Source organism: Pistacia vera, unplaced genomic scaffold, assembly GCF_008641045.1.
Source record: "Pistacia vera cultivar Batoury unplaced genomic scaffold, PisVer_v2 Contig628, whole genome shotgun sequence".
Classification (NCBI taxonomy): Eukaryota; Viridiplantae; Streptophyta; class Magnoliopsida; order Sapindales; family Anacardiaceae; genus Pistacia; species Pistacia vera.
In genome coordinates, this window is record NW_022196477.1 from 383,145 (window position 1) to 524,183 (window position 141,039).

The window sequence follows — 141,039 nt, forward strand, 5'->3', positions numbered from 1 at the left end:
ATCAAGAGATTTTGCCTTTTGAAATGACTGGAATAATCTCCAAATTAAAAATAGTTTATATTAACTACTAAAATTTTTTCTTTGTAAAGGGAAACCAACTTTTGCAAGCCATAATTTGCCCTTTTCTCCATGGACATTGGCTTTAAAGGCACTTTTTTATTACAATTTTTAATTATTCACGGCAATTAGTAATCTTTACTCTGTTTCCATGGAAATACAAGATCTCATCACTATTACCCTTTTTCCATATCTTAATCTTCTAAATAACAAACATATAAAAATTCATCAAGATTTGCAATGAACACCTGGTTAGTTTCTTCTTTTGTACCTTTGCAAGTGAAACAGCGTGAGAGATTCTATGCTGGATCATCGTTGAAGAATACTTGAACAAGGATCTACCAAGGACAATTGTACATGAACTTGCCATTCAACAGGGTTCGCTCAAATGAAGACAGACAATTGGATGAGAAATCCGATTGAAGAACATGATGGAAACATCTCCTAAACTCACCCTATAGCTAACAAATAACAGCCAACAGCGGATGCTCAGAACACAAAACAACCAGCCACAAATACCCAGGTAGTGATATACATATGTATTGATAATCAGCAAAGAGATACAAAGATGAAAATAGCCAAAAACACAACAACAGCCAAAAGAACAAATAAACCGAAAGAAATAGAAAAATGTTGAGGGCCAATTCCTCCCTTAAGCTGAACTTCGAGGGTCAGCACCTCCAATTCTCAAAAATCCAAAGATCCTCCTATCCCTCTCTCACGTCTCTCTTTTATAGATTCTAACCAACACTCACCCCTTCATGCTTAATGCCACCTGTCAGCCACACCCTTTACCCTTTTGCCCTTTGCTTTTACATTTTGTTACCCTGGGTCCATCAGAACGCTTGTAGACAAGAGGTATGAAATGGAAACATGAGACTATCAACTAAATAATCTGCTAAACAGAAGAATAAATCTGTTGGAACTTCCTCTTGGTGTAAAAGATGAGCTATTGTTCATTTTGAGAACCAAAACAAATCTGTTGGTGAACTTCCTCTGGGTAATTGATGATTAGTTAGTTGTTTTAGCATTTGACGAGCCATAAGCAAATCTATTGGCTTGAACTTCCTTTGGGTAATTGGAGATGAGCCCTTTTCTTCATTTGGGCAGCATAAGCAATTGAGGCACGGAAGGATGATTTTACGCCTTGAAGAAGCAATTGCTACACCAAATTCTGAGATTTTCATTGGGGCAGCACGAACAAATTGAGGCATAAGGATGAGTATGCCTCTCAAAATCCAAGGCTATCTCTGGTTATTCTGCTTCTGGATGCACTCCACAGGTTTTTTTTTTCATTTCAGTCATTGACTTTGTATTATGCTTCTGTTTTTTACCGATTATTTGACTATTTCTTGTATCCCCATGGATAGGACAAATATAATGATGTATGCAACTTCTTCTAGATGCGTTAATTTAATTCAATTTTGACTTCTGTAAGTATATCTGGAACCTTCCTGGCTTGGGATGATAATCATAAGTTCCACTATTGTATGTGTTTTTCAAGTTTTGCATGATGTATTGCTCACCTCCTGTCTTCGTATATTTGCAGCAGGGCAGACTATGTAAAGTACTGATCGTCAGAGTAAAAAGATGAAGCCGCTGGAGTTAAGATTATACTGCTCTTTCTTCTCATCAGATTTTTAAGGAATAACTTATGCTTGGAAATTACATACCAATTTCATTGGAGATGTCGAGACTGCAACCACTGTTGTTCTTGGATCAGATGGGCAGGTAGGCCCAAACTAGGAGAAAGATGGTGAATCAAAGCTAAACTCCAGATTGCACAGGGCCAAATAAAAAATGCCATAGAAATATTTACACATCTGCTTGCTGTTCTCAAAGTTATTATGACAAGCTCAGAAGAATTGTCATTAGGTATATTATGAATTTTATATGTATATATGGTCTGTAATTCGGGGGCATGTTACCATATATGAGATTGCATTTAGCTGACAGCTCACGTCACTATCCTCAGAAGTTTAATTGGACAATTGTTTGATTAATTATTTTCTTCATTTGTTTTCTTCTCACAGAAAAGGGCAATCACGATAGGAGTATAGAAATGGAAACATGGGACTATCTAATGAATGTATAGACCTGGTCTCAGTAAGTGAAAGCTGCGAATGAACTCTAAATATGCGACTAGAAGAGAAGGTTGTGAATGCAGCGGTTGATGCTATTAAGGTTTTCAAGGCAGAGATAGAATATAAAAATGGTGTAAACCCTGAGCTTGTGCAGTTTGTTGAATTGTCATCATTGAAGAGAAGACCTAGGAAAGGGGAGAACGAGATTGAAGATGGTGAAATGGAATCGCTCATGTTATCAGGCCAAATTTTATTCACTGATGATGATTACATGATGGCCACCGAAGTTGAAGTTGACGACAAGATGGTGGCCTGCTAAGGCCAGAAATAAATCTGTTGGCTTAGCTTCCTCTTGCTGAAACTAAAGATGAGCTTGTTGTTCAGCTTTTAAAGAACCAGAAGCAAAGCTGTTGGGTGAACTTCCTCTGGGTTTAATTGGTGATTAGTTAGTTGTTTTAGCATTTGAAGAACCAGAAGCAATTATGTTGGCTTGAACTTCCTTTGGGTGTAATTGGAGATGAGCCAATGCTTTCTTATTTGGGCAGCATGAACAAATTGAGGCAGGGAACGATGAGGTCTTATGCCTTGAAGAAGAAATTGATTTTAATTGGGGCAGCACGAACAAATTGAGGCAGGGAAGGATGAGGTCTTAATGGGACGTGGAGTTATGGCTTTCAAAATCCAAGGCTATCTATCGTTATTCTGCTTCTGGATGGCACTCCACAAGTGTTATTCTGAGAAACTCGATTGCACTGTTTTAGATGGTGACATTGAAGTGAAGGCCTGGAAAGCGGAGAAGATGGGGACATTGAATACAACACGTTATCAGGCCCAAATTTTTCTAACAAAAAATTTAAAAAATAATAATAATAATACTTAAAAAACACAATAATATGGAACTTGTGCGGGGAATTTATTAATGGTCGTTCGGATTCACGGAATGACATCATATATTTGGTAAGATTTTGTCTAAAACATAATAAAAAATAAAACATTTAAAATAATAGAAAGAAAAAATAAAAAAAAAAAAAAAAAATGAAGGATGCATATGCGAAAGACCAAAAGATAATGATGTATGCAACTTCTTCTCTGTATTCGTACATCCATTTACACAACTGCTTGCTGTTCTCGAAGTTTCAAGTTGTTATGACAAGCTTAGGTGCTGGGAAGAATCAGTCTTAAGGTATTTTTTCTTATTTTACTAAAAAAAAATTACATTTTTTTTTTTTTTTAATAATCTATTGTTAATCTCTGCATAAATATAATATGATATTTTTCAAAATAATTTATATTTGAAACTTTGAATGACAGAAGCAAGAACAATAATGCTATGCTTACTCACGAGTTTACTAACCGACTTACTACCTTTGTTAAAATTACATATAGTATCCGTACTATGCGTTATATTTACAAAGGATAGTAAGATGGTTAGTAAGATGCGTGAGTAAGCATAGTATTACTTGAAGCAAGAATTCCCAAATTCCATAATAAATTCGTAACCCAATACTCCCTTAGCATAAACCGATTACGTATAAAAAGAGTTTGTATGAAGAAACTTGTCATATCTCATGTGATCAATATGAGCTGTTACTGGCTCAATGATTAAAATAGCTCTTTTGATCTAACTTTGTCTTAAAGAAATATTCTTCTGGTAACAGCGTTTGGTAAAAGAAATCATATTTGGTATAGAGAATATGCAAATTGGTTGGAGTATAGTGTAGAAAAGGAGGGTGTTTTTGTTTGTGTTGTTATCTTTTTAAACATTAGCATTGATATTACCTGTTGTAACTGCAAGTGTTGAAAGAGCATTTTCTGCGATGAACATTGTGAAAAATCAACTACGGAATCGAATGGGAGATCAATTGTTAAATGATTGTCTTATTACTGATGCGACTAAATCAACCTTAGCAAGTGCACTAGTCGTGTTCAAGTAATAAAGTGATAAGTTTGAGTATCGTCCCACAGAGATCAAAGCGAATATTTGTAATTACCTAAAACTATTTACATGTTATTTGAGAAAACGAAATCTTAGAGTGTAAAAGTAACGGATTAAAAATAACTAAATTAAACAAATAAATAATGTAATGAACTTTGCAAAATTAATGAAGTTAGGGTATAGATTTCCCCCTAATTGTGCTTGACAACTACTCTTAATACTCGTTTGTGCTATGAATTGGTAGGATTCTTCTAAGGCCAATTATCCTTATTTAGGCCTCTGTTTTAAAAATCGGACCGGACCGGCCGGTCAGACCGGTTGGACCGGGAACCGGCAGCTCCTCCGGTCCGGTTTAGGTCTCAGGGGGGTTTTTGAAATATTTTAAAATTATGAGAGTTACTTTATAACTTTATAGGGGTATTTTGGAGATATATCAAAAGTTTAGGGATTAATTGGTAATTTTATTGGGTCATTTTTGGAATAAATAAAAATTTTAGGCACTAATTTGAACTTTTTTAGGAGAATTTTTGTAATATATTGAAATTTAAGGGGTTAATATGTAATTTTTTAAAAATAAAATATTGCTGACATCATCGGTCCAACCGGTTGGACCGGTTGACCCATGACCCGGACAGCAAAATGGTTTACCCTCCGATCCGGGTTTTAAAACAATGATTTAGGCATAATATTTAACTTAATACAGATCCCTATTCGGTCACTCTGAAATTAAGAAGCATAAATTCATCAATCCCTTACGACTAACTCGCCCTATACGGTTATAAATTAGATGGATCACAAATTAATCCTAGAATCTCTATTCGATTACTTCTAGTTTTAATATGTTATGCAATGTTATTCCAATAAAACAATTATGACTATGAATTAAGTAATAAACCCTAACTTCTCTATTCGAAACCTTATTAAGGTAATTGAATCAACCCAACATTCATAAAGCATTAAACCTAAACTTTTGCACAAATTCATAAACATAAATCTGGTATGAAGAATAAAGATTGTTCAAAACATAATTAGGGTTTTATCCTCCCCTAACAAAAGAGATTTACTCCATCCTAAGAACAAAGAAATAAATAGAGAAGAAGGAAAACATATTCAGACTTGAAAAGAAATAAAAATCAAACTCTTAAATCTGATCTTCAGTCTTCAAGCCACAAGAATGCGTATTCTCCTCTCCAAAATATGCAAAATTTGTCCCTTGACAACTGATCTCAATTATATTTAAATAGTGAAAAAGGAAAGAAAAACTGATAAGAACGCGCTAATAGTTTCCGCCACAACCCTGGCCGTGGCCAAATTTAAGTCACCACAGCCTAGGCTGTGGTGCTTCCTGGTCTCTTTGTTTTCTCTTTGTTCCATCACCATGGCCATGGTGAACTACCAAGGCATGGCCGTGGCCTTCAAGACTGAAGGGTAATCTCAACTTCTTCAAGCTTTAAGTTTCTATTTCATTCCAATACTTCAATCTACTCAATCAAAGCCTAAAAAAAACACAAAAGTTATCCAAATCAATAGGTAAACCATTCATATCTCAAACTTAACAAAAATAAACATCAAAACAAAGGAAACAAATGAGAAGTTAACTAAACTAACATCAAAACAACCCTAAAAACACTCAAATTATGCAACTTATCAATTACATATATTGAGAGAGAGATATTTGGTGGAATTGTCAATAAAGCGATTATTCAACGTTTTCATAATATGAAAAATCATCAAGGACAATTGTAGAATTGATAATTTGGTATATATAACTTTAGAAGTACATTTTTTTTATGCTTATTACTTCAATATATATTATATTATAAATTTATCAATGTTGATGTTTTGAACCCATTGACTAAGAATCCTAGCTACATCCCTAGCTACTGCATTTTCTGACCTTCACATATTCAATATCCCTTCTTAACCAAAAACACGTCTGCACCTCTGAACTTTCTGCTACAGTTTCTCTATTCCACTTTTGCTCTTTCTCTACTCCTGTACAACCTTATTCAGGTAACTCATCGATAACATTCAGTTTCTCCCCTAAGAAAGCAGACCTATTACTTGGAAGAGCTTTGGTTAAAATATTGGCAATCTGAAATTTAGATGCAACATACTGAACACTGACATTTTTCTGGGCAACTAAGACACGAATATAATGCACATCTATTTCTATGTGCTTAGTTCACGCATGGAATATAGGGTAGGCAGACAAAGCCCCTACACTCATGTTATCACACCAACTAACAGGCATATTAGTAATATTTATTCCTATTTCATTAAATAATTGTTTGATCCACACAATTTTAGTAACAGTATGGTTGAGAGATCTGTATTCAGCTTCTGTACAAGACAAGGAAATTACCTTTTGTTTCCTGGAGCTCCACTGAACTAAGTTTCCCCCAACAAACACATTATAGCCTGTAGTTGATCTCCTATTAGTGATATCGCTTGCCTAATCAGCGTCAATAAAGGCTTCAAGGGAGAAATGATCTTTCTTTGTGAATAACAAACCATGCTTAACAATTCCCTTGACATACCTTAATTTTCTTTTGCATGCTATCCAGTGGTTGATAGTGGGATGTTGGAGGAATTGACTTAATTAATTCACGGCAAAAGCTATATCAGGTATAGACGAAATCAAGTACTGTAGCCCCTCTATAATGCTTCGATAGAGAGAAGGTTGTTCAAATGGATCATTATCTTCCTTTCCTAGTCCAGTTCCTGTAGCCATAGGTGTAGAACAAGGCTTAGAGCTCTCCATACCAACCTTAAGTAGCAACTCTTGAGCATATTTACTTTGAGTTAGTAGTAGCCCTGTATCAGATCTTCTAAATTCAAATCCCCAAAAGTAGCTTAGTGGACTAAGGATTTTCAAAGCAAATTTAAGATCTTTCACAATTTGAGAAAGTAGTTGTGGATTATTTCCTATAACCAATATATCATCTACATAAACTAGGAGATACACAATGTGAGAGTCTTTTTGTGAAGGAAAAGACTTGCATTGAAAGCAAAATTTGTAAAAACCCAAGCCAATAATGCAGCCCTTAACTTGTCAAACCAGGCTCTAGGAGCTTGCTTAAGGCCATATAGTGCCTTATGTAGTCTACGCACCTGCTTTGTTTGAGAGAAATCAGAAAACTCTTCAGGAGGCATCATGAATACTTGCTCTATTAAGTCACCATTTAAAAATGTATTATTGATATCCAATTGTTGTACTTCCCAACCATTAAAAACTGTTAAAGACAAAATAATTGGAATTGTAGTTGCCTTAGCTACCGGGGAAAAAGTATCAAAATAATCAAGGCCAGGAGTTTGTTGGAATCCTTTGGCTACCAACGTGGCCTTGTACCTATGAAGTGATCCATCAAAGTGTAAGTTGGTTTTAAATACCCACTTACTACAAACTACATTCATACCCTCTTCATATGGAACTAGTTCCCATGTTTTATTATCCAAGAGTGCTTGATACTCAGCATTCATGGCCTTCTTCCATTCTGGAGTATCCAGTGCTTCGGTGACAGATTTTGGTTATGCCAATATACCATGAATTGCTAGAAGAGCATGTGTCTTCGACTTGGATCTAGTGATCATGGGGTGGACATTGTCTAATGGAGCATTAGAGGAAGATATAGGTAACACCACCCCCAAGTGAATGCTAGGAGGATCCTGATTTTGAATGAACCGAGTAGGCATATGATTAGGAGAAACTTCATCAGTAGCAATTACAAGGCCAGAATCAAAGACAACAGACGCATGAGGATCAAAAGTCATGAGATGTTTTGAAACTGCGGGAACAGTAGTCATAGACTAAGGAATATAACACCCTGCAGTAGATTGACATTCAGCATTATGTGTATGATCAAAAGATGATTCTACAACAATAGGTATTGGAGGATAAGAGGAGGATGTGGTAGACTGTAGATTACAATTAGAAGTGCCTTTATGTATAAAGGCACCAAAGTTGAAGCGTAACAATGGTTGAGCACTATACGGCAGAAACCATACTTAAGAAGAACCAGATTTTTTAGTGGATTTTTCGAAATTAGATGTTGCATTTTGAAAACCAGGCTTGAAGGAAAGTCAGTCTCATTGAACCTCACTTGCTTTACTGCATAAATTCTACTAGAAGCTACCATACACCTATACCCTTTGTGTGCAAGACTGTACCCAAGAAACACATACTTTTCTGTGTGAAATGAAAGTTTGTGTGGTTGATAAGGTCCGAGGTATGGGAAACAACTACGACCAAACACTTTTAGCATGGTATAGTCTAGTTCTTGATGAAGCAAACATTGAAAGGGTGAGATAAATCCATTGGAAACAGACTTTGATCGATTACAAGCAACTGAATAAATTGGAGTATTAGCTGAAGAAGAGTTAGAATTTAACTGATTGAGCTTAGCAGGAGCTAAAGAAGAACAACCAGAGGTAGTTCGGGCAGGAAAATCACACACATAATCGATCAAAGTCTGTTTCCAATAATAATATGTTATGGCATGCATGATTGGGACACCTAAATACTAAAGTGCTTAGTGCTATTTTAAATAAAATGCCTTTAAAATTTTGGTGGACAACATTTAACATAGCTACGTACCTCTTGAATAGACTTCCCTCGGTAGCCATTGGATTTATCTCACCCTTTCAATGTTTGCTTAATCAAGAACCAGACTATACCATGCTAAAAGTGTTTGGTTGTAGTTGTTTCCTTACCTTGGACCTTATCAGCCACACAAACTTTCATTTCACACAGAAAAGTGTGTGATTCTCGGGTACAACCTTGCACACAAAAGGTATAGGTGTATGGCAGCTTCTAGTAGAATTTATGTAGGAAAGCAAATGAGGTTCAATGAGACTGACTTTCCTTCAAGTCTGGTTTTCAAAATAAAACATCTGGTTCTGAAAAATCCATTGAAAAATCTGGTTCTTCTCAAGCATGGTTTCTATCGTATAGTGCTCAACCATTGTTACGCTTTAACTTTGGTGCCTTTATACATAAGGGCACTTCTAATTGCAATCTACAGTCTGCCACATCCTCCTCTCATCCTCTAATACCTATTGCAGTAGAATCATCTTCTGATCATACACATAATGTTGAATGTCAATCTATTGTAGGGTGTTCTAGTCTTTAGTGTGTGACTATTATTCCTGCAGTTTCAGAACATCTCATGACTTCTGATCCTCATGCGTCTGTTGTCTCTGATTCTGGTCCTGTAATTGCTACTCATGAAGTTTCTCCTAATCATATGCCTACTCGGTTCATTCAAAATCAGGATCGTTTTAGCATTCACTTGGGGGTGGTGTTACCTATATCTTCCTCTAATGCTCCATTAGACAATGTCCACCCCATGATCACTAGATCCAAGTCAAAGACACATGCTCTTCTAGCAATTCATGGTATATTGGCATAACCAAAATCTATCACCGAAGCACTGAATACTCCAGAATGGAAGAAGACCATGAATGCTGAGTATCAAGCACTCTTGGATAATAAAACATGGGAACTAGTTCCATATGAAGAGGGTATGAATGTAGTTTGTAGTAAGTGGGTATTTAAAACCAACTTACACTTTGATGAATCAATTCATAGGTACAAGGCCACGTTGGTAGCCAAAGGATTCCAACAAACTCCTGACTTTGATTATTTTGATACTTTTTCCCCAGTAGTTAAGGCAGTTACAATTCGAATTATTTTGTCTTTAGCAATTTATAATAGTTGGGAAGTACAACAATTGGATGTCAATAATACGTTTTTAAATGGTGACTTAATAGAAAAAGTATTCATGATGCCTCCTAAAGAGTTTTCTGATTTCTCTCAAACAAAGCAGGGGTGTAGACTACATAAGGCATTATATGGCCTTAAGTAGGCTCTTAGAGCCTGGTTTGACAAGTTAAGGGCTGCATTATTGACTTGGGGTTTTACAAATTCTGCTTCCGATGCAAGTCTTTTCCTTCACAAAAAAGACTTTCACATTGTGTAGCTCCTAGTTTATGCAGACGATATATTGGTTACAGGAAATAATCCACGGCTACTTTCTCAAATTGTGAAAGATCTTAATGACCAATTTGCTTTGAAAATCCTTAGTCTAGTGAGCTACTTTTTGGGATTTGAAGTTAAAAGAACTAATGCAGGGTTGCTACTAACTCAAAGTAAATATGCTCAAAAGTTGTTACTTAAGGCTGGTATGGAGAGCTTTAAGCTTTGTTCTACATCTATGGCTAGAGGAACTCGACTAGGAAAGGAAGATAGTGATTCATTTGAACAACCTTCTCTCTATCGAAGCATTATTTGGGGTTGGGCTGCAATACTTGATTTTGTCTAGACTTGATCTAGCTTTTGCCATGAATAAATTTAGTCAATTCCTCCAACATCCCACTGTCAACCACTGGACAACATGCAAAAGAATATTAAGGTATGTCAAGAGAACTGTTAAGCATGGTTTGTTATTCACAAAGAAAGATCATTGAAGCCTTTGTTGATGCTGATCGGGCGAGCGATATCACTAATAGGAGATCAACTACAGGCTATAGTGTGTTTGTTGGGAGACATTTAGTTTAGTGGATCTCTAGGAAACAAAAGGTAGTTTCCTTGTCTTTTACAGAAGTTGAATACAGATCTCTAAGCCATACTGCTACTGAAATTGTGTGGATCAAATAATTGTTTGCTAAACTAGGAATAAATATTACTAATATGCTTGTTATTTTGTGTGATAACATGAGTGCAGGTTCTTTGTCTACCAACCCTGTTTTCCATGCGTGAACTAAGCACATAGAAATAGATGTGCATTATATTTGTGACTAAGTTGCCCAGAAAAGTGTCAGTGTTTAGTATGTTGCATCTGAATTTTAGATTGTTCATATTTTAATCAAAGCTCTTCCAAGTAATAGGTTTGCTTTCTTAAGGATGAGTTGCCTGAATAAGGTTGTACAAGAGAAGATAAATAGCAAAAGTGGAACAGAGAAACTATAGTGGAAAGTTAAGCGGTGCAGACGTGTTTTTGGTTAAGAAGGGATATTGGATATGTGAAGGTCAAAAATTGCAATAACGAATGTTAGAGTAATAGAAGTGGCATAAGTCCTGGATATGTAGCAGAAAGTTCAGAGGTACAGACATGTTTTGTTTAAGAGGGGATATTGGATATGTGAAGGTCAGAAAATGTAGTAGAGAATTTTAGAGTTGAAGACATGCTTTGTTTAAGAGGGGATATTGGATATATGAGATGTTAGGGGCCTAGATGTAAAGATCTAAAATTTTGTAAAAGTGGTGTGTTTTGTATAACTGAAAACTATAAAAATAGTATACCTGTGACAGATTCAGTTAGAGAAAGAAATTCCAGAATTTACTCATTTTGCTCGTCTCTTTCTTTGCATATTTTCTTTGTATTTTTGTTGAGTTTATTTCTTGTTTTTAGTAAATCTTTCACATGCACTCTATTCATTGACATCGATCTAAAAAACTGCATGATGAATAAATACTACACTACGGACTTTCCCCAAGAAGCTTAGACAGTACCATTATGAAAAGGCCACTCGATGATGTTCAACCCAGAAATGCAAAAATTAAAGAAGTTTGTTGGCCAATATAATTGAATGTACTCATATGATATGATTTAATTGATTACTTTGCCCTACCTATATATAAGATCTTAGTTAACAAAACATGATGCTTACAGTAATCAAAGCAATATCATAGTGATAATAGTTAAGGTATGTGGCTTTAATTAAAAAAAATCTCAATAAATTATTATTATGCTAAAATTTTGTTTAATTTAAAGTTAACGGCATGTTCCCACCCAAAAAATAGCCCATTGACAAATTCATACCCACCCACATTTTATTAGTAATTTTTGTTGTCAGGAAAGGCAGAATGGTCACCAAATAGTGGCTACTGGAGAAGAAGAACAGTGCACGTTAGCAAAAGATGGCACACATTAGCAACGTTAGATCCGACTGGTTTTTGCCATTTTTGCCAATCTTGGCATTGAAAATAACTTCTGACACCACCCAGAGAATCCCCATCACCTCTTCTACAAAGCCCAAGTCCCCATTTGCTGTCATCACTCACCATTTCCCACCACCACTTCCGTTCACACAGCCGACTCTTCAAGTCAGATTTTGGGTTCACCCAAACACCACCATCACACTCCCCACAACCCACTCTACAAAACCCTTACCTCTATCACTGTCCCTTGCTTGTCGATCACCGATCGTGAATCGCACGACCTTTCAAATTCCAAGCCGATTTCTAATCGTTTCCAATGTCAAAAATCGTCCTTGCCACACCAATCGACTCCCTGAATCTTCTCTCCAAAAGCCCTAACATTCCCAATCCCGCTTGCTCACTAATTGCCAGCGATTGAAGCTTCCCCACCTTAGGGTTTTTTGAGTTTTAATTGGATTAATTGATTTGATTCTGTATTTGTTGGGTTGAAAAATAATTAAGGAATGTTTTTTTGTTAATTTCCTTGTCGTCGACACTCCCCAATGCCAACGGCAACTGCTGGCAATGGAAAAAGCTTAGAAGTGAAGAAAGAAGAGAGGGGTTTTTAAGTAAATCACTTTGTTTCCCACCCAAATCGGAGGATAACCTAATATTTGGGTAGTAAAAGGGTGTTTTAAAAGTTTGAGGGTGGGAAAATGTCAATAGATCATTTTTTGGGTGGTAACATGTTTCGTTAACTCTTGAATTTATTCTATTTCTTGGCTATTACAACTTGTGGGCAATTTATGTATTCAGAGACTTGCAGGCTATTGATCCGCTAGAGCATGTTTTGGTTACACAGGGATGTTATTAGCAAAGAATTGAAAAATGACTTGCGCATGATGTCCATTGAATGGAAATTTACAGAACGTACCCAAGCTAGAGTTTCTGGCTTCGTTTGTTTCGCTTTTGGGAATATAATAAAGTTAAACAGTAAAATTTTATTATTCCCATAATATTATTCTATATTTTTTAATTTCTTTTAAACCTCTTAAATTTGTTAATTTAACTAAACACTCCCAAATATTTTTTTTTTAAATTACAAAAACACTTCGGCCACCCTCCGGCGGTGGTGGCCGACTGTCCGTATTTAATGGGTGGGTTGGGGGTATTTTTGTTAACTTTTAATATTTTATTATAGAGGTGTTTAGTAAATAAACAAATATATGGGATATTTTTGTTAATTTCTAAATCCTACATCGTAATACCTACCAAATTTAACTTTTTTTTAAAGATTATTCTAAAAATTATCAGAATAATGAACCAAATAGAGCCTCTGATATTCTTAAGTGCATGCTAGTGTTATTGTGGATTGATAGGCACAAAGCTTTAAGAAAACAAAATTAAACTGGCAGTCTCACTTTTATCTATGGTGACTTTACCAGCAAAATCCCCATTTCGAGGGTCATGGCAAGCCATATTTTCAAGTTGTAGCTATTTGATCCTTTCTCTAATGAACTGAAACCATATCTTAATTATTAAACTTCTTTCATTAATCTCCCGCACAGATAATATGTCAAATCTCAGAGGCTATAACATGATTTGCTATAAATTTAATTTCTTGATGAAGCCAGTTGATTCTCATCTATGAGATTGACTATATTTTATATTAGTCATCGTACAAAAACTTCTCTTTCTATTAATATAATAGAGATTAAAAGAAAAAATGTAATGTTTCCAAGGACAAGTTGCCCTCAGAAATTATTGAAAAGGTCCTCAAATATGGTTGATGTTATAACTTGCATTTTTTATTTTTTTTATTATTCATGGAAGGTTGGAAGAGGAAGGATGAAAAGTAGGAAGATGAAAGATAGACGGTTGGAAGATTAAAGATGATGGGAGTTAAGTTATTGAATTGGAGGTGGGTATGGTGATTGAATTAAAAGATGAGTAATGAATATGAAAAGATGAAGTATGTGAAGAGTAGTATATAAATGTCTCTTATATACATTCATCACACACATTTGTTCTATCTTCATCCATTCTATTGAGAGAAAAATATTAGTTAGAGAAAGGTGTTCCTTTAGAGGAGTTTGGGTTCAGCAATTTGTGTAGGGTTGCTATCAACCAAACAACGAAACTATTGGGCTGTTGTATCCTGGAGAAGACAGGTTAAGATGTTTTTCTACTATACCGGTTTCTTAAGCTTTGTCGATTGTAGAGAACTAGAATCTCCTTAAAGAAAACAAGATATCCATGACTCAGCCTTTTAGCTTTCGTGCAATCTTCATTATTCATCATTGTATCTTTTTGAAATAAAATTATTATTTATTTCATTTTCTCCAACAGTTGAAAATGATTCAGTGAAATAAAAAAGCCAGAAAATATTTGTTATATCACGTTATATAAGTGTAATAAATTGTTCGATTTAATACTATCTAATCCCCAACGTAACCGACCCATGTTCAGGTATTCTTGTGGGCTACACCATGTTTGCATTTATTCACTTAACATGCACTTCATCCATTAATATCTGAATTCTGAAAGCTGTGTACTCAATTCTCTAGCAAGAAAGCTTAAGGCAATAAAGGGACCACTCTGATTTTCAGGGATGGGAAAAAATAGGCACCTGGAAGAAAAACAGAATCAGGCAATTGGCATCACAGAAGTTGTGAAGTCTCCCAAATAATATATTACTTCACCCTCTTCATAACATCACGCCAAAATCACTGACAATATTGCCCACAAAAAAACAAAAATTACCCCTTCAGACTATCCCAACTACAATTTTGTCTTTCACCTCTCCAATATAACCCAGTAGGCAGTAACCCACCAACAACTTGCAACACCAGCACTAGCCGTCACAAACAGCCGCAGCCGCTTACTATCAGAGCTGAATTTTTCCTAATTTTATTTCTCATCTATTTCTGCGGAAAATAAAGGTTTGTGATCAATTTTGTTTCTTTTTTTCCTCTACTGCAGCTTTTTGTTTCAAGAAACAAGAAGCTTGTGATGGTAAATGAAATTAGAGATGATGATAGAACAAATTTTGGAATTTCATTTGTTGTGAGTATGTTGAATTGATTGTGGATAAGAGAGAAATTGAAAAACCTGAGATTTGGCCAGGGAAGGATCCTTAACACGTTACCTGCACTAAATCTACAATTCTAAAGGATTTTACCTTAATTGTTGTTTATTAAATGATGAAATTGAAAGTACAACTTCTTTAACTAAGAGAAGTTTATTAAGTTTGGACAAGAAATGACCCAATATTAGAACAAGCTAAACACAACATCTGACTTAACACATACACTACTAATTGAAAAAAAATAAAAAATAACTGCTGTCCCCCATCATACATCTGTGAACTTGCTTTTGCATTTAAGCCCATGAGGTTTCTATTTCCCAGATTCCAAAAGAAATTGCAGATCCTGAACGAAACCATCGATCTTTTCATCTTGCCAATTCTTGCCAGAAAATATATTTTTCCACTTAACATGATTGTTCTTCACTGAATTACCCATTTCAGTCTCATTGTCCATTACTGATTTGATTGCTTTGCTCAAACCTTCCTTGCCAATCATTCCGTCTAGTCCCCTACCCACTTCTATAGCTACCTTCAATTCTTCTACCATTAATTTTGCACCCATAGCTTGATCAGGTAGAAATGGAATCAACACTATTTGACAATCACTAACCAGAGATTCCCACATGGAACCAAATCCACAATGACTTAAAAAACACCCAACAGAAGGGTGTTTTAGTATCAGTGTCTGCGATACCCATCCTCCATGCACCCAACCTCTCTCACCAATTCTCCCTTTAAACCCTTCAGGTAATGCTTCTCCGATGGTTGAACATCCATGAGGTGGTGTCAGAGCCACCAAGAATGGAAATCCACTTAACTCAAACCCCAACATCATCTCTTGGAATTGTTCTTTTTGTAGTGTAATTTGGCTACCAAAAGCACAATACACCACTGAACCTGGCTCAAACTTGTATAACCACTTATCCCATTTCTCTTCAAGCTGTGCATCTGGTGTTTCAGGCAATACAGGCCCTGTTAACAGCACAGGCTTTGAATACTGCTGAGCAAGATAGTCACAGAAAGATCCCTCGATTTCATGGCAAGTTCTCACAGCAATTGCATCGCTCTCTTTCATACTTCCAGTCAGCCGCCCGTAAAGGGAAACCCCTTCAAGGGGATCGCTTAGCCCAACAATATGAGGAGCCTCATTGGGTTTAATTATCACAGTAGTAGAAGGGTAGCCAGGCGGTGGTTGAATTTGCTCTTCCAAGGTAGTCTCCAGAGTAATTCTTCGAACTGGGACCATGAAGAATGCAAGCGTGCATGCGTTAACCACTGAATAGTAAATCGACTTAGTTCCTAACTGACGGGTTATTGACGGAATCCATTGTCCAAAATCGAAGAAGACAATGTCTGGCTTGAGATTGGTGAGAATTGTCTCAACTTGATCTTTAGTGTTGTCCATGGCAGAAATAAGTAGGTCATGAAGAGGGAATGGTACATCGGAAGCAGTTTCTGCACCTGAAGGGAGACCATCAACATGGGGAATCACAAGAGGAAAGAAGTGAATAAGGTCTGGATGGTGGTTTAGTTGTTGTAGCTTTGGGAGAGCTCCTTTAGGCAATAAGTAGGAGACTTTGTGACCTCTCTCTGCAAGCTTGTTTGAGAGGTGAAGGTAAGGAATGAAATGGCCAAAAGCAAGCCATGGAAACATTGCTACATGAAGTTTTGAGGTATCCATTTTTGTGTTTCAAAATAGTGAGTTGGAGTGTAGAACGAAATGGAAAACTTCTGGTTCATATGTATTTATACATCAAGTATTTTGATAACCCATGCCGTGCGGTCAGAAAATTCTTTGAGGAAAGACAACTTAGAATAAGCTCAAGATCTGTGTCAAAACTTTTCTCTATACATAACAAAATAAAATCAGTGGATGGGACCATTAGCATTAGTCATAAATGTTACCTATATCTCCGAGGTTTTGTTCATACAGATCATAAATTCAGAAGTAGATGATTTAGAATTTCGAGTAAACGACATGCTCCCACAATCCCACACAAAGATTAGTGAAATTTCAAGTTCCCATCCCTCTTTTCATTTATTCCAGATTTTCAGCATTAAATTAACAAAAAATCATTTAATTTAACGATCAAAGGTTAAAATGGTAATTTACACTGCATTAAATCTTACATAAAAATAAAAATTTCAAATAACCCTTTATATCTCAAATTTCTCTCACAAGCACCCCTCATCACTCCCTTCCCTTGTGGCAGTTGCAAAAAATTAGATCTAGCCAGATTCCGGCATCATTGGACATCACTGCCACCTCCACTAGCTTCCTCCACTCATCCCTGACAAAACCCATCCATCCTCTTGCGTCTTCAGCCTTCATTTTGGCCGTAGAAAAATCTGGATTTGGTTGGATTTCGACGCCATTTGACATCACCATCACCACCACTAGCTTCCCCCACTTATCCTCGACAAAACACATCCATCCCCCAACCTCTTCTACCTCCATTTTGGTCGGATATGAGCCTTTTATCTATGATTTTCCCCTCCCTCATGGCTGCCAGAAAAATCTAGATCTAGCCAGATTTCGACACCATTAGACATCACCATCACGACCACTAGCTTCCCCCCCTCATCCCCAACCACACCTATCCATCCCCGAGCCTTGTCTGCCTCCATTTCGATCGGATCTGAGCCTTTTCTCCCGACTTTCCACTCCCTTGGGTTTGCTAGAAAAATCCAAATCTATTTGAGGTTAAAAAGTAATTTATTACTTTCTTTGAAAAGGCATTTTGGCAATAACACTCTCCATATTGTGTCAGAGTCCAAAAATTATTAACAGTATTAATTTAATAATGGGAATCTAGAATAAATAAAACCAAGCGTGGAACTTAGAGTTTCGCTAATCTTTGGGTGGGAACATGTCGTTTACTCTAGAATTTCAGATAGCGGCATATTCTTGTGAAGTAACCATACTTGCATTTATTTTCCTACATGGTCTTGTGAAGTAACCGTACTTGCATTTATTTTCCTACCTAGATAACATGCAGCCTATCCATTCACATCTAAGCACTGCATGACGAGTAATATTACTCTTCAATTCAACCATTAATGTCTCTCAAGTACTATTCCCAAGAAGCTAATATACCATTCAGGTGACAACGATGATGTTCAGCGCCAGAAATGAAAATATTAAAGATGAAAGATTGACTTCCCTCAAAGGGAAAATATTCCTGCAATGTATTAATAACCAACCCGGGGTGAAACCCGGCAAAGTTGTTAGGTCCCTGGTTGATGTGTCAAAAAGTTTATAATTCAGCAAATGCATCCACTAAAAACTATAGTTATAACTATAGGTTTAAAATTTAGCAAACATACCTCAAATATAAATCGGTGGTTGACTGGTTGGCGGCGGCAACATACCAAATGCAATCCAAATCATCCCTTGAGCTCATTCCCTAGAAAATCTACTCAAGATGTAGCCGAAATCGATTCAATTTCGACCAGATCTCACCATCGTTGATGTCGACAACCAAGGCCAGATCTCACCACTGCCGGCCTCGACAACCTAGGCTAGATCTCACCATCGCCAGCGTCGACAACCGTCCCCTTCCCCACGAAAATACTCCCCTCAACCTCCTAACCAAAGCCCATCTCACCCTACTCTTGCTCGGCTTGCCAATCGTTAGCAAAAACCGACTATTGTTGCCTTCGATTTTTTTCAATTTCCAATTGATTCACTCACCAGAAATCTCCTCCGTCACCACCATTGCACTCACCGACTCTTCCTCTTCAAAAGCCCCAATATCCTGGCCTTCAATTGTTCATCGATCATTATCTCAAATTCTAGGGTTTTTGGTGAATAGGAAAATTGGTAACCCGGGTCTCGGTTGAACCGGTTCAATCGGATGGGCTAGACCAGGTTTTAAAACATTGTATTCTTGTGTTAGAGCATATATACATGAATGTAATGGAATATAAATTGAATGACACTACTAAAATAATAATACTATACTTACAAAGATTTTCATACAAAGTGAGATGGCAAAAAATAAATGGAAGAGTGAAATAAAAAGTCAAACTCATTAAATTCACTCTTCCATTTATTTTTTGTCATATCACTTTATATGAAGATCTTTGTAAAATTTATTTGTAAGTGTAGTAGGAAATAAGAGAATACTTGTACCGGCACCAGCATATACTTTAGGTACTGCATCGATGTAACATTTCTCTGCTGTAATGTGAGTGCATCGAGGTTATGAATACGTTGACGTGTATTGTGAGTGCATTGACGCCAAGTCCCAACATCGATCTTGTCGTCGGTGCATGGAGGTTTTCCGATTGTGTGAGTAAGATGATTTAATGACTTCGCCCTACCCATGTATAAAATCTTAATACATCATGCTTACAGTAATCAAAGCAATTTCATGGATGTAACAGATAAAATCTCAATAAATGATTATTTTGCAAGAAACTAAAAACTTTGTTTAATTTATTCTACTATGAACCAGTAGCAACTCGATCTGCTGGACGGAATTTTGATGGCTAATAATTAAGCCTCAACTAATTTTAGACTTAATCCAAATGGACAGAATTTTGATACATTACTGGATTGAATACAAATTTCAAGCTTCGAGAAAATGAGCTGATGAACATCACAAGATCCCTAGAAAACTCTTTATCAATCTTTATACCAGCTACTACTCCTCAACTGCTCCATCAACTCCTCCAAAATCATTACAAAATTTCCAGAAACTACACAAAATCAACCCAGAACCCTTCCCAATTCTATACAAATTGCAGAAATATCTGTTTGTTGGGCCACACAAAATTTCGTCTTATTTGCTTCTTTTCCAGGAATAATTAATCAGAACAAGTAAAATGCTTTTTTTTTTTTTTTTTCGTTTTAATTAGTTCTTAAAAACTTGTTTTTTCTCCTAATTTTTTTAGGAACCAAACGCAATCAACTTATAACCTAAACCAGACACAACAATTTTAGACGATCAACGGTTGAAAATTGATAATCAGACAAGTAAACATCACAGAGATTTAAGTCAATAATAAGGATTAACGAAATGATTAAGAACAAATCAAATATTAACGTATTTTAGAGTAATAATCATGTAAAAAGCCATACCTTACTCTGATGGTGATAACTCTTGGCAAATGGGGTGTTCAAGAATTTTGAGTTATGAATTCAGATAATAGAAGGGTGTCTTTTGTTAATAATTTAAAGTTTAGTACATTGTACTTGGGAAAAGACTTGGAAGAATTTGGAGTGAATAGATGAATTCAGATAATAAAACAGCGTCGTTTATAAACGTTTTCACTTTTCACATAATTTAATTTGACTGGATAATATCAATAGAATTCCTCTCATTAATTTTATTTAATTTCAGTCCTATAATAATATTAAAAGGTCCCTTATATTTTATTTGATATCATATTTAACCACATATTTTCTCAAAATTTAACATTATTAATTATAAATATGATTCTGAAATCTATTTTAATCTAGTGAACTTTCCTAGGGCAATTTGATACATTCGAAGGGTAATCTTGCCCATAATCAATCAAATGTGATTCTACCTTCTTCCTTAACGTATTATTTTGCTTTAAATAAAAAACTCTTATTTCCTAGGGCATTTTAGAATCTTAGAAAAATATGATTTAAAACTATTTTAATAAAGTTCTTTTAATATAGATACTGCTTGAGGTTTGTCCTTTTAACAATCTTGTTACAATAGGAGATTTTTATGAGTTATGTCATAATGTCAGGTACTTCAACTAAAACCTAAGTAAAGTTGAGATTTTATCTTAATTAATTCGTAGGAAAAATTAGGTGAGTAAAATATCAAATTAATTCATCATCATCTCCTCTACCGAATAGATGAAATCATCATCTTCATAAATCAATATGTTGTGCGATAAATTCACATTGCATGGATTCACGCCACGTATCCTAAAAAGTGTGCTGACACCCAGATCGTGTGTCACTCCATGAGAGGGCTACTTCATTTGTTAGTCTATAAAGATTATTTCATTGGTAAGTTTTAAGGCTGAACAGTCAATAAGGCCGCTTGTTATCCTATGTGAGGGTTACTTCATGTTTAAGTCCATCCCAGGCCGCGTGTAACTCTCTGTTAAGATTACTTTATCAGTAAATCCTCCAATGTAACAATATAAATACTGATCTCTCACCCGAATTTGTGGATCTTAGGACAGTAAATTTCTTGTTGTTGAAATCTACTCATTTGTGTTAGAGATTGAGCTTGCTTGTATTGAAAATCATAAATAAAAAATAATAAAATAACAATGGATATAAGATTTGTATTTTATATCCGAACCATTACTTTAAAAACTCTCTATCCTTCGTGTTTGTTTATTATTTTCACATTAATCCAGCATTAAAACACATGTTTACTACAAACCCCGTAGGTTTCACTAAGAGACTGGCGTAATTTTATTTTTCGTTGGTGCGAAAAACCACGTCAACACAATAAAAAGGCACAAAAGATATAGCAGTACAACGAGTATATCGGATACAAGAAATTAGCAAATATTCTTAAAGAAAATCTTTCGTTGCAGAAGCAACAAATTAGATAGTTATGAATTATTAAACCAAATGTAAAGAAACGACGGCTTATTTTCGAGCTTCTTGAATTCAACGTGCTGATCAATCAATCAGATAGAAGTCCTTTAATCAATCAACGATTCCAACAATGAACCAAACCCACAGTGACACTCACAAAACACCCAACTGAGGGGTGTTCAAGTATCAGCGAACCCAACCTCTCCCACGAACCCTCTATTCAAACCCCTCAGGTAAAGCTTCTTCGATGGTTGAAAATCCTTCCGGTGGCTTTAGAGCCACCAAAAATGGAAGCCCCCTCAACTCAAACCCCAAAACCAGCTCTTGCAATTGCTTTAAATCGAGTGTAATTTGGCAGCCAAATGCACAATACACAATGGAACCTGGTTTAAACTTGTTTAGCCACTTATCGTATTTCTCTTCAAGCTGTGAAGCTGATGTTTTAGGCAACAAATGCCTCATTAACAGCACGGGCTTTGAGTATTGTTGTGAAACATAATCAAAATAAACTCTCTCCATTTCTTGACATGATCTAAAGGCAATTGCATCGCATTCTTGGAAGCAACCAGTTACCCGCTTGAAAATAGACAATATTGGACTGACGCTGTTTGCGGGAGCAATATAAGGGGCGTCTTTGGCTCTTATGACCACATTTGAAGATGGGTGGCCAGGCGGTGGCTGCAACGGCTCTTCCAGGTTCATGTCCGGAGCCATTTTTCGAGCTGGAACCAAGAATAGAGCATACGTGGCTGCGTTTATCACTGAGAAGCAGATTGACTTGGCGCCTAGTGGACGAGTTATTGCTGGAAGCCATGTTGCAAAATCAAAGAAGACAATGTCTGGCTTGAGGGTTGCGAGAATGGTCTCAACTTGAGGTTGAGTTTTGTCCATGGCAACACCAAGGAGTCCTTGAAGAGATAATGGAATATCGGACATGGTTTCTGCACCTTGAGGGAGACCATCGACAGGAGGAATCGAAATAGTAAAGAAATTTATGAGGTCTGGATGGTAGTTGAGTTGTTCGAGCTTCGGCTTAACTCCTTTGGGCAACAAGTAAGAAACTCTGTGACCTCTCTCGGCAAGCTTGTTGGAGAGGTAAAGGAAGGGAATGAAAAGGCCATAGTGTAACAAATCCAAAGCGTATCGAGGATGTCTTCAGTTTATAAAGGTGGAGTCTCTCCACTTAATAGCTTAGCTTTTTGAGTGTAAAACTCCTAGTCTATGACAAGTGATATCAAAATGGATCCAATCCGTCTTTCGGTGTCCCGCCAAGTGCCCACGTGAGTACGTCCATGTGTGATTGTGGGTCCACACGAGAGTGAGGTGGACGAGTAGGGAAGGGGTTCTCAATCCGTCTTTCGGTATCCCGTCAAGCGCCCATATGAGAGCGTCCATATGTGATTGTGGGTCCACACGAGAGTGAGGTGGACAAGTAAACTAGGGGCTCCACCTATGACAAGGGTGTCGCAGTATTGGGTGGGGAAGAATATTATAACGAATCTCATATCGGAAATATATTGGAAAGGTCTTGGCTTATAAAGGGGAGAGTTACTTCACCTAATAAATTAATATTTTGGGTGTGAAACTCTCAACCCGTAACAATAGGCAAACCAGAGAAACATTGCCACATGAAGTTTCGAGGTCGCCATTTTAATTTTCTGCTTAAAACTAAGTATGGATTTTGATTATTTTTATCTTGAATTGAATACTTCTGATGTGTTTTTATGCTGATATTTATACTTGAATGTTAATGAATTCAAAATATTACGTATGCCATCTTCTACTCCATAAAATAATTTGACTTTGATGTTTGATTTATGAATATGGTTAGGTTTAGCATATGCTCAACCGATGATCAATACACCTTTAAGGTTTAGTTTAGGATTATTATAGTTTATCCCATAATCATTTATCTAACTTTAAAAATAATTAACTTTAGACATAAGTTATGGGGTGTTTGAACTTATTTAATTTGTGAATACTTTTCCTTTTAAGATAGGGGATATGACACATGTAAAAAGACCAAAACAGCTTTTTTATTATTAAAATAAGTATTTATAGATATTGACCGATTGTTGACCTGACCGGCAACCTCCTACCATTTTAATATTTTTAAATTTATAAATAAATTATTAAACTTATGTAATTAATTAAATTTTTGTTTAAATTTATTTTTGTATATATGAAGGGTATTTTTGTAATTGACTTTCAAAGCAACTTTTAAATTTTAAAAGCTGCAAAAACCTACTTTTCGACTGATTTTATAAAATAGATTATTACATAACTACTTCTCTTATAGTCACTTTTGAGATGTGTCTATCAAACACATGGAGATGATAACTTCAAAGTTTTTAAACCTCACCGGGCCTTAACCCGATCAAGGGGTCAATTCTTGAGTCAATCGATCCGACTTGTTGGATCGATCGGTCGAACCAGTGACGTCAGCATATCCAGCAGGTTTAAAATCTAGCAAATACACCCTTAAAAAACTACGCATCAGTCCTTACAGATTTGAAATCCAACAAACACACCTCTACAATCTGGCCAAGAAACCCTAGTCGTCGCAACTAAAATCCATTCAAGATCAGCCCAATGTCGGACAAACCACCACCAGGCCACCACAAAAACCCTAATCCACCAAAAAACACCACCATCTGCCACAACAAAAGTTTTTCTAGTCACTTTGAATTTGTGCGACTGCTCTCAACCTTTTTCGGGTCGTTTTCAGAGCCCACTTGTTTTTCCTGACCCTCTAGGCACCACCTAAATACTTTCCCTACTCCATTTTCGTCGATTTCCAATTGATCAACACCGCTTGCACGACCCACCTTGTGATCGCGCAACTGTCATCGCGCGTGATCGTCGATTCCAACACCACCTTTAGCCTTCCTCTTCACCTCATCCCTTCACAACTTCAAATGTCGTCCTCCTCAACCCACCTACAATAGTTGTCGCCGACCACCAATTCTCTAACCTGATGGTTGAACTGGCGATTTGGCACTGTTTTGTCGGTTCAACCTCGGGTCAATCCGATCCAACTATTACAACCGAGTTTAGGATATTCCTAGACCAAATAAGTGTCCAATTCCCAACTGAATTGGCCGGTCCGGGTCTGAGTTTCAAAACACTAGATAACTTATGGAATAAATTATTATGGGATAAATTACAACAACCGTGAACCCATCCTAGATATAGGCTAATCCCTCACGTGTCAAAAATAACACAAAGACTTACCCTCCCGCCCTAAATATAGGGTAATGCCTCACATGTCAAAAATAACACAAAGACTTCCCCTAACATTTGCCTTCGTATCAGATACTTATCCTATCCTCAACAATCTAAAAGTAAAAAGGTTAATCTTTACGGCTAAGAGCTTAATTTAGCTCAACATCATAGTTTTCTAAGAAAAAATATAATGACAACTTAGCTCAATGTCAAATAAAAAAATGATTTCACTAAACCATTATTAACATTGATTGTTTGTCACTATTGTCATATTTCAACTCCAATGACACCTTTGGGTAATGTTTTCGAGGGTGCCAACTGAACAATTAATAACTACAAATCAAAACAAATTTAAAGATAGTCCGAGGTGGCATAAATTCACTGGAATGTGGTATATATGACATCGTATCCCCGTTGTATTTTAGATTTTTTGATCAATGCACCTTTAAGGTTTAGTTTAGGATTATTATAGTTTATCCCATAATCATTTATCTATTTAACTTTAAAAATAATTAACTTTAGACATAATTTATGGGGTGTTTGTATTTATTTAATTTGTGAATGCTATTCCTTTTAAGATAGGGTATATGACTAGAGGTGAGCATAGGTAGCGGGTAGAACCGAAACGTATAAGTAGAACCGAAACCTACTTGGAATCGACACTGTGCGGGTAGGTTCCAGTTCTATTTTTTTGGAACCGACACTGTGCGATTCCAGTTCTGGTTCCTACATTTGTAGGAATCGGAACTAGAACCTAGAAAAAAGAACCTGCAGTACCCAGCTTGAAACTTGCAACGGGTGTCCTGTTTTACAATCTGGGCTGAAATAAAATATCTGTGAAGAATGAAGATCTATTGTAATTTTACATATAAAAAAATTAAAATGGAAAAAGTTAAATTTTTACAATAACCTAATTAAATAAATATACAATTATACTTATTACATATAAACTACAACATATAAAAAACTTTAATATATTATAATATATTAATATTAAAATTTTGATTAATTAAGTGTATAAGTGGAATTAAGATCAATTAAAAGTATTTTAATGTTATTAAAAGAATTATTTTTGAATAAAATAGTATATTTGATTGAATAATAATATAATATTTAGTTATTTACTTTAATTATCAAATTCAAAGTATATCTATAGTAAATTAGTAATTAATTAATTATATAAAATAAATTGATAAACATTAATACATTATTAGTTGAATGATTACTTAATCAATTATCATATTACATTATCGTTAAATGATTACTTAATTAATTACAAGTTTATAACATTACATTAGTAATTTAGTATATTACTTAATTAAATAATTAGAAATTTAATTAATTATAACATTACATTATAAACAAATAATTACTTAATTAATTATAACATTCCATTATAAACATTAATATAATACTTAATTAAATGATTAAAAATTTAATTAATTATAATATTACATTAAAAATTTATAGTATGATTACTTGATCATATAATTAATTATAGCATTACATAATTAAATGATTACTTAATTAATTATGATATTATATTATCAACATTAGTAATTTACTACATTAGCATAATACTTAATTAAATGATTGAAAATTTAATTAATTACAACATTACATTATAAATTTATAGTATGATTACTTAATTAATTATAATATCATACTAAAGATTTATAATATGATTATTTAATTCATTATAACATTATATTATAGTATGGTCATATAATTAATTATAACATTACATAATGAAATGATTACTTAATTAATTATGACATTATATTATAAACATTAGTAATTTACTACATTAGCACAATACCTAATTAAATGATTAGAAATTTAATTATTTATAGCATTACATTATAAATTTATAGTATGATTATTTAATTAAATGATTACTTAATTAATTATAACATTCTATTATAAACATTAGTAAATATTACATTATAATTACTTAATTAATAATAACATTACATTATATTATAATCACTTAATTAATTATAACATTATATAGTTAAATGATCACTTAATTAATTATAAATTTATAACATTACATTATAAACATTAGTAATTTACTATGTTAGTACATTACTTAATTAAGTGATTAAAAATTTATTTTATTATAACATTACATTATATATTTATAATATGATTACTTAATTAATTAAAATATTATATTATAAATATTAGTACAATACTTAATTAAATTATTAGAAATTTAATTAATTATGATATTAAATTACAGATTTATAATATAATTGTTTAATTAATTTAATTAATTGTTTGTGTTTTGATTTTGACTGCGGAATTTTATGTGAATTGTGATGAATTAATTGAATTCAAGTGCTATCTAGAGATTAGATGATTCATGAGTAACATTGGACACAAATGAATGAGTAATCAAAAGTTAGGGGTGTATTTGTAAAATTTTAAAGTATTTTTGTTATTTTTTAAATTAATAGGGGGGTAATAGATTTTTTATAGGGTACCCTGGAAAGGAACCGGAAACTGCATTTTAGGTTCTGGTTCATTGAATTTAAGAACCTGCACTGTGCGATTCTGATTTCGGTTCCTTTTTTTGGGAACTGCACTGTGTGGTTTCATTCCGGTTCCCTTGAAAATACAGGGTGCCCGGAACTGCTCACCCCTATATATGACACATGTAAAAAGACCAAAACAGCTTTTTTATTATTAAAATAAGTATTTATAAATATTGACCGATTGTTGACCTGACCGGCAACCTCCTACCATTTTAATATTTTTAAATTTATAAATAAATTATTAAACTTATTTAATTAATTAAATGTTTGTTTAAATTTATTTTTTATATATGAAAGGATATTTTTGTAATTGACTTTCAAAAGCAACTTTTAAATTTTAAAAGCTACAAAAACCTACTTTTGGAGTGCTTTTATAAAATAGATTGTTACATAACTACTTCTCTTATAGTCACTTTTGAGATGTGTCTATCAAACACATGGAGATGATAACTTAAATGTTTTTAAACCCGACCTGAGCCTTAACCCGATCAAGGGGTCGATTCTCGAGTCAACCGATCTGACTAGTTGGACCGATTGGTCGGACTAGTGACGTCAGCATATCCAGTAGGTTTGAAATCCAACAAACACACTCCTGAAAAATTACGCATCAATCCTTACAAGTTTGAAATCCAACAAACACACCCCTATAATCTGGCCAAGAAACCCTAGCCGCTGCAACAACAATCCACCCAAGATCAGCCCAATGTCAAACAACCCACCACCAGGCCACCACAAAAACCCTAATCCACCAAAAAACACCGCATTCGCCACAACAGAAGTTTTTTCAGTCGCTTTGAATTCGTGCGACTACTCTCAACCTTTTTTTGGTCGTTTTCAGAGCCCACCTGTTTTTCCCAACCCTCCAGACACCGCCTAAATACTTTCCCTCCTCCTTTTTCATCGATTTCCAACTAATCAACACAGGTTGCACAGCCCACCTTGTGATCACGCAGCTGTCATCACGGACGATCATTGATTCCAACACCAGCTTTAGCCTTCCTCTTCACCTCAACCCGTCATAGCTTCAAACGTCATCCTCCTCAACCCACCTGTAGCAGTTGTCGTCGACCACCGATTCTCTGGCCTGATGGTTGAACTAGCGATTCGACACTGTTTTGTCGGTTCAAACCCAAGTCAATCCAGTCCAACTGCTATAATCAAGTTTAGGATGTTCTCGGACCAGATAAGTGTCTGATTCCCAGTTGAACTGGCCGATCCAGTCTGAGTTTTAAAACACTGAATAACTTATGGAATAAATGATTATGGGATATATTACAACAACCGTGAACCTATCCTAGAAATAGGCCAATCCCCACGTGTCAAAAATAACACAAAGACTTACCCTCCCGCCCTAAATATAGGGTAAAGCCTCACATGTCAAAAATAACACAAAGACTTCCCCTAACATTTGCCTTCGTATCAGATACTTATCCTATCCTCAACAATCTAACAGTAAAAAGGTTAATCTTTACGGCTAAGAGCTTAATTTAGCTCAACATCATAGTTTTCTAAGAAAAAATATAATGACAACTTAGCTCAATGCCAAATAAAAAAATGATTTCACTAAACCATTGTTAACATTGATTGTTTTTCACTATTGTCATATTTCAACTCCAATGACACCTTTGGGTAATGTTTTCGAGGGTGCCAACTGAACAATTAATAACTACAAATCATAACAAATTTAAAGATAGTCAGAGGTGGCATAAATTCACTAGAATGTGGTAAAGATGACATCGTATCCGCGTTGCATTTTAGATTTTTTTTTACTGGAAGATAGATAGATTTGGCGTTTATTTTGGTCGATGCACAAGCTCCATTTACTAAAACACCAAAGGCGATCCCAGCAACGTGAGTTTAAAAGTATTGGGTGCGCTCGTTTTATTATTTTGAAAAGTATTTTTAAAATATTATTATTATATTGAATTGAGTTATTATTACTAGATATGATTTAAAAATTAACAAAAAAAACTCTTATATTTATTAATTTAGCTAAACACCGCTAATAATAAGAAGTTTATAAATTAATAAAAATACCCTCACTCTCCCACAATTACTAGATTCCGGCCACCACCGTTGGTATCTGGCAAAAATCTTGTTTCATTGCACATGACCGGCCAAAGTCTGGCCGATCGTGCGTCGCTATGTCCTTTTCCGACTAGATCTACCACAGATTTGTTAGAAAATATCAGATCTACGATCGGTTTGGCCTTAATAGCCACATCTGGCCATCAATGACGACCAAAGATATGATCATTGTTGACGGTCAACGACGGCCATATATTAGTCGAATAGTCGTCATTGACGACCAGATGTGGCCAAAGATCTAGTCGTCAACGGCTAGATCTTTGGCCATGGATCTGGTCGAAAAATGTCAAATCGACGCACTACTAGCTAGATCCAGCTGGTAGTACACCATTATGCCAGATTTAGGTCAATTTCCGATAGTAGTTGCTAGAATCTGACAAATGTGGGTGGATGGGGGTGTTTTTATCAATTTATAAAAAAAAAAAATTGTTGAGGGTATTTAGTTAAATTAACAAACCTATGGGGATTTAAAATAGTTGAATATTATAGGGTATGATTTTAAAAATAGAGAAACAAACATGAATTTTTTTAAAATTAGAAATAGAGTATTTTGAAAATAGCCAAAGAAACGCAGCCATTGCAACTTTAAAAAATAAACTTTATAACATATATTATAACTTTTTTAAAAGTTTAATTATTTTAATAATAAAATCATAATTGATTAAATTAAAGAGTAATACTAGTCTTACAAAGAGGCATACAAAGACCCATAGAAAGAGTCAAATCCAGTCCTTGAATCTCTTTTTTTTTCTTCTTTCAAGGATTGGATTTGACTCTTTGTATGAGTCTTTGTATGTCTCTTTTTAAGGTTAGTATCACTTTAAATTAAAGAGATAAATGAATTAAAAAATAGGCCTATTATTGTTGCAAATGCAACCAATTCGCATTAATGGACCGTGTTATTCTAATTTAAAGTGATTGTAATTAAAAATAGGCCTATCCTTTTGAGGTTCGGCAAAATTACCTAACCTCCTATGTTTTTTCCAGAACACGCAATTAATTTCTCACATTAAAAAGCAATTGACAGATACCTAAACATATATGTCAACCCGAGAAAATGTCTTAATTACCCTCATATATAAAATATTGACTTAGCATTTCCAACTTCCAAGTAGCTAATGGCATTAAGAAAGCCCCTAACCCTAACTCATAAGTTGATAACTAGCTTAGCTAATGTTTATAATCATGCTCTCTCTAGCCCAAAATTGCATTGGATTCTCTCCAATAATTAGTACAGTGGTATCACACAACGGCTAAATCAACAATCGATCATTTTTGTGTCAGTGGTATCACCGAAAATTTTGATGTATCATTAGTTAACTATATATATTAAAATATTAAATAAATATAACTATTATTTAATTTTATAAATACAACTATTAGTTAATTATATTTTTAGTATTTAAACTAAAATACATAAAACTTAAAAGACATAAACGAGGTTATCTATGTTAAGTTAATGAATTGATATTTGTGAGAAACACAATTAATGATGTTTTGATCATAGAGGGGAAAAAGAACAAATATAGATATTACACAAAGAAATTATCCTATAAATTATAATCATCTCAATATATTGTAAAAGACAAAAACATCAAAATCTTGTTCGAAGGATAAAAATAACCCTAAAGATAAACATCAAAATTTTATTATTTTTAATGAAAAATATCCGAAATACATTTTCATCCCTCATAAATACTAGACTACATATTAGTCTAGTGTTATTTAATATTTAATCAGTTTGTTAGATGTCAAACTATATAGTTTAACCTGTAGGGTATTGCACATCTTAGAGAATAGATTAATGACATTTTTATTAAGAGCAATAAAATCACTTCCCTCTTTTACTATTGTTTTTGTCCTATAAACAAAATTTTCATATTACTTATTTTTTAAATATTAAAATGACTAATCTATAAAAATACCCTATTAAACACATAAATACCAACTTCATTATCTAAGACAAGAATTATAATATCTTACAAGATAAGAATTATAATATTTTTGATACATATTTTATGATCAAGAAATACTTAAATCCAAAAATACTTATATGAAACAGTCTCATCACCTCATTAGCGTGGTGAAATCATCCAATAATATAATTATATGAGTTATCAAACATTTGTTAGATTATCTCTTTATAGTCTATGAATAACTACCCAACAACTATCATTATAGCTTTTAGTGTTCAAACACATATCTCAAAACATCTCGTTTGCTGTTAAAAATCATAAAACAAAAGAAACACTACATTAGAACTAGTATATAACTTATCTTTTAGTGTTTAAACACATATCTCAAAATATTATTAAATGTTTTCCAATAATTAAACTATAAATTGAACTCCTTCACACCAGTTTAGATCTGGATTTTTTTATATTTAAATTTTAAACCACTTGATATGATATCTTATTGATAAACTCCAACAAATAAAACAAATGTCTCATTTAAGAAAGATTGGAATTGACCGGCGAGTTTCCGACCGTTGGCAACTGGACGGGGGAGGAGGATCGCAACTGGCGAACATGAAAAATTAGCTGAGAACAGTAAACTAATAGGCAATTAAAGACAAAGAGGATAGAGATAGAAACCCTATTTTGTCAATCATGGAAAACAGAGAAAAATAAATGATATTAAAAGAATTAAATTTTTTATTTAGTGATAACTCATAACATATGGTAGACTGTAAGTTTTTATTGGGTGGTGAGATGATCTCACGTAAGGTTTTCTCCTTGTTACTGGAATATGAAATGTTTTTCACTTATTGACAAGCTCTTGTATATCTTTGGCAAACTTATCAGTGTAACCCTTCATGAACTCTGGATTCACCAATGAATTCTTCCATTTCGCATGATTCTTTCTCACTAGATTACCCACCTCGCTATCTTTTTCCATCACAGACATAATGGCTTTACACAAATTCTCTTTTGAAAACCAGCCATTCTCTTCTCTCTCAACCTCCACACCGACTTTCAGCTCTTCCGCCATTAACCTTGTGTTCAGGATTTGGTCACCCAACTGTGGCACCAAAACAATCTGGCAATCGCTCATCAATGACTCCCACATGGATCCGAATCCACAGTGACTCACAAAACATCCTACTGATGGATGAGCCAGGATCGATTGCTGTTGAACCCAGCCGCGCGAAACCACTCCTCTCCCCTTGGTTCTCTCTTCAAATCCCTCTGGAAACGCTTCTTCAACTGTCGATGCACCGATTGGTGGTCTTAAAGCTATGAGAAATGGCAAACCTGTTAACTCAAACCCTAACAAAAGTTCTTGAAACTGCTCCTTTTCCAGGATGTTTTGGCTCCCAAATGCACAATACACCACAGAACCGGGTTGAAACCCGCCAAGCCACTTAGCCCATCTGTCCTCCAATGGAGTCTTGGCGGGTTCAGGTAAGACAGGACCCGTTAAAAAAAGGGGCTTGTTATACTGACTACCCAAGTAATCACAAAACTTTCCCTCGATTTCATGGCATGTTCTTATCGAAATCACGTCGCATTCTTTCATGGAGGTAGTGATTCTTTCGTAGAACGATACGCCTTCCCCAAACGGGAAAGAAATAAAGGATAACGCACGTGCTTCATGGCGACGCATCACTACACTCGTTGATGGATATCCTTTGGGTGGCACCTGTAATTCAGCTTCTGTAATAGGCTTGTCCTTCTGCACATTACGGTCAGGGACAAGAGCAAGTGCGATAGATGCTGCAGAAACGATACTGTAGTTAATCGTTTTAATGCCAAGAGGTTTAGTTATCTTGGGAAGCCAATAAGAAAAATCATAAAAAACCAGCTTCGGTTTTGTGTGTTTGATCACAAGTTCGACCTGGTCACGGGTCCGGTCCATGGCAATAACGAGGAGATGGCCTAAGGAGAGGGGTATATCCGAAGCTGTTGCGGCGCCGGAAGGCAGGCCATCAACGTGAGGAATAGTAAGGGGATGGAGGGTGATGAGATTAGGGTGGAGATTAAGATGTTGAAGGTCTTTTTGAGCTTTTGCGGGCAGCAAGAAAGTGATTGTATGGCCTTTTTCAGCGAGCTTGTTGGAGAGATGAAGAAATGGAGTGAAGTGACCAAAAGCAAACCATGGAAACATGACGATGTGAAAATTTGAGGGCTTGGACTCACTCATTTTGCCACTGTTGAAGGATCTTGAAGTTGTATAGAGATAATCAATAATGGATCCTAAATATATAGGACAAGAACGTGATTCTTTATGTTGTCTAGTACTTGAGCAGTGAATTGGTTGAAGTTGTAGCGGAGAAGTGAAGAGGAATGGTTAGATCGTGACCATTTAAAGTAACAGGACATTTGAGAAGAGAGAGAAGATTAATTTCAAGAATTTCAAGAGATTATACAGAGGGAAACGAACTTTTGATTAAAGAGCGGAAAGAATCGAAAAAAATCAGCCTACATTTTGGCTGGCTGGGAAGATAAGTTAGTTGTATTGATAGGATTGGATTTGTTAAATCTGGATGACATTTCGTATTAACAATAATTTTTATAATAAATATATTCTCACAAACGAATCTTACAAATTTTTTCTTATAATCTCAACGTGATAGCTGATAATTGGTTTGTGATGAATTCACTAAATTGAAAAATTCACAAAAACCCAATTACCAACTGCCACATTGGGTTCGTGAGAGAAAATTTATAAGATTCGTTTATCAATATAATATTATTATCCAAATTATTAACATTTCACATCAGTTTATATGGATGAGTTTCTATTAAAAAAAAGAAAAAATTGTATTAATAGTAGTTTGGTAAAACATGTCTTAAGTTTTTTATTTTAATTCACTAACCCATTCTATTGACCCAATTAAAACTATTTATAATGAAACAAAAATTATTTTAATTCACTAACCCCTTCTTTTTATCCAATTAAAACTATTTATAATGAAGATAAACGCAGAGATAAAAACAAATAAACATCTAATACAAATCAACTAAAATAAAACCTAACCATATTCTAATATATTTTTATTTAAATTCCATAAGAAAACTCCTAAAAGATATTTAAAAAACAATTTAATTAACATTTACCATTTGATAATGGGTACATAACATGTTTAAGGTTCATTCTTTTGCTAGACAACACCTCTACTCTACATGCATTTAATATGGTGGCAATATCGTAATAAAAAGGAATAAATAGAAGTTTTAGAGTAGAAATAGATAAATAAGTGGGGATCTAAATAAATGAGATGGGTGAACTGAGTGAAGCCCATTGGACTCAAAACTCAATGAACAAGAAGGGTTTGCTTTCGCTGGCAATGTTACAGTGCACCAGTAACATAACAAGAAAAGAATTTTCTACATGAATTCAACCTTATGCGTTAGATTAGAAGTATAGCGGTCCACAATAAAACAAAATTGTCCCTGCCACATGATTGCGTGGCCGCCGCACTGTCAACCCCATGAATGGATTGAGTCTTTAGCCAAAGTGACTCCTATAACATCAGATGAAAAACACCCCCATTTGGCTGTTTGGGCAATTTTTTAATACCTATAACCTTAGCTGTCAAATAATGGAGAGAAGAAAATAATAAACAAAAATATATCTGTTACATAAACAAATGAGTCCTCACATGGGCTGTGGGCTGGCATGACTCTGTCTTTGATACAAGCTATTAACTATCCCTATAATTCTTGGTTGTTTAAATTAAATTCTACCCATCAAACACCTTCACTTACTCCCCTATCTGCATAAAATATTGAGTCGATTCAGCTTGAAGCACATGGTGTCATGTCTCACATGGCCTCCCCAAGTCAATCCCATCACCATCTTTCATTAAATAACACAGTGAAAAGATCAGAAAATTACGTTAATATTGAATTGATTTGATTGGAGTGTGTGTTTGTTATAGTCATGGAGGCTATTGATGAAAAGGTGGATGCGGTTGATCTTTTAGAAGAGTTTTGGTTCTTTGACAACTTACTCAAAAGAAGAACAACAATGGTGAGATGTCATTCTGATCCTTGTACTTCCTCAAATTTTAATCAATTTGAAGGAAGTACTTCTAGTTCATCAACAGAGAAGCTCCCTGAAGTTGGTGTTGTTCGTTCTAATAAGCTGATTCGTGCACCATCTTTGCCGCCTTGTATAGGGAGGAAAGAAGAAAATAATGTTCAAGAGAAAGAAAGGAATAATGGGAGAAGTAAATTGACTAGACAATCATCACATCAAGGTTTGCTTCAAGCAGCGAAACCAAGTTGTGTAGCGAAGAAGGAAGTAACCCAAGAGCAGAGATCGAGTGCTGCAACTAGGAACAAAGTGATGAACACGGGACAATCTTCTCGGAGAAATTTGCTAAGGACTCCTTCTTTACCACCTGATTTTGGAAGATCAGAAGACATCTACCAAGACAAAGAGAGTGATGCCAGAATGAGTAGATTGATTCAACAGGCTTTTGCCAATTCTTCAGACTTCTTGCAGAATCAACATTCTTCAAAGGTAACACTATAGTTTCATTCTTAAACTGTTAAGTGGAATTATTTGAGTATGATGAGCTGAACATTTTTACTTCAATTGCAGGGAATGACACGAACTTATGACATTCCGAGGTACAGACCACCAAGAAACTTGGATTTGGAGAGCCATAATAACACAACTGGCATCAAGGAAATGAACAGGCGATACAGCCTGAACCAAGGGAAGATGAGAAAGAGCCTGAGTGCTCTTGAATCCGAAGAAGTTCAAGGTTTCAAGGACTTGGGATTCACATTTGACAAAAAGAACTTAACCCCAAGTGTGGCCGACATTCTTCCTGGTTTGCAAGAGAAGAAGAAAGAAGAATTGGATGAAGAAGATAATAAGATGAGGAAGCCTTATTTGTCAGAGGCATGGCTTGTACAAAGCTGTGCACCTCCTCCAGTTCCGAATTGGGTATCCAAAAATTCTGCAGAAGACATGAAGACACAAATCAAGTTCTGGGCTAAAACTGTGGCATCTAATGTTCGTGTGCAAGAGTGTTAATAACTTTACATCTGATCAATTTGACATTAAAATAGATATAACTTCTCTCTGCTAATCAAATTTTTTGGTCTTGCAATTCCTGAGATTCTTTTTCTTTTGGATGTATCTAATTTGGGATCAGAAATGTAGAGATTTTAAGGAATTGCCAAAAGGAGTCCGGGAGGTATAAATTTCTGCCAATCTTCTTCCTTTTTCAGGTTCAAATTAATACTGGATGAACTTTACTGGGCACTAATGTAACTTTGATTTGTTCACAAATAACCATGTATTTTTATTGTAAAAATGGAATTGCAAAATCAGAATAAATTGATTCTTTCTTCTGCACATATTTTGTATTTCAATCTAGTGAGCACTCTGCTTTTATACCACCATTTATCTGCAGAAGAAGACACATTTCATTTCACTACTTTGATTGTTGCTATCGCAAAGATCAATCTTGAAACTTTTGGTAATTAATGTAAGACAAACCTTTAAACATATTTCAATTATAAAATTAAAGCACTTCTCACCTATCATATGAGAGTGTCATATGACAAGGAATATTTATTTGATAAATCGATTGTAGATCATGACTTTATATAAATTACAACTGCCGCAGATATGTTTCAACTGAAAGCTGCTTATGCACCCAAAAAGCTCTGCAAAATATTATTCTTTAATCTTCACGTTGAAGAAAAGAACCAAATCAAACCAAGATAAGCCTAATGGCAGGTATTTTGGTTGACCAATATATTTGTTAAACTCCTGGATCAAGGAATTGATAAGAGTTTTGCATATTTTATCTTAATTAGAAATTAGTATTCAAAATTTTAAAACTATAAAAAAAAAATGTAATATAACCCCAAAGGATTAGCCTGGTGATGAATAAGGTTTCTTTCTTCATTGATTTTTTTAATACAAAAATAATAATAATAATAATAATTCACTATTAATTTCTCAAATCCCTTTCTTCTTTTAAAATACCAAATTTTGTTCTTTATCCGTAGCTAGAGATATTTTCTCAAAACCCCACCAAAAATCTGAACATTTTCAATGGCTTTACTCCATTTGTGCTAAGCAAACACAACCTCTGAAAGACTGAACTAAAATGTTGCAAGCCCATCATTTTCTCTCTTCCTCATTCCCTTTCTCTCTCTCTCGCCATCCTCAGAAACCATACTTTCTATTCAAACCCGCCACTTCTCTTCCAGTACTGCCCAAACCCGGACCCAGAATCGAGCCATGTCTCGCCCAGGTCCAAGAACCCACCACCATTACAACTTCTCCACCCCCTGAAGAGGGTCCCATCGAGCTAACTCAATCCATTTTTGCAACCTCTGATGACCCTTCTCCTCTCCAAGTGGCCACCAGTGTTCTTCTCACTGGTGCCATCTCTGTCTTCCTCTTTCGCTCTCTTAGACGCCGAGCTAAACGTTCTAAAGAACTGGTATCATTCATTAACTTAGTGAAGTTTAGTCTTTTTTGTCTTGTTTTCTTTTAAGTATCCAGTTGTTGTCATAATTTTTGTGCAATGTGATGAATTTATTTAGTGTTGGCTCTGAATTATGGATATGCTCTGTAATAATAGTTGATGAATTGGTTTCTGTCTTATCAGTTTAGGATTTTTTGTGTTATTTTATTCTATATATGAGAAATTTTGTTTTGTTTAATCTAGTTTGGAGATTGTCAGATTGATGAATTCATAACATTTGTTATTTTCTCCATATTTAAATATTCCTGCCAATTTTTACATGTATATCTGTTGTTTTGCTACAGTTTAGTTAAACATGTTCTGGTGTTTTATGTTTACTGATTTTACTTTTTCTGTTGAATGCTACATGTCTACATCTTCATGTTCGATCATATCTTGATTCATAGTTCGTCTGACCAGATTAAATTGCTCTTTTTACATTTCCTTATGTGTTAGTATAACTTGATTTGGATTTTGAGAGGTGTTTCTGGGTCTAGAAATTTAGGTCTTCAGGGGCGAAGAAATCATTGAAGGAGGAGGCATTAGATAACTTGAAAGCGTTGGGATCAGCTTCAGTTGAAGCTGAGTCCCCACCTTCACCTGTTCAGGCGTTGTTGGGTGGATTAACAGCTGGTGTTATTGCCCTCATCCTTTATAAGTTCACTACAACTATTGAGGCAGCTCTCAACCGCCAGACAATTTCAGATAATTTCTCGGTTTGTTCTTCAGCGTTCTCTTTTTATACTTATGCGGAATGATTCCTTCCACCATTGGCTTTGATATTTTTCCTTTCTTTTATGATGACTAGGTTTTAGAAATATTAATATTGAATTATTTCAATTGAAAAATGCAGTGTTTTTAGCAGTACATTTCCAGTTTGTTTTTATTGCCTTCCTGCTTATCAAGAGTTTGAGCTTGATGCATTATCAGAACTCTTTCAGATAGCATCATCCATTTTACTAATTTTGTATCCATGCTTTTCAGGTGCGGCAGATAACAATAACCATAAGGTAGCTCTCAGTACTACTTTTCTCCAGCAAACTTAACTGTAAAATGCATCTAATATAGTCATGAATCCTTATTGTCTTGATACAATTACTAATTTTGTATCTTAATTTTTAGGACAATCATAAATGGATTATGCTACCTTGCAACATTTGTTTTTGGCATCAACTCTATTGGTTTGCTCCTTTATAGCGGCCAGCTTACCATTAATTCCTTAACGGAAGATTCTGGTGGCAAAGATACAGAGAATAAAGGTGAACAGGTATCAGGCTCACTGAATTCAACAGCTGAGAGTTCCACAGAATTAAATAGCAGCAAGGAGGATCAAAGTTCAGATAATACACAATAAAAGATGGGAAACCAAAAGCGATTTGGAAGAGAGATTTTTCTGTACTCTTTTGTACAAAAGAAAAATGAATGAAATTATTTTTTTCTGTTTTATCTCATTTCATATATGAACTTTTCTGTTGATCTCATTGCACTTCATCTCTATGCAATTGTTAGCATATAATTATAGAAAATGGTTTGGTTTATAGCATGATATGCCCTGGAGACAACTACGAATAATATCGGCTTTGGTTAAAACTGCTTAAACCCCAAACACAAAAAAAAATAAAAAAAATAAAAAAATTGAAAGTACATCCTCCAGATATCATGTCATTGACTTGGTGCTCGAGGAATTTGGTTCATTTGTTCCTAGAATGGTTCGCTTGCACACATCGTCAACCGATAACCTATTGACTGCAAAATTATTTATGAAGGACCTGAGAATTTGCAGAGGAATCTGAGCCAAAAATTGGTGAGTGCATCTGGATTTTAATTCACTTCTGGGAATGAGCTATTTTCTAATGTCTAGCTTTCTTGCTTTTTGAATTCATGGAGATGTTAAAATTCTAACTTTTTGTATCCTTGAATATTCTTGAAGGTGATTATCATTGCTGATCATCTGGAGTTTTGCTTCCATTACCTTGCGCTCTCTCTTGGAGTTCAAGAACCCTTGCAACTGCATTCACTTCCTCACCAATCCTCTTGAACAGGTTAGGAGTCTTGGCAGGTTCAAATAGATGCAACGGATTCGAATTTGAGTCAAGAATGTGCAGAACAATCACCATAGTTACTGAAGCTGCAAACATTGGTATTGGACCAAAAATCCACATTAGCAAAGTAGTGGCAAAGTAGATTGCTCGCAATCCAACTGACCAGTAAACACTTCCTCTTATCACCGCCTTCTGCGCATACTTCAAAGGAATATCTGTGTTTGGCATGCTGATAAGGAAATTTGCATGGACAAAACATCTTACACATTGAAGAAAAGAACCAAAAGCCAACAGGAAGCAAATAAGAAGGCTGATATATTTAATAGAGACGATGGATGAACTTGTATCGCCATAGATAAAAATACTTGTGAAGATGTTATGAGAAGAGCTACCCATCCATGCCCCAATCAGAGAGCTCAGAGCTAGAGATATTGAAGCCAGGAAAGTTGATGCTGAAATTGTACCATTGATTACTCCTAGTGCAAAACCTCTATCCTTAGCCTCAAGCTGCTAAAAAACAGATTTGATTGCATAGATGATTAAGCTAAATTTCTATGTAGTTTTAGTAAATGTATGAGATAAGGTGGAATGCCTTACCTGCACCGTTTTTTCAACCCAAGCTTTTCTGCAGTGATTCTCATAGCCAATGGCCGTCTTCTCAGGAAATTTTAGGCATCTGTAGAGAAGGTAGAGATGATAACAAAGCATGATTAGCAACCCACTTGGGACTAAGGCTACATCCAGGTATTCCTTCCTCCAAACCATTCTCTTTCTCCCTTTCACAACTACACCAGATTGCAGGTCAGTCAAATCTTTGATCAAGATGTCAATAATCATAAAAGTCTAATCAAACAATGAACTTCGAAGTGGATTTGGTAAAATGAAAAGGGCTCTAACATTATCTCTTGTGGGAGCAGTTGATGATGACCTGGAATGGCAACTTTCATGTTGGTATGCATTAATTTTCATTGTCAACAACTGTTATACATTTAATTAAGCCCAAGTATTCAACCCATTTGCCAAAACAATAAATATATATTTGCTGTGGCGTATAGGCCTGTGATAAAAAAGTTCTGATCTGAAGTTCCAACTTCTTTCACTTTGAAAAATGTCTTGTAGTTCAATAAAATATTACTTTACAGCATTGAATCACAATAGATAGTCTAAAAGCAGTTTCTACTAAAATATTCCCAATTGCATTACAAGAAACCAGCATATACTTACAGTTGAGCTAACTGTTCCTTACATTTCAACTTGGACTTACAAATATATCAGCATCTTTTGTATTTTTTAGTTGCTTATGTACAATGCAGTTGCTTTTACGACTAAGATAGGTGTGAACAGTTCAGACTCTGCAATCGCTTGTTGGTAATAAGCCTCCAATTTATCAGTCAAAGGTTTTTAACTTCTCTAGGTCAAAATTCTAGTTATGATATGAACTTTCACATTCTGGTCTATATGGTCATTAGATCATATGGAAACATTTGGTTCCCTGATTCCCTCATTGTAGCTTTCATTGTAAAAAAACATACCCAACTTGCAAGGAATTCCCATTAGAAAAACTGATTGGACTCTTTGAGTCCCCAAAATAGAGCCTGGCCCCAAAACAAACTCTGACATAAAACTAGATAGGCATCTTAAATTTTCTCCCCACTTGTGCGTTGTTCAATGAAAATACATTATGCCAAAACTAGTCTAGCTACCATTCAAACACTTGTTCAGTTGTTCTTCAGTATAGCTCAGGACCACTGTTGTTAAAGGTTTTTGAAGAATGAAAATACTGTGTTTTTGGTTTTTGATATGAATCTTAAAATCCTTTAAAAAGAAAATGATGTGTTTCATTTTCGATTCCCCATGTTAGCTGTGTTTCTATTGTTTTCATTTTTTAGAAAATGTTTTTAAACACTTTCTTACATGACATGCTTTTGTTGTTTTCATTTCAAAATATTGCTTTAAGAAAACACTTCCAAACTCTCTTTTGCGTTTTATAAACACCAGATTACTTTCTCCTTTTCTTTTTTCAGAAGAAGCATAACAAATGCACTTTCATATGCTAAAAGATGGTATGAAAGAATGGATGAAGCATCTATACCTCCAAGAATTCCCTGGTGATCTCTTGAAGCTGTAACTTCAAACTCCAAGAATCAACATTATTCCATCCATCAATTGTATTATTAGGGTTAAGCTGTCATGCACAAGCACCACCCACATGTAAAAGGAGACAAAAGAAAACCTGCCACACTCACTGTAGTCTATACCCTCACCAACCTCCTTGATTCACAGTTTTTGCTTTTGCTTCTTTTTGGTTTTCACCTTTTAACTTTGCCCTTACCCCCCTACCTCAAAAGTAATCAAAGATACAACAGTTTGAGCAAATGGATGACTACTAGACAGAGGAAGTCATGGGTCATGGCCCTGAAAAGCTTTGAGTTTCTGTGTAAATTAAAAACCTCTGCAACTGCAAAAGAACATCCTGGCCTTGAAATTTTGTGACTATTTGAGTACCAAGGCACCAAGTTCTGCAAAAGGGCACATTCCAATTCCCAAATTTTTCATTTCTTCCTCATTATTGGGTTTCACAATCATGAACCAAATTTCATCAATAGATGTTCCATTTAAGCAGCCTGCTTTAGCTTCAATTGATTATTGATTGGTAAACATGACCAAACCAGTAGGGCAATGGTAATGTCATAATTGAAAAGATCACATTCCTAACCTAAATTATTTCAAGACAAAAAGATGATGCCTTCAACCAACCTTAACAAAACTCCAAAATCAAAACCCCTTTAATAATTCAACTATCTAATCATGTTAACTAACCTTTCAATTCTTCCCACGTTATATTATCAAATTTCTAATAATTTCTCAAAAAAATTTAAGGTTAAAATTAAAAATAAATAGCAAAGGAAGAGGGAAAAAAATTGGTTAAAAATCACTAGATAAAAAGATTTACAAACAAGCAAGAATAGTACTAGTGAAAAGCCCTAAACATTATCCATTACAATACAAACTGACCCGTAATTTTTTATCCATATCCTTTATTAACCCGGCTTAAAACCCGACTCCAGCGGCGCCGACCCCGACTGTGCCGGGGCGATGCGGCTCGAGCTTTCTATTCTTCCAAAAACAAGCCTCCGGGGCAAACTTAGCCGACGACCTCATCGGCTCCGACTTGCAGCGTGTTAGTACAAATGGCTCGTAAGGCTGCTTGGCTCCCGCCAGCTTCTGCTCTATCTGAGAGTTCATCGACGCCGCGCCGTGAGTCGGCGGCAAAGGAGGAGCCGCCGGGAAAGAGCAGGATGACCTCGGCGGCTGCATTAACTGTTGGTTGATGTTGTGCAGCTGCGGAGGTTTAGAGTCGATGCTGATTCTCCTCTTGAGCTCATCACAGCCATCTGTTTTGTTGACTGGTTGGATCGGCGGTTTTCTGTCCCATCTGATGAAGTCCGTACTACAGACCCATGTCTCTTTGGATACCTCCATGGATAGCTTCGGTTCACACATCATTAACAACAAACAATCTGGCAATAAATTTTGTTGCTTTTGACCTCCTTTCTCCTTTGACTCTTGACCCGTTTCTGGTTCTTGGGTGATTTCCGGGTCTTCGGGTTCGGCTATATCCTCCGACGTCTTCACTGATTCTTCTTCTTCTTCCTCCTCTTCTAGCAAGATCTTCTCCAATGGCTCTTTCTCTTCTAACTCTTCAGCTTCCTCTTGTTCTGGTTGTGTGTGTAGTGATGCCACAGAGGAACAAGAAAGGCGTTGTGGCTGAACTGACGCCACAGAGGAACAAGAAAGGCGAGGTCTTGACTCTTCAATGGCGTCAAAAAATTCATGTTTTATTTCATCTTCTTCTAGAGCTGGTTCAGCTTCATATTCTACAAGAACATGTTCATTTTCTTGAAGTAGCTCAGCATTTGCATTTTCTTCCTTTTCTGGATCTGCAATTTCAACACTTTCCTCTTCTTCTAATATTATTACTGGCTGCGGGAGTACTTGTTTCTCTTCTTCTTCTTCTTCTTGCCTCTGTAAATCTCCTTCTACTTCACAAATTTCTTCGCTTTCTTGTTCCTCTTCTTCTCTATCCAAAACCAAGTCAGCTTCTTTCACTGCTTCTGCATCCGGGATTTGATTTTGAATCATTTGATCTTCTTCAATAACTTCAACAGAAACCAAACTTTCACAAGCCAATACTTCTTTTCTCTGCTCCATTACTTCTTCCTCCACTTTTACTCTACAATCTTTATCACCATCTTGCTGAGTCTCTTTCTCACCTTTATTGTCTTTATTGTCTTCATTTTCTTCATCCTCAGCTTCATCTTGAGGTGGACATTCCCAAAACCGATTAGCAAGAGCAGCCATCTTCACAGGATCAGATCTACACCTCATCAACAACAAAGCATTCTTGGGTGGTACACTCACTCTCGCTTCTTCTTCCTCCAAGATCTCATTTTTATCCTCAAACTTCGCGTCTTCTATCACAATATCTTCAAACACATGCCTTCTTTGACTCCTCCTCGGCATATCATCTTCTTCTTCATCATCATCTTCATGATGTCTATGATGATGATGATGATGATGATGATCTTCTTCTTCTCCAACTACCAACTCTATCTTCTCCGCCACAAGCCACCGTGCAAACACCGCCCCACAAGAGCTAGTACTCCCACTCCCACTGCCATTATCACTTCTCGCTTTCTCAACCTTCTCTCTCGCCATGCATGAAGATCTACACGGTAAAAAGCAGTTAAATTCAGCCCCAAATGTCCTCAAAGCCTCGCATATTGTCATCGGCAAATGAACCCATCTTTGGTTCCTATGAGGCAAGCATTCTTGCTGCTGAAACGAGTGGGAGTGGCTCATTTGGCCATGACCACCAAAATCTTGAAAATGACCTCCATCAACATTATGGCCACCATTACAAGTACTACTGTTAATGGAACCGGTTTGGTCTGGTTTTCTAAAACTAACTTCTCTCCGACTCTTGGATCTAGCCCTTATTTTCTTGCCTTGTTTCTTGGTTTTGACTCTCACCTGACCGATACAAGTAACTTTGGGAGAAGAAGGTTCAGGGTTCTCAAAAGAACAGCCACGCTTCTTGCCATTGGAAGCCGGGAACATGGGTGAAGCTTGGCCGCCTTTGATACTACCACTGTTTCTTAATCTCCGACTGAGAGAAGTAGAGAGGGAGATTTGGGAAGAATCTCTAGCACGGCCGGGACTCAAGATTGATTTAGAAGTGATTTTCATGGAGGAAGAAGAGGAAAGGCGAGAAGTAAAACAAATGAAGAGCTCACTTGTGCTTGTAGGAGTTGTAGTTGTACTAGTGCTGTTGTTGCGGTGCTGTGAGTCCATTCTTTGGATTTTTTTTACTGAGTGTATTTGGCCATTAACAGAGAGAAAGAGAAAAGGAGAAGTGTTTGGTTGGATCGTATGGAGAACTGGGTTGTGTACAGAAGGAGGATTGATGAAGAAAGAGAGAGAAAAAGAGAGGCGGAGTACTGGAGTAGTGGAGTTCAATGGAAGATGACAGAAACGGAGTTTGTCTTTAGCAATATGTGAGTGAGTGAGAGAGTACAGTGTGCTGAGTGTTTTTCCATTTTATACGTGGAATTATTGGTGTCTCAATTTTGCCCTTTTCCTCTCTATCTCTCAATTTCTCTTTTTTTCTTTTTTAGATAAATATTTCAATTTTTATCATAATTTTCCAAGTTCTTATTGATGCTTATTTTCTTTGTTTTTTACTTGAAATTTTGAATTTTTTTTTTTAAGAAATTCAAAAGATATTTATATATTGACTTAATTGCACTTAAATTGGAAAAATTATACCAAGTTACAAGAGACCTTGATTTGGAAAATAAAAAAAGAATGAAGGAGGCAGCCAGTAATTTTAAGAGAGGTCAGTGCAAATTGATGGAATTCATTTATTAGAATTATAAGAACAAAAATTATGATAAAATAAAACCATGATATCTTTTACAAGGAATTAATAAATACAAGAACCATTAACACATTTTATAAACTAAAAATATTCAGGAAATAAAAACTTTACACTTATATATAATATAACTAGAAAACTTTACATTTACATATAATTAGAAGGATTATTTTTATTTGTCCTTGAGAAATGGTAAAATCTTAAACGCTAAAACAATTCTCATAAACTATTAAATATTTCTGATTAAGTAAAGTTTATATTGCTTCAAAATGTTTTTTCTTATTTTTTTAAAATAATTTTGTAATATTTTTAAAAGTATTTAATAATTTTAAAGATAAAAATCGTTGAAACGTTTAAGATTTAAGAATGAATTAATCATAATTTAAGTAACTTAAATATTGTTTAATATTTATGTTAAAGGGCATGTGTTGCTTGATTAATGTTTTGGGCTTCACATGTGGACCAAATCACTTACTAGTAATGCCAAAGAGGTGATGCTCACCCAGTCACCCAAAAAAAAAAAAAAAATCAATTAATAAAGAAAATTTATGAGTATGAATGTGGCTTGGTTGTGGTAGACTAGCACTAGCACACATGAAGCTTTATTCAGTTAGTCAATTCTTGATTTTCATAAAGTTAAGCTAAAGTCAAAGAAAAGAGAACCCTTTCTTTTTTTTTTTTTTTTCTTTTTTTAATCAATAAAGCAGTAGATGAAAGTGTTTTCATGAAACATTTTGTGGCTTTGCTGTTTTGTGTTGTGTTTCCAGTGGGTATATTTTGGATATTGGTTCCAAATTATTAATTAAATAATTTAATTCACCCTTCTTTTAAATATTACTTTATTTTATTTTTAAGGGTTTTGTAAAATTATAAACAAAAGACATTGTGGGACTAACCATAGAGTATATCATAATTTTCAAATTGTTATTCTATAAATAAACCCATGTGTTCATTCTAATTATATCACAATTTACACTTGCTCATTCCTAAGGCCACATATTCAGCATGTGACATGTCCAACTTAACATGAAATCTCAATTGTTGTCTATTTGCTCAACAACACCACAACATATATACATGTACAAACTAATCTAATATCAATCAACGAATTAGTTTATCATCGTTCAACATCCGATCCAGACACAATGCCAACCCTCATCCGTCTCTCCCTTGTTCGTTTTAAACTCAATATCAACCCACCCTCATATCTTGGGAATGAATAACTAATAAAATATCTTAGGAATCAATAATCAACTCGTCATCACTCTCGAACTGATCGAGCCAAAATGCCAATTTCACTTTCTTATTAGAGGCCTTTTTTTTTTTTTTTTTTTTTTTTAAATGTTTCGTTTACAGCATTTGTTTATTATCATTCACTCAATTATATTTGATATACGATAGAATTATCGTCTTAAACCGCTACTGGGTAGAGCCTAACGATAAAAAAATAAAAGGAGGTTCTATAAGTTTCTGACTTCGAATCCCTCCAAATATTAATAGAGATGACCATTTGAATATGCGTAAATTGACTTAAACATCCCCGATAATAATAAAAAAAAATATCGTTTGATTCTGACTGACTGCATATTTATATAGTTCGACTTATAGACAATGAATTATGGTTTATTAGTAAAGTTATAACATATAATTTGCAAGTTTCATGTTAGACATGAAGATCTATTCCCATTTGTAGCAAAAAAAAAAAAAAAGTGTAACAGTGATTAGTTCAATGCATAGCTGTTAAACTACGTATTGTATCATATATTAAAAACTTAATTTTTCGAATCGTATATCATATCGTATTGTAGGATACGTCTTTTAAAAAAAAAATACTAAAAAATTTCTAAAAACTAATATCATCCCCAATATTAATTAACGATTTTTATGATATTATTGGCTTTAAATTATAGTATTATATAATCAAAATTAAGAATCTTTATTATTTCCTCTCAACCATTCATGTTATTTCCAAGATCAATGTCAATATCTATATCTTCACTTGTGTTGTTATTATCATGCAAAATGGGTAACACATCTTCCTCTTCACTTTCTCCATACAAAATTGGTAAATTTGAGCGGGTTTTAATTAACCGGGTTGGGTGACCCAGATCCTACCCAAAAATTTGTTTAGGTCTTTGACCTAAATTAATAAAGTTGTATTGATTTATATCGATATTTTTAAAGATATAAACCGATATGTATCGTATTGTAGAATATATATCAACGTATCAAAAAATTTAATATATACTCTTTGATACGTATCATTGACGACAGTAATAGATCCAGAAATTTCTGTTAGGGTAGGCCAAAGTAAAAATTAATTATACATTAATACTTTTATCTATTAATATTTTTGTTAGGGTGTGTCAAAATATATAAATTACAAATATTAATATTTAAAAAATAAAAACTGAGGTGGGCCAAAAGTGGCTGGATCCGTCGCTGATAGGCTATCCATACCGAATCATATAATAAGATATTAATAACCATGGTTCACTGAATTAGCGTGCGGTATGATTAGGATGAAGATGTAGATGAAGGAACGTGGCCAGGTCATATTACAATAGCAAATGGGAGTGTCTGTGTCTCCCTGGAATATCGAAATCAATCAGCATCCGTGTGGACTGGGCCGTGGCTTATCTTTATGGAAACTTTATACATACAATACAAGGTCAAGGTAGCCCTTTTTTTTTGGTGAGTAGACAAAGTGGTCTTCTCGAAATTAAATTGAAAATTATGGGCTTTTTTCGAAAGAGAGATCACATGCCCCAACACAGAGAAGAATCCAAAGGTGCACGTGACCACAGTCCCGGGGATAGGTTCATCATTTTTGCTTAATCGAATGATGATTTTTGACCTCTTTTACCCACGCGCCTTTCTAATACCTGCTTACACTCTCTAACTAATGATGGGTGGCCAGTGGCCTTCACCTTGGCTTCAAATGGTTACACATTTTATTATACCCTCAATCTTAAAACTAAAAAAGTTTTAAATTTAAAAAGATTTGATGAAATTATATTGGATTTTTTAATCTTGTAAAACCTTAAATGTTTGATTAAATAATAAAAATTCTAAAACTTAATATTTTATCTTATATAATCTTATTTTTGGTACAATTTGATATAATTGGTGTATTTGTTCAAGCCCGTTTAAAAAAACTCTGGATTTTTTATACTTGTTTTTTAATGGTAACATATAGATTAATTAATATACATCATTGAAAATAAGAAAATGTTTAAAACCAATCGAAATCATGTTAGCTTACTATGGGTTCCTATTGCACATGTGTTGGATTTTGTTGTCTAATTATGTTGGGCTAGGTTTGTCTCCAAAAAAACAAAAGCCATACCATAATTTGACCAGAGGATGTATTGCACATAACCTATAATAAAATATATTAGAAATTTAATTTATTATTATTCTATATTTTATATTATTAATTTTAATAAACTAAAATAAAGACATATATATTTGTTCAATCATAGTACGAATGTACACATACATTAATATGTGCTTATTTTTAAGACTTTATCCTAATTTTGATTTATATAATCTATTAAATGCAGATATTTTTTGTGATAATATAGAGATGTTATTTATTCTTAATTGTTTATTTGGGCTTTAATGTAAGAAAATGTGGGATGCCATTGTCATTCTCCAAAATATGAAGAGGTTATTGGGTATTAACTGGATCCCATTCACCGTGAGCCACGCGCCTGGAAGTGAGACGGTATGTGAAATATTGAAGGAACTGAATGCCTCGTTGGCAGAGACCTGTGCTAAGTACTAACGTTACTATTTTCCCACGCATCGCATAGAGAATCGCATTCAAAAAGCGCGTGAGTTAATAAACATTAAACAAATTCTGATTCTCTGTACACAAGCTCACCACAACTATCCCAACTTCGCCAATACCCACTCGCCACATCATCGACTCACATTACTTTAAAGGCATGGCAAAACACTATTGGCTGAGTTAAAGCAAGGCTGTGTAGAGGTGTACAGTAAGTACACCATAATGTCAAATTAGCTTCTAAAATCTAAATTAATGGAAGCAGACTGCCAAAAAGGGTCACACAGAGAAGCAGAAAAACCCAAACTTCAAAGAAGAAATGATGAAGAAATGGAAAAATAATTAATAATAATAATAAATGGGTCAAGGTTACTTGAAAGGGAGGGATTTGACCAGACATTTTCATTTTTAATTTGGGGCAGAAGGAGACAAAACCAGTATTAAAAGTTGCTTAATTATGCTTTAAACAATGAGATGAAGGAATATTTTGGCATTCCAATTAGGGCACAAAGACAACTGTAATGTTACAAAAGAAAAGTGGGTTTTGGGGCTTTTGATTAAAAACTTAATAATTTGATATCATATGCTAATATAATGATATCTAATCAGTTAATAATTTACTGAGTTGGCAATAATTAATTGACATGTAAAGGAAAACCCTAATATTTGTTAGGTAGGAAATCAGTATCATCCTCACCCAGCATGCATGTGCTATTACTACTGATATGATGAAAATGAGTGATGGGCCATGCTTGGACCACCAGTTTCTGCAATACTACAGCATTTTGGAATTTGTCATATTGGGCTAGGCCTAACCCACATTACCCATCCTGGCCCATTTGGTCTTTCCAATTCACCAGGGATTACAATGTTAAAACAAACAAAACAACAATTAACTGTTTTCTATTTCCATCTCACTTCAAATGGTTCAACTCTACATAAAAAAGAAAAAGATTATTCTAAAAGGATTTTGAATAATATAGGTAAGTTCTCAACCAAAAGATCTATCCTGTCACAACTACCCATCACCACTTGAGATTAAACCCTTCTAAAACATTTACAGTTTCTCAACTGGATTTTGATCATTATGACTCACAAAATTTTCTTTGCTATACGAGTGAAAAAAATGAAGCAATGAGCTTCGGAATATGAGTTAAAGAACCCTTGCAAGAATGTGAAGGCTTACTGGAATTGATGGGATCTATAACTGAAAGATTCCATCAGTATATAAGCTTCTGGAAATTAGAGTCAGTCAAATTCCAGCACCACTTTACCAGAAATGAGTCTCTTGTCTTTAGCTTCATGAGCCTCTTTCACTTGTATTATGGGAAACGTTTTGTCAACAGGTATTTTCAGCTTTCCAGCTTCAGACAGCCGGCGAATCTCATCTAGACCTTCTGCATCAGCGCGCATATATATGTACGAATATTCTGGAAAATTAAAAATAAAATAAAAAAGCATTGGTTCAATTTCTCAAAGGTGTAATGGTTTGCACGTGCTACATGAGATATGATAACTACATGGAAATAACAATCAACATCATTTCTTATGTACCATAAGAAATATGCAATATTCATTTTTCCAGTAAGTTACTAGGTTAAAGAATTGTGTTATACATTAATTACTATACCTATTCCATGTGAATACCAGTATTGAAGCCTTTTCTTCAATAAGACAGCTGTAGCAACAGGAAGCCCAACGGCTAGTCCATATGCATCTGCCAGTGATGCTGCCTCACCCTAAAACAGAGAATAAAAACATTAAGCATTTATATGGAAGCATTCAAGAATGAAGCATGTGAAAATCCCTTTTGCTGGAAACAGAAAAACTGATAAAGAAGCTTTCATCACATACATGAAGTGTCATATAATGTCCACCCCTCTTCAAAAAATTGATGCCTAATCTTTCTGTCTCTGGTCCACCAATAGTGTCCAATACAGCATCAAACTTCCCCTTTATTGCCAATTCAATGTCCTGTGAATCAAATACATTTGCTCATTAAGAAAACCTAATTTTGAATCCCCGCCCAGTAAAACCAGATCAAGTTAATTATCTGGATACAGAAATTGATAAATCCCTTAAACAACCCCCCAAACTCAAGTGTGAGTGGGAGTTACTACAAGGAACTAGTACAACTAAAAGAAACCTTTTCGAATAAACTACCTAGCACAACAAATTTCAAACAGCTGTCAATGAAGAATACAGCAAATCATCAAGTGATAACATATTACCTCAGCAGTATAGTCAACAGCTTGCTCAGCACCAGCTGCCAGCACTCGCTCTATACTTTTGCTTCCACAGGTAGTAGCAACATGGCACCCTGCAGCTACTGAAAGTTGAATTGCAGAAAAACCTACTGCTCCTCCACCGCCTATAACTAACAAACTTTGCCTGGGGGATGAGAAAAGGATTCAATAATAAGAAAATACATGAAATGAAAAATAAAAATAAAAAGAATACACCTTAAGCATATAGAAACCTTAAAGTAGGGATACCATATATTTCATCATATACTAAAAAACAAGCAGATGATTATTAAGATCAGACACAAAGATGAAATGACACAAATCCATTCATAAATCCATGATAATGAAGGCATGTATAAATTGCTATTAAACTGAGGCTTGTGCCATAAACCACTCGTATAGATCCTCAAAAAGTTGCTTCATTATTTTTTATATACAGCCCTGAAAAGTTTATGAACAACTACCACTGGGAGGTTCAGATGCATTTCACAATGAAAAAGGGAACAGATTGGAAGAGAACCATTAATCAAGAATGGTGTTAAGAAAGGTCAAGAGGAAATTACAAATAATTGATAAGCCAAAACAAAATTCAGTCCATGTTGATGAAAAAAGTTGTAACTTAAACATCCCAAAACAGAGAAAACTATAACTGTTGATACTGCTTCATTACAGTAGTTACTAGTTAGAATATTAAAAAAAAAAAAAAAAAAAAAAAAACAGAATTTATTAGAAAAAAAAGTTATGTCTCTGCAAATTCAACATACCCCTCTGTTATCCTAGCAGTGCCTTTCAGAGCACGCCATGCAGTCAGCGCAGCAAAAGGAATTGCACTTGCTTCCTATAGGAGCATGAAACTATTTAAAGTCATGTTTTGTGATCAAAAGAAACTAAAGAGGAAGGCAAACATAAAATTGTAAACCACTCAACTAACACAAGAAAATATAGAAGTTAGCAGATAGAAATAACAGAGATGAAAATAAAGCCAATCCTCATATATGCAAAATCAAGACCACATGTAATATTTTTTCAGCTGAAAATTACAAAAGAAAAAAATAAAGTAATTCTCACCACGTGAGTAACTGATACAGGTTTTAGAGTGAGTTCATCCTCTGAAAGAACTGCATAGTCAGCATAAGTACCCCTCACAGCAGTTGGATGCAATGCCCCAAAAACTTCTTGTCCTACACTCAGAGACCGCACCGAAGCTCCAGTTGCCGCTACTTCACCACTAACATCACGACCCAAAATGAGAGGTAGAAGAGGTTCAAATAAGGAACGACCATAGCCTGATCGCATCTGAAAGCAAAGAACTCAGAACATTCAATAAATTATGATTCCAATACCTCACTAAATGTGTTTAAACATAAATAATCTATATCTTTTTTATACGTAGAGAATTATTAATTCAAAGAGATTCCCAGATTTGCCACTGAATTATTCTGCAACTTATAAGCAATAGCTATTTCTGATAATATTCTTGTGATGTTTCATTCAAAAAACTGAACTCAGCATGTGCTTTCTTAATAGTAATTCCATAATAGATTATGCACTCACTGCAAGCTAGAAAACAGCTTCTCTACCAAGTTGAAGAGTCAAGTTTCAGAACACACAACAAATGAAGTCATGGAACAAAAACCACAGCACATGTACAGGTGAAACAAACAAAGATCAGCACTTCAGTTAAAAATAAAAACATACATAAAACCTTCAGCATACAGCCCACCATGACCTTATTTTGTAGACAGAGAACTCCATTTAAAATTGGCTGGTTGAATAACATAAATATTCAAATAAAAAATAAAAAAAAGAACAGGAAAAACCCTTAAAACCTGAACAACCTGCCAATATAAAGCTAATATTTATAATTGCAGTTAAAATTTTTTCGAAAAGCCAAACATATGTAGCACCAATACAGGCAAGCTTCTGGAACTCAAAGCAGCTTTCCCAGAAGGTGACTGTATATGTTAGATTATTGCATGATTTGCTAGTTTTGGTGATTGTAAGCTTGACGAGTAGTAATATGGAGATTAATAATAAAAACATAAAGAGACATTGTAAAAGAAATACGAATCCACTGTGAGAATCTATTCACAGAAACCATTTCCAACACTTAGGTACTTTTAACACCATAAAAATTGCTTTCAAATTAGTTGAACTTCTTTAGCATTAAGTTTGTAGTATTTAGCAGAAGTGCATTTGAGATCGAAAAAGCACTTAAAAGCAAGCACTTGATACTTTGAGATAAGAAATGCACTTAAGCTACTATTTTAAAATCAATTCATAAGTACTTTTTAGAACGAAAAATTAGGCATTCTATAAGAAAAATACGCAAAAGAACTTAAAAAATTTGCTTCCTATAAAAGCACTTCCATACACAACAGCATCAATAGAAGCGAAAATTCTTCATTGTTATAGCACTGCTCAGACATTCTACTGAATTAAAAAAAAAAAAGAAAAATATAAATATTTCATTCTACCATACTCTATTGTCCTCTTGACCAAAAATAATTAGAAATTATTAAACAATTTAAATTCATCAGTAAAAGAACCAAATTCTAATTCCATTTCCAACATTTCCTCAGTAACCAAATAATTCGCTTAACTTAAAAACTCAACTAACTCACTCTTGTATCAAGTGGATTGATAGAGACAGCTCTGGTTCTAACAAGAACCTCATTAGGCTTGAGATCGGGAACCTCCACATCGGGCCGGATCTCCAGCACCTCCGGCCCACCGAACCGCGGCAGCACCACGGCCCTGCAGCGCGTCACCATGTACCGAACAAACCGTAACGACCTAACCGAATCATTTATACCAATAGTCCTGTGAGCTTTCAAGACTTGCATTCTTGTACTTGTTGTTTTGTTCGCCTTCGTTTCAGCTTTAGGGTTGAGAAATTGGGAAGAAATTTATATAAGCAATGAATAAGAACCGCGAAATGTTTACCGAGAGAGCACGACGTGCTTGTATTTTGTCCGCAGAGAAGGTGTTGTGCTACGTGGCGCAACCATGTAAATTCTAATTAACTTTTGTTTATTTTAACCTGGATTTATTTCATATAAAAAAATATTTCTATAATCNTTAAAATCAATTCATAAGTACTTTTTAGAACGAAAAATTAGGCATTCTATAAGAAAAATACGCCAAAGAACTTAAAAAATTTGCTTCCTATAAAAGCACTTCCATACACAACAGCATCAATAGAAGCGAAAATTCTTCATTTTTATAGCAATGCTCAGACATTCTACTGAATTAAAAAAAAAAAAGAAAAATATAAATATTTCATTCTACCATACTCTATTGTCCTCTTGACCAAAAATAATTAGAAATTATTAAACAATTTAAATTCATCAGTAAAAGAACCAAATTCTAATTCCATTTCCAATATTTCCTCAGTAACCAAATAATTCGCTTAACTTAAAAACTCAACTAACTCACTCTTGTATCAAGTGGATTGATAGAGACAGCTCTGGTTCTAACAAGAACCTCATTAGGCTTGAGATCGGGAACCTCCACATCGGGCCGGATCTCCAGCACCTCCGGCCCACCGAACCGCGGCAGCACCACGGCCCTGCAGCGCGTCACCATGTACCGAACAAACCGTAACGACCTAACCGAATCATTTATACCAATAGTCCTATGAGCTTTCAAGACTTGCATTCTTGTACTTGTGTTTTGTTCGTCTTCGTTTCAGCGGTAGGGTTGAGAAATTGGGAAGAAATTTATATAAGCAATGAATAAGAACCGCGAAATGTTTACCGAGAGAGCACGACGTGTTTGTGCTTTGTCCGCAGAGAAGGTGCTTGTGCTACGTGGCACAACCATATAAATTCTAATTAACTTTTGTTTATTTTAACCTGGATTTATTTCATATAAAAAAATATTTCTATAACTATTAAACATCTCTCCGAAATTGGGGAATTTTAATATTTTTCAAGATACTGGGTTGCCCTTTAGATTTAACCAACTTTTAATAAACCATTCAAATTAAACTCATTTCAATTATCCAGAGGTTTATGGGACAACCATCATTTAACACTCTCGGCCCAGCTTTTTGAGAAGTCTGAATGCTTTTTTTTTTTTTTTTTTTTTTTTTGACTGTTTGTAGCTTTGTAGATGTTTCCACTTCCCTTAGGTCCCTCATATCTTTGTACATTGATTTTATCTCATTTATTTAATTCTTACCTTATCAAAAAAAAAAAAATCATTTAACACTAATATTTGTATTTATCCGAGTAACAGTACAAGTTCAAGAGAAGAGACCTCAAGGGCTTTTACATCCCTCCCAAATACGTTACAAAATATACACAACCAGAGAAGGATTTCTTTAAGCTTTAAATAACTCTGCAATAAGAAATACAAATGGGAGGCAGTAAAAAAAAAAATTGCAGTTAAAAAGGCTGCCTTCTCATCTCAATCTTTTCATTTCTTTATCCTGTGTAAGTTAGAACATCCACAATATTTGTCCATTCGACTGCAGAGTACAATTACAATGTCCATGAAAAAAGTAAGAAAATAAAAATTTTTAGTCTCAGTCATCATCACAATTTGCTGTTGGTCATGTCCTTCAGATACAAAATTTCCCTTTTCCTTATACACTTCCTGGCACTCACAGGGGCACACAAGTATGAGATTTTTGGTCATCTGAAATATGAAATTTGCAACCATATGCGTTATAACGTTTCAAAATGTAGGTTTGATGATCCAGGTGGCAAGTTTAACATTCCAAATTGCAGAAATCGCATAACCTAACACCGCATCACCAAACCGGCAAAACCCCACGACCAAAACTACCCATTTGTCATGTGTTGAGAAAAAAAAAAAAGTGGTATAAATTGAACAAAAGGTTACCCTAACCAGAATATTACTCATCTAAAAATGAAAATTCTTTGTAATCATTTAAGAAAAGAAAATGACAGAACTGTCAAATAAACCTACAACTTTTTCTTACATTTTTCCACCAGAGCCGCCAGGAGTAGCAGTTGTAACGGTGGCACAAACAGCACTAGATGGAAAAACAGGGTTGCTGACATTTATACCACTGCTACCTCCAGCACTTTTGGGTTCCATAATTGTACTTTGGGTGGCCACAGATACATTAGCAAAAGATACTGGGGCAGCCGCTGGGGCTACATTTACAATGCCCTGCTTCTGCATCATTTCGGCAGAGGAACATATAACCCTAGGAGCACCAGCTGTGGAAATATCCAAACTACTTTTCTGCTGGTCTGCAGATCCTGAATCATTCATAGCATGAAGTTGTTGCAACCTATAATCAGTTTCAGGCCGACGGCAAACTTTTCTAAGAGGCACAATTTCCTGGGAATGAAATAAATTAAAAAAAAAAAATCCCCAAACTGTTAGAAAGCTAAATTGTTTTCTTCTATTTCCCTGCCTGTGACAGGCCAAAAAATACAGCTTAATACGGTCAGTGCCACCAAAATATTATGAAACATATACTTGCTAAAGATAAAAAGGGGAAAAGAGAGAGAGAGAAACAACTTAAAACCTCAGACTGATCATGATCATAGCGCACCAAAAACCTACAGCGGCAGCCTCTCACATCATGCCTTCGTCGTTGTGCATCAAGTACATGAGCATCAAAATATAGAGCCTGATCTTTTCCTTCCTGAAAATCATAAGAGCATTTGCTAAAGAAGTTAACAAGAAGACCCAATTATAAGTAACTTCTCTAAGGGAAGGAGAACAAATACTCTTGTAATTGCTTTCACAAGTAGAATTTCTGACCTGAAAACAGAGTATGAGATCTCCAGGAAGAACAGCAACACATTCAGATGCTTCGCATGGGAGAGAACGTTGCCTGACATGCTTTTTTATGTTAACCCACTCATCCTCCTCTGGTCCAAAACCGGCAAACCTAACCTGTACCTCCTGAAATAGCCAGTAATATTTCAACATTAACATCAGAAAAGCAGAAAGGCAGAAGGCTATATCTGATATTTGAAACAACTTTTATTACCATGTCAGTGTTAGAAGTCACAAAAAGTCCACCAATTTCCGAATTTTTATATAAATTCAGAGCAGCATCTGATGAATGACTCAAGTTAAAAAAGGTATTCTGGCTCAAGACTTCATGTTCATATCAATTTTATTTTTGGAAATCTCAGAGAGGATTATTTGATGGTTCATTCTATGCCTTAGCAACAGTGGAAAAGAACCAAGAAATATACGTGTACTTATCCAGCATATACCAATCTTTCTCACATAAAAAGGGATCTATAATTGAGATGATAGATTTTGGAAAAATTCTAAGTCATGCAAACTACAATCACATAACAAAATTTTATTTAAAAGAAAATTATCATAACAATTAAATTAAAAAAAAAGAAAAAGAGCATCTAATCAACATTTCAATAATTAAATAGAGAATGTGAACGGATAAATGGACAAATAAGAGAAAAAACAATAATTAAAATAAGTAAGAGTCTACGAAAAACAGGTATAAATAACTCCATTATTATAAATTTGACTGTGTTCACAAATGCAGCGCTACAAGCTCAAAAATTTACCGGTTCGCTTGCCTCTAAATTTCTATGGGCTAGAAAGGTTGCAACATCATACCTGAGTAGAGAAGCAAAGTAATTAGACTGATTGAAGAGGACAAGTTCCTCCCAAAGTTTGATAACTATCAAATTGGATGAGAGAATACACAAAAAACAACTAAGCAGGCAGGATAGACTTACCATGCACCATCCCTTGCAGATTTAGCTTCAAATTCCATAAAAGCATTTTCTGATGCCACTCTCCCTGCAGTAGCAACTGGCCAAAAGATATAAAATTGCATAAGCAATGGGGATGAACACAATCTACTATGTGGCAACTTTAGTTTAGGAAACAAGGCTCAATTAAAAATGAATACCAGGCATACCATACTTGAACAACAAATAAGTTCAAAGGTAAAAAGTTTATAATACAATAAACCTTAGAAAAAGATAAAGGCAAGAAGTGATCCAAAACTTAAATGATAGAACAGACACATTCTACCTGAAGGAGCAGGCACAGAAGCAGGCATGGAAGCAGGCACAGGAGCAGGAATTGGAGCAGCTACAGGTTGAGGAACATTTCTCACTGGAGTAGGATCCTCACGTGGCAAAGGTGTTACATTTAACTTTCCAGGAGCTTTACCTGTTTTTGCCCTTATTGCATACCGCCTATTTTGGAACCAATTCCAAACCTATAATACACCGCCCACATTAAGAATTGATTCTAAATTGTTCTTTGCTGTTCATAACTGCAATATAATAGTCTTACCTGCTTCATTTGCACTATGATCTTTCCCTTCCTTTCCGGGGACTCACTACAATACAAAATTTAATAATGTCAATTCCAATTGAATAAAGAGAACAAAACAATATGTTAAACTCTATACAGAAATAAGGTACACCTGAACTTCTCTGAAAGAGCTACAAGAACTTCCCGAGATGGCATTGCATTGTGGTGATCTTGCAAAATACCTTCCATCTCCGCGACCTTATAATGAGACAATTATGCAGCTTATCATTGGGAGAAATAAGTTTATTAAAAGCCTTAAAGGCAACAAAATTGGTTTCTATTTTATGTCTTGAAAGATAGTTCTCCAATTGATATATGCTCAAACAATAAAAGCCCAGATCAAATATGTAACATATACATTCTGCAACTTAAACATAGAAATTCATTATCATCCATTTGCATTGCACACTAACAACCACAGGTGACCCATTGATAAGCACAACCATTTAATTTTTGAGACGCAACGTATACCTAAATAGACTTCTAAAGATTCTGAATCATACATGGAATGAATTAGTAATTATACGTATATCAAGTAGAAACCCTAGAAGGCTCTCAAAGCATGGAAATCCACATTAGAATAATGAATTCACAACCAAGGCCATGTGCGACAAAGGATGAAGTCATGAAGACAAAAAGGATTAAGCCATTAATGTCAAGAATCTTAAGAATCATCTAAAGTAAATATCAGAAGACAAATGAACTAAAAGTTAAACTGAACCAATCAAAACAATTCAGTTTACGAACAAGTAGGGTGCCTTCTAGATCTGACATGTACGATACAACAAAAAAAGGAAACAACAATGGTGCGAATTCTTCATTTAAATTTTTGTTCCTAGCAACTGCTTTCCAAAGTCGATACCAACCTTCGAAAAAACTACAATCATCAAACAAGTGTTTCTAGCTTCAATTTAAGATTTAAGTTCACAAGAAACAAATCCACAACAAAGGCGTATTCTCAAATATCCTTTTTCTCATTTTCATCTTCAACTTTAGCTACATGACTTCAGAAGTGGGAAATAAAGCACAATAAACCCAGATATAAAAATTAAATAACAAAAAGACCAGCATTAAACACTGATAAAATCCACAAAATAAGAAACCAATCAATCTGAAGCATCATCTAAGCTATTTTACAGAATAAAATGCAATTTTCGAAACAAATCACACAAAACAAAATCAAAATCCAGAAAATCAATCATACAAAACCCAAAATCCCACTAACACGTCTAATACTTTCAACCATAAATCATAAATTACATTTCCTCTCTTTTTCACAAGAAAAAATACACATTCGTGCATCACATATAGCCCAAAAAAATAAAAAATAAAAACCCAGAAACAGAAACGGATAAAACATAATAACTAATCGACCCAGTTAACATTCTGAACTCTAAATATAAATTTCAAAGCAGTTACACACATTCAGAGATTGAAATACAAACAAAAAATATATGGAGGGAAAATTTGAAGAAGAAGAACATACCTCAGTCTGAGTAAAGCGGAAGGCGGGGCCTCCATTACTCGGGGGTCGACCCATGAGTTAAAACGGAAAACGAAAGAAGAGCAGAATGAGAAAGTGAATAAAAATTGAAATAAGTAAGAGTATCAGTGAAGTGAGTTTATTTATGTTTGAGTTGTTAAACCGAAAGAAAGCCAAGTGGGTGGGTTTGTGTTGCGTCGTTCGTGTGTGTGGGGTTTTGAATTTTGTCTTTGAAAAGGCGAATCAGACAGCCTCAGACTCAGACTCAACTCTCTCTCTGTCTCTCAGGTGATCTGAAAAAAGGATGCCCTTGTCTATAACTCTTTAATCTCACCACATTAATTTTTATTAATTTTCAAATATGCCTTTCAGGTTTTCTGGTGAGAGAGGGTTTCTTCCTTTATTTATCTTTTATTATATTTTACTACTAGATTTATGTCTTAGTTATTTTATTTAGAGCATTTATCATGGTTTTGAAAATATATTTTTCTCTAAATTCATATCTATTTTTATTATGATTTTAAATTTAAAATATATATTTTCTCTGTTTCCTCTCTTACCCTTGGGCTATCTAATTTCCTTTTCGAAAAAAAAGATATATATTGGATGAGTATAAGAAAAGTACATAATATTCCACGCAGTGATCTTGAAGGCCTTGAAAAGTAATAAATTATCAGTTTTTTACTTTTAAAGAAAAATATTCTTTAGAATCCTGAAAAGTCTCATAATTCATATATCCCGAAAATCCATTATGTTTTCATAATTTTTTATTTATTTATTATTATTATTATTTTTTTCTTTATATTTGCATATGTCTAACTAGCTTACGCGCGCACCTCAATTAATACTCCAAAACCTAAGAATTACCGATTGATAAAAACTCTAATGACTATCTCTATTAACACCCAAAGATAGATTTGAACTCAAAATCTTTTAAATAATCCATGTAAGAATCTCTATCGAACCACTTGGTCACTCAAAGGTGTTTTCATAAAAAAATTATCTTTCTATATTGTCCACGCATTATTAACTTAAATTTAGCCAATTTATTAATTTTATTCTACATGATGTCAATTTGTGGACAATTTATTATTTATTTTCAAATTAACATCATTACTCAATAACATATAAATATAAAATCGTCAAAACAAAAAGTAATTAAAAATTCATAAAATTGACTATCAAAAGTAAAATCAATTTGATCAAAACTTGAATCCCCTTTGGATACTCCATCATTCATGGGAAATTTTGCTTAATTCTCATTCCATTGCCGCTGGATACAAAAGCAATAAAAGAACACGGGAGAGTTATCTTACAAATCCTATTCTTTGCTTTAACAGTCTCTCCAAAAGAAAGGAAAAAATAAAGCACAGCTAAATCCATAACCTATATCGGTGAGGAATTTTGTAGTATGGAATACATTAATCAAGTTCCTTCCGGCAATGACCAAAACAAATCATATAATTATCATGTTCAAAGAAAACTACCTGTTGATAGATCTCTTCTTTCCTCGACTGGTTGATTGCTACTTATCTGCGAATCACTGCGTAGCTGGACCTGCTTTGACTGACCGGAATTGGTAGCTTCCAGAACTTTAACCAAAAAATTGGGCAAAGGTACAACTAGGATGCAGTTGCAGCATAGTCAACATTTACAGCTTCTTTCTTCTTTGGTTTCCTTTTAGGCTTGCGTTTCATCTGCTTCTGTTGAAGCCTTATCTGATCCTTAGTGCTCTTCTCCCATTGTTTTCTGTTTTTAAGATAAAGCATCATCGCAGCACGAGCATCTTCTACCTGAAAGCAAATATACAACAGTTTAGACAAGATTATTATCACAGTTTGAATGCGCAAAAAAAAAAAAACCCCTGAAAAATGAAAGAGAATGGAAGAGATGTACTAACATTTACCGATAAAAAAAATAGATAAGATACAAGTTTCCAGGAGAAAGAGAACCAATGCATAAAAAGTACATGACGCAAATGTACTGCTGTTGCTGTAGTTATTCTATGAAATAATGGTATGAATTCGAAATGAACCTCATAGAAGTAATAGAATCAAAACTCACCGGACAGTGCTCCCCGTTTTGGATTTCAACACCAAGAAACTCAGATGCAAGATGCCGGAGAGATTTTCTGCGGCCTTCCCTGCTTCACCAACCACACATTATTAGAACACATTGTAAAGTATGAATAAGAATTAGTCCCAACGTAACCAGAGAAGAAACCAGTACTTTAGGAAGGGTAGATACTCTGAGGTATCTCGCAAGTCCTCCTTGGGATGAGTTAATAGTAATGCCTGTCCAAAAGAAAACTCATATCAAAAATCCTGATTTCAACTTCACACAACCAAGAAAATTAAAAACTGGATAAGTAAAACCTTAAAATCATTGTGCAAAGCATGGCCAACAAGAATCCTTCCTTCAACCAACTCTGCCACTTTCTTTTGAACAATTCGAAAATCCTTTGCTGCAGATACATAAAAGCATACACAAAATGTTCATTAGGTGTTCATTATAATGTCCTTAAATAATACTTATAGCACAGGCTCCTATCATCTAATTACAACTAGAGTTTCCATTTTAAGAAGTATCTTTGCGAAAAATAGGTCATTAAGAACGGGAGACTAGCACATAACAAAGTGTATTTCAGGTAAATCACTAGTTAGCAAACTGCAAATGGCCAACTAAACACATAATGCTCTTAAGTATAAAAGTAAGTTAAAGAGAAAGATAAAACAAAGATAAACAAGAGAGACAGCTAAAGCAAAGATAATAGTTTACCTTTCCTCAAGTCTCTAGGTCGAATACCACTAATTTTTGTACGAAAATCAACAACACGTTCAACTGGACGGACGAACTCATCATACAAGACATTTCCCCACTTATTTACCTGCCATTAATTTAAGTAGGTCAATAAATAACGTCTTCCACAAACATTTATAAGTAATTTCACATTTGAAAATAAAACCTTCAAATTCATAAACAGAGATCTAATTCTATTGTCTATATCATCTTGAACACACAATTTTATCAACAATTACAATCATTGTGTTTGAGATGATATATATACTTTTTACACAACCATATATACATATTACAATCATTTTGTTCTAGAGTTTTGAATTTTAGGTAGATCATATTTCTTTCTTTAAAAACTTTTCTTTCAAGGAGATGAATTTGTTTAATTTCTTTACTTTCATTTTATTCTCATTCAGTACCATGTATAATAGTCAAATCATTCAACCAACTCAATTTCTGTCTCTCAAGGCAGAAGAAACATACTTGGAAAAGACTTGAGCAGGTAAAAGTGATTTTTAAACTGAGTTGTATAGGCAGTGACAACTAGTAGCTCTCAATATAATGCCAACATTTGAGAAAATAAAATTTTGATTAATGTCAAACAAAAAATTATAAATACCATGATCTAATATCTTTCTAAGCAAAAAATAGACACTGTACACCAAACAGGGACCAGAAAATATGTTTATTACATATTCTTAATGACATAATCAACATATGTGAATACATATCAATCCATAGTCAATTAGGTATGAGATAATAGGTCACAATACCGAATGTTATACAGATAATACAAAGGCAAACAATTAAGTAATGTCAAGAGGGGAATTAATAAATACCAGCGTAACTCTTCCAAGAGCACTTTTATTTCCCTGACTGATACCAACCATTTCACAATCCATAGCCACCACATCTGTTAAACTGTCAAATTGTTAATTAGTTAATCTGCATTTACAGTCAAAGGAAGGAAATCATAATATACAACATCATGTCATTCTAGCTCAAGATGGCCTTATAATTCTTAAACGTTAACCACAAAACAAACTTTCTTCTCAATACCCAATTGTCGAAAGTTTCAAACTTGAACTTACTAACTCCCTGGTTTCACATACACTCCACCCCTTTCCATTAACTAATACTAATTTGTTTTATCATCATAAACTACAATTCAAAGCCTGCTCAACCGAAAAGACCACTAATTGGGACAGTCTGTATCGCATCATCAATAAAATCACACAACACATTCATTAATTTTTTTTTCGACTAAAAAAGCAACAATATAAAGATTCGCTATGTAGTTTAATATATATGCAAAGATGACTTGATATGCGAGTTCCACTTAAAGAAGTACCTGAAATCATCATTAATTGGAGTCAGAGGATTGAGCTTAGACTCTGCCTCCGGTCTATCTTTACGTTTACCTACACATTAAAAAACAGTTAAGAAAAAATCCAAATTTAGAAACACCAAAGCCAAAGCATACTATTCAAAAATACGGCGACGTTCAAGCAGTGTCCGTCGTGTTACCTAAGATTGAGTTTTGGGTTTCTGACTCCGGGTCTTTTGTGGGTTTCGAAAACTTGTTAAAGCCATTGCTTTTCAGCTTCTGCAAAACAAATAAATAAATTGAAATAAAGATAAAGAGAGATTGGAAATGAAGTTGGATAAAGAAAGAGAGTTACTAGTTGAAGTTGAGCCCAGTTGGGGTTGAGCTGTAAGTGGGTTTTAGGGCTTTTCTTCCTCTTCTTATTATTGCGTTCACTCTCCATCTCCGTTGTTTCTTCTTCTTCAGTGCCGCTGTCGGGAGAAAAACCTCTGCAGCCAACGATGTCGTTCACCTTTCTAAGTAGTAAGTACGAACGATCTAAGAAATTTGCCTATCACTATTAGGTTGGCTCGAGAGGGCTTATTCCAGTCCAGTGGGACTCATAGAAGAGGACTTTATGAGAGTAAGCTTATAGAAAATGTAGTTATTTGGAGTTAACGGCTTTTTCCCACCCAACAAAAAAATTTAATGATATTTTTCCACCCTCAAACTTTTAAAACACTATTTTAATACCCAAAAAACAATTTTGTTAGTAATACACAATGTGATGAAGGGTAAAATAGTCAAAAATTCATTATAAGTAAGGATAGAATAGTCAACAAACATTTTGGCCACTAGAAAAGAAGAGAAAAAAGGGACGACGCATGTTAGCAATGTCATAGTCGGTAGTTTTTGCCATTTTTTTTTACTGATCTTGGTGTCCAAAATCACTTTTAAGACCACCTACAGAATCCTCATCACCTCCTCTACAAAGCCCAAGCCTCCGTTTGCTGTCATCACTCACCATTTCACCACCTCCATTCACACGACTGACTCTTCAAGCTAGATTTTCGTTCATTTTCGATGTCAAAAATCCACCCTAAAACTCACCGTCTCCTCCATCCTCTTCTCTGAGCCTCTCTTACCCTTAATTCGTTCAACTCGAGCTTGATGCACCTGCCCATCGCCGAAAATTGTAGCCTGAGTTTTTACGTGATTTCCTATCTTTTCGACCTTTTTTCGATTGATTCAGTCACCCAAAACGCCCCCTGCAACTACTACCCGATTCCCCACCCTCTGCTCTTCAAAACCCACCCGTCCTCTAACCCTGTGTGCTCGCCGTTAGCCGCCCATGTCCAACTCTTTCCTTCGTGGGATAGTCGCGATTTGCAGTGGTTTCCTCCACAAATTGCTGGGTTTTTGGTGCTCGATTGGTGGGTTTTGATTAGTTGTGCTGGTGTTGTGTTTTTTTTTTTTTTTGCCACTGTTCTCTCCCAGATCACTCCAATCTCACTGTCCCAAAGTCACCACACCTATTCGATTTATTGTTGCACCCAGCTCAACCTGCCAACATCAACGTGTGTGTTTACCAGTCGATTTCGTCATTGAAATCGTCCCTGTCACCACCAATCGACTCCCTAATCTTCCTCTCCAAAAGTCCACATTCTCAACTCTGTTTGCTCACCAATCACGGCGATTGAAGCTGCCCCACCCTAGGGTTTTCGAAGTTTGATTAGAGAAAGAAAAAGGGTATTTTCATGAAATAACTGTTTCCATCCAAACAGAGTGAGACATAATAGTTAGGTAGTAAGGGGTATTTTAAAAGTTTGAGGGTAGGAAAGTGTATAAGCTTTTTTGTGGGTTGGAAAAAGTAGTTATACTTAACTCTAGTTATTGGTAAAAAAAATATACAAGTTTTTTAGGAGTAAAGACTTTTCCACCCAAATAATGGTCTAATGACATTTTCACCCACGAACATTTAAAATATCACTTTACTATCCAAACATTACATTCGTTAACAATTTCCGTTAATTACGTGATTTTCATTGTGAAGACAAAATTACACCAAAGAATCACCTGACCCATTTTCACCCTCTAATCTCCAAAAAATGTCCATTTTTTCCGACAAACACGATCTTTAGGCTTGTTTCGTAGATTGCACACAAAAATTCACCCTTCACCACCATTGGAACCCCTTCACCCCCTTTCAAAAACACCATCCAATAGGCTTTCCCTACTCCCTTTGTCGTCCATCGGTTTTTTTGGGTGCCCAGCACCTGCTCGTAAAAATCCCCAACCACTGCCCTCTCTCTGCCTGTGAGGCTTGGCATCTCACCAAAAAGTGAAAGCTTGCCCGAATCGTCTCTCTGTTGCCTTGCTCGCCAATTAGGTCAATCTTGTGGTTGTTTTTGTTGGGCAGATGGTCGCCTTGTTGCGTGCGTCGCTAGGAGTGTTGAGTTGAGCTCGACCTTTTGTCAACATGTTGTGTGCAAGGGGAAAACGGGGAAAGGTGGAGCTTTGGGGGTGTTGGTGACCAGAAATCAACCACACCGCAGCTAGAAAACACTCCTAACAGCCTCCTTTATCATCTCCATCAACCAAACATCGAATGGGGTCAATCCCACTTCATCAATCAAACAAACAACCCAAAACCTAGGAAAGGGGCATGACGTTCGATGAGCAAAGCATTGGGATTGGAGAAGATGTGTCGGTGGAGGGAATGGTGGTGTTGGGAGTAATCTCCAATGACGAGGTTGCCGGAAAAGAGCTTGATTGCGCAAACAAACAACTAACCAAGACCATTGCCTTTACTCTCATAAACTTGACTATTTGCCCTTTCAAGACGAAATTTACTAAGAATTATGTTTTGTGAGTATAATTGGTATTTTAAAAGTCGTGTATGAAAAAGTGTATTAGGCTATATTTGGGGGGGAAAAGTATTTATCTTTTTTAATAAATTTACCAAAAGGGTTTTAATATACAAAATTAATCAAGTTAAATATATAAATATAATGAGAAGATTTTGAAATTTCAATATTTCAAATGAGCTCAAAAGAGAATTCATATTTAGGTATAATTTTTGTTTTTTTTTTTTTTTTGCCTAATCAAAACAAATTAGAATGAAAATGGCATATCTTAAACGCCAAATAGTAATAATTTATAATTAATGGGGGTCGCTTCAAACCCTTCATGCTTTCAAGATTTTTAGCCCCAATGATACACAATATTCTTTATTTATATATCCTTTAAAGGGAAAAGTGGAGTAATAATGGATAAAATTTGACGACAGAATCATTTACATTTCATCGTGGAGGGCCATGCCCTTCATGGAATTGAAGTTGATGTTGTTTCCCGACCTAATTTTACAAAACTCTCATAACACTTTTATAAAATTATTGATAAATTCTTATTAGAATAATTTGATAATTATTCAAACCATATATACATCTAAATATTTTATCATTAGATGGAGAAAGAATAAAAAGAGATTCTTTAAAAAGTCATAGGTTGATAGAAGTATTTGCTAAAAAATTTATCTGATTGTCAATTTTTAGTCTCAAAGATTAGTTAAGATGATATAAATGACCTAACATCCGGTTACCTAAAAAAAAAAAAAAAAAAAAATCTTATTAGAAAATCATTTTAAATAGTTAAAATTATTTTACATTTATTATATAACATCAATAAAAATATTTATGCAAGGAATGTCTTATTAAAAAGTGCTTTTACAAAGGCTAAAAAAGCATACTTATACGGCGGAACAACTCGCTTAATAGTCGCGTGAAGGTAACGCAGTGATACTCCTTTCCGCTACAAAATCAACCTAATAAAACGAACTTCAGTAACACCACATAGATTCAAAAAATCAGTGAGGAGAAGCGGAACCTAGAATCCAAACAAAACCAATCTTCTCTTCTTCTTCTTCTTCTTCTTCTTCTTCTCATCTTCTCCGTCGTCGTTTTTGTATCAGAAAATGGGAAGAGGAAAGTTCAAGGGAAAGCCCACCGGCCACCGCCACTTCTCAACTCCCGAAGAGCTCCGTACTGCCCCTCTCTCCTTTTCTATTTGTTTGTTTTTGGTGTAATATTAGATCTACAGTAGGTTTCCAATCGTGGGTCGTTTTCATTCTCTCTGAATTTGGTTGTTATAATCGGTTCTTAGTAGATCTACTTGTGTTGTTGGAATCGTTTTCATTTTATTTTTGACATTTATATCTTTTAATATTATTCTGATTAGAAATTAGAAATTTGGGGATATTTTGTGAATTATTTGGTAGTTCATTTTTTTTAAGGAATGAGAATTTAGGGTTAAAAGTTTTTATTTCGGTGATTGTTCAAGCTTGCTTTTTGAAAGAAAGCTCAAGCTCAAGTTAGATGATTATGCTTCTTTTAGATGAATTATGAATATGCTTCATTTTTATTTTTATTTTACCGAGAAAGAAGCTGACTTTGTGTGCTTTGTGTTTGAATTGAATGGTTGCAGTTGCTGGTACTTCTGCTCGTCCACGTACTTTTAAACAGGTTTGCGTTTTTTGCCTTTTTCCTTCTTGCAGCTAGTATTGTGGTCTTGAATTCCATTTGCATTTGTTTGATTGTTTCTGGGAACATTCTTATTTCTTGCTTGCTTAGAAGCTTTTTGAATTGGCTGTTATATTGGTTTGTAGTGATTATTTCTAGCCAGTGTTAATAGTTTGAAAACATGTTTGATGGGATTCTGATGCATAAAGCAATCTCGTAATTTATGTGATATTTTCATTTCACTCCCCAGAGAAACTCGGTGCTGGGAAATAAGAATGGGCATTGAACTCCATTATCATGTTTGATGATGGTCCCAACTAAATTATTTGAAACATTTCTTTTTGAAACATTTCTTTCATTCAGATTTTGTAGTTGCTGATAATCTAATCCCCTACATGGCCAACCATTAATGTGACCAGTATGCATAATGCTAATTTTAGGAGGAGGAAACTATCTGTATCCTATTGGAAATCACAGACTCTCTGATTGAATCTGAATTTGAAAGGTTCAGGTCAATGGCTGAAGCTTTGGCTCTCTGGTGACTTTTGTAATATAAGTGAATATGATGATACTCAGTATACTACTTATAAATAAATCGCTGTGAAAGAAAAAAACATTTTGTTAGAGCTAGTTGCTATGACATGGATGTGGAGAAGTATCTCAGTGATGATTTTTGTTTGTTGGGTTGAAATCAAGGAATGGCATGGTATTATGTGTCCTTTGTTTCTTGTTACTAAAGATTGGAATAGGAGGTGATGAAGGGGATTAGTTTCATTTTTTATATATACCATTTTGAATTAAAAAAAAAAAAAAAAATGAAAATCTGGGCAATGATATCTTGGGATAATCTGTTACTTTGGCATTCTGGTGGTTTTATTCTTCAAACTCTAGTCTGTTACTTTTCTAATGGCTGTGCCCCACCCCCGCCCCCCAACAAAATCATAAATAATAAAAGGAAAAAAGGAAAGGGAAAAGAAAATTTGATTGTATGTGTGTGCATCTGTTCCTCTGATTTGAATACATGAGGAAGGATATATTTTCTTTTGTTATATCAGGAAGAGGCTGAAGTAGAGGAGGAGGAGGAAGAGTCTGAAGAGGAGGTAGAAGACGAACAGGAGGTGAGCAGTTTATTTTGCAAGAACATTTTTCTTTTGGTGGATCAGTTGATTCCAGTTGAAGTGTCTTTCTTTTGAAAATGTCATTCTCTAATCGTTGAATCGGTCTTACTGTTGGCAGAAGAAGAAAGGCACTCAGGGAATTATTGAGATTGAGAATCCTAATTTGGCAAAATCAAAGAATGTGAAGGCTAAAGATGCTGATGTAAGTTTTAATGCTCAAATCTTATCCTACAGTTTTTCAGTCTTGTTTTCTTAGATGTCAATCTGCCTTGAGTAACCAAAATTCTATTTTCCAGATGGGGAGAACAACTGAACTCTCGAGACGTGAAAGGTTTGTACTTCTTAATTCTATTTCAAATCAGTATAAGCTGTTTTTTACTACATCCATAATAAAAAAACTATGTTGTTTACGAGGCAGTAATTGACAGTGGGATAGCTTGCTACATTATTAGAGCTTTTGAAAACGCATCTGGTCCCGTTGTTAGGCTTATATCAGTATGACATGGTTCAGGGCCTTGCTCAGGGTGCTGAGGCAGTGCTAGCAGATTTTTCAGATTTTTCATGTTTGCTTTTTGATTGATACTACACATAGAAAATGCACTTTTAAGTTTTTAAAATGCATATTACTTGCCTCAAGTGGTTGAATTTTTTTATTTTTTTTTAATAAGTCAAACCAAAATTTCAAACTTCATAAATATGGTTTCACTCTTTAATTTATGCAGTTTAATCTGTTAGCCATGATTTTTATAATTATGATGCTTTGTCTGAGAAAAGATAATGTAAAGTAGCTTAAATGAAGAATTAGAGCTAGAATTTACAATTTTAAATTGTTTACCTTGTCAGATTAGGATATAGTTTGAGTAAATGGAATTTCTTTAATCCTTGATGTATGATTTTATGAATCATTATGGATCACCACCCAAGCATGGAAGAGGCTTGTTCCATCTTGATAGTGAACTAGCATGGTCTTATTCCAAACAATTTCCAATCAGTTGTCGTATTCATCTGTGTATGGTGTTAATCTGACTCAATTATTATGCCAAAATCTCTTGCATCAGTTTTTATGGTATTTAATGTTACTGAGTTGCAGTTAATACTATTCTCTTTCTAAGGACTAGACAAATTGAATGTTTTTGGATTATATTCTGGTTTAAACTTGTTGATGTTACTCATAAGCTCTGTCTCAAAATAGTTGAGAATCCTAAGCATCTTATGTATTCAGGATGATATTGCTATTTCCAGTTATATATGTTGTATGAAGCAAGTAAGTTTTTAGGTGAGGGTTCTGTTTTTTTCTCATTTTCATTACATCTGTTTGCAGAGAGGAGATAGAGAAGCAAAAAGCTCATGAGCGATATATGAGGTTGCAGGAACAAGGAAAAACTGAACAAGCAAGAAAAGATTTGGGTAATTGGATCTTGTCAATGCATTACTTTTCTTTTCAGACTGTTCATTGAAATTTAAGATGCAAAGGTTAATTATAGAATGAGATTATGCCCCAAAATGTAATGGCATATGACTTTTCCTTTCTTACTGGTATGTTTTTTTGCTTCTTTTTGATGGTTAGCCAAACTTAACGCACACCTTTGCTATAGCTAAAGTTGAATCTATGTGATTTTGTATGTGCTGATAATGAGCAATGATAAATGTTTTATGAGTTGTGCTAGCAACAGTCAAGTCTGGGACAGTCGCTGCACATCTCTCGACACCTTGCCCTTTAAAAAAATTAAATAATAATTTAATAAATTAAAATTTTATTTTTTTGGGACACATGTCAAAGAACTGTGCAGCAACTGTTGCAGGCGCGACTGTCCATAGCACAACTCATTTTTTATTGATCTTTGTTTTTAGTAACTGGGACATGTGAGTGTACACAAGTTGAAACCAGCTAGTTTTCATTTTGTTGTGGTTTGGGTGGACAGTAGATTACGTCCTGTTGAAATATAATCATGCTGTGTCCCTCATCATCATGCTTCTTATTGTAAATTGTCTCCAGCACTGCAAGTTTGAGTTGCCTAATAATCACTTGTAGTTTTTGGTTACTGCTGTTAGAGCATCTGCTTCTATCGGTAGGAGAGTTATTGCCTTGTTGTAATTCTTGATGCTGTTCACTGTTTGATCGTCCTTTTTGACAGAGGAAAGTTTACTGAAGCATAAGAGGTGCATAATAGAAAACAGGGCAAAGGAGTGTGTACAGTAGCAAACTTCTTAGACTGGCTGAATTCCATTTGCATAATCAGTTTATTAAAAGCAAATGTTTTCAGCTATTGTAGCTTCTGGTATTGAAGTCTAGGGCTTGAGCTTCTGGCATGGCACTTGATGGAAATTCTTCATGTTGGAGGTTGATCCATTTGAGGGAGATTGTTAAAATGTGAAAGTTGGGAATTACATTTGGACTTCAGGAGGCTAGGCAAAAGTTCTTGAGATTTTGTGGGTGTATTGGATGAAATGAGTAGAGATAAAAATTGAATTGTTGTATCATGAGAGAGGAGGCTTTCCTAAATACACACACACACAAACAACACATGCTTGACGCATTTTTTTAAAATATAAATTTCCATTAGATGGAACTGATAAACACTAAAGACAATTTTACAATTTTCAATACAAAAGAGTTTGATTGAATTTTTGTCTTTTGGTGTTTACCAGCACTATCTTAGAAGATCCCGTTTTAAACAAATGCAACTTAAAATTCATTGCATCATTATTAATGAACACATTTTCATTCTTAGAACACTACCTCGACTCTTTCTCACTGTAAGATCATCTTTTTTCCTCTGTATGTGTCAATTAGTTTCTGTCTGTATCACGTCTACTGTATACATTTCCTAACTTTTCTGATCCTGGTAGTCAGTTGACCTAATATTTTTCCTCTTTCTTACTCCACAAAAAGTTGCCCGTTGATATCTATGATATTATTTCTTGTATATCTTATGCATTCACCCTTCGTTGCAGTTATCTTCTAATTTTTTTGATTATTTATATTGTTCTTGTAGAGCGCTTAGCCCTAATACGTCAACAAAGGGCAGAGGCTGCAAAGAAGCGAGAGGAAGAGAAGGCTGGTATGATATCCAATTTTGCAATTTATCAACTTTTAATGTTTGCCTCTTTTTGCATCACTTTGTGATGCTTCCTCTGCCGTCTGATTATACTTTACAAGTCTTTTCAATGGGAAGCTCCAGAATATGGAGCAGAAATTGGATATGGTTAATTTCGAATCCATAAAACTGTTTTTTTCCTGTGAAGCTAACTTGAAATCATTTGTTTTGTCAGCCAAAGAGCAGAAAAAAGTTGAAGCTCGCAAGTGATGAGTTCCAGAGAGGCTAATATTTCATATTCCGTTTACTTTATTGAGTGAATGACCTTGGTGTTTGTATACTTAAACTCCTGTGGAACAAGAGGGAAAATAAAAAGAAAACATCTGGTAGATTTCACTCTCTTCAGAAATTATATATGTTTATTTTCTTTTGGGGCATCTGAAATTTTATGCTAGTATCAAGTGAACTCTGTTGTACCAACGTATGATCATAAGTCTAAATCATGTAAACGTAGAACATTGTCTAAGTGAAAAATTAAGGTTCTGTTTAGTTTAATAGGCAAAGAAAGATCCTTTCATGGGCTTATACGTTTCTTGTTCATTTCATTATTCTGATATATGTCTTTTGCCTCTGCAAAAAGTTCCATCTGGTAAATGATTCTGTCTTGGGTTGCTGGGAAACCTCTCCGAATAATTTTATCATCACTTTGTACTATTTCGGATACCATTAAGGCAGCGATTTGTTAGATGTGATCTATTATGTTACCGTCTCAGTAACGTTAATATCAAGTTAGTATCTATCTGTAGATTTGAGATCTTAAGTATGGTGTACTACTTAGATACGAATTCAATTATCCGAGTTGGTCCTGCAACGTTATTGAGCTGGTAATTCAGCGATTCCCTGTACCTAGAGCTTTTGTATTACTGTAGGGGTAATGATTGGTGAGGCAATAAGATTCCATATTATAAAGAAATAGATGAATAGAGAATCTCTTGAGGAAGTGGTGTTGAATGATCCTTGCTCTAAAGAAAATATAAAGATTAAAGAAAAAGTTTAGAGGAAGTTGAGGATGGATGGTGCAGGTAGGTAGCTTCCCTAGAGGACAAAAGCCAGCACATTGTTGTTTTGGTATTAAGATAGAGAAAGAATTTGATTTTAAGCAAGCTAGAGAATGAAGAATTGAGATTTCTTCACATTTGGACTTTCTCTGTTTCATGTGGGCGGCAATTTGCATAAACTTTTAAAAATTCTTTTGCTAAATTCTGTTTCTAACCTTAGGCTTATGAACTCAACAAGAAATTATTATATAATGATCTGTTTCTTTTATGAATTTCGTCATTTTTTTTAATATTGTAAATGATTGAAAAATGTAAACATAAAATTTTTTGAATTAGGATAGTCACTGGAACTCTTTCAAAGTCTTAAGAATTAGTTAAGATATGTGTAAATTGGTTCGAACATCCTCGGTAAAAAAAAACAAAAAAAAAATCTTTTTTTCTTTGTTGGGTAAATACATTTTAGAAGAAAGGGGAAAAAAATGAAAAAGAAGAAGTGATTTTATAAAATTTGCCATAACTGGTTGTGATGGTGTTCTACTTTTACTTGAACAATTTAGTAAATTTGTCTTTATATTTCATAGGGAATAACATTCCACAAAATCTGAAAATTGTGTAAAAATTCTTTGGAAGTAAGAGGGTAGTATCAGCTTTTATAAAGTCATTTCCCATCTATCACTCACAAAACCACAAAATTACGTATCAAATTGATTTGGTTATTCCAAATTAATGCGGGTAAACCAAAACATACCCACTTTATATTTTTGCACTAATTTAGTTTAGAAGTTGACCAACCAATACGGATTTATTTTCCGTATTCCAAATTAATTAGAATAATTAATTGATTAAAAAGAATCGTGGGAACGTGGTGTGGTGAAGGGAAAAAAAAAAAAGAGAGAGAGAGAGAGAGAGAGCGAGAAAAGTGGGGCCTGTTGATGGATGACGTGCCAAGAAAATGTGGGATCCACCTCAATCCACTGTCTTGCGGCTAGGAATTAGAGGACCCCACTTCCCTTTTTTTTTTAAAAAAAAAAACTCTATAATTTAAGAAAAATAAAAAATATTATTGTGATATGGGAATAATAGAATATGCTTCTATTTAGTTAGAATCAATTTTATCACTTTCTTGCCTCTCACCTTCCTCGACGCCTACTCTTCGTATTATCCTATTAGAGGACTTTTTCCCACCCAAAGTTTGCTTTAATGGCACTTTTTCACCTAAAAAATTTCAAAATGTCACTTTTATATCCAAAGTTTATATTTCGTCAAAACCCAAAGCTGATTCTGACAGTAAAAATTCTTTCAATCACTACTATTTAAACATTTGGTCTCTTTTCTATAAAACATCTTTTAATTCGACACTTGATTTTTCATCGATTGTCGGCCACTGTAAAGCTAGGATTTCTTATTCTCAGTTGATGATCGGCTATTTCTGATGATGTATATTCAATCGGTTATCACCATTCGATCCATCGATCTCTACTTTACAAAACTCATCTTATCATAGCTTTTGATAACTCGTCAAATGTCGGCTGAGAATGTGAAATATGTTTTGGGTATTAACAGAATATAAACTTTGGATGAGAATGCAGTATTTTTAAGCTTTTTATGTGAAAAGTGTCCTTAAGACAAACGCTGGGTGGGAAAATGTCGTTCACTATATCTTATTATCCATAAAATTTATATTCATAATTCCAAAATTAATGAAATTAATCCAATAATATTTTTTTATGTGAATAAATGGATGTAACTTATAGGTGAGGGCAGTTGGCATAGTTTATTTGACAACAAATAGTGTTGTAAAAAGTGGAAGATGACGTTAGAAAAACATTTTCTTGTTTTGTGGGTATCATTCTCCTGTGGTCAACTCTTTTTTTGCCATCTGGCATCATTCAAATTTTTAACTCGCTTCAACCAACATAATCACAGTCTTGAAAACACGTTTTATAAAAACGTTTTTTCCTTTCTCGTTTTCCAAAACCAGAAATACAAGTAAAATATGCTTCATTGTTGTACCTAATGGCTAAAACAACATAATTAAAAGATTTACAGCATGTGTTTGCTTGACTCATTAACAGATTTAACGAATTATTTTGTTTATTAGTTAATTATTAAACATTTTTTAAATCACAAAATATTAATTTGTTTTTTAAAAAATAAATATGAATAATTTATTCATATGATAATGATATAACTTGACTTTCAAGTGCTTAAATTTGACTATATTTTCTCATTAATTAAACTTATATTATGTAACACTAAACCCATTTCCCCCCATAAAAATAAGATAAAATATTCGGTCATATAACTAAGCCCTTTTAAGAAAAAATAATAATAAGTTAATAAAAAAAGAAAAAAATAATTGGGACTCTAATAGGAGATACTAATGAAGTGTTTTTCATATTATTAATTATAATTTAAGCAATATAAGCCATTTTCATTATTTTTGAGTTATAATTGAAATAAATAAAACTCATAATGTTTATGATTAAAAAATTTTAAAATGCTCATTTTATATATTTCTTTAGCTATTTATTTATTTACTCGTTCATGAAAATACTTTATTTTTTATTAAAATATTAAAAACATTAAAAAATAGAATTCCTAATTCCCATTGGAATTGCAGTTTTGTTATTACAAGTAAAACTTACACACACAAAAAAATAAAAATAAAAATAAATAAAATAAAATAAAAACCCACGAAACTCTGTATATATAAATAATGTAAAGCATAGCATCAGAGTCTCTATCTCTCTCTCTCCGATCTCTCGATCTCTCAATTAATCCTTCAACCTGGTCAGTTTATGTTCTTCTTAGTTTGTCCTTTTTTTATTAAATTAATTTTTTTTATGTCAAAATTTGAAGCTTTAGGATTGTTTTAATCACCATATATAGATAATATTTATTATGATTTTTTTTTCTTTTAATTATAAACTTTCGTTTTGCAGGGAATTTCTACATACATTCACAAGCTCTAAAATTTGTTCATGGTAACAAGGTAATAATCTTTTTTTTTTTTTTTTAATCGATTGTTAACAAATTTGTCTCGAGTGTTTTTGGTTAATATGTGTGGGCCTGGCTTATGGTTTGTTCGTTTGCTCCGAAATTTGTTAAATTTCATGACTTTTGAGGTTTTCCCTTCAGTTTTGAGGTATATTTTCTGTTTGATCTAGTGGGTATTTGTTTTTCGAAGAGGAAATTGCGTTTTAGCATCATTGGGTGAGTTTTGATTGGGCTAAGTTTGTTGGGAAGATTCTTGGTTCTAATTGATATTTGGGGTTCTGGGTTGTAAGAAAGTTTGTAAAATTTTAAATTTATGTTGTAAATTTTTGGTTTTAAAGCGTGCTAGCTTGTAGTTTCAGATTATATTTTGAGAGGAGACAGTTGGGTTTGATCGGTTACTTGATTGGGATTTTGCTGCGGAATGGAATTTGTGCGGTTTTATTTTGCAAAGTTGGATTTTTTGGATGCTTGTCTAACGTGAAGATGTGGATGGATGGTCAAATTATTTGTGGGTGCATATACATATAATTGTTGAATGATGGTTCTTTAGGGTACGCTTAAGTTGCTTGTGGTTGGTTTTTTATTAGGAGTTCTGGGCAATGGGTGTTTGGAGGATTATGTTATGCTCTTTTACTTCTAGAGGGTTGGCATGATTCTGTTTATGCTGGTTGGATCTTGCTCTTTTTAGATGTATTTTAGAATCCAAAGCTCTGTGTTTCTAATTTCTTTTTCTTGAAATATCACAGAAAACATGATTTATTTTGAATGGCGAAAAGGGTCTGGGTAATTTAGTTTTTCGAGGAGGTTTATGGCATTATCTAAGACATGGATTATTTGTGGAACATGAAATTGTAACTTCCGAAGTAATTGTAGTCTAAGTAAGCACTTAGACATTGAGATCTTTTATCAATTTATTTCTCCTTATAACTTTTTAAATGATACATTCATTACACATGTTTCTGCTTTGAGTAATTAGACCCGGTAGAATGTCGAGTGAAACTATAAATGAGAAATAGAAGGGTGAAAATAGATTAGAATAGGTGGCGTGCTTTATGGTTTTATAATTTTATGTGGAACATGCTTGTTAGGGATCCTTTGTCGTATTAGAATAATATGCGCTAGGTTTGAATGACAATATTAAGATAAGAGATGATCTGTTATTCTGTACTCATGTATGAGATTCTTGTTGAACATGCAATGGGAACTTTGATATCATGTCCCGGCTTTTAATTAAGTGGAACATGTAGAGAACTTAGTACTCAGTGTCTGAGAACTTTGCTTTTTCAGAAGTGATGCAGAGAATATATTATTAATATTATTTAGGAGTAGTTTTCCTATTTAATAAAGTATTAATTAGGAATAGTTTTTAGTTTTCCTTTTTTACTTAGGATTCCTACTTAATAAAATATTAGGAATAGCTTTCAGTCTAGAATTAGGATTTGTCCAAACTAGTATAAATAGGACAACAATAGTCAGTTTATTGTATTCTTTTCTTTAATTCAGAATTTCAGTTCTAAGGTTTTCATTAAACCTAATTATTTTCTATTGTTCCAAACACAATCACCCTATTCCAGCCCTAATTGTTGAGATTTAACTGCTCTACAACTCTTCCACTACGTCAAGAAGTTTCATTATGCTAGGTTCCATCATATAATGGCTGGATTGATTTTGGGAAGCTGTTGTTATTGTTTATTCACCTGAGAGAGGGCATTGTCTGGCCTCGTTTAATGTTCGTTTTATGCTTTAGATTTAAGTTTTAAGTTGAACATGTGATAATCTCTCAGTCGTTATTTTTCTAGATGGAACATGTTCAGAATTTGGAATGTATGTTATTTGTCTTTTATCTCTCTGGTGGGTGTATATTATATTTACATGATGAACTAAGCATTAGTGATGTTATTTGTCTTTTATCTCTCTGGTGGTTGTATATTATATTGATTTACATGATGAATTAATCGTAAGTGTATTGTTTTTTAGTGGATGAGTTGATGAACAATTGCATGCTTTTGGGCTTTGCATGCCAATTAATAATATTATGGTTATCATTCTCAATTGGTGTAGCTGATCTTAATGAATTTTTGTTTTGAAAGTCAGAAGATAGGAGTATGGGGCAAAGAAATATGCCATGCACTAGTCAGATGATTGATTTAGAAATGGATCAGCAAAACCAAGGTTACATGCTTCGTGAGCCATGTGTCGTTATGGGGGGTGTACCAAGCTTCCAACAGCCTATGCAAACTATGGTAAGAGCTTCAGGGAACACATCTAGTATTGATGCTCATCAGCAATATGATGGCACTATGTTCTATGGAATGCCACATTACCCTGGTGTTCATCATCATCATGCTGCAAATATTGATCTCGTTGCTTCTACTGCATCCAACTTATATGTTCCTTATATGTCGAATCCATCATCTGGCATGCCAATAAATCATGGGTCCTCAGATCATTTGCCATCTCCGAGCAATTTTGGAGTCGTTGGAGTTTCTGCAGATGAATATGGTAGGAACAGCCACTATATGGATCATGTCAGAGGTTCATACAAGAGAAAGAACACTGAAGTTATTCCAGGGAGTTTCCAGTATTTTAATACCCCAGCTAGCTCTAGTTCATCTGTTGCCCCTTTGAATACTAGGCATCCTGACGGAGTAGCTCCAGTGGATGCTGCATCTTTCCCTGTGCCTCAGTTCAGAGGGAGTGGCAATCCAACGATCAGGGATTTAGAATCTCAAAGAAGTATGAGAAATAGATTAGGTGCAACGGCAATGGATCCTGTTCTGGCACATAGCCATAACCACTTTATTCAAGGAAACTTTATTGGTCAACCCTTTCAACCTAATGGCTCTCTCTGGTTGGACCAACACAGTGATGGTGGTGCCTCAGCCTGGACTCAGGCTCCTAATGTTCCTTATATGCATGGTAATTCTCCATTTACTGCTCCTCCCTGTTTGGGTCTCCTTTTCTGTTGATGGAACCCTTTTCCTGTCAGAAAACTATGTTTGATTACTTTTTTTCAGCAATCTAACTTCATGTTCTTTGTTTTCTTCTTGTTCTCAAAGATTCCTTATTCCTCACCGTTATCCTTAGGAAGCAGTTTTCTAAGATATGAATTGTTAAGCGGTATTGGTATGTAGCATGCATTGATTAACTTGGGTAGTTTGAACCAAAAGAAGATTTCTCATATATGTTTTACAGGTGGCAATATCAGCAGCGCTTCTATGGAATCTGGGAACATGGTTTTACAACGATTTCCTGAGACATCTAGCAGCAGAAGTTCCTCGACTTTCCCACATGCTCCTCCTATCAACGTCCGGCATCACAGTTTTCATAACCCATCACCACCTATTCAAGGAGCTAGAAGCCACAATGTTAATGTTCACCCTCAAGTAGCAGCAGCTTCATATAGAGGTCCATCAAGTTATGTTGCACACAATGCCATGAATCTTTCACAGGATGGTTTGGAGATGATGCCGAGGCATATTGGACCTGTTCCACCAACTGGCTTAAGGATTTACCGGTCTCCACGAGAAGGACCCATGCCTGAGGCAACTTTAAGACAACGCAACCTTCCTCACCTGAGAGTTTTGCCATCTGATGTAATACTTTCACTTTATTCTTGCAATTTCTCTTTATCTTTGTTTGCCATAAGTGGTGCTTTACATGAAAGAAATACCTTTTTATCTTATATTAAATTATTTGCTTGTGATGATGTTATTAGTTGACTGCTATAATTTTGACTAAGATCTTTTGATTGGTGTGTTGTATAGGGAGTTGCTATGCTGGAGATACCAGATTTTTATGAAGTAGGGAATTTTATTGACCATCACAGAGATATGCGCTTGGATATAGAAGACATGTCTTATGAAGTAAGTTGAGCTATTCGTTCATTTAAAATAACCTTCAATTGCTTGATTGTCATCATAAATGTGGTGAGTGGTTGTATTTAGTGGGAGTATCTGACCAGATTAGTAGAGTGCCATCATGTTAATGGATGCCATTTTGTTCTTAATAGAAATTTCATAGCTATATAACATATAACTCGTTATCATTGATTATCTATCATATGAAATGAAAGAAAAAACAGTTGTTTTATGGGTTACTCGACTGTTAGCATCCTGTCAATGAATATGATTCTGTAATAAAATGAATTCTGCATATATTAGTATAAATGTAACAGAAAATCTCAATGTTCTTTTCTTAGGAGCTTCTTGCATTGGGGGAGCGGATTGGCAATGTAAATACCGGGTTGTCAGAGGAAGCTGTTACAAGTCAGTTAAAGACAAGATCTTACATATCAGCTACAACTGATATCAATCTGGAAGAGCCAGCATCTATGGATCAGCAATCTGATTCTTGCATCATATGCCAGGTAACATGAGCTTAGGCATTATCTATTGATTTTTATGAATTGGATACTTACTATTGTTTGCATAAAAAAGTCAACATATGGACATTATTTTACTTCAATCCTCTTATGAGGTCAAGTAACGACTTATATTTAGGTTGATTCGGAAGTACATCAGAATTCCAGCTTTATAGCATTATTTGAGTAACACCATATAGTGAGACTTTATGTCTTAATTTAATTCGATTTGTTCATAACTAACAATTAGCATTTGTTACGCTCATTTGGGGTATTGCAGGAGGATTATAGGAGCCATGAGAAGATTGGAACTCTTGATTGTGGACATGAGTACCATGAAGAATGCTTGAAGAAGTGGCTGTTTGTGAAGAACGTCTGTCCCATCTGTAAATCCGAGGCATTGGCCACAAAAGCAAAGGATGCATAAAAATGGGATGACCCAACAGACAAATAAAAGTACAGGAAAGGCAGAATCTTAGTAAAGGCCGTCTTTCTACCGATCTTATTTATTATAACAAAGTGTATTTTGTTATGTAATTTGTACATGTACTTGCATATATCTGGCTAACAGTCACAATGACTTTAATCATTTATTTGTTGGTCCTGTATCTATGAAAAAACTGTATATACTTTGTTGTTTTGCATTTGCCTTAACTTTACTCTTGTATTATTATTAAGTTGCAGTTACTATTCTCAATTTTTTTGTTCTGTGGTGTAACTATTCAATCTGCTAAGCTTTGTTGAAATATTTTAACCTTTGATAAGAATAAAAGTGCGAGGTTATTTGTGTTTGTATTTTCCTACATGTCCTTTTGTGCATGGATACTAAATAGAGCAATGAAGCAGGTAGTGAGAGTTTTGTTCTTGTAATTTGATAGTGTTATGTCAGTGTCAGGATCATGTTTAAATATCGTCGGATTACATTATATACATATAGGGTGATTCTTAATCAGGACATCTTGATATTGATTTTATGTTAGATTTATTTCGATGGACTACAATGAATGATACTACCAAAATAAAATCGTGATTATGCACTTGATAAAATTGTATCGAGACTAATCCCAAAGGATTGGTTTGATAGTCGAAGAGGTTTGATATCTTCATTGAGTTCTTAGGTTTGAACTTTATGGTTACTTATCATTTGTGACTCACTTGGGTTTGTAGGGTGTGCAATAGATTTTGAGGATTAATCAAAATGTGCACAAATTGATTTGGACTCTATAGTTACTCAAAAAAAAAAAAAAAAAAAAAATTGTATCGAGACCATTATGTATACCAGCAGAAATATTCTCTTTTATAAAGGGCCATTTTATATGATTAAATGCATAAAAATACACCATTAACCTCATGTAACTCACTATCACTCATCATTTTTGGAAGTTCCATACAAATTTATGAATACTATTCTACAATTTCTTTCCAATCAAGTTGTACTAGGTACCATTACACAACAAATAAAATTTCAGTGATTCCTGCCACTGCCTTCACATACTTCCAAACTAAGACTTAAATTTCATGTTGATCCCTGAGGTTTGACGTAACAAAGTTAGATCCTATAGAATCTGAAAATAACACTTAAATTCTTGTTAGTTCAAAATCGTCTAAAGAATTTTTGTAAAAGTTTTTGAAAAATCTTAACATATGACTAATCTTATCTTAGGTGAATGACATTACAAAATTTGAAAAACCTTAACATATGACTAATGTTTTGAAAAGTCTAACATATGACTAATGTTATCTTAGGGGAATGATATTATGGAATTTGAAAAGTCTTAACGTATTTCTAACGTTATCTTAGGTGAATGAAATTAAAAATTAACATAATTATATATAAAAGTAAAACATCTGATCATTAACATTTTGATAATTGTTACTTTCGTGTAATTAACAAACATTAATGGTGATCATGGACGGAGAGAGAGGGGGTCAAGGAGGGTCACGTAAGTTTTTTTTTTTAAATTACTAATAATAATTTGGTAAAACTAGTGTGCATGTGAAAGGTAACTAATAAATCAAAGATTCAAAATCCTGCCCTTTTGTAGCAAGTATCTTCCACGTATTCATAAGTTGAATGACAGGTTGTGGATATGCTTATCCTACGTTCAATCTTACATAAGAATGAGATTGTAGGGTAGAGCCCCATTTTTAGAATCTATATTCAATAATACTTATTTCTCATCCCCCCAATTTGGTCGTTGATTTGGATATCAATTCTTAATTATTATTGTTAAAATTTAACATTACAACTACTTGTTATTTGATTTTGATTTGATGTCGTGTTTGTTTATTTATAGGATTGTGAAAATGAGGATGACAACATTTATGAACCATTGAATTGACGTATAAATTCCGACCCCACACTCTCTTGCTCGTCCTGAATTTCATGTTTTTATTAACATAATTACCACTCCCAAATTCTTTCTACATTTTAGAGGACCCAATTTTATGATTCTATTTCTTTATACAGCTTTGCTTATTCCATCATTTTTTATTATTTATTCTTTCTTATTATATATCTTATTATCAATCATACCATTTTTTTTATTATTTTTGTTTTTAGTGTAAACAGAGCATTTTCAACAATAAATTTTGTGAAGAATCATTTACGAAATGGAGAAATGATAGTTTAGTTGTATATATAGAGAAAAATATATTTGATAGAATTGATAATTAAGCCATTATACAATATTTTCAAAAGATGAAATCCCGTCGAGTATAATTATAAATGTATTAGTTAATAAGAATTTTATAAATATAAAACTTATGCTTATTCTAATTTAAAATTGTATTATTCTTTCAATTTTGACCTTCTTTCATTTTATTTCTGGCCACGACCTTGTCGGTGACCCCTGCCTTCACAAACTTCCAAACTAGGTATGCTAATCAGTCCCACTACCTTGGAGCCCACAACATTTAGACTTTGATGTAAAATATTTTTGGCATGGCTAAAACAAGTGCAAATTTCATCAATGTCAAATTTTAAAACAAATATAAATTATTACATCACCATTTCTTTTTCTTTGATTCGTTTCAATATTTTATATTTTAATTTATTATATTATTAAACAAAGATTTTAATATTTTATAAATTGTTAATTCGATAATCTTACAATCACTTCACCGATAGATACACATAAAATTTACAAAACATTTCACGTTCTATTTTGGACGGACATGTTTCGGACAATAAGCCCCCACTGAGTGCATAATAATCCACTCAACTTCTACCCCACTTATATTCTAGGTTTAATATCAGATACTTCCCCTAGGTTTCAACTTATCTCCAAATCCTCCCAGAGGTATCATCAATCCTCAAATACATCCCCTCAAATTCAACTTTACTCAAGTATCTCACCTAGGCATCGTTATGTTAAAAGTCAATAGTAGCCTTAATTTTAATCATGTTCCACCACATGATTTTTTTTTTAAATAGATTAATATCATACTTATAAAGACTTTATACAATATTTCTAATAAAGTGATGTGTTAGAATGTGATTGGATGAATTAATATTAAAAATTGAGTTAATAAATACTCATTAAATGAAAGTGAACGATGTGTCAGAATATCACTTTATTTTGTATAGATGACTTTTTATAGAATCTTTGTAAGTGTAGTATTATATGACTTTTTTTAATAAATAATTGACTAAATATTTATGATAAATAAAAGAAGTGTAGTTATGATAAATAGTTGACTAAATATATTTATTTTTGCTAACCCAAAAAGATTAAGTTTAAACCAACTCCTAGGTGACCGAGTAGTTGAATAGAGACTCTTTGGTGTATCACTCAAGAGGTCCTGAGTTTGATTCCCTTCGGTTGCTAATAGAGATGACCATTGAGGGATTACCCGACCATTAACTTCAGGTCTCTAAAGGATTAGTTTAGGTACACGTAAGTTGGCTCGGACACCTCTGATTACCAAAAAAAAAAAAAAATCAAATAATTGAAGAAAGCAATATAATCAAACTTTGAATACTAAAAAAATAAAAAAAAAAAAAAAAAAAAAAAAAAAAAGGAGAAAAATAGATTAGTTTGAAATAACACATGTGCCCTGTTCAATAAAGTTTGACTGTAACAAAACTATTATATCTAAAAAGTTACGCTTATGTCAGCTCAAAAAATGTCTTTTTGTACTAGTTGTCAAACCCATATCTCTTCAAAGAAATTCATACCAACCCTATATCATTTCAAGAGATAAATGGACGAGAGTCTTCCATGTGTCAAGGTAACTTGTAAAACACTCATTACATTGACCTCAAAGGTATATAAATTGACACTTCTCTTCCCAAAAATGAGGGTTGGGCATATGAGAGTTACACATAGATAAGAGCTCAATTCTTTCTCTCTGTAAACACTGTATTTTTTCATCTTTGTATGTCTTATGGGCAAAATCATAGAAATAGTCAGAGATCAATAAAATAACAGTGGATGTAGGATTTACTTTGAACTCCGAACCACTGTAAAAACCTTTCTTGTCAATTTATTATTTATGATTTCTAAAACATATATAATCTCAACTTCATATTCAAATCTCATAGATTCATCACGTATAATTTCTAAGAGCCTCTTAATACTTTGCACGTGCGAGTCATTGGCGTTCAAAATCATGCGTCAACAAAAACAAAACAGTTATGAGGGGAGATAATAGAGGAAAGTGAAAACCTAAGGGAAAGTAGTAATAATGATTTATAAAGCATGTGGGAGGAGATTGTAAAAATGTAAAACAAGAGGTGGGTGTTTTAAGAAGCCTTTGTTAGATCAGTTCTGCCGACTGGTACTATGACCCAAAAAGATAACAAATGTCAAACTCAGTGCCAACACATCATCAACTTTGGCCTATTCTCCAGTTGCCACTTGCCACCATTTCAATGTTACCATTTCATCTGTCTTCTTCCTCATCCATTACTTCATTTTAGATTTGATGCTCATCATCTTTGTCTTTTTCCCAACTTCCAAACTTTATCTTACACCTATCAAATTTGACATCTAAATAGTAACTAATCTCCAATAGATAAGCTGTTTCCATCCACACATCATTAGCTGATAATCACTTTTTAAAATCCAATCAAACAAATTACAAGGGCACTTCCTTTCCTCCTAATCATTAATTAATTAGCAAATTTTACCAGTATCTTGTTTAAACCTTCAGCATTTTCATCTCTCTCTTTAAACTCCAAAAACTGTTTTTGATAAACTGACGAAATATGAACCTGGATTACTATCATAATAGTTCATTAATTTCCTTTGACTATGTGGTTAAACTTATTATCTGTCGCAGTAATTTTAGTTCCCTGTTGTCTCCAGAAATCTTATATATACTTAACACTAAACTAAAAGGAAGTGCCATTGCCCAATTGCATACAAAAACGCAAACCCAGATGGTGAAGACGAAGAGGCAAAAGCAAAGGCAAAACCCTCCATGGGAAGACTTAAACCCCTTTGTATTGTCAATGATATTCGGATGTTTAAGTCCCCAGGACCTGTTGTTTTGCCCTACTTATGTATGCAAGGCATGGCTCTCAGCAACAATATTTACTCTTTTCCGGAATTCGATACTGGACCTTCGTTTGATCGATGATCTTGAGGATGAAAAGCAACGGTCAAGATTTACACATCTGCTGAAACTGGCCATTGATCACTTCCAGCAGGATTGGGTTACAATCTACTTTCCAAGTAAATACATCTTTGGATACTTTGCAACTGTTTACATAGCTGAAAGAACTCCTAATATTTCTTGTGTCTTTTGGCCTTCTGATGTCAGTTCCAGGGCCTTGCCTATATACATATCTTTGTTTTATTGGAAGAAACTTAGTGTTTTTCATGCGAGATTGAACCCTGAAGAAGGGTTTGCCCTTTTATTGCAGCTCGCCGAGTTCTGTAAGAGTCTTGTGGAGCTTGGTGTTCATGGAGAAGTAACAGAAAGAGAAGCTTTATGTATTATAGAAGGCTTTCCAAGACTTAAACTGTTAGATTTATCTGAGTCCACTCTGTCTAGCAAAGGTTTGGAGAGTCTTTTGGATCAGAGATTAAAGAACCTGAAAGAGCTTAATATATTACACTGCTTGATTCTGGATGATAATGATAAAGATATAAGTGAAACAGATTATTGTTTACTGAAAGCTTGGAGGAAACAATTGCTTGAAAAAGCTTCCAAGCTTAAGCATCTGAAAAAGTTTATGCACTGTTTAGAAAGCTCTTGTCAGGAATGTAAAGATGTTAACAATTAATCTTGCAAAAAAGAACATTAATCATGATAGTATTTTTATGACTGTAATTTTTGTTTATCATAATTCAATAATTCATTTTACTGATATGATGAAATTCTGCAAAAGGGGATTCCTGAAGTTGTGGCAGTGTACAGGACTATCAGAATAACGTACAGACTCAAATGATTTGGTAGAGATTGTAATCAACAGAAGCAGCATTTCTTTGAGGCTAATTTGTTTCTTTTTTCTTATGAAAACTGAAGAAATCATTCAATAGCAGTCAAATACAAAGGCAAATTGATCCAAAAACACTTTCTATTCTAGAGCAAAGGAAGTACAATTAAAACTACAATAGCAAAAAATTAAACAATACATGACAAGGAAAAGCTTGAAGTAACGAGATGCAAAATTGATATCCAGATGAGGTGTTGAGGCAATTCTTTACTCCGAACCATTAATCAAGCTCATAGAAGCTTAAGCATAGTAGTACAGCCATAAGTTCGGAAGGGACCATGTTGTGACATGTGAAACTCTCAAAACTGCGACAGAAATGGGGAGAAGTTTAAATTAGATCCTCTTCTAAATCATCACAGCTTGCATTCAAACATTGCAGCAACCAACTTTCTTAACAGCCGAGACGTCATCCTTGCCTCCAACATTAATGGTTTGTCCCTTAGGCAAGGCTGCAGGGTCATCCCCTATATCAAGTGCTTTCCGGCTGACTACATTATGAATTTGGGTTAGCACTTCAGTGAATGCCTTTTCAACATTCAAAGACTCAAGAGCTGATGTCTCTATAAAGAATGTGTTTTCCCTCTCAGCGAAGGCCGTAGCATCCTCCATGGAAACAGCACGCAAATGACGTAAGTCTGCCTTGTTACCTACAAGCATAATGACAATATTGGCATCTGTGTGAGCCCGCAATTCCTTTAACCATCTCTCAACATTCTCAAATGTGATATGTCTTGTAACATCATAGACAAGCAATGCACCAACAGCTCCTCTGTAGTATGCACTTGTGATAGCTCGGTATCTAGGGAAAACAAAAAATAGTTAAATAATCATATTCTCAGAGTTGCTGAAAAAGTAACACAAGTTCATACATATTTATTTCAAAGAGAAAATTCATCACCAATACTAACATAAGAAAATTTAATAAAAGAAAACTCTCAGTTTAACCTTTTCTCCATACATCAAAGAAAAAAGCAGACAACTTTTTTTTTTCAATATTCTATACACTCATACCGAGTCAAGTGGTGCTGCCAATAAGCCTGAACTCTGGGTTCAGACAAAGCTGAGGCTTTTAAGCAGAAAACAAAAGCAATACTACCGATAAATTGAGGTCATCATTTTGACAAAAAAGTACTTACAATATATGATATTATAGACCTTGGGCATATTAACTAAACCACTTCTTGCAAAGTTGAATACAAATTAAGGTACCTTCTAATCACAACCCAAGAAAAATTAAAAAGCAAGCATATGCCAATCTTAATGGATCTCTCACTCCTTACTTATCCTATAAACTTTAACATGTAAACTACCACCCAACTCTTCAACATAGTTATCCTTAAGTAAGAAATGTAGTATACCACTTTTGGAAGGTAATCGCACTATCAATAGTTGGCTTCTGGGAAACACACAGAAGGTTGGCAGCTCAAATATGTGTTGGACATGTACACAGGTCCATCGCACAACAAACACATACACAGGTCAGATATGCACACAAAATATTGGACATAAATCCAAAAATATAGCATTCAGAAAATTCTCAGTTCAGCAGCAAAAGTTCAGTGTAGAATTCCCTTTCCAAAGACAGGGCCATAGTCTCAAGTCCACCTTCCACACCATCAACTATGCTGCTCCAAATGTAATGCACCTAAAATCTCTATGCACTATCCATGAAAAGAGGTGAACTTTGAAATGATCACACGGAAAATATTTAATACTAAAGCACCCCAGATCTAATCTGGAGATCCAAAGAAAAAACACAAAACTGAATCATGTGGAGAATACACGTAAAGTAAACCAAGAAGTCAAACTAGGGTTATTCATATTCGACATTTTTGTTCTTCAATTCTTTCCCCTGGTCTCAAAACAATGATAAACCTAAGGAACCCAAGATTAAAACTCCCTTTCATTATATTTTCTCAGCAAAAAACAGTTAGTACAGATTCAAACTTCCCTACACTCATCTGCATACTCAAACAGATTACAGATTGAAACCCCAAACCGAAATCAAGTTAAAAAAAAAAAAAAAAAAAAGGTTCATCGCCAGCAGCCTCAAATCCATCCTAACCACCAATATGCCAACAGTAGAATTAAACTTTCGGTAGACCTTTTTCCACAAATTGTAAAAACACACAAAATGAAAAAAGAAAAAAAGAAAAAAAAAAGCTAACCAATCACATATACCATACTTCTAAGGCGCAAACCCCCAAAATTAACAAATTTTGTAAGCAATGTGATATCCCTTATAATCCAACACTCTTCTCCCCGCATTTTCTCAAGTGGAAGACCCTATTGTTTACTCAATTTTTTTCAGCAACTAAAGAAACCATAAAATCAAATCCCCAAGCCTAAAAAGATCAAAGAAGCAAGTTTTATCGCCAGCAACCTATGTCAAACATGTCCATCTCAAATGACATTTAACCACGTTGCAAGCAACCAACAGAATGACCTCAAAGTTCCATCACTTTCCTTCGCTCTCACAGCAACCACTTAATAAAATCAATATCACAGAAGCCATTTTCCAAAAGATATAAACTTTAATCAAACTTTCCCTTAAACCCAAGCACACCCCAACCGCAAAAATTTTGTCCCCACATTTTCTCATCAAACAAACATAATTTCTCTTAAAAAAAAAAAAAAAAATCCCTAATGCAAAAATCAATAAAAAACTATTAAAAAACCCATATAATAACTTATCAATAACGTACCTTTCCTGGCCAGCGGTGTCCCAAATCTGAGCCTTGACAATCTTGTCGTCGACTCGAATACTCCGGGTGGCGAATTCGACTCCTATAGTTGATTTGGACTCTAGACTGAACTCGTTCCGGGTGAATCTGGATAGCAAATTGGATTTGCCCACACCCGAATCGCCAATCAAAACCACTTTGAATAGGTAATCGTAGTCGTCGTCCGCTCTGTAAGCCGCCATTTGGCTGTTTCGGGTCGGGTCGATGGAAATGAATCAAGGAATGGTGAAGTGTATGGGTGACATGTGAGTGAGAGAAGCAGAGAGTTCAAACGTGTGAAGAAGAAAAATATACAAATAAGAGGCTCGTGTGAAGTGTGGACTCGGGTCGGGTAAGTTTTTGGGCCAATTTTTTAGCCCCAGGTTTTGATGGGCGTGGACAAGATTTGTATGGAGATTACAAGCCCATCTCAAAGTGAAAAAAAAAAAAAAATGTATATAATTATAAATTGGGACCCTTTTTTTTTTTTTTACATAAGTTTTGGGACAATGTGTGAGCCGTTGGATTAAAGCATTTTAATGGTTGAGATTGTATCTAAATTAAGATATTTTCAATATACATTAATTATGCAAGTTAAACTGAATCTCAACCATTAAAATGTTTTAATCTAACGGATAAAAAAACTGTGTCAAAACTTGTATAAAAATAAGTTCTCTCAAATCTTCCCCAAATAAAAACCATTTTAAAGTATAGTTGGGTTATTGAAATACAAAATTTTGACATAGATAAGGATTTGTAATGCAATTTGACAACTTCTAAATCATTGAGTGAATTCTCACCACAAATTTTTATTATAATATTTTTATTTTTTTTTCCCCTAAAAACGTATACAATTTGAAGTGTTAGAAGTATTTTAAATCAAATTTCAACAATTTTTTTTTCTATTCAAGATTTGTTAGGGATTTTTTTTTTTTTCCGAATAGAATTTAAAAAATAGATTTTATGAATGTAGCTTATAAATATAGAGCTTTTATTAAAAAAAAGTTGTAGATTTTTGGTTTGGTAAATGCAAAAGTTAATTTTAATATTAGATTATAAAAAATGGTTCTATTATTAATTAAATTTTTATATCTATAAACTATTATTTGGTGACAATTAAATGACGTGAAAAATAAGTAAACGTAGTGGCAAACTTGCAATCAAATGGCACAAAATAATAATAAAAATAAAAAAGAATTATTGCAATTATCTCGAAATGTTAGGTATTCAAATTATGAAATGAAAATGACATGATAACGTCATAGTCATGGCATGGCGTGATTATATTGAAGTTTTAAGGATTATTAATTGATTGATGTGCTATTATAAGGTTGCGATAAATATAATTATTAAAGTAAGAATACCATCTAGACAAAAGCAAAATCGAAATTATTGCATCCAGCCAAATTAAATGATTATGCTAAATAAATAAATAAATAATGTAACAACTAACAAAGTCACTGAACTTCTAACGGGGCTACATAAATGAGATAATTATAAAGAGTGTTTTTATCTAATTGCTTAAAAATTAAGATTGCATTATAAGGATTAGGTTATCTTAATCCTTAATTTAATACTTTCTTTAATTGTAATTAATATGGTTCATATTATGTTTCTCCCTTTGTTATTGGAAAAGGGCATTTGAAATTGCCAACTGGCCATCACAATTCACAGCTAAGTTGCCTAGGAAGCAGCAAACTACAGGGATAATAACAATTTCCTCCCAAAAGTTTGTATAAGTTCCTTTTGTGTCGTATAATTTTTTAGTAATATTTCTAAAGGGGTGTAAACGAGCCGAGCTAAGCCGAGTTTTGAGTTAATCGAGTTCAGCTTGTTTGCTACAGTATCAAGCTCAAACTCGAGCTCGAGCTTGAAAATTCGAGATTGAGACTAAGATTTCGAGTTTGATCTCGAGCTTCAGCTCAAAAAAAAAAAAAAAAAAAAAAAAAAAACTCTCTTGTCCTTTTTTTTCATTTTTTTCAATTGACCTTTTTGAGTTCAAGTCGAGCCCAAATCTGGCTAACTGAAACTCAATTTGACACTAAAGCCAAGTCGAGCCAAGCTTGAGCGGCTTAATTGACACCCTTGTCACTAATAGGGCTGCAAACGAACCGAACACATCCGTTCGAAAATCGTTTGATAAGCACAAAGGATTGTTTGAAATCGTGTTTGAAATCAAACGAACACATAATGACCGTTTGAGTTTGTTAGATTAACAAAACGAGCTGTTTGTGATTGTTCGACTGATCGTTCGAATAACTTGTAAATACCTATTCAAATAACTCGTTCGAATAAAAAATATACACAAAATTTGGGCTGACCAAGTTAGTTTGTTGGTTATTGAGTTTTCATTTTATATATATATATGGGTGTGTGTGTGTGTGTGTGTGTACAAAATTATTATCATACATATATTAATCATAGATTAAATATGTTTAATATGTCATGTTATATATCATTTAATTATACAATATGTTATGTTTAAATATTTACCATATTATTTATTAATTGAAATGCTATCTTATAATATTTAATTATTAATTATATTTGGAAAAATATGAAGCTATTATGTTATTAGATTTACTATGTTATATATCACTCGATTATACAATCGGTTATATTATTAAATTTGTCATGCTATGTGTCATAATAATTTATTATTTATTAATTAAAATGCTATATACTTATATATTTAATTATTAATGACATTTGAAAAAACAAAATCTAAACATATTATATATATAAAAAAAACAAAAGCATCATAATATTTTATTATTGATTACCATGAAAAAAAATTCATTCAAACTAAACCAAACATTATATAAAAAAGACAAAAAAAGAAAAATTATAAAAAATATTACTAATACAACTCAAACTAAGAACCTTAAAGTCAAAAGAATTGCATTTTTAACACTAAGCCATTGTTAGAGTCATGAAAGTGACTCTATTTTGGTGATAAAAATACCCCATTTGTGATTAAATTGAAGTACATTGAGACAATTAAAGAATTTATGAATTTATTCATGAAAATCGCTTCTTAATATTTTTCTTATGAATTTAACGTGTTTGGAATGATTTTGGAAAATATATGAGTTGATATTAGGTTGTGGTTTATGGATTAAGGGTGATTTTGTCTCATTTATGCTGTTTAGGGGGTAAAATGTCATGTTTTAAGGGGCTGATTTTGTCACTTTTTAATTGTGTAGGGACTAAACTGAAATTTTGCAATGTGTTCCTATAAAAGAAAAAATGCAGATCGCGACCAGGGGAGGCTGCCATCCATAAAGTTTTCCAGCGACCCTTCGTCTTCCACCTCCAGCGACCCTTCGTCTTCCACCTCGGCGACTCTTCGGCTTCCTCGTGCACCGCTCACCATCATCCCATCGTCCCGGACCACCACCGCGAATCACGGAAGCAGCCGCGACGTTCATCTTCCACCACCGGCGACTCTTCGTCTTCCGCGCCAGTTTTGGCCGTTTTCCGGCGACGATTCGGCTCCCAAGGGTCGATCCACCTTCCCCACAGCCGGATCTACACTTGCCTAGTTTCAGCCGCCGCAAAACCGCCGGAATCCGTGATTTAGCCGCCACGACTCTTCATCTTCCAGGCCAGATCCTGCTCATTTCCAGCGACTTCTCACTCCCCAGGACCTGATCTGAACTCCCCATCACCAGCTTCCATCGGTACCTTCGGATCCATTTCTGCACCGTTTTCCGGAGACCCGCCGGAAAATTAAGTTTTCCGGCGAACGCGAGCTGTTCGTATTCCAGCTGTCCGTTGGTCGTTTTGCCCCTTCTTTGCATCATATCGCTGTCGGTTACCTCCTCTCCGCCATGGTCAGCTCCGTTTCCACCGTTTCGGCCTCCGTCATCACACCATGAGCGGCTAAGCTCCGGGTGTCTGTTACGGCATAGGCGAGATCGGGATTGACCCATGACTCTCCTCATCAACTCTCGACTAGTTGGATGAGCCCGATTATAGGACATTGGTAGTATTGTGCTTCGATTATATTTGTTTTCGTTTCATGATTGATTTCGATACTTTAATATGATTTGAGCATAACTTGTGATGAATTTTGTTGTCCATTATGATTTAATTTTCATAGAACTTGCTGAATGTAAACGTTGGTTTGGAATAATTAAATGAGAATATTGCTTTTCATTACTTCGCATCGATTGTAATTGGTGTTTGTTCGGATTTAATTTAATTTCTACTATTGTTGCGTTTATTGTGAAGTTGGTTGATTGGATATTACGTGTTGACAAATTGTATTTGTTAATCGCGTACCAACTAGTGGTATTACCTTAGTAGCGTTTATCGGCCTCAATGATAGTCTTTAACCAATCGAACTTGAGTGATCGGGTGAGACAGGATAGATTTACCTAGAGTGTCGGAAACCATTTCATTGATTTACCTTGCCTTGTAGGTTTGGGGATCGTAGAGGGTGGAGAGAATTGTGTGAGTCGTCTCGTGTCGAACCAAAACCGTAACGGCAACATTTTTATTTAAAGTCTTTATTGTTTAAATTTCACTATTTCATTATTTGCATTTAGTCTATTTAGTTTAATTAATCCATTGCCAATTTCATTTCCGCTACTTGAAATACATTAGGTTGTTAGTCTTGCTCCCTGTGGATCCGATCCTGCTCCCGCTAACTACGGTACTTAGGTTTAATTTGGACTGTGATGATCGGTCTAACAAAATTTTGGAATCGTAGAGGTGGAGGAGAATTGTGTGAGTCGGTCTCGTGTCGAACCAAAACCGTAACGGCAACATTTTTAATAAAGTCTTTATTTGTTTAAATTTCACTATTTCATTATTTGCATTTAGTCTATTTAGTTTAATTACCATGCCATTCATTTCCGCACTTGAATACATTAGGTTGTTAGTCTTGCTCCCTGGGATTCAATCCTGCTTACCGCTAACTACGGTACTTAGGTTTAATTTTTAGACTGTGACGATCGGTCTAACAAAATTTGGCGCCGTTGCCGGGGGGCAACGTGCTTTTGACTTTGTGTGTTTGGGTAGTTATTAGTTTTTTATTCTGTTTATTTTAGTCTTTGTTGTTTGTTGTTTTTGTTTGTGTTATTTTCTTTCTTGTGATTATTTGTTTGGGGAATTGTTTAATATTGTGTCCCGTTTATTTTGTCTCTTGCATTTTGTTAATTATTTTCTTTTTAGGTTGTTTGCGTAATTTCATTTTTACTTGGTTCTATTTTATTTCATTTTATTTTCATGGAATAGTTTCATTTGTGTTTGTTTTTTTTTGAAGGAAAATTGCAATTGGGAAACGCTCTAGCGTGTCATGAGCATTGAAGATCCTGCACGTCCGCATTGTGAAATTCTCTTAACCTTTGATTTTTGTTAAATTCTTTTAGGTTGCATTGATAAATTTAGTTTTGATTAAACATTTTGTTGTGTGAAATTTCATTGAGTATAGTTTCGTTAGATTTTAGATTTGTTTTAGTTTTGTTTCGTGTGCTTGGTAAAATTTATTTCTTAGGTTTTGCATTTAGTTAATTTCTTTCACATTGTTGCTGGCGTTGATTGTTTAGCCTTTTGCGTGTCTGGTTGGTGAATGCAAACTAGAAGGTCTTTTAACGAAGAGTTATTACCTTTGAATCTTGAGATTGAACGCACTTGTAGAAGAATAGAAACAAGCACGTAGGATGGCTGACCAGGATAACCCCACATGTGCCCCTTAGCCAACATTTCGCACCACCACCTACACTTCAGCCTCATGTATCCATATCCCCAATGTCCAGACACAACACTATGAGATCAAAACTAGTGTCATCCAATTGTTGCAAATTATTATGGGAATTTAAATGAGGAGCATACAAACACTTAGATGAATTTTTAGAGGTTTGCCCCAGTTAACTTCAACATGTGAATGAAGATGTCGTGCGCTAATTTTGTTCCCATTTTCACTTAAGGATCGAGCCAAACAGTTGGCTCAATTCTGTGCAGCAGGGTCCATTATCTCTGGACCCAAATGCAACAAAGATTCCTAAAAAAGTATTACCCCATTGGTAAAACCAACAGCATACGACGAGCCATTACTAGTTTCCTCAACTTGATGGCGAGGAATTTTATGAAGTTGGAACGTTTGAAGGAAATGCTTAGGAAGTGTCCATCATGCAGTCCCTAGGTGGCAATTAGTTTAGTTTAGTTTCTATGCGGACTGCCCGAGAGGCAGAGGAAATGGTAGACGCCTCTTGTGAGGAACTCATTACAAGCACAAGGACGAGAATGAGTTATGGCAACTCTTCGAGACCTTAAGTGAATTCAATGCACCACATTTCTGTCGTCTAGAATGCCTATCTCAGAGCAGCCATCCAAAGGGTGGCGTATATGAGGTGTCACCGGTTAGATGACTTAGTTCCAAGTTAGAGGTGTTGGCCCACCGATTTGACCAGTTTGTATCTATACAAGGGCAACCCTCTACACAATCATCTCAGAAGGCGAACCAGGATGTTTTTGCCATGCACTCCACTCTTGACCATCCGTTGAGGAACTTGCCCCTGACCTTTTGAGGAGCAGTGCGAAGTTGCAAGGCTTCCAGAGACGAGCGATCCGTACTCGAACACATACAATTCTGGTGGCGAACCACCCTAATTTTTCATGAAAGCCACAACCACCTCAGAATGTCCCAATAACATGCCATACAGGAATAATCATTCCAATCAGCAAGGCAATTATAGGGACAACCTTCAATCCAACCACCCATCCACCTAGGTTCTCACCTCCCGTTCAGCAGCCTACTCCAGCGTGTCTAGTTCACTAGAATCAATGATGGCTCAAATGCTCCAAACCATGCAGGACCAAAAAGCGACAGAATGATAGGTTCCAGGATTGGGAGCAAATACCCAACTTCTACATTCCCATTCCCAATCCATTAGTAAGCTAGAGACCCAGATTGGTCAAATAGCCGAACAGTCATAGGAGGGAACAAGGCCAATTGCCTAGTCAAGTCATGGTAACCCTAGTGGTTCTTCTCAACAAGAGGTTTTCCGAAAAGCTAAGGCGTGATGACTCTTCGGAGCGGCCGAGAGCTAATTAGGCTGAGAGGGAAGTAAAAGTCTAGGGTAGAGAAGAGGAAAGTCTAGGTAGAGACCAAGCCAAAGAGAGTGAGAGTGCCTCTGTTGAGTTAAGTGTTCAAGAGACGCGGGTAAGGAAAAAGTTGGGGAGGATGAACCATCCCTGCATCGTACATACCGAGAGCACCCTTTCCCTCAGTGCTTAGAGCCCCCTATAAAAAAAAACAAAAAAAAAAACATTACATCAAAAAAAAAAAAAAAAAAAAAAAAAAAAAAAAAAAAAACAACAACACAAAGGTAAAATTCCATATTGATAGTAATTTAATTTTTCGAATTAGTATGTTCTTCCCACAAATGATCAATTAATGCATTTCGAAGAGCATGGTGAGCCTCTGTATCCTTGATTTGTTTATATCGAGCAAGAAAATTTTAAAATCAGACATTCTCAAATTGGGTGTTAATTTTTATTTTAAGTTATTGTAGTTTAATATTTGCATTGAATAAAGTTCTATTTTTAATTTTTCATCATTTTTTGAATTATATCATTATTATGAATTTATTATTATAAATAATAATCAAATTAAATTAAATACAAATAATCAAATTTGGTGTGATTTTAGGTGTAAAATTTAATACTCAAATTAATTTAACAAAACTAAAAAAAAAAAACAAAAAAAAGCAAAATTAAAAAAAAAAAAATTATTGGGTGTGGCGCTTTGGCGTGGGTTGGAGCACCAACCCACGCCATTTTGGTGTTTTTTACACCATTTTGGCGTGGGTTGGAGATGCCCTAATAGGGCTGCAAACGAACCGAACACGAACGAACACCTCCATTCGAAAATCGTTTGATAAGCACAAAGGATTGTTCGAAATCGTGTTTGAAATCGAACGAACACATAATGACCGTTTGAGTTTGTTAGATTAACAAAACAAGCTATTTGTGATTGTTCGACTAATCGTTTGAATAACTTGTAAATACCTGTTCAAATAACTTGTTCGAATAAAAAATATACACCAAATTTGGGCTGGGCCAGGTTAGTTTGTTGGTTATTGAGTTTTCATTTTATATATATATATATCTGTGTGTGTATACAAAATTATTATCATACATATATTAATTACAGATTAAATATGTTTAATATGTCATTCTATATATAACTTGATTATACAATATGTTATGTTAATCTATTTATCATATTATTTATTAATTGAAATACTATCTTATAATATTTAATTATTGATTATATTTGAAAAAATATGAAGCTATTATGTTATTAGATTTGTTATGTTATATATCACTTGATTATACAATCTATTATGTTATTAAATTTGTCATGCTCTGTATTATAATAATTTATTATTTATTAATTAAAATGTTATATACTTATATATTTAATTATTAATGACATTTGAAAAAACAAAATCTAAACATATTAAATATATAAAAAAACAAAAACATCATAATATTTTATTATTGATTACCATTAAAACAATTTCATTCAAACTAAACCAAATGTTATATAAAAAGGAAAAAAAAAGAAAAAATATAAATATAATACTAATACAGCTCGAACTAAGAACCTTAAAGCAATGTTTTAAAACCCGACCCAGCCTAGCCGGTTCAACCGGGCCCCGAAAGCTTCAACGAGCCGGGTTTAATTTTTTCCTATTCATCCAATACCCTAGGATTTCCGGTGATGATCGACGAACAATTAACTGTCGGCATGTTGGGGCTTTTGAAGATCAATGTCCGGTGAATGTAATGGTGGTGAAAGAGTTGATTTCCGGTGAGTAAATCGACCAGAAATCGAACAAAACTGGCAGCGGCAACGATGAGATTTTTCCCGCGATTGACAGGGCTAACGGCGGTGGGGTGAGGTGGGTTTTGGTCGAAAGGAAAAGGAGAGTAATTCTGGGGTCATGGGGAGGGTTGTTGTTGCCGGAATCGATGGGATCTAGCCTGGAATGCCGACGTCGACGTCGGTGAGATCTGGCCGAAATCGAACCTATTTCGGCCAGATCTTGGGTATATTTTGATGGAAATGGACTCAAGGGACGATTGAGGTTGCATCTGGGGTGTCGTCGCCGCTAATCAGTCGCCGGTTGATTTGCAGTTGGGGTGTGTTTGATAAATTTCAAACCTATAGGGACTTCATGAATTTTTAGGGGTATATTTGCTTAATTTTAAAAGTTTTTGTCAACCGGTCAAACCGGTCAACCCGGGACCCGGAAGCTTTGCCGGGTTTCACCCCGGGTTGGGTTTTAAAACATTGCCTTAAAGTCAAAAGAATTGCATTTTTAACACTAAGCCATAGAAAATCCTTTATAAACTTAACACCATATAAATATATATAATAATGTATATCATGTTTTCGAACATAAGTGAACATGGTGTTCACGAACGAATGGATTACTCGAACGCTGTATGTTTACGAACATAATTAAACGAACACCCCATGTTCGAACTCGAATCGAACATGTTATCGAAAAAACATCAAACTGTTCATGAACAGTTTGTTACCGAGTCGAATCGAGCTTTTATCGAACAAACATCAATTATTAAGTCAAAATTTAGGGACGAAATGGTTATTTAAATTTACGCACATTTTTTCGAGAAAAAATTTTTTCTTCTGGTTTCGTGACGAAGACGGTCTCTCTCTCTTTTTTATATATATTTTTATTTTTAAATATTCTATCTCAATTTTGTTAAATTTCTTTTTACGTATTGCTAAATAAATTATCTACATAAATGGAGGGATCTGCTTATGTAGGAGGATTCTCTGGGACTGATTTGTTATGGATTTTGGATAAGAACATTGACAATTCCAATTCAGCATTTGATCTTGACGGTGGCGAACAATACTAAAATCGTCCCCACACATCAGACCCGTACAATCACCGCAACATGCGCTCACCGTGAAAAACCTCACCGGTCCAAGAGAGAGCAAAAGAGGACAACTCAAAACTGTACACGTCTATCAACTGCTACGTCATCATCTTCGTCATCTTTCGTGTTATTTGTATATATATTGACAACCTGTTATGAATTATGATCCTCTGCAGGACATTTGAGCTTTTAGCTGAAGCTTCCAGTTATCATGGAGAAGAAGCAATCATCCTCAGCTGTCGGCAAAATGAACGGCGTAGATTTTTCTGATCTCGCTTACGAATCAGGATTCGGCAACTCTTTCTCCTCCGAGGCCATCGACGGTGCTCTGCCACCTGGACAGAACAATCCTCTTGTTTGCCCCTACGGTCTCTACGCCGAACAGCTTTCCGGCACCTCCTTCACTTGTCCTCGCAAGCTCAATCAACGCAGGTTCCTTTAATTTTAGGAATTTATTTAGTTTTTTAACTCACTCAAAAATAGGCGGAAAAACACTTAATTTCGAGACACAGTCAAATTTCAGGACTTCCAATTCTCATGATATAACACTGTTAATAATATTCATGCAACTAAAATTAATAAAGCTGTCTATTTTGATAATCGATTGTTTGAGGTTAGTCTTGATCATTTTGGAGGTAAGAGAACATTTACTTATGTCGCTGGTAATATAATTTTGTGTCATTTTTTCATACTGAGTTACTGGAAATTATTTCACGACTTTTGTGATATTTAAGTGATTGAGTTTTGTGATATTAAATTTCACATGACTTTGTTGCATATATGGTCACTAGTCACTGCCTAGTGTCGGCATATGAAATTCTATTAATTTGTCAATCTATCAAATTTAATAACTATCTAGATTTTAGAACACATTTAATTCTATCTGCTGGACATATTCTAATTGTTCTGTGGAATTGTTATTGTTCTGTTGTTGATTTACAATTTTTTTGTGGGTTCTTTTCTGCAGTTGGTTGTACAGGATAAAGCCATCGGTTACACATGAACCATTCAAGCCTCGAGTACCTTCTCATGGAAGGCTTGTGGGTGAATTTGACAAATCTAACAGTTCTACCACCCCAACTCAGTTAAGGTGGAGGCCGTTGGATATTCCTGATTTGCCGACTGATTTCGTTGATGGATTATACACAATATGTGGGACTGGAAGCTCATTTCTTCGGCATGGATATGCTATTCACATGTAATTGGTATTCCATAATCATTTTCATATGATTAAGTAATATTATTCATTTTTTGGGTTCTGAACTTTTGATATAAATAGGAAAAACAATAGTGTCGGATAAGATTACAGGTTTTCTAGTTTGTAAACCATTTTAATTGCTCTTAAAACTGAAGTCATGTAGGCTATATATTTGTTTTGATAAGAATGAGAATTTATTTACTTTTAGGTACACTGCCAACAAATCAATGGAAAACTCTGCCTTCTGCAATGCAGATGGCGACTTTTTGGTGGTTCCCCAAAAAGGAAGTAAGTGAATTGCAATCTTTTCTTGATTTGAGTGCGAGTGACATCTTGTTTGGAACCTGGTTGCTGGTGCTTGTTTCACTGTATGGAATCCATATATGGGAGAGCCCTTTTTCTCTTTGTAGTTTCCATTTTGAAACTCTTTTACATGACTAAGATTTTAGCTCATGCTTGTTTTTACAATTTTTTCTTACCCGCTTACATTGTTTGGTGCTTAGAAATTTGTATGTATAGTTGCAGTCCTTGGTTAACAAAACTTTCTTAACTCTTTTTTTACTTGGTCAATTGGGAGTCTCTTCTGGAGTATATTCTTGTTTGACAGTTTTATTTATGTACTTTGTATTGTTTGTATAGGGCTGTGGATTACCACTGAATGTGGAAGATTACAAGTCTCTCCTGGTGAAATTGCTGTTTTACCCCAAGGTTTTCGTTTTGATGTAAGTTTGCCAGATGGCCCATCACGCGGTTATGTTGCAGAGATTTTTGGTGCCCATTTTCAGCTTCCTGACCTTGGTCCAATAGGTACATGATCTCTTTTTCATTAGTGTTATGCAAATGTTTGATTACAAGTGTAAAACTATTATAGTTATTGTATCATTCCACTTAACTTACATTATTGAGCATCTTGATAGTGTAACACAGTGGAAAACATAATTTTGATTGCATGTAGGAGCTAATGGTCTGGCCGCGCCAAGGGATTTCCTTACTCCTAAAGCCTGGTTTGAAGAGAAATCCTGTCCAGGATATACAATTGTGCAAAAGTTTGGCGGGGAACTGTTTACTGCAAAACAAGACTTTTCTCCTTTCAATGTAGTTGCTTGGCATGGTAATTATGTGCCATATAAGGTAGGTGGTGTCATAATCCACTCATTTGAATATACTGGATGAAGAGAGGCATTTTGTTGGCTTTTTTTGTTTTTCCATATGTTGAAATGATCAGATGAAAATTAAAATTAATGTGAAAGGATGACCTTGTTATAAGGATATCATAATCAGCTTCATTTCAGTTGAATTTAACTAAAACATCTTTCACTTGCAGTATGATCTCAGTAAGTTCTGCCCCTATAATACTGTTTTAGTTGATCATGGTGATCCATCTATAAATACAGGTAGGTTAATCCGTATTCTCATATTCCTTTTCTCCAGAATTCTAGTCTTTTTTTTTTTTATCATTTATAACTTGTGTTTCATTTTTTAAACGGATATGTGCTATGTTTTGCAGTTCTGACAGCACCAACAGATAAACCTGGTGTGGCCCTGCTTGACTTTGTCATTTTCCCTCCTAGATGGTTGGTGGCTGAGCATACATTCCGACCTCCATATTACCATCGTAATTGCATGAGTGAGTTTATGGGCCTGGTATATGGTGGATATGAGGTAGATATTTATCCAATTTCTACTTTAATTCTTATGTGATTTTTTTATTATTTTGAGTGATGAGAACACAATCTTACCTTGGACTTTTAATTTAGCAATACAATTGACAGAAATTTGGTTATTGCTATGTCTTTTAATTGTGAAAAGATTGAAAATACCTATTGCTGTATTTTGAAATGTGAAATTCTTAGTTTTAGCTCTGTTAAATATAGAAGAATAATCAGATACAGTTTTAGTGTGGTTCTGCCCCCCAGTGTTTTAATTTACTTGGTAAGATGTTGGTGATAGCTAGTTGGATCTCTTGGATTTGAATAAGAGTTGGTTTTAATTTGAATTTAAAAATTTTTATTAATTTTTTTTTTTAAAGGAGAAAAAGACATTTTGACATCTGCTAGGCAAACAGAATGCGAAATCAAATATGTTTCCTAAATCGTGTCTTGGTACAATTACCTTCATTTTGCAGGAATTTTTACTATTTATGCACATAACATAGCATTTATTCATTCAATTAATTATTTCTCTTTTTGTTTTATTCAAGGCAAAAGCAGATGGGTTTCTCCCAGGCGGTGCAAGCCTTCACAGCTGTATGACTCCCCATGGTCCTGATACTAAGACATTCGAGGTATACCTCTAGTACACATTTTTTATATGTGCTCTGCTGATATCCCTTGGGGCTCTCCTTTTATGTCTCTATTCCTATATGTAGTCTGTGGACCAGATTACATACTCATTGTAAGATTTTTTACTGAAAAAATTGAACAAAGTGGATAATTTCTTTTCCATTTTAGAACTTTTCTTTGATTAATAACCATATGTCTGTATAGGTGTTTTGAGCTGTTTCAAATCCTCTGGTCTGATAACTCTTTTTGATGCAGGCTACCATTGCACGTGGAAATGAGGCAGCACCATATAAAATCACTGATACCATGGCCTTTATGTTTGAATCGTGTTTAATTCCCAGAATCTGCCCATGGGCTCTTGAATCTCCCGCAATAGATCCTGATTATTACCAGTGCTGGACTGGGTTAAGATCCCATTTCTCTAGTGAAGTAAAGGATAATGTAAGCTTTGAGGAGAGTCGGAATGGACAGCACTGAGCCTTGGATTAGGCTATTATGTAAGTGATTCGATTGATCTTCAGGCATTAGTTATTCCCTGGTATATAATAATTGCATAGAATGTCTATAGACATAAATCAACAGAGCTGGAATAGATCAACACATATAGGAATCTTTTTAGGGGTTGCTTGCTAGTGTTTATGATCGCCCTGTTTTCAGCTTTGGTTAATAACATGAGTGTATAAACAATAATCGATATGCTATCTACAGAATTGTGTCTATTTGGAGTCTTATCTTGTAAGCTTAATGACTTTACCTTTGTGTCTCGTAAGCTTTAATAATAAGGGTTTACTACAATGGCACCCCTGAGGTTTGGCACAAAAACTTTTCCCTCAATTGTAGGAGACTAATACAACCAACACCAAATGATGATTTTGTCATTTAAATGTAATGGTTTAAGGGATAGATAAATATTTTTGAATAAACCGTTGGCATTTTTGTTTAAGTGGTTGAAAGTTTTGACCAAGTTGTTGACAATTAATGATGGTCAAATGTTTGGCAAAATCGTTCAAACTTTTTATATAAAATTTCTTTTTTATCCCTTGTATAGTTAGATTTAATGGACAAACTTCATTAGAAACTAATGCTGCCAACCCCAAATGATGATTTTGTTAGTTGAATGTAACGGTTCAAGGGATAAAAAAGATATTTTGAATAAACTGTTGACATTATTTGTATGTGGTTGGAGGTTTTGGCTAAACGACCATTTGAACAAAATTGTTAACTGTTTATTCAAAATGTCTTTTTTATCCATTGTATTGTTAGATTTAACCCTCAAAACTTCAATATGGGTGTCGGTGTTAGTTTTTCAAATTAGAAGGGAAAATTTACTTACAAACTCTAATTATAATAATGTGCCATTGCCATGCGGCATAGATGTAACTTGGAATTTGTAACTTTGTTAGGAAAAAAAAGAAAAAAAACTATTCTTTGCTATATCTTTGAAAAGCATTTTGTGTATGTTTTCACTTTTTTAAATAATGCTATCGTTTTGTTTTCTAATATATATAAAGTTCGAAAGTATCATACTTTTGACACAAAAAATAATATAATCCATACACCATTAAATTATTGCATTTCAATGATTTATTAACTTCAAAGCAATTTTTTCAAGTTCTTATTTCTTAAGACAAATATGATGAAAATGGAAACAAAAGCACATGTTGATGTCAACATATATAAACAAAAATCAACTTAATTTTTTTTTTATTTGATAGCGATGCTTCAGTGACGTGACAAGCTTGCCACGTTATGTGGATACCATATTCGGGAATTTTTAATTTGAAATATTAATAATAAATTCTACATAATTTATAAGAACACTGCAGACACCAGTTTTTTTAATATAAATTTATGTTAACTAATATATCTTTAAATTAGAAAATTAAACAGAACAAATAAAAACAGGTGAATCAAAGACAGAGAATTAAATTTGTTTAGTGTGTTAGTAAATTAAAGAATTTTCATGAGAAAAAAAAAGCATTTGAAACTTGTTAAAAGCAACAAAAACAGAAAGAAGAATTCGATTCATTACACATTCATTTCATTTTCCATGACTTAATTGGAAAAGCTTAAAGCTTCTTTGCTGTAAATTGCAGCAGTTGAAGCTTTATTTTTATCTTTTGCAATTATCCCAGATTTGGAAATCGATTTTAACAATTGTGTATTATAGTCATCGCCAGTCGCCACCACCTAGTATAAAATATATTATTATCTTCCTATTGTTTAAGAAAGTCAAAGTCTTCTATTAATAATAATTTCTTTAAATAAAAAGATAAAGATCTAAAATACATTTTAACGTGATTCATATATTAAATTTAACCATGGACTATAATCCTCTTAGATAATGAATTACAACACATCAAAGTAGCTTTGGGTCCGTTTGGTTTATTATTATGATACTTTTTAAAATAATATTTTGAAAAAAGTTAAATTGGATGGGTATTACGGTGTAGGATTTGAAAATTAACAAAAATACCCCATATGTTTGTTTATTTACTAAACACCCTTATAATAAAATATTAAAAGTTAACAAAAACACCAAAAATCCACCCATTAAATACGGATAGCTGACCACCACCACCAGAGGGTGGCTGAAGTCGCCATATCGGTGCATGACCAGCTGGATCTTACCAGTCATGCACTGATATAGCCTTTTCCGACCAGATCTACGGCTAGATCTGGCTGTAGATTTGGATTGACGTATTACTGGCCAGATTCAGCCTGTATTGCTCTATTATACCAGATTTCGGCAGTGGTGGCCGGAATCTGGTAAATGTGGGTTGCTGGGGTGTTTTTGTAATTTCTAAAAAAAAATTTGGGGTGTTAGTAAATTAACAAATTTAGGGAGGTTTAAAAGAAATTAAATAATATAGAATAATATTTTAAGAATAAGATAATTTTACTGTTTAACTTTACTGGGAAAACATAGAATAATATTTGGAAGACTATATCAAACGGAGCCTTTGATTTTTAAGTTCAATGGAGTAATTCATGATAGTTTAAAATTTCAGATTTGATTTTTGATCTAAAATAAATTTAAAAAAAAAATATGATTAAATTTTTTTTAATATGTTTAGTATAATATTCAAAAATTAAATTTTAGATTAAAAACTATAGAAAATGTCTTTTAATCGTTTTTTTTTTGTTTTGTACTAAAAAAAAAAAAAAAACTATACTTAAATTACATATCAAATTGGTCTTTAATAAAATCTTTTTAAAGAAAAAGTGAAGATGAAATAATTTATTTTTTCTAAAAAAAAATTACAAGAAATGTGGGATTAAAAGTGGGGGGACAGGTAATTTTCCTAAAAAAAAATTGAAATTGTAAATGGAAATGTTGGTGTAAGAAAGTAAAAAAATAAAAAATAAAAAATAGAATTATAATATTAAAAGCAGAGACATGGCTTGCCTTTTAGTCTTTATATTACAACATTGTTCAAAGAAGTTGACCTCTTTGTTGGATTTATCACCATTCAATGCTTCATCTTCATCACCACTACCCTCCTCTCTTTTACACTTTGTAACTCCTAATTAAACGATCCATCCCCATTCAGTGAAAAGGAGTTAAATAACTGTTTACCCAATTATGTTCAGAAAAGGAGAGAAAATCACGAGATTCAATGCAAATGGGGTTTTCTTCTTTATAGTATAATGTGTTAACGCGTACAGTTTTAATGGTGGTTTTTTTTATTATTAAGTGGAAGGAACAAGTAGGGCCTTTAGTTTACTCCTTCCCACGTGCAATAATGCTTTTCTTCTTTATCAATTCATTTTCATGGCAGAAAACAATTAAACTGAATAGTAGAGTACTCCCTTCTTCTCCCCTCTTCTGTACGGCATTTTCCTTTCCTCCCTTACAGTTTTCTGGGATCAAATGAAATAAAAAATAAACTTAATTCATCATTATTCACAGAGCTTATTCACTAATTCTCCTTTTGCCAGTAATGACATGCACATGCAAACCCTCATTTCTGAGATTTGTATATTCAATATTACTCAATACAGAATATATTTTAAGTGGAAATGGTGAGTTTCAAGCCAACAATCATGCTTACCTCGCACATGCCTCTTTTGTGTTTAAATGTCAATTCTCCATGGAATTTTTTAAGCCACTGATCAAACTCTAACCGACACTAAAAGAAGGGTCATTCCATTGATTATCACGAGTCCATAACATTGAACTTATAAGTTAAAAGATTGAAAAAACCCTAGTTATATTATGGCCCTCACCAGGGATTTCAGTAAAAAAGGATCCAGATCTTGATCTTTCAATTATCAGGAAACTTTTATTTGAAACTAACTAAAGTTTGTAAAATCCGTAAGTTAAAAATGTAATTAGAAAATTACCCCCAAATAGTAATGTTTAAAATTTTTATAACATTTGATTATCAAATGGTTCGAACTTGAACCCTCTAGAGAAGATATATAATTTAAAAACTAATGGATTGAGAATATCAAATAAGAGTAATACTACACTTATAACCAAATTTCACAAACTTTTTTTCACAATTCATATGTAATAGTTCGCAATTAGTTAACTCGCAATAGATTTTGTATACCCAATTTACCAATTAACTAATTGTTAACCATCATGTAATTATAATAGAAAATTTATAAAATTGAATTGTAAACCAATCTTTATCTATCAAATAAATAGATTTTTAAAACAGTTGTTGAAGATGATTTTGTCATTTTAGTTTTAGTTAACGATTTTGACAGTAAAACCAGGATCTTGATAGATTGAAAGCCTGAAACTATAAAATCAGAAAGAATTTCTCAGTATTTGAAACGGTAAAAGTAAAGAGTATAATAGATTGAAACGGGGAGGGAGGTAGAGAAAGAGGAAGAGCGTAGATTTAACATGAACTCCAGGTCCAAGTTTCCAGCTTTTTCAGTAATCATTATTAGTGTCTGCTAAGTACTTGCATTAAATAAAGAACATAAATGCGAACATGAGATGATGGAAGGTACAAAGAAGTTGGCTTGTGAATGAGAGAGAGAAAAGAGACATAGACAGGCCTCCATGTGAGTCTGATTTGGAGACAAAGGAAAGAAAGGTGGGCTCTTACAACCAGTTCACATGGGGGGAGAGAGCAAGAGGAGGACATGATTCTTACACCTTCACTTTCTTTCACAGCTCATCATCCTTCCTCGCCCACTATATCGGTATATATATAAATAATTCTCAATCTTACATAGTATCTCATTCTTCTTGCAAGATTTATATGGGATTTTGACATCTATCCTCCCCTTCTTTTATCTTGACATCTACACATATCCTAAATAGTATATCAATCAAGAGATTCTCTCTTGCAATATCAACAAATATTTTTTTGTAACTTTAAGAAATTTTATGGAAAATGATATATTCTGTAGGCTAATATTACACTTGCAACTCAATCTTATAAATTTTTATTCACAATCTCGATATGACAGCTTGTAATTGGTTTATGATAAATTTTCTCATCTGATTAATTGTGAATTAACCAATTACGAACTATCACGTAGGAATTATGAGTTAATCTTGATTGTATTCTATAACTAAACTGATTTTGTTATAAAAAAAATATGATCGTCAAAAGTCAAGGAGTTTGATTTTTCTTATCAATTTGTTCAAAACGCAGTTATAATGGAAATACATCGAAATTTTGGTAGAATTTTAACTAATAATGAAGTGGGTATAGAATAAAAGTAGAGAAAATCCAACAAAAGGGTGTATGGAATATAAATGATTTGTGCGTAGAGATATGTTGAATATGTATGTGTGGACATGCAATGAAGAAATATAATTCATAAATAAATCTATATTATATATTCCTATGTTTATAAATGAAAAAAGTATAGATTATATATATAATACTATAAATTGATGGGATGGGAAGGAAAGGGGTCACATCGGCACGTGGTGGCTGATTCCTCCAGTTATTAAACTCATACTGCTACTTTCCAGTGAAACCGTTGAGTCCCCAACCCCTTCCCCAGCTGTTGCTAGCTGTCCCTAATCGTCCCCCCCCCATGTGACCCACAAAACCTCTTGCCCTTAAAATATTTTTACATAATCAAAATCATGTATGAGGATCTACGCTGCTATCATTCAGTCTTATAATTTCATATCATATCAATCTTCCTCCTCCTCCTTCTCCGCTTTATATGCCCTCAGATCTGCTGCTTCAGAGTGTTTTTCGGACTCCAAAGATTTTGTTTTGAGACATTGTTGGGTTGTGTTTGTGTCAACCAGTTATTCACCACACATTTACTGGGAAATGGCACAATTGCCTCCTAAACCAAATATGACCCATAATTGGAATTCTTTTCCTCACCAAAGATTGCCTTCAACCACCTCCTTTATTTCTAACAACCATCACTCTAATCATCCTCTCGCTAACTTTGCCACTATGACCTTAAATACTAACCAGAACAACAATCAACCCTCTTGGGTTGATGAGTTTCTGGACTTCTCCTCTGTCCGCCGCGGTGCCCACCGTCGCTCCATTAGCGACTCCGTCGCTTTTCTCGACCCTCCGTTGGTCGAAGAATGCAGAAATTCAAATAATGCCATCAATAACATGCCTGAAACCAACTGCTTTGATCGTCTTGATGATGAACAACTCATGTCCATGTTCTCTGACGACATATCAAACACTGTTCCTCCCACCGCCTCCTCCTCTAACCCCTCCACGCCCTCCGATCAAAATAGCAACAATGATGAGAAAACAACTCCCATGGATCAACAGCAGCAGCCCAAGAATGAGCCTGGAGAGGTGGAGAGCTCATGCAAAACTGAACAACAAGCAACTCAACCTCCTCCTAGCTCCAATGGTGATACCATCGTTGATCCGAAGCGAGTCAAGAGGTACATACGTAAAACCATTATATATCATTATGATAATAATAACCCGCATAGCAAATTATAAGAGTAAACCGTTGATGGATTTGTTTCAGAATTCTGGCGAATCGTCAATCAGCTCAGAGGTCAAGAGTGAGGAAGTTGCAATATATTTCAGAGCTTGAAAGGAGCGTGACAACATTGCAGGTAAAAGTTAACAAATATAAGCAATGAATTCTTGTTTTTGTTTTTTTATTTTCTCCTTTTGTTCTTACTCCGATATTAATTGAATGCAAAATGAAGACTGAAGTATCGGCATTGTCACCGAGAGTGGCGTTTCTGGATCATCAGAGGTTGATTCTGAATGTTGACAACAGTGCTTTGAAGCAACGGATTGCAGCTTTGGCTCAAGACAAGATCTTCAAAGATGGTTAGTAAGATCTATCTATCTCGCTGTTTTTTTATTTTTATTTTAATGATAGTTATCATATATATAAAAAAAGATGAATAATCATTTGCATGACAAAATAATTCTTCCATCTTCATGAACACATTCAGCTTCCATGCTTCATGAATGGTGACTGGTTTGACAAGAAATGATGTAAATGATTAGGTAGATATGATTCTCTTTGAAGTTATTTAATTAATTGTCGAGTTGAAGATCCCAAATACCTGTTATTACGTTTTCTCTATTTCTATTATCATATCTTGTCGGTTATTAAACTAATATATCTTAAATAATTTAAGATTATTTATGTTATATGATCATAATCATCTAAGTTTCATCAACTTTCGTTTAATTTAAGCTTTCCTAAAAGGGTTAAATTAATTTTTTTTGGAACTTTTTTATACAATAAAGTTGGCTTTGTTTATTAAAAGCACGTAGAGTTTAGTGCCTTAATCATATTAAAATTATGATTTATTTATTATTGCATGAATTTCAGCTCATCAAGAGGCATTGAAGAAAGAAATTGAGAGACTAAGGCAAGTTTATCATCAACAAAACCTCAAGAAAATGAACAACCGCAACACCAACAATGCTGCACCACCGCAGCAGCAACAACCACCGTCACAGCAGCCGCAGCCGATGAACACTGACGCCATGGCCTGTACGGACAATTAATGGTCCCAATAAGAAAAAAATAAACGTTATATTAAAAAAAAAAAAAAGAAAAAAGAAAAAAACAAAAAGGCTGTGGTGCATATTCTGCTAACTGGGCGTTCACGTGGTGTGTTTCCACTCGTTTATCTTTTTATTATTATTATTTATTATTAGGTGGGGTCCTTGTCAAGATAAGATTGAAGAAGGAGACAAGTGGAGTTTGAGATAGGGCGGTGACAGTAACTTTGTAACGTGTTTTTGTGTGCTTTTTTATTGGGGGAGGGAAAAAAAGTGGGGTTGTCTTTTTTATTTAAAAAAAAAAATATTAATTTACTGATTATATGAATTAATTATTTGGGGAGGGGAGTGAAGTGAAAAGGGTGATTTTTGTTGTACCCATTTTTTGTTGTTTAATGGCATTTTGATATTGATTCTTTGAAAAAATGTAAAAATGCTTGCAATATTATTGGAATTCATCTCGAATTGCTCCAAAAACTCCCAATTCATATTTCTTTGATTTTGTCAATAATTCAAGTAAAAAGGGTTATTATATCAAAGTGTTTATGAAAAAGACTATTCTCATGAAGCACTGCTTTCTAAATCTTAAATTCCTTTTATCTTTCAATAAGTAGATTTGATGGCGACACCTAGTTTGTAATTTTAAGTAAAATTCTTCGGCCAGCTAGGGCCAATTTGCAAGCCCATTTTCTCTATCCATTACCATTTACACTTTGGGATGCCAAAATGCCCATGGTTTATGTGCTCGTGGTCGTGGGGAACTCCTCTACTGGGTCAAGGTTGAGGGAGATAATTTGGGAAATATGGTGGGTTTGTTAACTAAAGAGGTTGACTTGATGTTAAGAAGATTTGGTTTGTGATTCAAATCTTGATGTCACCTACCACAATAACATTGTGATTACTGATCTTTGGGCTTGTAGGGTGTTCAATGGACTTCGAGGATTAGTTGATGAAGTTTTCGGGTTCAAACCTTAGAGCCACCTACATATAACATATAATTTACTGATTATTTGGATTGTAGTGGATGTTCAAAAGACATCGGGATGACTTATAAGGTGTTTAATAGATCTGAGGATTAGTGAGGTGGCGCAAGTTAGCCTAAACCACCTGGTTACCAAAAAAAAATAAAATATATATATGGTGGGTTTCGGAGCAAATCAATTCACCATGTTGAAATGGATAGGGGATGGATTTAATACTTCCACCCCGAACTAGGCCTGCAATCGAACCGAACATGAATGAACAGGCCCGTTCGAAAATCGTTCATAAGCATGTTCGATTGTTCGTGTCGTGTTCGTGTTCGTGTTCGTTCGATTAACAAAAAGCTCGTTCGTGTTTCGTTGTAACCGTTCGTGTGTTCGACTAACTCGTTCGACGTTCGTAACTCGTTCGTGTTCGTTCGACTAACTCGTTCGACTAACTGTTTAACTACTCGTAAATACTTGTTCGAATAACCGTTCGATAATTTGTAAATACCTGTTCGAATAACTCGTCGATAACTTGTAAATACATGTTCGAATAACTCGTTCGAATACCTGTTCGAATAAAAATATACACCAACTTTCCAATTCATGCTCAAAAACAAAATATGCAACAGTTTATAATTCATACCCATTTAATTCAACTTTGAAAATAAACCAACTCTCTCTATATATTTATATTTTAAATAAATCAATAAAAACTCAGTAAATTAAAATAACTAACTATCATAAATAATAAAACTTAAAATAAATTAAACAGAACAATAAATCATTCAAAACAAATTTAGTTCCATATCAAACATGACACAAACAAAAGGAATTTGCATTTTGCATAGACATTACCGCACAACCAAAAGGATTCCAAGGAGTGAACATGCACCATATAGTATGTACAAAATTATTATCATATATATATTAATCATAAATTATATGTTTAATATATTATGAAATTATCAAAATTATAGGTTATATATATTTATATCATATATAAATTATCGTAAATGTTTTAAATGTTTACATTATATTTTGTATCAACACCCATAAGTTCAAAGTGAAATGAGGTGGCCATTATAATATATGGAATACATATGTGTGATTAATTTGTTATATATAATGTGTAATTGTGTATATACAAATTATATCATACTATATTAATCATAGGTTAAATATGTTATGAAATTATCAAAATTATAGATTACCTATATTTATTCATATATAAATTATCATAAATATTTTAAATGTTTACATATATATTTTGTATCAACACCCATAAATTCTTAGTGAAATGATGGTCTATTATATATATGATGATACATATGTGTGATTAATTGTTATAATATATGTGTAATTAGTATATACAAAAATTATATCATACATATAAATCATAGGTTAAATATGTTATGAAATTATCAATTATAGGTTATCCTATATTATTATCATTACAAAATTATCTAAAATATTAAATGTTTACATATATTTTGTATCAACACTCATAAATTTATAGTGGAATGAAAGTATTTGTAATATATGATCAATACATATATGTGATTAATTTGTATATATAATCAATACAAATGTGTGATTATTAGGTTTAATTAAACAATATTATTAAAATTGTTATGCTATACATCACTTGATTATACAATATGTTATGTTTATCAATTTACCATACTATATTATTATTTATTAATGAAATGCTATTCTAATATTTAATTATTGATTACATTTAGAAAAATATGAAGCTATTATGTTATTGGATTTACTATATTATTCACTTGATTATACAATCTATATGTTATTAAATTTGTCATACTATGTATCATAATAATTTATTACTTTTAATTAAAATGCTATATACTTATATATTTAATTATTGAGACATTTGGAAAAAAAAATCCAAACAATTATATATATAAGAAAAACAAAAGTATCATAATATTTTATTATTGATTACCATTAAAAAAAATTCATCCAAACTAAATCAAATATAATATAAAAATGAAAAAAAAATTGAATTATAATAATGCATAACATGTTTTTCGACACTAAACGAACGAACAATCGAACGATTGTTCGCGAACGGATGGATTAGTCAAACGTATAGCGTTCGCAAACATAATCGAACGAACTCCCCTGTTCGACTCGATCGAACATATTATCGAACGAATATCGAACTGTTCCAGAACAAATGTTCGTGAATATTATCGAACAGTAATCGAACGCACAACGAACGTTCGCGAACTGTTCGGTTCGTTTGCAGCCCTCGAACCCACTCCATTCCCCATTATAAAGTTAAATGTAAAATATTATATGGATAAGTTCCCGTTTGTTTTTATTAAATCTTGTTTAAATCAAGTCCACCCATGATGGAGGGACGTGAGAAAAGGAAAACTTTTTCCTTTAGAAAGCGTTACGAATCTGTTACTTTAAAAAAAAAACGCAAGAAAATAAACGCTCTCTCTCTCTAGAATTTGGAAAACAGGAAAACGATTGTGGTTTTTCTTCAGATTACTTTGTTGCTTCAGAGTAAGGAAATGAGGTATATATGCTGTGTAAATTCATTGTAGTTCATTTATATACAATGTGATTGCAATGGTGACTATGATCTTGGGATTATGTTAGGATATTTGTTATTCTATAATTTCCAACATTGGTATCAGAGCCGTGGTTCATATTGTTTGAAATTCATACTGTAATGTAAGCATGTTATTGGTTTTTCAAATGCAGTTCTGTTTTTTCAAATTTTGTATGTAAAAAGTGTCTTTTTGGTAATGATTCTTAGACCATTAAATTCCTTATGAAATTTGAAGAAAATGGTTTTTGAATCATAAAAAATGGAGTTAAAATGACTAGATGATCTCTTTGAAGTTTCGGGTTTCGAATGGGTTGATTTCTGGGGTCGGGTACCCAGTTGCAGACCGGACAGAGGTTGAAGACGACACAAACTGACACGTCATTTTGTCCACCTTATGAATGACATGTCGTTGTTATCCTGTTAGTTTTTTTTTGAAAAAAATTCAAATAGGGTGGGTGGTGAGACTTGAACCCAAGTCTCCATGGTTGAAGCCCAATACCCTAACCACTGGGCTAATTTCGTTTTGGTGTTAACCATATTCACAAACCCATTATATTCCTATCCGGCCCAACCCATAATCCAAATAAAAAAGGGTCAAGTTGACCCGTGGACCGACCACATGATCGAACGGGTCAGCCAAACCGGTCAACACCCGACCGATAAAGTCAACGGGTCGGCAAAACGGCCAGCACTCGACTCGCAAAGTCAAGGGTCAACTCGGGTCAGGATAGACCCGGTTAGTATGAAACGGGTTGACCCGACCCGTATTGTGTGAGCGCGTGACGCGCGCGTGGAAGCTCTCCGGCGCGTGGGAGCACGTGGGGATTCTGTTGGCGCGTTGCCGCTTCTTGGCGGCGCGTGGGGGCGCGTGACAGCTTCTTCTGGCGCGTGGGGGTGCGTGAAGTATTGTAAATTTTTTTTCTTTTGATGTAAAGAATAAAAATGCATACTTGGTATATTGTTATGAGTCTAATTTTGTTTTTGAACCATAACACGTGTATTATTTATCAAATATAGTCAACCTTTATTTGATAAATAATAGTTTTTTTTTTTATTTGTTACAGAAAAAATGTTACGTATAGACGTGCAATGGTTGCTAGAACACCCGCTCAAAGGGAAAGGGTTATGAACATGATTAGAACTCTACAAACTCACACATTGATTTTAAGAGACACAGAGGATGAGTTGGTGCAACTCGTAAATCATTTTCTCATGTGAATGAAAAGATTCACGAAATTGTCTGGATAGGGGGATTAAAGGAAGATAGTGCGAAATTCCAAGTTCTAAGAGAGACTCTTGGTTACCCTAATCTCGTTGGTCTCCTTGATATGGTTTGGACCAAGCTGAAAGTTCATAACTTTAAAGATGACAATAAAAATTATAGCTGTTTGGTCAACAACTATATCAAGGAGTACATAGATTGGGGTGCAAAAAGGACAGCTAGGGCATTATAGGAGTCTCCACTCGTAACGGACATCACAAGAAACTGGGAGTTCCCCTACCTAGGGTTAATTACAAGTTAGATAAAGACCTTAGGATAAGGAAATCAGATCCTTCCCAGTTTTAGGAAGTGGCTGTACACTTAATTTTTCCTTGTTGTGTGTTTTGGAATTTGTTTGTTTTAATTTTATTACAAGTGAGATTCTATTTACATAATGAAATTAATTTGTTTATTAAATTTAAAATTTTATGTGAATTGAGTTTGATTTATATTTAATAATTGTGTCTAAAAATATTTTTAGAATTGCAATTAATTATATCTATGATAATTGGAAATTGGAAATTTGGATGATGATTGTTGACATTGTTAACTTTTGATTCCAAATCTAATATACAATTATTATTGGTATATAATTAAATGAGTATGTATGTTGAGCATTGATAACATGCATTATCCAACGTGTAATTTTGTTTAGAAATGGCATCTGTATCTAAGAACATTGTCGCCGAACTTAACAAAGGAGAAAAAATTAACGGCGACAATATGAGATATGGAGCATGAAAATCCTATGTTGGAAGAACAAGAGTTCTTGAAGCTTACTACAACCATGGAAGAGCCTGAAGAGGGAGTCATGGCTCAACATAGACGAGACCGTGCCGCTTATGACATATGGAAGAAGAAGAATTCCACTGCACGCATTACTTTGTGAGCAGCATGGACAATGATTCATGAAGAAGTACCGGGATTATGATAGCAAAGGACATGTGGTCCGCACTTGCTACAAAGTTTGGCGGTACGTCCATTACCAAACTCCGGTCACTCACTATCAAATTTGACACATATAAGAAAAAGCCTGAACATACTATGAGAGTATATTTACGGCATTTGTCAAACTGATAAGTGAGTTAAGAGAGCAGGTCATGTCCTAACAGATGACAACAGGTTCAACTGTCATAAGGTCATTGCCTCAAATTGGGAACTATGAAAATACCCCTTACCCATAATGAGGGCATCAGAAATTTAGAAGATGCCAACGCCATTTGGAACTGGAAGAAGATCGCCTTAATGCGAGTAAGGCAAATACTGATGTGTATATGGCTGGTTCCAGTTCACATGGTGGGAAGGGATTTAAACGTAAATTCCAAGGGGGATCCCAAAGAAAAGGCAATACTGAAAAGGCTCAAGGGAAGAAGAGAAAGTTCTTCAACACGGAAAGGAAAGCATCCTGCTAGGAAGGGAATATGGCAAAGGTGAAATGCTATAATTGTGGAACAAGGGACATTTTGCTCGCGATTGTAGCGAGCCGAAGAAGGTAAATTACTGTTTGCACAAGTAAGTTATATAAATGTTTCCAGTTCTGTTTTTCTAACTGGTCTCACCTTTGTGGACTGTAGATTCAGCAGCAACAGACCACATAGCGAAAGACAGGATGCTTTCGTGGAATTTCGACGAATACCACGGGGAACAAAGGATATATGTAGGTAACAATTCAAAAGTGGAAGTTAAAGGGATCGGCACATGCAAATGATCATGCGTGGAGGTCGATCCTATACCTACATGACGTGTATATGCACCCGATTCGTCGAAATTTGATTTCCGTGTTAGAACTTGTTAAACTTGGTTTTAGTTAAATTTTTCCAGTACTGGTGTCCATTTATTTTGGACACAACATACTATGGTTGTGGTTATTTTTCCGATGGTTTTATAGTACTTGATGTTGCTTATAATAATAGTAATGTTTGTTTTTCCTTTATTACATCTTCTAATAATGATGATGTGAATGTATGGCATGCAAGACTTGGCCATATGGCCAACAACGAATGAATACTAGCAAGAAAAGGCTTGTTAGGATCCTTAACAAAGTAGACTTGATACTTGTGAACATTGCCTAGCTGAAAAAACAGCAAGAAAACCATTTGGAAAAACGTAAGAGCTGAAGTTCATTGCAACTAATTATTCTGACATATGTGGTCCAATGAATGTGAGGGCTAGACATGGGGCTGTTTATTTCATCACATTATAGATGATTCACTCGATATGGTTATGTTTTCTTGATTTCTCAAAAATCAGAAGTTAGAAGCTTTCAAAAGTTTAAAACTTAGTTGAGAATCAATTAGATAAAAAGATAAAAGTTCTACGAACCGATCGAGGACGTGAATATTTATCTGATCAGTCAGAAATTTTTGTGTGAAATGGGAATAGAACGTCAATTAAACTATCCCAGAAACTCCGCAACAAAATGATGTTGCAGAACGAAGAAGAAACAGAACCCTACTTGAGATGGTGAGGTCTATGATGGCACAAGCAAACTTGCCCATCACCTTTTGGGGTGATGCTTATTGACTGCCACATATATCCTCAATCGAGTACCATCCAAATCTATTACAACACCCATATGAGTTATGGACAAATCAGAAACCGATTTGAGGCTCCTAAAGCATGGGGATGTGCTGCCTATGTTCACGATCCTTCCCATAAATATGGAAAATTAGGTCTAAGGGGGAAGAAATGTATTTATAAGATATTCAGAACATTCAAAGGGATATGTCTTCATAGGAGAACAAGAAAGTGGTAGCATCACTGAGTTTGAATCACGAGATGTCACATTCTTAGAAAAACGATTTTCCTAAGAAGGGCGAAATAGGTAAAGACTTGTTTCTATATGAAACACAAGACCAAGGCAATTCTGTTGCTGACAATCAGTTGGTTATACTACATCCCAGTGGGAGCAATATGGAAGTTGATGAATCAATTTCAGATCCTCATCTCCCTACTGGTGATCCAACTATGATAGCTGGTCCAAGTGGGAGTAACACCAATCAATCTCAATACGTCGATCAAAAAGGAAACAAGTTCACCGTCGACGATTTGAGATTGAGGGGGAAATTTTCTAGTTACTCCACAAGATGACGAAGAGCCAGGAATGTAAATGAGGCTCCAATTGCCCTTTTAAGGAAAAATGGATGAAAGCAATGGAAGAAGAATTGGAGGCTATGAAATCAAACCAAGTTGGGAATGATTGATTTACCGAAAGGAGCCAGCCATTGGGAACAAGGGTTCTCAAAATCAAGCGTAAAGCTGATGGCAGTATTGAAAGATACAAAGCTCGCTTAGTCGCAGAGGGGTATACACAACAAGAAGGAATAGATTATGAAGAAATTTTCACCTGTTGTACGGTTTACCTCAATTCGACTTATTCTAGCTATAGTTGCCAGCATGGATCTTGATTGCATCAAATGGATGTAAAGATGCTTTTTTCAATGGAGAATTACAAGAAGAAATCATATGGATCAACCAATAGGTTTTTTTAGAGAAGGTCCAAGACAAAAAGTGTGTAGACTTTTAAAGTCAATTTATGGCCTCAAGCAGTCCTCTAGACAGTGGTATATTCGATTTCATACTGCGATAATGTCGTATGATTTCAAAATGATAAATGAAGATCATTGTGTATATACAAAGAGATCCAATAACAAATTGTTATATTATCATATATGTTGATGATATAATTATAGTGGAAATGATAAGGGATTTGTCAATGAAATCAAAGGATGGTTATCATCTCATTTTGAGATGAAAGATATGGGTGAAGCTGCTATATTTTTGGAGTCAAGATTTCAGAGATGCTCAAGAAATTAGTATCTCTTTCACAAGAACCATACATTAAGAAATTTTGAATTTCATATGCAAGATTGTAAACCCATAGACAACCCTACGCAAAAGGCAGACTTTAAGTGTAAAATGTGTCCGAAGACTCCACAAGAAAATGAACAAATGAAGAATGTTCCTTATACAAGTGCTGTTGAAGTCTCATGTACGCCATGATGTGCACTAGAGCCGACATTTGTTATGCCTTGGTTTGGTAAGTAGATACCAGTCCGACCCAGGACAAGCACATTGGAAAGCAGTGAAGAGAATCTTAAGATATCTAAAAGGGACAGCTATGTTACTCATTATGTTATTAAGGAAATGATTTACACTTGAGAGGCTACACCGATGCTGATTGGGGAGGAGATTTAGATGAGAGGAAATCTACTTCCGGATATGTTTTCTTACTAAATGGCGGGGCCATATCTTGAAGCAGTAAAAAACAATCATGCATAACCTTATCTACAATGGAGACTGAGTTTGTAGCATTTTCGGCTGCAGTGCAAGAAGCCGTTTGGTTGAGACGGTTCAGAATCATCTAGGATAATTAATGTTGCTATTGAACCAGTAAGAATAAACTGTGATAGTCAAGCAGCAATAGCATACACTAAGGATCCCAATATCATGGTAAAACGAAACACATAGATATCAATATAATTTTGTGCGAGACTGTGGCACAAAAGGAGGTGAACATGAAGTACATATCTACGCATGACATGGTTGCGGATCCATTCACAAAGCCTATACCGAGAGATACTTTCAATAGACATGTTAGATCTCTAGGCTTACGTAGGTGTTGAATGTACTCATACTTTGAGATTTCCAAAATTGTTCACATTTGTCTTATCAAATTAAATAACAATATTGTCAATGCTCAATTTCGATATTACGGAACAACATGAGGAGCATATTACACATATTAGTTATGTAAATATTATATATGTCTATTTTGAAAAGCATGTCGGACAGTAAAAGATTGACCTTCCAACAGGCAATCGCCTCCATTACTTCGTAGGGATGGAGATGAGACGATTTTAAGCTATATCTAGGTGATATAGAGAGCAAGCTTAAAATGTTTGACGTCGCCTAAAACGAGAATTAAATAATGTCATAATGAAATGTGACCACAAGTGATAAATGATCACTTTATCTGTCTAATTGCCAGATTAGAGTTCTGATGAATATAAGTATGTAAAGTGAACTCAAGTTGACATTAGGCATGTATGAACTAAAATTGTACAACTTTACAAGAAAAGAGACATGCACTCCATGGGAAAGGAGGAAATGCTGTAGCATGGATTCATACCCCATGTGCAAAACATTGACCAAAGGGTAATGAAAGTCAAAATCTCAACTTTAACTGTGTGAGACCCTGAGTTTTTTTTGAATAAAATCTATAGAATACCCTTATTACTCTATTCTGTTTCTTGAAAACTTCATTTAATGATTGCTATCTTAGAGTGTTACCAAAGGATTAAGATAAATTCAATCGCTGGGACATTTCTAGAAAAGCAAGTTAAATAAAAGTTGCAAGAATCGAGAAAAGAGGAAGATTACGATTTTGATTATCACATTATAATTACGTGTATTCATTGGTCGACAATTATGTTTACTTTTATGTAAAGATGAACATAATATGAATACAAAGGATATTTTTTTGTAAAGGATTGTTAGAAAAATGTGATAAGTAATCTAGGGTTGACATACAACTACAATCTGAGTTTCACAATTCGAGAAGTTATAATTCCTAACAGAATATGACAACGTGCTCTCGAAGTATGCCTGGTCACACGGCATATTTACTAAGGTATGAACCTTAAAGAAGCATAGAGAGAGAGATAGTCCCATCATGTGGAGTGGGAGATATTGGATAAGTTCCGTTTGTTTTATTTAAATCTTGTTTAAATAAAGTCCACCCATGATGGAGGACGTGAGAAGTGGAAACTGCAAGGCAGTTTCTCACGAACCGCTGCCCTATAAAAGGAAAACTTTTTCCTTTTAGAAAGCGTTACGATACTGTTACTTTAAAAAAAAAAACGCAAGAAAATAACGCTCTCTCTCTCTGAATTTGGAAAATAGGAAAACGATTTGTGGTTTTTCTTCCAGATACTTGTTGCTTCAGAGATAAGGAAATGAGGTATTTATGCTGTGTAAATTCATTGTAGTTTATTTATATACAAATGTGATTGCAATGGTGACTATGATCTGGGATTATGTTAGGATATATGTTATTCTATTTAATTTCCAACATATTATTATTATAGAAGTATTTATTACAATAAATTGAAATTATGTATATTATTTTATTCCACATTTCATAGGCATGAAGTCTTTAAAGATTTTTGAGGAAGAAAAATCAATAAGGCAACAGAAATAAATGATTCTATAGCACATTAGAAATTATTCTACATTTTAGTATTTTTTTTAATTGTTTAGTTATAACTTGTTTAAACTTCTTACTTTTAATTAGGGCTGTGCAACAAAAAAAAAAAAAAAAGAAAAAAGAAAAAAGAAAAAGAAAAAAAAGAAAACCGAAACCGAAAAAATCGGTTTTTTTAAACGTTTTGGTTCAAGTTTAAAATTTGGGCTGAATCGGTTTCCAATTTGGTTAGGTTCAGCCAATTTGAAATCCAGTTAACCGGATCCGAACTGTTAACCCTTTTTTTTTTTAAGTTCCAAATTCCAACTCCAATTTTCTTAAGGACTTAATTAAAATTATAACAAGCGAGCACTGAACCAGTTTGCACTTGTGGTAGTTGGGATCCTCAATTTAGTACAAATTTGGAAAAAGCTACTTCCAGAGTTGCGATGTACGGTTTTGAACTCCATTAAAAAATTACTGTATTTTTACTGTTCCATTGGGACTTATTTTGTTGTTTCATTATGACTGTTTTTTGTTATTTTTCTGTTTGTGTTGATTATGTATCATATTTTCAAGTATGATGTATTGCCTTTAAAAAAATAAAAATGTTTTTTTTTTCCTTTTTAAAACCAGTTCAAAATCGGTTAATCGAATCTGTTCATAACTGGTTAGGCTCTTGAACTGATTTCAAAACTGATTAACCGGATCAGTTCATAACTAGTTAGACTCTTGCACTGATTCGAGATTTTGCTTGAATTGGTTTTCCTTTCGGTTTGAAAAAAATCTGATTAAGACCGATTAACCGGTTTTGCAGACCTTTACTTTTAATAATGGTACAATATGTTTATTTAGAACATTAATTCTATACAGTAATAATTTACTTAATTATAATATTATTTATTTTTAATATGATTATTTATATGTTTATATATAAATAAATTGGGGGAATGGAATGGGTCTGGGTTACATACTCCCGATGGGGAATTCCCCGTCCTCATCTTGCTTTAATAGTTTGGGAACTGGGTGGGTGCAGGGACCGAAATCCTAAGTAGAGTGGGGAATGAAGGAGGCCTCTCCGCCCTGAACTGCCCCATTGCCATTACTATTCATCACAAATATTTAAAGCCTGGCAGTACTCTATTCACGAATACACATCCATTTTTTTGACCCTTCTATGCTACTACGGTTCAATGCTCAAACTACTTGGAGTCACAGTCACTGCTTCAGCTAAGTTCTGAGAGATTGGAAGACTGTCCGAGTGGCAGACTTTTACAGAGAATCGCTGTTTAGAATGCCCCCAGTACTTTAAAACAGTCAGAATCAGCGTCCTAATTGATCTATTTACCAGCAAATTTTGATGAAATTCCCAGTTGCGCCTGTGACCGGCATAAATTACGAGAGCAACTGTTGAAGTGGCTCCTGTTAACACAAATAGTACCCAGAAACTGCTGGGGCTGAGACTTGAAATGTCATCGTCCAAATCCACTTCTATACATTTCTCTGCTGTAATCATGCTCGTCTCTAACTCTCTCAGCTTCCCGCTTTCGGATACTTTCAGAAGCGCTTCTATTACGCTTGGAAGCAATGGAGATACCTTCGGAAATGCCTGTGCCACATTGATTAAACACATCAAATTTTAGTTAAATGATTTATGGAGATGAAAATCCAGGGAAAGAAAAATATTACAAATCCAAAGCCTCCGACTTTGTATGTAGGCCCAGCCGTGGTAAAGCTTTTGCAGTATCTTGCCAGGAAGATTTTGGCCACGGCAACTTCAAGGAATATTGCTCCAATTTCTCTGCTTTTAAGGTCGTTGACATAATCTTGAAGGGACGTATAACCCCTGAGGTTTCTCTCTTTAAACTTCAACACATCGATCAAATAACTTGCGACAAAAGATGCATTAGAGTAACCAACGATTGCATTACTATTCTGTAATGATTCGATGTTATCTAGAGTTGGTTCTAGCCCTTGCACAGTGAGCATGCTGGTGAGATTAGCCGTGTACGTCTGGCTTATGATTAGTGCTACAAACAGCCAAACCACCATCGTCATCCTCGACAAATTGCTGTGTAGTCTTTCGCCTTTGCTCGGCCGTCACATCAACAGAAGAACGTCAATTAAGTAATGTTAATCAACCACCTAACGATAAATTAAATGATTTGTACTACCATGTAAGGAGAAAAGTGAGCTGAAGGATAACCAGAGAAAGGTTCCCGTTTGCTGAAATGCAGAGCCGGTTAGCTCATGCCCGTGATTTCGCTCTATCAGCCATACTACAAAGCCGTTGTAGATGCTGACGATGACTGTTAAAATCCACATCGCGTTCGTAAAAGGCTTCATAAATAACAAGGCCTTGTTGCTCGATTTCTGAAGTGGGACTATCATCACCAACCCGGATTCTGTGTATGGATGTGTGAAGTCCGCATGCTTCAATCTCTTGGTCACTATTGCTACATCCCCAACTACTGCATCAAACTTCTGCAAATTTGCAACCAAGTGTGATTAGAACGTCAGTAAGAGAGATGAATTCCATAGAGGGAAGCTGATTTTTTACCTTCAAGTAAATTTGTTTTACTAAATCATCGTATGAGCCATTGAAAGGAAGAAATTCGTATGGCAAATGGAATGGCAAGAGCTCTACTGTTACTTTGAAAAGCTGAATTGAAAATCCATCGAAGTCACTGACATTTCGCAGCTCATCATATGCAACTCTCACATACTCTTTGAATTCGCTTCCCACAGGCACGCCGATTCTCAAAGGCTCTTCACTAGTTGCTGCTTCAGTCCATCCTTTTGGGGTATACAAGGGAGCTCCGGGCCAAACAACTTGCCCCAAATCTTTCAGGGAAAGATTATAAGTGGCCAGATTATCGATTGTCTCAGAAAAGTCTGATCCATTTGTCCAGAATCCTAGTTCTCTGTAACTCCTTCCCACCAGATTAATGATTTGATATATGCGAGCTGGAGCTACCTTCTGGTTGATGAATTGAACCTTTCCGGTTAAACCGAAGAAGTCAGAGAGCAAAATACTCTGTAATAACGTTTGGTTATTTCCCTTCTTGTTGCTTTCTCTCATTGCTGAAGCTACTGACTGCACAGCATCATATGCTTGCACAGCGAAAGCACCAGGCTCATGGTTACTTTCTTCAGGATACTCTGAGCCAAACCGTTTGTGAAATCTCTTGGAGAAATCCTGAAACTGGGGATTGTCTTCAGGAATGTAGCTCCGAACTCCTATAATTCCTTGCATTAATGAGGAGATGGTGGCGCCATTGATGGAATGCACAAGACTCGTAAAGGAGTCTGTAGTTATCCAAATATAGTCTTTTTCCATCATCTTCATCTTCTTCACCTTTTCGAATAGATGTTCAGCTAATGGCAAGGGCAAATGAACCACGAACACTCTACACGGGCTGCTTTTAAGCTTCTGAAGCTCTTTGGTGATCAATCTAGACGAATTAAATATAAAAGGTGGAAGAGCAAGAACATGGCTAATTTGTGCTCCTACTTCTCGTAAGGCATCGGAGAGATGAGGTATTATTCCGGTAGCCGAAGAACCTACGTCTTCATAAATTACAGTAACCTGGTGCCATTCCCAGGACTGCACAATTGCAGCTATGGCTTTCATTTGCGCATACTGGTTTGGTGAAGCTTCAAGTAGAAAAGGCCACTTTTCTGCAGCCCAATTCGGAGTTGCGTCGGCGAAAGAAAGAACTGGAATCTGATCGTGGCTAGCTATCTCCGCAACCAATGATGTTTCTTCCCATGTCTGTGGTCCGAGAATCGCTTCAACTTCTTGTGAGTTGATAAGATCCCTTGCTGTAATTAATTTCATTAATACCATGCATATAAAATTAGACCAATACTGTACTCACAGTTTTGTGTGCATACTTTTAGAAATATTAATAAAAATTGAATTGGAAATTGAAAAGTTCAGCACTCACATACGACAACATTGGAAATATAAAAAAAATTTGGAGTTTAATTATATATATATATATAGTGTTTACCTGCAAGAACTGCGTGAACAGGTTCTCTTTTGGAGGTTCTTATGTGCAGAAGGAGACTTTGATTACTGCCGATGTTGAAATCTTCCACTGCCATCTCCATTGCTACAATCTGTTCTTTACCAACACGAGAAGTGTTGTCCACAATGGCACCGATAATGCCCTTAACATGGTTGTTTTCAGCATCAGTAGCAGCTTCATCAGCTCTTAATGTGAATATCAACACCAAGAGCAAGAAAGAGCAGAGAGCGAGACTCATATTCTTTCTATCCGGAGAAGGAGATCAAGTATATAATGGTTGGCATTCAGTTCCTATTTATACAAACAAGAAAGGATCTTAAACGTTTCTTTTGGTCCAAGATTTATAATATGAGTTCTTAATTTTATGTTCATTTTACAATTTCTTCAGTCAAAGTCTCAATTCCACGAACTGATACTAAATTTCGTAGAAAAGTGCTAACATCTCCAGATATCGACGTCTCAAACTCTCATAGCCATCTTACGCATGAATCTTTGAATCTTTATATTAAAATATAAGGATTTTACTAATGAGAAACTCCCATCTCCACTTCATTGAACTGATATACAAACTTCGTCTTTGTTCAATTAAGCGTGCAATAAACGGCCAATTATGGTGGACTACATTTATATTGAGAAAGCTCCTATTATTATTAATTAGGGTTAATATCAAGAACAAAATTTAACGGTTGGTAAGTGTGGAATTGCCTTGAATTTCCACATAGAATCTATCTAGCTTTTAATATTTACTCGTTCAAACTTAATGACTAGAATGTGACTTTTAACAAGTAAATTTCCGGAATGTTCCTTCAGCTGATCAGCACGGCGATGTAATGACTTTTTTTTTTCAAGATCAACGTATGACGGGTTCATTTATTGATCATTAGAAGAAATTGTGTTTCCTATATATGTGTTAAAAAATCATTTTATTTTTCTTTTGATGAATGGGGGTGTTTGAGTCAGTTTACGTATATTTTAACTAATTTCTCAAAATCCTGAAATTGTTGATTGGATAAGACTTCTAATGACTATCTTTATTAACAACCGAAAAGAGACATGAATTCATGATCTATCTAGTAATATCCTTAAGAGTATCTATCGAACCACTCGATCACCTAAAGGTAATTAAAAGTCAAGTTTTTTCGAGAGTTAATTTAGGACCTTTTAATTTATCATTTAAAAACCATTTAAAAAAAAATAAGAGTACAAGGGAAATTTTTGAATTGTATTCTTAATATATATATTTAAATTTTGAAAATACATTTGATACAATATTTGAAAAATATTTTCAAACTTAGAAAAAATTTAAAAGGACACATTATATTAAAGCAGTGGAAATTTAGGAGGCGTTAGCGTAGAAACTCTAGGTAAATTTGAGTTACGTTCCTAATAAAATACCAAAAACAATTGCCACTAAACAACATAATAATTAATTATAAGAACAATTAATATCAAATTTTTCTCTAATGTCACATATGATGTTCTGTATACACATTTGGATTTGGGGGTTTGGAATATATTAATTTTAAGTCGAAAATAAACTATAATATATCCATATTTAACAATTAAATTGTGGTCCCTTCTGTATCTTACAATTAATTGGCTCATGGTAAATTAAAGCATATATTCTTCAATCTCCTATGAAATTTTTTTAATTAATATATCAATACGTGTTAGGAGAATATTCTTGCAAAGACAGAATCTTGTCGACTCCAGTCAATACTCAAAACTCTATTGAATTTGAATCAATTGTTCTTATATTTTCCCAGTTTGACCTACTTAAGCTAATGGTCAAATGCCTCTAAATTAATCTTAAATATTTTATGGATCGACTTCATTGACATGTTCTTCACTCAACTAAATTAACTCAGCAAATAAGAAGACAAGCCCTATTCTTTTAATAAGAAGTTCTATATTATATAAATTTTGGATTAAATTTAAAAAAAGCAAGGTTGAGTAGTTAAGCTTACGATATGACTTAGTGTCTTGTTTTAGTAAAAGGTTTACAAGTTCACAATTTGAACAACCATTACAAGTAATTATCAACTGTTGATACAAAAATCTATACCAATTAGAGTGATCCGATCGACCTTGACGGGATCAGAACTGGTGTGTGCGTAATTACGGTTAACCAGCAATGAATGAATAATGAATGCAGTAAAATAAATGACAAAGAGATTTTTAAAGTGGTTTGGCGAGATGAACTCTTGAGCCTACGTCCACTGTTTTTTGTATTTGCTATGAGAGCTTACAATAGAAATTCTAGGAATATTTTCCAACCCTTTCTCATTGTTTGAGAGGGTTTATATATAGAGTTTGTATAAAGGAAAGAGCGAAAATAAAGGGACTACAATTAAATTGAAATGCAACTCCAATATTCTTGTGATTGGGTGCTATGATTACTGTCAATTTGACCCTTTCTGAGATATCTAGGATATGAAGTTATTTGGAAATTGGTTGAACGATCGCACAGATTGTTCGTGATTAGCTTGTGCTGGGTCGAGCTATAGCTTGACGAGCTTATGTTGGGTTAGACAATTGGTGTAGTTGAGCTGGCTCTGGATCGGGCTATAACCTCGCGATACTCTGAGCTTGATGGAAAAATCATACACAACATTTGCCCCCTAATGTTCGATGTTCGTTTTGAGCTTCGAAGACTATTGCTCGATTTGATATCAAGCTCGACATCATCGGCAGGTCATCAGATACAAGTTCGGTCGAGCTTCAAGGATCGAACTCATGCCCTGTCGATGTAATCCACACTTGGATCTTCTCTCTTCTGTGACACCTGACGAACTTGGAATATGAATAGTCAGGACAATTACGTAAATTCAACGTGGTCATGTCGCATTAAATGCGACAGCCTTTGGCAATCACGTTTCATCGCGCGTGGGCGACTACAGTTGTTCATGTGCGGAGTTGAGGCGATGTACAGTGACAGTTATGATCACAGCAATTTGATGGTTTGCCGCCCCTCATGGATGGCTGACACGTGGCTACGTCTAAGAGCTGAGATTGCTCGACGAATGAAGGGTCGAGATTCATTGTAGATTGATGGCTACGATCAAGCCCCTATTTTTCGTCTCCCATGCAAACCACTATAAAAGCGGGTGAACTCGTCAGAAACTTACTCAACTTGCGAAAATTCTTTGACGTCTTTGCTTATTCTGTCGCTACTTCATTGTCATTACGATTCTCTTTCCGACGAGTTCTTCCCGTTCTCTTGTTCTAGTAAGGTTTTTTTTCACTCTCTTTAGTTGCTTTCCTGATTTTTGTGGGTAAGGGTGGCCATTGTCATGGCCATAAGGAGTCTTCTAGGGCTTTGCTAGGGTTTTTAAGTGTGTTTCTGACGGTCTTGGGTTTAAGGAGGGTTTATCATGGTGGCTGTCAGAATCCTAAGTAGGTCGCATGCATTCGTTGTCTGGCACGAGCTATCTTGGGTGCTTGAACTAAAAGCAAAGTGTGGATAGGTCGCCGAGTTTTTCGAGCTCTGACACATGTTCGCTTTTGTTTCAGTTAGCCAGAAGCGAGCTATAGATATGTCTTCGTCCAACAACCACATGATTAATCACATGTTCGACTCACTCGTGGGCTCGGTAGTCCTCGAGGGTATAATCCTCGAGGTTTCCAAGGAGATTGTCATGAGGAGCTCGGATCCTGACGTGGCGGGCTCGTTCGATTGCGTCTCTGTACAGTTGGCTCAATCCAAGTAGTCTCTAGCTCACAAGCTGAGAGGGAACTACAATCATTGATTGACTTTGAGGATCTAAGGCGTATAAGAGAGACTTATGCGCCACAACTTAACTTGAGGGTCTCGAGGAACTTTTCTTGGAAAAATCTCTCAGCCGGATGGGTGGCGACCTCTGAGACCTTCCTGAGATGTGGGGTATCCATTCCCCCTCACCATTTTATTGACAACGTTTTGAGATGGTTCATCATCGTCCTTCTCCAGCTATTCGCGAACTCTTACATCATAATTATAGGTCTGTATATAGCATACATGATCATCGAGTTGGGTGAGCCATCCGTTGAGTAGTTCGTCCACTTGTATAGATTAAATAAAAGGTAAGACCAGATGTATTACCTCTCCAAGACCAGGAAGGTAAGTTTCAATTGGCTGGTCGACGTCCCAAAGAAGATCCCGCATTGGGACTCCCAATTTTTCTTTTATGGGACTTGGGAGATCGGCGTTATTCCTTCAGAAGCAAGTAAGACTTCAACCCACAGCATGTGCGAAGATCGCTTTTAAACTTTATGTTTAAGCTAACTGAGCTTATTTGCTTTGTAGTTAACGTCAATCAGAATATATCCCTACTGCGAGCTTACAGAGACTCTAGTGTTTTAGCAACCTCTCTGACGGACAACGCAACTTTAACGATATCATCTTTCTTCCTCAATTGAGGGCGTACGACTTCAATGAGGTTAACGCCAATTTCTTTACCATTCTCGAGAAAGGTAAGTTATTGCTTACTCGTGCTTATTCCTCTTATGTAGGTAGGTTGCTTACTACTTGTTTCTTTTTTTTTTTTTTTGTAGAAATGTGGGTCGAGCAACCAAAAGGCCTTAAGAAGAAGGCGACAACTTCTGTGGTTGTCAAGAAAACGCCGACTGTTTTGGCAACGAAGCAGTTATTGATATCGTTGGCACGAAGTGCATCGGGGTGAACTTAGGGAAGACCTAAGTGCGAAAAAGCCCACGATTGCCTCGAAGTTAGTTGACAGGAAATGTGCCCTTGAGCCCTAAAAGAGGCCTGTCAAAGAAAACACCTGAGCTAATTGGAGGCTCGGGGAAATAGAAGGCGCCCAAGTAGTATGATGGCTCAGGCAAGAAGAAGTCGACTGAGCCTTAGGGGGCCTCGTGAAAGCAGAAGATGGCTAAGCAGCTAGTTGGCTCGGGCAAGGAGGTCGCTGTGCAGGCTGGCGGCCTAAAGAAGTCTATGGCCAAGGACTTGGCTAAGAAGAAGTCTGCTCCCACGGGCAAGACTATCACTATTGGGGGAAGTAAGTCCAACTTGTCTTGGCAAGGAGGCAAGAAGATGGACGAAGCGGCTCAAGCTGTGGTCGATGCTTTGATCGATCAAATCCCCAACCATATTAGCATTGGGGTCATAGTAGCCAGGGATGGCATCACCACACGAACATTTTCGGGTGTTAGGGATTCATCTCCCACCTAGATTCTGGCTTGGGTGTGCAGTTATACGGCAAAGGTACTAGTAGTTCACCCTCTTTACTCTTTATGCATGCTGTCATTATTACTTATTGACTTTACATCATTTCTTTCTTTAGGCTACCATGGTGAGCAGACTTTTCTACGATGAGTGCTATCCCAAGTTTGAGAGCACTTATTAAGGATGGCAGTTGGCGGAGACAGTGAAGGAGGATGCCCTGGCTAGGGCCTAGGTTGCAGAGAAGGAGAAGAAAGTGAAGCGGGCTGAGCTTGAGTGGCTCAGGGAGGAGATGATGACTTTTGGGGTCAAGGAGATGAAGTTCCTTGACAAGATCAAGATAAGTGAGGCCGCGCGAGCTAAGGCTAAAGTCGAAACAACCGAGGCTGAGAAGAGTTTGGCACAGCAACAGGTTGCTAATAATAAGCTAAATTCCGTGCTTTCCTCGACTCAAAAAACTGTTTTGGATTGGGAGACAAAGTTCAAGCAGGCCTCACTCGACCTTGCCTAGGAAGCAGAAGGTCGACGAAAGGTTGAAGCTGAGGTCGAGCAACTCGAGCTTCAGATCAGGAAATTGAATGAACCCATCACCAACCGAGCTTAGGAGATGTTAGTCTTCCTGGTGTAGAAGTTGTGGGAGCTTACACCTCAATCGACTTCTCTTTATTTTTGCAAGCTTATCCGAGAAAGGTCAATAGGATGAAGACCGAAGCTCAGGGAATGGCCTACGTATACTCAGATGATTCCGAGGATGATGGTGAGGGCTAAGAAGAGGTTGAGGAAGACAAGAAGGAGACTGGCCTCAAGCAAGAAGTTAAGGATTCGACTACCCCGGCTACACTTCCCCCCAGCGTTGTTGATCTTCCCCTAGGCGAGGCTCCCAACCTTGAAAAGGCTGCTGCCATTCCTATCGTCGAGGAACCATCTCTCTCAGTCGACAACAAGCTCCTCGGTCTGGTCGAAGATGATGTCCTTGCTCATCCACCTGCCTGAAAAAATATTATATCTTTTTTTTTTTCTTTTTTGTTAAGTTTGTAATCGAACTCCATAATGAATAGAAGATATTTTAGCATATCCCCATCGAGCAATTTTTCTATATTCTTGCAGAGTCATTTCAATCGTCCTAATCAAACTTGTTATAAAAAATCTAAATTTGCTTCAATTTATGCGTAGCTCACTTCTTGAGGAGCTTTTTGAATATATGTGAGGAAATCTTATGTGATAACTCTGACTTCGAATCCGTTGTCTGTCTCGAGTTTTGGCTGCCAGCTTAGGGTTGATTTCCTTCAACGTGTTTTTCTTGAATTTTTCCAAGTATAACTTTGTTGATTTGGTGTATTTCACCCTTATAAAGTTGGATTTTAACGTGGCTTATTAAGATAAGCTGTCCGAAATCTTGACTCCGATTTTTTTTTAGATGCTATTGTATAGGTTGCGATTTTTGAAGTAATGAAAGATAAACGCTAAACAAGTAAATAAAAATGGTGAATAAAGTAAAATTATGAATAACACCTCTTTTATTAATAAAATATTTTGTCAGAAACGGTCTTACAATGAATGATTAAATAAAACATGAGTGGAACCCAAGCTGCTCATTGGTAATACCTTCGCAAATGCTTGGCGTTCCAGGCTTGTAGTATTGCTTCACCGTTGAGGCATTCCAAGTGGAAGGTTCCTGGCGTGAGCTTTTTGGAGATCTTGAATGGACCTTCTCATTTGGGCCCAAGTGCCTCCAAGTTCGGGTTTTAAGTACCCTGGATAACCTTTCGAGCACTAGATCGCACACTTCAAATTCTCTGTTTTTGACCTTGATGTTAAAGTATCATCGGGCTTGCTGCTGATATGAGATGAGCCTTAACTGAGACTTGGCCCGATGCTCTTTGATTAGGTTTACCCTTAGGTGAAGAAGGTCTTCATTTGTTTCTTCATTAAACACTTCCTTTTAGAACAAACTGATCCCTACTTCAACTGGGGTCATTGCTTCACACTCGTATCATAGACAGAACGGGGTTTCTCCTGTCGAGCTCCTGGTTGTTGTTTTGTAAGACCACAAAGCTTCGGGTAATTCCTCGGCCCATCTTCCCTTTAAGGTGTTGAGTTTCTTTTTAATGATATGCTTGATGACTTTGTTTACAATCTCTACTTGACCGTTGGCTTGAGGCCGATAAACAACAATGAATCTCTTTTTGATACCAAGCTGTTCGCAAAAAGATCTAAAGTCCTCACTTTCAAATTGGTTTTCGTTATTGGTTATTATAGTGTAAGAGATTCCAAACCTACAAATGACGTTTTTGTAGACGAAATCCTTTAGTTTATTCGACGTGATAGTGGCTAAAGGCTTGGCTTCTGCCTATTTGTTGAAGTAGTCCACAGAAACCACTACGAACTTAACGTCCCTTTTCTTTGAGGCAAAGGGCAGATTAGGTCGATGTCCCAGATTACGAATGTCTAAAGGCTTGTCAGTATAGTTAATTCTTGAGGCGGGGCTCGTGGAGCATTTGCTAACCTCTGGCATCTGTCGTATCTGTGCACATAGTCTACTGCATTATCAAAAACTATGGGCCAGTAATAACCTTGGTGAAGCACTTTGTATGCTAGAGATCTGTCTCCTGCATGGTTCTTGCAAATGCCCTCATGGATCTCCCTCAGAACGTAGTCCGCATCCTGATGGTCGATAAATCGTAATAGTGGTACATTGAACTCATGCTTATACAAGTTATCATTGATGAGCGTGTATCGAGTTGACTTTGCAAGGAGTGTTCTGGCTTCATTTCTTCCTTCTGGCAGTTCCATCCGTTAGGTAGGTAATGATTGCATCCATCCAATTGTGTCTTTGACTCATTGCTAAGACTGGTTCTTGTTAAGCAAAGATGCTTAGACTTGGGAGGAAATTAACTGGTAGCGAATCAGCTTTCTCTTGGCTCACTGTAGAGGCCAGGCGGGCTAGAGCATCGACAACATAGTTCTTCTCCCTTGGGATTTGAAGAACTGTGAAGGATTTAAACTGCTCAAGCTCGGATTTCACCAACTGGAGGTTGGTTGCCATTCTATCTTCCTTCACCTGGTACTCCATGGTAATCTAGTGGACTACGAGCTGGGAATCACTATAAATTTTGATGGACTCTGCCTCCATTTCCTTGGTGTGGCGGATACTTGTGAGTAACACCTTGTACTAAGCCTAGTTGTTGGAAGTGGCGACCCCAAACCTTATTGCGGCTCTGATTAGGTTTCCTTTAAAACTTTCGAGAAAGAGCCCTGCCCTTGCCCCCTTCTCGTCTGAGGAGCCATCAACATACAAAGTCCATTACCATAGGTTGTTGAACTTTGGCTTCTGTTGCTCGATTTCTCTTGAAGTATTTGCCCTTGGCGGGCTTATTTCCCTTTCCAGCTGATAGTAGAATTCTGATATGAAATCCACCAAAGCCTGACCTTTGATTGCCATTCTCGGGATGTACTTGATATCATGCTGACTCATTTTTATCATCCACTAGATCAATCTGCCTGATGCCTCAGGCTTTTGCATTATTTTTCTCAACGGAAATTTGTCAGCACATGAATGGAATGCGCCTGCAAATAAGGCCGCAACTTTCTGGTGGCAATGACAAGGGCATAGACGAGCTTCTTCATTTCAGGGTATCTCATCTCCGCGTCGATCAACCTTTTGCTCACATAGTATATCAGCCACTACACTTTCCCTTCTTTGCTTACCAATACCGCATAGATAGCGGACTTTGATACCGACAAGTACAACAGTAGTGGCTCACTCTGGACTGGTTTTGATAACAAAAAAGGTTGTCCCAGATGTTTCTTTAGCTCCTAGAAGGCTCTCTCGCACTCCTTCGTCCACTTGAAACTCTTCTTCCCCTTCAAGGTCTTAAAGAATGGTAAGCATTTGTTTGTGGCTCAAAAAACAAACCTACTGAGTGTGGCCACATGCCCTGTCAAGCTCTGTATTTGCCTTATGCTGGTTGGGCTTTTCATGTCTAGAAGAGCTTGAATCTTCTCTGGGTTGGCTTTAACATCTCGTTGATTTACAAGGAATCCCAAAAATTTTCCCGCGCTTACTCCGAAAGCACATTTTAGGGGATCGAGCTTCATTCTGTATTTTCTAAGAATGTCAAACATTTCCCCCAGATGCTTAATGTGGCTTTTAGCGACATTTGATTTGACGAGCATATAGTCAATGTACACCTCCATAGTTTTGCCAATTTGGTTGGCGAACATTTGGTTCACCAAACGCTAGTAGGTCACCCCAACATTCTTCAGCCTATAACAATAAATACCATGGTCAATAATAAAGGAGGTATACTCTTTATCAAGTTGATACATTGGGATTTGGTTATATCCTGAGTATGCATCCATAAAGCAGAGTAGTGTGTTTCCAACTGTCGCATCTACTAACTAGTCGATCCGTGGTAGCGAAAAGCTGTCTTTAGGACAGGCTTTATTCAAATATGTGAAGTTGACGCAAGTTTGCCACTTGTCATTCGACTTCTTAACTAGGATTAGGTTGGCGAGCCCATGCAAGTACTTCACTTCTCTGATAAAGTTGATGTTCAAGAGTTTGTCAACTTCATCTTTGAACGGTTTAGAACGCTTTGCATCCATAGACCTTCTTTTCTGTCTTATTGGCCGAGCTTTTGGGTCAATGTTCAACCTATGATACATTACCTAAAGGTTGATCCCCACTATATCTGTATGCACCCATACGAATATGTCGAGGTTTTTCTTCAGAATCCCTACCAGATTATCGACCATTTCTTTGCTCACACTATTGTCGACCTTCAGTACGCGAGTTGGATCTTCTTTGCTAACACACATTTCTCGTAGCTCTTCCGTCGGCCCTACTGTAGGCTCTTCTCTATGGATGCAAGGATCTATGGTATCCTTGAGACGTTCAAGGTGCAACTCAGATTTTGTAATAACCATTGTCCTCGGGAGCGGTCATTTTAGTGTAGCATTTATGGCTCGGTTATAACATTTTCAAGATTCTTTTCTACAGCTCCTTATAATTGTAACTCCCCCGGGAGTCAGGAACCTCATTGCTTGGTAGCACACTGATGTGACTATGCTTAGATCATCCAAGATCGGTCTTCCGAGGATGACATTGTATATGATCGGGCCGTCTACCACTAAGAATTCAGCCATTACTGTCTTGATTTTGGGTTCTACCCCCAAAGTCATAGGAAGGTTGATCATTTCCTTGGGGACTAGGTTGTCCCTGGTGAATCCATAGAGTGGCGAAGGACATGCCCTTAAGTCCCTCTCTATGAACCTCATATCTCGGAAAGCTCCCAAGAAGATGATGTTCGCTGCACTTCTATTATCGACCATCACCCTCAGCACTCTTGCATAACCAATCCTGGTTGCGATTACAATCGCATCATGATTATGGTGAGGGGATTCTTCGCATTCTTAAACAGTGAATCCTACCACCTCGTTTTCCTGTCTAGGCCGCTTTGGCGGCTTTTATTCGTAGCTCATTATCCAGGGGACTGAATCTGTTCTAGCCTCATGAGTATATTGCTCGAGAGTGCTCCTTGAGCTTCCTGCTATGTTGGGCCCCTTCGTAGATCATATCTACCAACACATCATTGTTGGCATTGGCTAGGGCTTGCTGGACCTGGTTATTTTGCTCGCCAGTATTTTCGCGAGCTGGTGCCTTCTTAAAAAATTCCTTTAGATAGCCCTTTCATATCAGGTCTTCAATGGCATCCTTCAAACTCCAACACTTGTTAGTGTTGTGCCCGATGTCCTGGTGGTATTGACAATATTTTTATTAGTCGCTTCTGCTTGGAGCCACCTTCATTCTTTCTAGAGCGGGCAGTTTCTTCGTCTCGTGTGAGACTTTATAGATGTGAGCTAGGTCTTGCGTGAAAGGGGGGAGGGGGGGGGGGGGGTATATTCTACGTATTGCGGGAAGAGTTGCCTCTCCTAGCGATTATCTATTTTTTGTCTTTTTGGGACCTATTACAGTTCCTATCATTGCCGTCTTGGCCCCTCCGCTTATCTGATAGGCGATCTCGTCACCTGTCTGGGGCTTTTTGTTGTGAGCTTCTGGCTAGGGCTACTAATGAGCTTTCTACTCGTTGGTGCTTTGTAGCCATCTGATAAAACTTTATTAGGCTCACATGATCTTCACTTTGGAGCTCTTTCTATAGCTTCGTGTTCGGCCTGATGCCTGCAATTAGCAAAGTCTAGATTGATTATTTGGGTGCATCTGCGACCTTTACTTGCTTGTTTTGGAACCTCGTTAAATACGAGGTTAGTGTTTCATCTCTCTCCTAACGATATTGCTCAAGTCATAGAACGACATTGCAAACTATCTCCTCGCTTAAAATTGCTGCAAGTATGACGAGGAGAATTGTTTCAAGAACTGATGGAGTTCGCTTTGATCTTTTGTACCACCTTTTGGCATCCCCTACCAATGTGACCACGAAGCAGCAACACTTCACCAAGTCACAAATCTGGTGTTGCTCCATCAGGTCATTGAAATTGTCGAGGTGGTCTTTGGGGTCTCATTTCCCGTCAAACTTAGTCTCTGGCGCCTTTAATCCTTGTGGAAGTGGGGCTTGTCGAACCTCCTTTGTGAACGGGGAACTCACTATTTCTTCCGCCATGCCGTTCTGGTGGACTCTTAGATCGTTAAGCATTTTTTGCACATGATCCAAGTCTTTATTGTGATTGCCTTGGCTAGCTCTATTCAACCTTACCTTGAGCAAGCGAGTTTGCAAATCTGTCGCTTGTGAAGCCCCTCAATTATGCACATTGATGCGTGAAGTTGAGTCATGATGACTTGGTTGATAAGTGATATCATGCTCATCAATGCATTGTTCACGACGTCGATTATAACCGAAACGTCGGTCATTGCCAGATTAGCGCATGTGACTTGTCCCGCGAGCTTGCAAGGATCGAGCTTTTCTTGGACGTGGGTTAAGACCGGCATGCTGACGCTAGGGATATCGCCGAGTAGGTCAAATATCTCGTGGGTGACCATTACCTTCACTTTCACCCATTGGTTGTTTCCTTGGCCGTCTCCCACAGTTAGTTTGTTCGCAAAACTCATGCCCGTGAGCGGAGTGCACTCTGTGACGTCGGGGGTGTCGGTCGCCTCTTGTCACCGATGAGCTCGATTGGTCTCTAGCTAAATTCCAACCCATTAGGGTGGATTAGTGAAGCATGGCTAGTAAAGGTTTTGGGCAGTTGGCTGCTGATTTCTCAGCTTAGCCACGTTCTGTTGCACCACCTATGCAACCATGGTTCTAATCATCTCTACTAGTTAGTCGTTTTCGGGGTTTGACGTCCTTGTCCCCTGGTTATTCGTGGCATGTTGAGTTGGCGACACTAGTGGTCGACGCCCAACGACGTCTTGTTGCTCCTCCTGATGGGTGGTCTCCACATTGTTATGTTTTTTGGTGGTGGTTTTCGATCTTGTATGCACCATCGTGGGCCTGGATTGATTAAATTGCTGTGGCTGTTTGCTGGAATTTCCGAGATGTTGGTGAAGGGCCCTCTTTCTAGTGCCAAAATGTTGATATAGAAATCTACACCAACTAAAGTGATATGATCGACCTTGGCGAGATCGAAACTGGTGTGTGCATGATTATGAGTAACCAACAATGAATGAATAATGAATGCATTAAAGTAAATGGCAAATAGATTTTTAAAGTGGTTCGGCGAGATGAACTTTTGAGCTTACATCCACTGGTTTTTGTATTTGCTGTGAGAGCTTACAATAGAAATTCTAGGATTATTTTCCAACCCTTTTCTCATTGTTTGAGGGGGTTTATATACATAGTTTTTACAAAGGAAAGAGCGAAAATAAAGGGATTACAATTAAATTGAAACGCAACTCCAATATTCTTGCGATTGGATGCTGTGATTGTGCAAATATTGCTGTCAATCTGACCCCTTCCGAGATATCTGAGATCTAAAGTTATCCGGGAATTGTTTGAATGATCGTACATATTGTTCGCGACTAGCTTGTGCTGGGTCGAACTATAGCTTGGCGAGCTTATGTTGGGTTGAACAATCGATGGAGTTGAGTTGGCTTTGGATCGGGCTATAACCCGCGATACTCTGAGCTTGATGGAAAAATCACACACAACATCAACAAATTAGAGCACATGACTTAGCAATCAAATATATATATATAACCAAGGAAAAGGGTCATTGTTATTGTATACACAACGAATTCGGTATTAATTATCAGTTCAAATATTATTAGCTGTTCCAACTCTTGAAAAAATCTATCTATTGAGGAGCCCCTTCTATATTTCAACAGTTCTTTGCTTGTACTTGGAAGCAATGGTGATCTTTTGGAAAGTTCCTGAACCATAGAAGCAACCCTTGAATATTAATTCGGTTATACTTACCTTGATAATACTAATCCACGGGGTTCATTGA

The 141,039-nt window shown here is 35.2% G+C and overlaps 17 protein-coding genes across 21 annotated transcripts; 7 read left to right on the top strand and 10 right to left on the bottom strand.

Moving 5' to 3' along the window:
* Positions 1-15,396: 15,396 nt before the first annotated feature.
* LOC116111140 (UDP-glycosyltransferase 79B9-like) lies at positions 15,397-16,767 on the bottom strand. The gene has a single exon (XM_031397331.1). The coding sequence runs from the start codon at positions 16,765-16,767 to the stop codon at positions 15,397-15,399; it is 1,371 nt and encodes a 456-aa protein (XP_031253191.1).
* Positions 16,768-21,843: 5,076 nt separating this feature from the next.
* On the bottom strand, positions 21,844-22,563 carry LOC116111141 (anthocyanidin 3-O-glucoside 2'''-O-xylosyltransferase-like). Its single transcript, XM_031397333.1, has one exon. It carries the CDS (start codon positions 22,561-22,563, stop codon positions 21,844-21,846), a length of 720 nt encoding a protein of 239 aa, XP_031253193.1.
* Positions 22,564-32,166: 9,603 nt separating this feature from the next.
* LOC116111167 (UDP-glycosyltransferase 79B6-like) lies at positions 32,167-33,623 on the bottom strand. 2 transcript variants are annotated; one of them, XM_031397371.1, is made up of 2 exons: positions 33,167-33,596; positions 32,167-33,133 (listed from the first exon to the last, which is right to left on the bottom strand). In XM_031397371.1, exons 1-2 carry the CDS (start codon positions 33,585-33,587, stop codon positions 32,241-32,243), a joined length of 1,314 nt encoding a protein of 437 aa, XP_031253231.1. In that variant the 5' UTR covers positions 33,588-33,596; the 3' UTR covers positions 32,167-32,240. The 2 variants fall into 2 exon arrangements, with proteins under 2 accessions (XP_031253231.1, XP_031253230.1); XM_031397370.1 differs by having other exon boundaries at positions 32,167-33,623.
* Positions 33,624-35,366: 1,743 nt separating this feature from the next.
* LOC116111142 lies at positions 35,367-36,729 on the top strand. Its single transcript, XM_031397334.1, has 2 exons — positions 35,367-35,951; positions 36,033-36,729. Exons 1-2 carry the CDS (start codon positions 35,367-35,369, stop codon positions 36,471-36,473), a joined length of 1,026 nt encoding a protein of 341 aa, XP_031253194.1. The 3' UTR covers positions 36,474-36,729.
* Positions 36,730-37,454: 725 nt separating this feature from the next.
* Positions 37,455-39,369, top strand: LOC116111165. The gene is made up of 4 exons (XM_031397366.1): positions 37,455-37,899; positions 38,421-38,639; positions 38,908-38,933; positions 39,046-39,369. The coding sequence occupies exons 1-4, from the start codon at positions 37,561-37,563 to the stop codon at positions 39,275-39,277; spliced, it is 816 nt and encodes a 271-aa protein (XP_031253226.1). The 5' UTR covers positions 37,455-37,560; the 3' UTR covers positions 39,278-39,369.
* A 348-nt stretch (positions 39,370-39,717) lies between these two features.
* LOC116111164 lies at positions 39,718-40,967 on the bottom strand. The gene is made up of 2 exons (XM_031397365.1): positions 40,563-40,967; positions 39,718-40,472 (listed from the first exon to the last, which is right to left on the bottom strand). The coding sequence occupies exons 1-2, from the start codon at positions 40,800-40,802 to the stop codon at positions 39,861-39,863; spliced, it is 852 nt and encodes a 283-aa protein (XP_031253225.1). The 5' UTR covers positions 40,803-40,967; the 3' UTR covers positions 39,718-39,860.
* Positions 40,968-42,886: 1,919 nt separating this feature from the next.
* Positions 42,887-45,532, bottom strand: LOC116111158 (RNA-binding protein 25). Its single transcript, XM_031397357.1, has one exon. It carries the CDS (start codon positions 45,318-45,320, stop codon positions 43,017-43,019), a length of 2,304 nt encoding a protein of 767 aa, XP_031253217.1. The 5' UTR covers positions 45,321-45,532; the 3' UTR covers positions 42,887-43,016.
* Positions 45,533-50,567: 5,035 nt separating this feature from the next.
* Positions 50,568-55,574, bottom strand: LOC116111160 (reticulon-4-interacting protein 1, mitochondrial). Of its 2 annotated transcripts, none has more exons than XM_031397360.1 (7): positions 55,381-55,574; positions 53,011-53,238; positions 52,707-52,780; positions 51,928-52,087; positions 51,551-51,670; positions 51,327-51,435; positions 50,568-51,126 (listed from the first exon to the last, which is right to left on the bottom strand). In XM_031397360.1, exons 1-7 carry the CDS (start codon positions 55,528-55,530, stop codon positions 50,945-50,947), a joined length of 1,023 nt encoding a protein of 340 aa, XP_031253220.1. In that variant the 5' UTR covers positions 55,531-55,574; the 3' UTR covers positions 50,568-50,944. The 2 variants fall into 2 exon arrangements, with proteins under 2 accessions (XP_031253220.1, XP_031253219.1); XM_031397359.1 differs by lacking the exon at positions 55,381-55,574 and adding an exon at positions 54,567-54,918.
* A 702-nt stretch (positions 55,575-56,276) lies between these two features.
* LOC116111156 (protein SAWADEE HOMEODOMAIN HOMOLOG 2) lies at positions 56,277-61,028 on the bottom strand. Its single transcript, XM_031397354.1, has 9 exons — positions 60,722-61,028; positions 59,348-59,433; positions 59,215-59,260; positions 58,948-59,137; positions 58,647-58,722; positions 58,473-58,524; positions 57,691-57,834; positions 57,452-57,571; positions 56,277-57,261 (listed from the first exon to the last, which is right to left on the bottom strand). The coding sequence occupies exons 1-9, from the start codon at positions 60,773-60,775 to the stop codon at positions 56,890-56,892; spliced, it is 1,140 nt and encodes a 379-aa protein (XP_031253214.1). The 5' UTR covers positions 60,776-61,028; the 3' UTR covers positions 56,277-56,889.
* An 897-nt stretch (positions 61,029-61,925) lies between these two features.
* On the bottom strand, positions 61,926-65,424 carry LOC116111166 (RNA exonuclease 4). Of its 2 annotated transcripts, none has more exons than XM_031397369.1 (9): positions 65,197-65,424; positions 65,042-65,120; positions 64,866-64,935; positions 64,354-64,435; positions 63,497-63,605; positions 63,094-63,182; positions 62,948-63,012; positions 62,783-62,861; positions 61,926-62,511 (listed from the first exon to the last, which is right to left on the bottom strand). In XM_031397369.1, exons 1-9 carry the CDS (start codon positions 65,281-65,283, stop codon positions 62,341-62,343), a joined length of 831 nt encoding a protein of 276 aa, XP_031253229.1. In that variant the 5' UTR covers positions 65,284-65,424; the 3' UTR covers positions 61,926-62,340. The 2 variants fall into 2 exon arrangements, with proteins under 2 accessions (XP_031253229.1, XP_031253228.1); XM_031397368.1 differs by having other exon boundaries at positions 62,783-62,864.
* A 3,200-nt stretch (positions 65,425-68,624) lies between these two features.
* Positions 68,625-74,080, top strand: LOC116111168 (28 kDa heat- and acid-stable phosphoprotein-like). The gene is made up of 8 exons (XM_031397372.1): positions 68,625-68,860; positions 69,303-69,340; positions 70,393-70,455; positions 70,574-70,657; positions 70,752-70,786; positions 71,777-71,862; positions 73,452-73,517; positions 73,729-74,080. The coding sequence occupies exons 1-8, from the start codon at positions 68,794-68,796 to the stop codon at positions 73,761-73,763; spliced, it is 474 nt and encodes a 157-aa protein (XP_031253232.1). The 5' UTR covers positions 68,625-68,793; the 3' UTR covers positions 73,764-74,080.
* A 3,180-nt stretch (positions 74,081-77,260) lies between these two features.
* LOC116111162 (probable E3 ubiquitin-protein ligase ZFP1) lies at positions 77,261-82,656 on the top strand. Of its 2 annotated transcripts, none has more exons than XM_031397364.1 (7): positions 77,261-77,344; positions 77,497-77,546; positions 79,646-80,470; positions 80,747-81,147; positions 81,319-81,417; positions 81,753-81,920; positions 82,195-82,656. In XM_031397364.1, exons 3-7 carry the CDS (start codon positions 79,657-79,659, stop codon positions 82,339-82,341), a joined length of 1,629 nt encoding a protein of 542 aa, XP_031253224.1. In that variant the 5' UTR covers positions 77,261-77,344; positions 77,497-77,546; positions 79,646-79,656; the 3' UTR covers positions 82,342-82,656. The 2 variants fall into 2 exon arrangements, with proteins under 2 accessions (XP_031253224.1, XP_031253223.1); XM_031397363.1 differs by having other exon boundaries at positions 77,262-77,344; positions 79,642-80,470.
* A 4,644-nt stretch (positions 82,657-87,300) lies between these two features.
* On the top strand, positions 87,301-88,149 carry LOC116111143 (F-box/LRR-repeat protein At3g48880-like). Its single transcript, XM_031397335.1, has one exon. The coding sequence runs from the start codon at positions 87,301-87,303 to the stop codon at positions 88,147-88,149; it is 849 nt and encodes a 282-aa protein (XP_031253195.1).
* Positions 88,150-88,325: 176 nt separating this feature from the next.
* On the bottom strand, positions 88,326-91,385 carry LOC116111151 (ras-related protein RABA1f). The gene is made up of 2 exons (XM_031397350.1): positions 91,068-91,385; positions 88,326-89,161 (listed from the first exon to the last, which is right to left on the bottom strand). The coding sequence occupies exons 1-2, from the start codon at positions 91,286-91,288 to the stop codon at positions 88,729-88,731; spliced, it is 654 nt and encodes a 217-aa protein (XP_031253210.1). The 5' UTR covers positions 91,289-91,385; the 3' UTR covers positions 88,326-88,728.
* Positions 91,386-100,966: 9,581 nt separating this feature from the next.
* LOC116111155 (homogentisate 1,2-dioxygenase) lies at positions 100,967-105,033 on the top strand. The gene is made up of 10 exons (XM_031397353.1): positions 100,967-101,092; positions 101,189-101,444; positions 101,980-102,210; positions 102,419-102,498; positions 102,850-103,017; positions 103,166-103,341; positions 103,535-103,604; positions 103,718-103,872; positions 104,411-104,494; positions 104,748-105,033. The coding sequence occupies exons 2-10, from the start codon at positions 101,224-101,226 to the stop codon at positions 104,967-104,969; spliced, it is 1,407 nt and encodes a 468-aa protein (XP_031253213.1). The 5' UTR covers positions 100,967-101,092; positions 101,189-101,223; the 3' UTR covers positions 104,970-105,033.
* A 5,702-nt stretch (positions 105,034-110,735) lies between these two features.
* Positions 110,736-112,500, top strand: LOC116111169 (basic leucine zipper 61-like). Its single transcript, XM_031397373.1, has 4 exons — positions 110,736-111,345; positions 111,435-111,525; positions 111,622-111,748; positions 112,263-112,500. Exons 1-4 carry the CDS (start codon positions 110,756-110,758, stop codon positions 112,439-112,441), a joined length of 987 nt encoding a protein of 328 aa, XP_031253233.1. The 5' UTR covers positions 110,736-110,755; the 3' UTR covers positions 112,442-112,500.
* A 12,121-nt stretch (positions 112,501-124,621) lies between these two features.
* LOC116111144 (glutamate receptor 2.7-like) lies at positions 124,622-127,710 on the bottom strand. Its single transcript, XM_031397336.1, has 5 exons — positions 127,455-127,710; positions 125,999-127,263; positions 125,613-125,922; positions 125,128-125,525; positions 124,622-125,047 (listed from the first exon to the last, which is right to left on the bottom strand). Exons 1-5 carry the CDS (start codon positions 127,708-127,710, stop codon positions 124,622-124,624), a joined length of 2,655 nt encoding a protein of 884 aa, XP_031253196.1.
* Between the last annotated feature and the right edge of the window lie 13,329 nt (positions 127,711-141,039).

What these genes read in the sequence shown, in the direction of transcription:
- LOC116111140 (XM_031397331.1), bottom strand. Translation starts at nt 16,767, where the DNA reads ATGGATACCTCAAAACTTCATGTAGCAATGTTTCCATGGCTTGCTTTT.
- LOC116111141 (XM_031397333.1), bottom strand. Translation starts at nt 22,563, where the DNA reads ATGTCCGATATTCCATTATCTCTTCAAGGACTCCTTGGTGTTGCCATG.
- LOC116111167 (XM_031397370.1), bottom strand. Translation starts at nt 33,623, where the DNA reads ATGAGTGAGTCCAAGCCCTCAAATTTTCACATCGTCATGTTTCCATGG.
- LOC116111142 (XM_031397334.1), top strand. Translation starts at nt 35,367, where the DNA reads ATGGAGGCTATTGATGAAAAGGTGGATGCGGTTGATCTTTTAGAAGAG. An exon ending in AGAATCAACATTCTTCAAAG is followed by an intron (nt 35,952 to 36,032) that starts GTAACACTATAG and finishes CTTCAATTGCAG; the next exon opens with GGAATGACACGAACTTATGA.
- LOC116111165 (XM_031397366.1), top strand. Translation starts at nt 37,561, where the DNA reads ATGTTGCAAGCCCATCATTTTCTCTCTTCCTCATTCCCTTTCTCTCTC. An exon ending in CTAAACGTTCTAAAGAACTG is followed by an intron (nt 37,900 to 38,420) that starts GTATCATTCATT and finishes TTCTGGGTCTAG; the next exon opens with AAATTTAGGTCTTCAGGGGC. An exon ending in CAGATAACAATAACCATAAG is followed by an intron (nt 38,934 to 39,045) that starts GTAGCTCTCAGT and finishes CTTAATTTTTAG; the next exon opens with GACAATCATAAATGGATTAT.
- LOC116111164 (XM_031397365.1), bottom strand. Translation starts at nt 40,802, where the DNA reads ATGATTATTGACATCTTGATCAAAGATTTGACTGACCTGCAATCTGGT. An exon ending in GGGTTGAAAAAACGGTGCAG is followed by an intron (nt 40,473 to 40,562) that starts GTAAGGCATTCC and finishes GTTTTTTAGCAG; the next exon opens with CTTGAGGCTAAGGATAGAGG.
- LOC116111158 (XM_031397357.1), bottom strand. Translation starts at nt 45,320, where the DNA reads ATGGACTCACAGCACCGCAACAACAGCACTAGTACAACTACAACTCCT.
- LOC116111160 (XM_031397359.1), bottom strand. Translation starts at nt 54,788, where the DNA reads ATGCAAGTCTTGAAAGCTCACAGGACTATTGGTATAAATGATTCGGTT. An exon ending in TCAATCCACTTGATACAAGA is followed by an intron (nt 53,239 to 54,566) that starts GTGAGTTAGTTG and finishes CTTTGCTTTCAG; the next exon opens with ATGCGATCAGGCTATGGTCG. An exon ending in GACATTATATGACACTTCAT is followed by an intron (nt 51,436 to 51,550) that starts GTATGTGATGAA and finishes TCTCTGTTTTAG; the next exon opens with GGTGAGGCAGCATCACTGGC.
- LOC116111156 (XM_031397354.1), bottom strand. Translation starts at nt 60,775, where the DNA reads ATGGGTCGACCCCCGAGTAATGGAGGCCCCGCCTTCCGCTTTACTCAG. An exon ending in ATCTCATACTCTGTTTTCAG is followed by an intron (nt 57,572 to 57,690) that starts GTCAGAAATTCT and finishes TATGATTTTCAG; the next exon opens with GAAGGAAAAGATCAGGCTCT. An exon ending in ATGATCATGATCAGTCTGAG is followed by an intron (nt 57,262 to 57,451) that starts GTTTTAAGTTGT and finishes TTTCATTCCCAG; the next exon opens with GAAATTGTGCCTCTTAGAAA.
- LOC116111166 (XM_031397368.1), bottom strand. Translation starts at nt 65,283, where the DNA reads ATGGAGAGTGAACGCAATAATAAGAAGAGGAAGAAAAGCCCTAAAACC. An exon ending in CCAATTAATGATGATTTCAG is followed by an intron (nt 64,436 to 64,865) that starts GTACTTCTTTAA and finishes ACAATTTGACAG; the next exon opens with TTTAACAGATGTGGTGGCTA. An exon ending in ACCTAGAGACTTGAGGAAAG is followed by an intron (nt 63,183 to 63,496) that starts GTAAACTATTAT and finishes ATGTATCTGCAG; the next exon opens with CAAAGGATTTTCGAATTGTT.
- LOC116111168 (XM_031397372.1), top strand. Translation starts at nt 68,794, where the DNA reads ATGGGAAGAGGAAAGTTCAAGGGAAAGCCCACCGGCCACCGCCACTTC. An exon ending in AGGTAGAAGACGAACAGGAG is followed by an intron (nt 70,456 to 70,573) that starts GTGAGCAGTTTA and finishes TACTGTTGGCAG; the next exon opens with AAGAAGAAAGGCACTCAGGG. An exon ending in GCGAGAGGAAGAGAAGGCTG is followed by an intron (nt 73,518 to 73,728) that starts GTATGATATCCA and finishes TTGTTTTGTCAG; the next exon opens with CCAAAGAGCAGAAAAAAGTT.
- LOC116111162 (XM_031397364.1), top strand. Translation starts at nt 79,657, where the DNA reads ATGGGGCAAAGAAATATGCCATGCACTAGTCAGATGATTGATTTAGAA. An exon ending in TAATGTTCCTTATATGCATG is followed by an intron (nt 80,471 to 80,746) that starts GTAATTCTCCAT and finishes TATGTTTTACAG; the next exon opens with GTGGCAATATCAGCAGCGCT. An exon ending in TAGAAGACATGTCTTATGAA is followed by an intron (nt 81,418 to 81,752) that starts GTAAGTTGAGCT and finishes TTCTTTTCTTAG; the next exon opens with GAGCTTCTTGCATTGGGGGA.
- LOC116111143 (XM_031397335.1), top strand. Translation starts at nt 87,301, where the DNA reads ATGGTGAAGACGAAGAGGCAAAAGCAAAGGCAAAACCCTCCATGGGAA.
- LOC116111151 (XM_031397350.1), bottom strand. Translation starts at nt 91,288, where the DNA reads ATGGCGGCTTACAGAGCGGACGACGACTACGATTACCTATTCAAAGTG. An exon ending in GACACCGCTGGCCAGGAAAG is followed by an intron (nt 89,162 to 91,067) that starts GTACGTTATTGA and finishes TGTTTTCCCTAG; the next exon opens with ATACCGAGCTATCACAAGTG.
- LOC116111155 (XM_031397353.1), top strand. Translation starts at nt 101,224, where the DNA reads ATGGAGAAGAAGCAATCATCCTCAGCTGTCGGCAAAATGAACGGCGTA. An exon ending in GTAATTATGTGCCATATAAG is followed by an intron (nt 103,342 to 103,534) that starts GTAGGTGGTGTC and finishes TTTCACTTGCAG; the next exon opens with TATGATCTCAGTAAGTTCTG. An exon ending in TGGTATATGGTGGATATGAG is followed by an intron (nt 103,873 to 104,410) that starts GTAGATATTTAT and finishes GTTTTATTCAAG; the next exon opens with GCAAAAGCAGATGGGTTTCT.
- LOC116111169 (XM_031397373.1), top strand. Translation starts at nt 110,756, where the DNA reads ATGGCACAATTGCCTCCTAAACCAAATATGACCCATAATTGGAATTCT. An exon ending in GGAGCGTGACAACATTGCAG is followed by an intron (nt 111,526 to 111,621) that starts GTAAAAGTTAAC and finishes TGCAAAATGAAG; the next exon opens with ACTGAAGTATCGGCATTGTC. An exon ending in AGACAAGATCTTCAAAGATG is followed by an intron (nt 111,749 to 112,262) that starts GTTAGTAAGATC and finishes CATGAATTTCAG; the next exon opens with CTCATCAAGAGGCATTGAAG.
- LOC116111144 (XM_031397336.1), bottom strand. Translation starts at nt 127,710, where the DNA reads ATGAGTCTCGCTCTCTGCTCTTTCTTGCTCTTGGTGTTGATATTCACA. An exon ending in TGTTCACGCAGTTCTTGCAG is followed by an intron (nt 127,264 to 127,454) that starts GTAAACACTATA and finishes AATTAATTACAG; the next exon opens with CAAGGGATCTTATCAACTCA. An exon ending in CTCACTTTTCTCCTTACATG is followed by an intron (nt 125,526 to 125,612) that starts GTAGTACAAATC and finishes GGCCGAGCAAAG; the next exon opens with GCGAAAGACTACACAGCAAT.